The sequence below is a fragment of the Diabrotica virgifera genome, chromosome 4 (assembly GCF_917563875.1).
Source record: "Diabrotica virgifera virgifera chromosome 4, PGI_DIABVI_V3a".
Classification (NCBI taxonomy): Eukaryota; Metazoa; Arthropoda; class Insecta; order Coleoptera; family Chrysomelidae; genus Diabrotica; species Diabrotica virgifera.
The window spans coordinates 18,343,357-18,478,757 of NC_065446.1; the positions used below are offsets into that span (position 1 = coordinate 18,343,357).

At 32.2% G+C, this 135,401-nt stretch overlaps 2 protein-coding genes across 2 annotated transcripts; both read left to right on the plus strand.

The window, feature by feature from the left end:
* Positions 1-57,885: 57,885 nt before the first annotated feature.
* LOC126883470 (endochitinase) lies at positions 57,886-96,504 on the plus strand. Its single transcript, XM_050649037.1, has 11 exons — positions 57,886-58,008; positions 64,457-64,509; positions 66,822-66,991; positions 73,370-73,535; positions 79,793-80,015; positions 80,525-80,648; positions 80,985-81,182; positions 81,251-81,332; positions 92,515-92,726; positions 92,791-93,027; positions 96,303-96,504. Exons 2-11 carry the CDS (start codon positions 64,458-64,460, stop codon positions 96,423-96,425), a joined length of 1,587 nt encoding a protein of 528 aa, XP_050504994.1. The 5' UTR covers positions 57,886-58,008; position 64,457; the 3' UTR covers positions 96,426-96,504.
* Positions 96,505-99,472: 2,968 nt separating this feature from the next.
* Positions 99,473-117,673, plus strand: LOC126883471 (G protein-activated inward rectifier potassium channel 2-like). Its single transcript, XM_050649038.1, has 5 exons — positions 99,473-99,684; positions 104,611-104,897; positions 106,813-107,021; positions 110,372-110,622; positions 117,363-117,673. The coding sequence occupies exons 1-5, from the start codon at positions 99,545-99,547 to the stop codon at positions 117,595-117,597; spliced, it is 1,122 nt and encodes a 373-aa protein (XP_050504995.1). The 5' UTR covers positions 99,473-99,544; the 3' UTR covers positions 117,598-117,673.
* The last annotated feature ends 17,728 nt before the right edge of the window (positions 117,674-135,401 follow it).

The following is a 135,401-nucleotide window of genomic DNA, read 5'->3' on the forward strand; positions in this document are numbered from 1 at the left end:
AATATATGGAAAAATGTTTGTCCGACAAATATGTTGGGCATTTTAATAAGTCCGACGTGTAGAACATGTCAAATGACCAGAATTATATTGATGGTAAATAGCATTCCGATTTTTGCATAAGAGTTTAATGAAAGGATAACAAATTAATTAGAAGTTCTGTCCGACAAAATCCATGGAACGTTTTCGTAGTCTGACGTTCGAAACCTGTAACCTGTTCCACAATTAAAACTTCCCCTGTTCCAGTGTTCCCGTACATCAAAGTTTGTCCGACTAGACACCGTTAAGCTATTAACAAATTTTCAGCTTGCTATTAATAAACTTTTTTTTGGAACGCGGGATCCAGGCCTAAAATATATAAGTAGGTACATTGTAAAATAAAATTAAATTCATATCAATATACCTAACATTTTTATGAACATAATTTTTTTTGTGTTGTTTTGAAATTTTTCTTGTGGCATTTTAAAATGTTCTAGTATATTTTAGGAGTATAATTTTTAATTATATAGGCCGGTTCTGAGATACATATACAATAAAGGAGGCAGGACACTACCTATACTATTCCGGAGATAACCACTACCATCAAAATGGAGTCGGTATTTTGCTTATTCCACAATACAAAAAATAAGTCTTAAATTTTCAACTATTTAGTTGTAGTAGACAAGGACAACATAGGGGAGATACAAGAAAGGAATGAAGAACAACAAGTGGAATCCATAACAAGAGAGGAATTAGAGAAAGCAATAGAAAGAGTAAAACTGGGCAAAGCACCAGGCAAGGATCATATCACCCCGGAAATGATAAAATTCATGGGGACAGAGGGAATGGATAGCATGAAAGAACTAATGAATGATATCATAAATAGAGCAGAATTACCAAAGGACTGGAAGAAGGACATTATATTACCAATACACAAGAAGGGAGACAAGAGAAACTGTAATAATTACCGAGGTATCACCATATCAAGTATCCCTGGGAAGGTATTAGCAAGAATACTAGAGACAAGAATAAAAACACAAATAGAAACAACTATGGAAGACACACAGTGTGGATTCAGGAAGGACAGAAGCACGCAAGACCTAATATTCACATTAAGACAAGTAAGTGAGAAGGTAATCAAGAAAAATAGAGAGATACATATGTGCTTCATTGACCTGGAAAAGGCGTTTGACAGAATCCGAAGAAAGGACGTTTGGAAGACACTAACAGAAAGGGGAGTCGACAGACACATAATAGAAGTAATAAAGGATATGTACAAAAATAATACAAATACAGTAAGAACCAATAACGAGGAATCCAGAGAATTTTCTACAAGTCAAGGCGTCAAACAGGGATGCGTGCTGAGTCCACTGCTATTCTCAGTGGTACTGGATGAAGCGATAAAGAAAGCCAAGAGAAGAATGAGAAAACTAACATTAGGATACTGGCAAATGAAACAGACTCAACTATCGGAGCTACTATTTGCAGACGACATGGTATTGATAGCAGAAAACAGAGAAGACTTACAGAACAATCTTGAAATCCTAGAAGAAGAACTATCAAACATAAATATGAAAATTAATACAGAGAAAACAAAAACAATGATAATTTCAAATACGAGGAAGACACACGCAATAGAATTAGACGGGAAACAACTAGAGCAAGTGGAATATTTTAAATACCTAGGAGTAATAATCGAATCAAATGGTAAACAAGACATGGAAATAAACGAGAGAATGGGACGAACAGGAAGCTTATTTAACACTATGAAAACAACATTTTTTGGGAAAAAAGGGATACCGGAAAAAGTAAAAACGGCAGTCGTTAAATCAGTAGTTAGACCAACAATCATGTATAGCAGCGAGACATGGACATTGACGGGGAGACAAAAATCCAGAGTCAATGCTATGGAAATGAGGTTCCTGAGGAAAATAGCAAACAGAAAAAGGACAGACAAAATACGAAACGAAACAATTAGACAAAACCTAAAACTAGAACCAATCAATGAAAAAATAGTAGAAGGACAACTTAGATGGTTCGGGCACGTGTGTAGAATGTCGAACGAGAGGCTAACAAAACGAGTGTTCGAAACGAGAGTGCAGGGGAAAAACAAAAGAGGGAGACCAAGAGTTATGTGGGTAGATGAAATCAGGAAAGAAGTCGAGAAGAAGGGATTGACATTGGAAAGTGCAAGAAACCTAGCGCAAGATCGGAAAGCATGGAGACTACAATGCCAAACTCAACTCCACCAGCCTTACACCTAAAGGTAGAAAGGCTTAGGACTAAGTAAGTAAGTAAAACTAAGTAGTTGTAGTTACTGTAGTGTCGCTCGACAAAATCGTCGATAATATCAAATTTTTTTTTAACATTTATTATTTTTTGAGTTCTGAAGCTATTTTCTTGTGGCATTTTTATAATCAAGTATATTCAAATGGGAAATAAGCCACCATTTTACCTAAAAATGATTTTATTAACGTTTCGACGCCCAAGTCGGGTGTCGTTGTCAAAATACAAAATAATTCTAAATAAATAATAATTCTAAGCAACAACATTTTTGTTTATTTAGAATTATTTTGTATTTGGAAACGTTAATAAAATCATTTTTAGGTAAAATTGTGGCTTGTTTCCCATTTGAATATACTTGATTATTTTTTGAGCTTGCTATTAAATGTATTTTAGGTAAGTTGTACAGAAAAAAGTTTTGATGACTTTGAACAAACATTTTTTAACTGATATTTTTCGGTTTTTTATTACATTGTTTATCTTTCTTAGTTTTCTCAAAAAGAAATTGTTTATTTCATATCCAAAGTAAAATAATTCAGTGCATTTAAAAAATTCTCGTAGGCTTAAAAAAAACACCTATAAAATTGTAATAAATCTGTTCAACCTTGAGTAGTACCGTCTTAAAGTGGGAGTAATTCTGTATAACCCCGAAGTTTTCAAAAATTACATTTTTTGAGACGTCGTATCATTTGAATTAAATTTTTGAGATTTTTTTGAATAAACCATCATTTATTAAGATGTGTTAAAGGTAAGTTGTGCAAATTTGAAAGTTTTATAGGTAAAATTGTATTAGCTACACATTTTTAAATCATTTTTAAACATAATTCATGTAAGTCTCATTTTCCTCCCACACCGTACTTAAACTCATACATTTTATTTATTTTTATTATAACCATAAGATAGCTTAATTGTTCCCTTTCATTTCCAATTTGGAAAAACTTGGATAAAAGGGATATCCAAAAACTTGGATAAAAGGGACGTCAGAATTATCTTCAATATTTACTATAACCAGAAGACGAATATTAGAGTAGAACGGGAAACAACCGAGGAACTCGAGATCAAAAAAGGCGTAAGGCAGGGATGCATACTTTCACCAACCTTGTTTAACTTATATTCAGAAGATATTATAAACAGAGCCCTTGCTGACCAAGATATAGGGGTTAAAATAAATGGCACTTTAATAAACAATTTGAGATACGCTGATGACACAGTATTAATAGCAGACACCCCGGAAGATCTCCAAACACTGATAAACAGAATAGTAGAGTGCAGCGAAAAGTTCGGTTTATCACTCAACATCAAAAAAACAAAAATAATGATGGTGTCGAAATCTCCACAAAATTTTTCTGACATAACCGTACATGATCAAAGAATTGAGCGTGTTAGAAAATATAATTACCTGGGAACTGTTATTAATGAAAACAACGACAACTCTGAAGAAATCAAGATCAGAATAGAAAAAGCTAGAGCTACTTTTACCAAAATGAAAACAGTTTTATGCGGAAGAGAGCTAAGTTTAAATCTTAAAATTCGCCTCATGAGATGTTACGTGCTGTCAGTTCTTTTCTATGGAATGGAAGCTTGGACACTGAAAAAGATCGATACAAGGAAAATAGAAGCATTCAAGATGTGGATGTACCGCAGGATACTGAGAATATCGTGGACAGAGAGAGTGACAAACATGGAAGTGTTGCGAAGGATGCAGAAAGAAAAAGAACTTGCGCTTACTATTAAAAAACGCAAACTGCAATACTTGGGACATATAATGAGGGGACAAAAGTACCAGCTACTACAATTAATTATTCAGGGAAAAATAATAGGTAAAAGATCCATTGGCAGAAGAAAACATTCATAGTTGAAGAATTTAAGAGAATGGTACAAGTGCAGCAGCTGCCAATTATTTAGATCTACGGTATCAAAAATACGCATAGCCTTGATGATAGCCAAACTTCGGAACGAGGACGGCACCTGAAGAAGAAGATTTCCAATTTGTAAAATTTCATTTGATCCGTTAGTTAAAGAATTATATTAAAATATCTCAACCGTGCACTTCGCCGAACGCTAGTTTACAGTGCGCCAATGTTTGGGAGAAGGAGAGTGACTTTCGCGTTATAAATAAAAAATTATAGAAGCTATAGATTTACTTTTAGAAAAATCTGTATATAAGGTTTTTTTGTAAAATTTTCTGAATTTTTGAATGATCAAGTCAGCTTTTTTAATTTTTATATTTTCTGAGTTATTAAAAAAACAACTAAATTCGCAGTTCATTTAATTAATAAAAAAAGAAGCATCCACTTTTGGAGTAGAACTTTTTAATATGTTGTTTATTAAACATTTCTTAATCAAATTACATTACAAGTCTTATCTTGTTTGATTTTTTCCGAAGTCAAAATCTCTATTGGCTCCCCTATTATGTTTCCAGGCCAGGGCGCATCTGTAAAAATTTTAGTACATTTGGACGTTGAGAGGTAACTCATATTTCTTTGCAGAAATTGCTTGAAAATAGCTCATATAATATTATTTGAGTTATCCTCCCACTCAAAAAGGTCCGGAACATTGTTTAAATAATCAAAATGTCAAAAAATGAAGGAAAAATTCGATTGTTTTCTTCGTTTTTTGATTATACCTTTGAAAGTATTCATTTCTAAAAAAAGTTGTACTGACATAAAAGTTGCGCAATTAAATTTACTATAATATAGAATCCGTTAAAATTTTTAAAAATTGTCACCCTTGTTGCAAAATAGCAATAATTGCGAAAAAACGATAAAAAAACAAGTATTCGCATTTTACGTTTTTCAACCATTTGTGCTACACTTAGAACCTTCATATTTTACCAAGAAAAACTTTATGATATAAGAAAATAATCCTGTGAATTTCATTAAGATTGGTTGAACAGATTTTGCAAAATAAATTTTGCAAACGTTCGCAAAAAAAATTAATTTTTTTTAAATCTTGCAGGACTGAATATAAAGCAGACAGCAAGTTTAATTTTTTTTTACATATAGAAGAATACCGTACCTTTCATTTGCAATTTGCAAAATTAAAATAGATTAATCACTACAGAATGAATTGGTACCAGAAAAGTGGCTAAAGGGAGTAATATGTCCGTTGCATAAAAAAGGTGATCAACTAGATTGTAAGAACTATAGAGGCATTACTTTGTTAGTATCTGCATATAAAATCTTCGGCAATGTATTGTCAAGGACATTGTAGGTCAATACCAATGCGGATTTACTGCTGGAAAGTCAAATATACATCAAATTCAAGCACATAGGCAGATTCTAAAAAAGTCACTAGAATATAACATAGATACCCACCATCTCTTCGTCGACTTCAAAGCAGCCTATGACAGTGTTAAAAGAAGTGCATTATATAATTCAATAATAGACTTTGGGATCCCACCTAAGTTAGTTAAGTTGACCCAACTAACAATGCAAAACGTAAGCTCGTGCGTTAGAATTCAAGGAGAAAACTCTACGTTCTTTGACGTTAATTATGGTCTAAGACAGCGAGACGCGCTGGCGTGTCTCCTCTTTAATATTGCCTTGGAAAAGGCAGTCAGACCATTCAATATTAGAATGAATGGAACTATTTTTAATAGATCGACGCAAATTCTCGCATTCGCTGACGATATAGTTATAGTGGGCAAAAGTTTGAGAGACATGGTGCAGTGTTTTACAAGGCTTGCGGACGCGGCAAGTGAATTAGGACTTGTGGTAAACGAGGAAAAAACCAAATATATATTGGTTTCGAAAACCTCCCGAAATATCCAACAGAGAATTCAAATTAACAATCACACCTTTGAGCAAGTCAAGGAATTCACATATCTTGGATGGATAGTAAACTCAATAAACACAAGCGATGAAATAAAAAGACGCATAGCAATAGCAAACATAACTGTTCACGGTCTCCATAAACATTTAAAAAATAAAAATATAAAACGTGCAGTAAAGCTCAATATAATATACAAGACCTTAATAAGACCGGTTTTGATATATGGAGCTGAAACGTGGACCCTATCTCAAAGTGATGAAAGACTTCTTGGTATTTTTGAGAGAAAAATCCTTAGAAAGATTTTTGGGGCAGTAAATGAAAATGGGCTATGGCGTCGAAGATACAACTTTGAACTTTATCAGTTATACACCGATCCAGATATTGTGAAATTCGTTAAAGTGCAGATACTTAGATGGGCTCGACACATTGCTAGGATGTCAGATCACGAATACACTAAGAGATTAACATTTTCAAAACCAGAGGGCACAAGAAGTAGAGCGCGACCACGAAGAAGATGGATTGATGATGTGGAAGAAGACTTAAAGATTCTATGGGTCAGAAGATGGAGGGAAGTTGCCAGGAATCGACAGGAGTGGCGACATCTTTGTGAGCAGGCTAAGATCCACAACGGATTGTCGAGCCACTTATGAAGATGAATCACTACGGCGTCAAGAATTTTTTTAAATACACTTTTTTTTGGTACTACCCGCAGGACAGCGGATAGTTTGCTCTGATTGGGCATTCCAATGACCTTGGATAATAATTGATACATTTTAATTTTTATTACATTTCGATATAAATAAATAAATTTGTTTATTGCAAAATAGAAACACATGCTCTGTCCTTTGAAGTAAGTAACACTTTTTTTGGCAAAAATTTTCTTTGTTCATATACAGGGTGTTTCATTAATAATTGTCCATATAGTAACTGGAGAAATCTTAGCTCAAAATACGAAGATTTAACCCAAAACACTTAAATAAAATGTGGTCCCTTACTGAGTTACAGGGTGTTTTATCTAAAAATTTAAAAACTGTTTTTGCTCAGCATTTTAAAACTATTCGACAGATCCTTTTTATACTTGGCAAAAAGTGCGACTACTAAACACCCTACTAAATTATGGTACACAAACGTTTCTAGCTAGTACCAGAGGCGTACGAAAGGGGTTAGTGAATGGGTGATCCTTCTCAAATTCTACGCCACTGGAGGAATTACTATTTTAGTGCTATTTTTAGATTCTCCAATACTTTCTACGTAAATAATGTACTTTTCATTGGTAACGATAAAGTCATTAGTTTTCGAGATATTTGAAGTTAAATATGAAGCGGCACAGTTATTTTGATTATTTATGATATGATTCATATATGATTAAAATTTAAAAACTATTTGTAGCCAGTACTTTAAAACTATTTGGCCTATCCTTATAATACTTGGCAGAAAGTGTACGTACTGTATACCCTACGAAATTAAGATACACAAACGTTTCTAGCTACTACCAGGGGCGTACGACAGGGGATAGTGGCTGGTTGACCCTTCCCAAATTCTACGCTACTGAAGAAATTGCTATTTTAGTGTAATTTTTTGATTTTCCAATACTTTTTACGTAAATAATATACTCTTCATTCGTAACGATAAAATGATTAGTTTTCGAGATATTTGAAATTAAAAATGAAGCGAGTCACTACATTAATGAAAATAACCCTGTCGTTTCATTTTTAACTTCAAAGATCTCGAAAACTAATGACATTATCGTTACGAATGAAGAGGATATTATTTTTATAGAAAATATTGGAGAATCTAAAAATTAAACAAAAATAGCAATTTCGTCAGTGGCGTTGAATTTGGAAAGGGGCAACCATTCACTTTCCCCCGTCGTACGCCTCTGGAAACAGGTAGAAACGTTTTTTTAACATAATTTAGTAGTTTGTACAGTACCTATACTTCGTGCCAAGTATGAAAAGGATATGTCGAATAGTTTTAATATGCTGAGCAAAAATAGTTTTTAAATTTTTAGATAAAACACCCTGTAACTCAGTCAGGAACCACATTTCATTTAAGTGTTTTAGGTTAAACCTTCGTATTTTGTGCTAAGGTTTCTCCAGTTACTATATGGACAATTATTAATGAAACACCCTGTATATGATGTATTTTAAGTTAGAGAATAAAAGTTTATTACTTTTAAACATATGCAACTGTTTAAACAATATTTCACAAACAATAATCAAATTAGTTTGATTTTTGTGGAATTAAAATATTAAAATACAACAAAATATAGTATAAGAAAATAATATATTAGATAAAGATTGGAAAAAATATTGGTGGAAATCAACTTGTGTGAATCGAACACCGCTGTCCTGCGCGTAGCCATAGGCTCCAAAAATTAATGTTTATTTAAAAAAATTCCTGACGCCGTGGTAATTGTTGGATTGTAATTTAAAAAATTGCAAATGAAAGGTACGGTATTCTTCTATATGTAAAAAAAGATCAAATTGCTATCTGCTTTATTTTCAGTCCTGCAACATTTTGAAAAAATAAATTTTTTTGCGAAAGCTGGATTGCAAAATTTATTTTGAAAAATCTATTGCACCGATATTAATGAAATTTAGATTTTGTTTTACTATATTATATAGTTTTTCTGGGTAAAATATGAAGGTCCTAAGTGTAGCATAAATGGTTGTAAAACGTAAAATACAAATACTTGTTTTTTGTGGTTTTTTTCGCAATTATTGCTATTTTGCAACAAGGGTGACAATTTATAAAATTTGTAGCCAATCCTATATTGTAGGAAATTTAATAACGCAACTTTTATATTAGTACAACTTTTCTCGAAAGCAAATACTTTGAAAGTTATAATCAAAAAACGAAAAAAATAATCGAATTTTTCCTTCATTTTTTGACATTTTGAATATTTAAACAATGTTCCGGACATTTTTGAGTGGGAGGATAACCCAATTATTATTATAGGAGTTAATTCCAAGAAATTTCTGCAAAAAAATATGAGTCACCTCTAAACGTCGCTGGATATAAATATAGCTGGATATAAATATACTAAATTAAAATTCAAATTTGTGACGAATTAAATTAATCTATTTAATTTAAACATGGTGGTTCATTCTTGCCTTAAATAAATCATACGAAAATCGTATAAGAAACAAAGAAATAAAACGAGTAATTGGAAAACTCTTATAAGAATTTCATCTGAGATGAGATCAAGTCATTTCAACTACTATTTTCCTTCAGCAATCTTCGTAACACACCAAAAACGTTCTTTGCAATATTGCTACACATCTCGCGATAATAAATGAAAGAATTGTTCTTTGTCTGTAGCCGAAAATGTGCGAAAGTATGAAGATACTGTTTATTCCGCTTATATGAGTGTTTATATATATTTTCATAGGCGGGAAAATCAAAATTATTGAGGAAGGTTGCATTTTGTCCCCAATATTTTTTAACGTTTACTCAGATCAGTTATTTAATAAAACTCTTGAGAGTCAGTCACGTGAACTTAAATACTAAAACCAGTTAATTACTTAAGAGGAAACAGTAGCGATCAACAGGTAGCAAAAACGCGGTTCAAGATTGCGGCTGTAATTTTGAATATTTTTTCGAGATACTTGGCACACTTATTCGTAATATAATAAAGAATGGCGGTACAGAGCCCAATTTGAAAAATATAATAATATGTGGAAATTACTTTGTAATTAAGTACAATATTAACAAAATCGAGCCTATACCGCCATTAAGAAGAACAAAAAAAATACACTTTCTTCAAATAAATTTTTTAACCGATGCCTAGATTTTGTGTCATTTTGGAACTACTAAAATTTTTTATTTCATTAGTAGTTTCAAAATGACACAAAATCTATACATCGGATAAAAAAGTTTATTTGAAGAAAGTGTATTTTTTTGTTCTTCTTAATGGCGGTAGAGGCTCGTTTTTTTAATATAATATTTAATTACAGAGTAATTTCCACATATCAATATATTTTTCAAATTGGGCTCTGTACCGCCATTCTTTATTATATTACGAATACGTGTGCCAAATATCTCGAAAAAATATTCAAAATTACAGCCGCAATCTTGGAACGCGTTTTCGCTACCTGTTGATCGCTACTATTTCCTCTTAATGAAATTAGATAATGCTCCTGATACAGAAATTTTGTCACTAATATCAACATTAAAAGTATCTAAATTCAGATTGATCCTATTTACAAAGTAGGAGAGGAAATAGGCATTAAAATTATTAAGATTTTCATTTCTGCTGTTTCCAGCAGTTTTTGTGTTTTCGCCGTATCTGCTCGTGTTTCCGCTGTGTACGTCATTATCGGTCTTATTGCTGATTTATATATCCTGGTTTTTGGTTTCGTTGTGAGGTATTTGTTTCTCTAGATTATGCTGTAAATCATAGATGCAGAGATGTAAATCATGATGTTTTCTTGTGCGCGATTGATTTTGAAAAGGCTTTTGATAGAGTTCGCCATGAAAAAATGATACATATTCTCAAGACTTCCGGTCTAGACGGTAGGAACATTAGAATCATCGCAAATTTGTATTGGAGCCAGACTGCATGCATATGTGATGGTTGGAATTCAGTGCTCTGAAGAAGTAAAAATCAAGCGTCGAGTTCGACAATGCTGTATATTGTCACCAATGTTGTTTAATCTTTTCGCTGAAACAATCTTAAATGAAGTGTTGGAAAACGCAAAAGAGGGCATACTCATTAATGGCGTGCTTATGAACAATGTTAGATACGCAGATGACACCTTGTTAGTGACAGGATCAATTGAATATTTCCAAGCTTATTGAACCGAATGGTGGCATTCTGCGCGATATATGGACTCAAACTAAACGCAAGAAAATCAAAATTTATGGTTATTATTAAACAGGCAGCCGTAAATAATAATAACTATAACGTAACAATTGGTAATGACTCAATTGAACGCGTAAGTTATCTTGTATATCTGGGTACTCATATTAGTGAAAGCTGGAATCCTAGTACAGCAATAAAAAGTAGAATTAAAGTAAGAACAAGTTTTATGAAATTTAAGAAAATCCTGCGCAATCATGATCTCAATTTGGAACGTCGCATAAGAATGGTTCGATGTTATACAGGGTGTCCCCAAAAATAGTGCGTTCCTTTAAAGTATGGATATAATAAGGTATCTGAAGATAATATCGCCAAACTAAGGTTTAGAATTTTTTTGTTGGATAGTGGGTCATATTAAAAAAGATGTCACAACTTGAGCTATTCAATGAACTACTTGAAATTACGTAGAATCCACTAAAATAATAATTTGGGTATTTTTACACATTTACTGGACAATTTAAAAAAAAAAGTCATCTTTGGCGATATTTCCAACCCTTGTTGGCAATATCGCCAACCTATTATTTCGAATGCAATACGGTCTAACAATTGAACATTATACTTCAAAATGATATATTTGCTGAAAAATAACAATAAATAAGTATTTAAGAACAATAAGATTTTTGTACCATAATCTGGAGTGGTTAGCAAAATGAAGTGTCATGTTTTTCTTCATCTGATGTTTCCATCTCACTTAACTCTAATACATTAGAATAACTATTGCTTGTCGATAACTCTACGGCAGAGCGCTTTTTAATTTTTCCAACCTTCGACGTATCTGGAGTAGGTTGCCAAGGCAACCTTATCCAAGTAGGGATGGTAATAACGCCAAGGCGTTATTACCATCCATTGGACTTGGCGATATTACCGACATGCATATAAATTGTTTGTAATTTGTTTTTTGAAGATAAGCAAAACTATCTTAAAAATCTGAATGCATCATTTTATTCCTTAGGAAATACAGTAACAATCACCGAAATCAAATAATATTACTCATCAATAACGCCGCTCCAATCTAATAAACACAAAATATCTAAAATTATAAACGATACTCCTTCTACATCGAACACTGATACTCAACTGTCATAAACACCGCTGGCGAATCTAAGGTCATCGCAAACATGATCACGTGATTTAGAATACTATGAGGAACATATCCATGTTGCCATTTATTATTTAGCAAACGTCCTTTCTGAGAAATCACATGTTGGCGATATTACCAAGCTGGCGTTACTACCTGCACATACCTTACACAATGTAGAACAAAAAAGTCCTACAACATTTTTTTCTAAAGTTTACCGTTTCCAAAAAAAATACATTGTTAGCCATATTAGTCCTGTCGCCAGGGGGGGTACAACGGCCTCCTTAATTCAGATGGACTTACCCAAGTTTTTTTTATATATTTTGACCCGTAGAATACGAATTTTTTGGGTAACAGTTGATCCGGATGTCGATAAGATTGTTATAGACAAAGAACTTGAGGAATTACATAACAGCGATTTCTCGCAAAACAAAACATCTTTTTGTATTTTTTGGGTCATTTTAAGCAAAAAAAAATATAAAGTTTTTTCGTAGAATGCATAGTTTTCAAGATAACCGCGGTTGAACTTTAAAAAAATCGAAAAATTGCAATTTTTGAACCCGAATAACTTTGGATTAAAAAATAAAGTAGCAATTCTGCTTACCGCATTTGAAAGTTTAAGTCAAATTATACCGGTTTTGATTATTTGCATTGCTAAAAATTAATTTTTTTATTGTTAAACTAATCTATAAACACATAGTGTTTCCCGTGCCTAATACATGCGTTTTAACGCATGCTATGTACGTAGAAATTGCCTCGATTGCACTTGTAGCTACTCTACCTACTCGTTCGATTTTAAATGGGAGATCATTGAAAACATCACTCACAATCTAGGTGTTTATAGCTTTGTTTAACAATAGAATAATAAATTTTTAGCAATGCAAATAATCAAAACCGATATAATTTGACTTAAACTTTTAAATGCGGTAAGCAGAATTGCTACTTTATTTTTTAATCAAAAGTTATTCGGGTTGAAAAATTACAATTTTTCGATTTTTTGAAAGTTCAACCGCGGTTATCTCGAAAACTTTGCATTCTACGAAAAAACTTGTAGGAATATTTTTTGCTTAAAATGACCCAAAAATTACAAAAATATGTTTTGTTTTGCGAGAAATCGCTGTTATATAATTCCTCAAGTTCTTTGTCTATAACAATCTTATCGACATCCGGATCAACTGTTACCCAAAAAATTCGTATTCTGCGGGTCAAAATATATAAAAAAAACTTGGGTAAGTTCTTCTGAATTAAGGAGGCCGTTGTACCCCCCCTGGCGACAGGACTATATAAGCGAACTTTTATTTTCATAAAATTAACTAATTTGGCATCACTGTACAAGAACTATTTGTGATTTAGTTTATTGACACCCCAAATGTAGGTCAGACAGGTACACCTGCAAAATCATTATACCACCCCATGTTTGAAAATCCAACAAAACAAGAATTTGTTTGTTTGTTTAGGATGAAGACAGGGTTTAATGTAAATACTTATGGCTAAAATGCTGCAACTATTTTTTAATTGTGATTGTCTATATTTAGCATTAGTATTTGGTTTTTTAGCCAAAAGGTTGCATTTAGAAAAAAATATTATAAGACTTTCTTGCTCTATATGGTGCCTTCTACCTATATCTTTAAGGAACGCACTATTTTCGAGACACCCTGTATATTCCTAGTACTACTTTAGGGAGTTGAAGCATGGACCCTGACAGAATCGCTTTTAAAAAACCTAGAAGCATTTGAGATGTGGTTCTACCGCCGTATTCTGAAGATCAGTTGGGCAGAAAGAGTCACAAACGAAAGGGTTTTGCAACGTTTGAATAAAAGTTGTGAAGTAGTAAACACGGTTAGAAGGCGCAAATTGGAATACTTTGGTCATATAATGCGTCACCCAGAAAAATATGACATATTTCACCTTGTCATGCAAGGTAAAATAATGGGAAAAGAAGTGTGGGCCGCCGTACCACTTCTGGGCTTAAAAACCTACGCCAATGGTTTGGGAAAACTAGCACTGAACTATTTCGTGCGTCTGTAAATAAAACAATGATTGTTAATATGCTGAGCAACATGAGATCGACAAGCGGTCTCGGCACCTTAAGAAGAAGAAGAGATTATGTTGTTGAGACATCCTGCTGCTCTGTTCGCCAAGATCACTTGTTTTTGTACTTCTTCTTCCACCTTTTCCTTAGCTTGACAGTTTCATTCCCAAGTATTCCGTTTCCATCACTTGTTCTATTATTTTGTTATTTACAACCAGTTTACATCGTCTCGGTTTCGCTGATATCACCATCGATTTAGTTTTCTCTGTTGACACCACCATGTTATATACAGGGTGTCCAGAAACTCTACCGCCAAACGAAGACAGGAGATTCTTCAGATAATTTTAAGACAATTTAGCTCAATTCGCCTAGTCCGAAAATGCTTCCTAAAGGAGCTAGAGCTCTTTGAAGCTCTTACTCTTGTAATTAGTTTTTCTTAAATACCTCCAGAACGCTTCAATTTAGAAAAACGAAAATCGGTACGTATATTTATCTTTCAGAAGAGATAAATCGATTCCATCCATTGCCAATTTCTAGTACCGATCATAGGCGTCCGTTTTGGGTAGGGCAACGGTTATTTTATCACATAACTTTTTTGTCTTTAACTTTTAAGCATTTTTGACACTGGATTATTAAATTGTGAGGTATTCTAGTACTAAAAGGTACTCTTGGTTTAAGTCCGTAGGACACACGGTTTTCTAGAAAAATCGAATTGAAAATTTTTCGTTTTTTAAATTTGAATAAAAATTGAAAAAAATTTTCAAAAAAACGGTGTATTTTATCAACTTAAAGCAAGAGTAACTTTTAGTATTAGAATACCTCATAACTTAATAATCTAGAGTCAAAAATGCTTAAAAAATAAGGACAAAAATATTATGCGATAAAATAACCGTTGACCTACCCAAAACGGACGCATATGACCCGTACTAGAAATTCGCAGTTAATGAAATCGATTCATCTCTGAAATATAAATAAACGTACCAGTTTTCAGATTTCTAAATAGTTTTTTTTTAATTTTTTTTTTGGAAATTCAAAAGAAAAATTTTTCAAATCGATTTTTCTACAAAACGGTGTATCCTATCGACCTAAAACAAGACTACCTTTTAGTTGTAGAATATCTCACAATTTAATAATCCAGAGTCAAAAATGCTCAAGAGTTAAAGATAAAAAAATTATGCGATAAAATAATTGTTGCCCTACCCAAAACGGACGTCTATGATCGGTAATAGAAATTCGCAATGCATGGAGTCGATTTATCTCTGGAAGATAAATATGTGTACCAATTTTCGTTTTTCTCAATATAAGCGTTCTGGAGTTATTAAGAAAAACTACTTACACGACGCCATCTTCAAAGAGCTCTAGCTCCTTTAGGAAGCATTTTCGGACTAGGTGAATTAAGTTAAAATATCTTAAAATTATCTGAATAATCTCCTGTCTTCGTTTGTCGGTAGAGTTTCTGGACACCCTGTATAAGTGCCGCGCCGTATCTTCGAATTCTTTAATTGATCTTTGTAGATCATCTTCATTTTCGGCTGTTATTATAGAGTCGTCGGCGTAGCATTTTTTCTTTATTTCCCTTTCTACCATTCTATATCCTCTTCTTTTTTAGCTTTCTTTATGATTTCATCTATTATCATATTAAATACTAATGGGCTCAGCGAATCTCCTTGTCTCATGCCAGTTTCATACTTGATAGGTTGCGGTAGTTTTCCTTTAGCAGCTAGGTAGTAGTATCTTACCATAGCTAGGTTATCTTTATAAATATTCTCAATGGTTTTTACCAAATTCAGTGATATTCGCGTGAAATGTATCGCGTCCCGAAATCTCAATTTATCAAACGCTTTCTTCAAATCTATCAGGCACAGATAGGTATGCTGGTTGGTTGTATTCCAGTGTCTTTTATTTGTCTTATTACAAAAACTGCATCCGTGCATGATCTTTCTGTCCGAAATCCTTGTTGTTCCTCTTGCAGAGTTATCCGTTCGTTTATTTTTGTCGCTATTATTCTTGTTGTCGATGAGTATTGTATTTAAAAGATTTATTGCTCGATAATTATTGGAGTCTTTCTATTTCTTGAAGAACATCACCATGATCGCTCTCCTCCATTCATCTGGTATTCTGTTTGTTGTGATTATTTTATGAATAAGATGTTGCAGTTGTTGTACAAGGTAATCACCTCCATATTTTAGGAGTTCATTTGTCAATAAATGGTAATTGTGATTATAAAGTTAATATAAAATAAATAGTAAATCAACAAAATTATTTATGTTTGTATTGTGAGTTGAACCACAAAAAATCGCTTTTTTGTACTTAATACTTTTATATAATAATCAATATATTTCATAGTCAGGCTATATAATTTCCGTTGCCGGTGTCATGTTTATTAGCCTTCCATTTATTTGTCAATACTGAATTGAATTTAAAAATCACATTGTCAACAAAATTTTAATTGGTTGCTATTTTCTTTATGACCGGACTATTTTCTTTTGTAAATGGCTTGCATTTCGCTTTTTTATTTGTATATAAAGTGAAACGGAAATACTGTGTTTCATTGTTAAAATATTCATAAAGGAAATTCTAAAATTTGTACCCAACAAAAAATCGATTGTTATATGTCCGCTAAACATGCTCTGCCATCTTTCAAGAGTTATTTGAAGCTGTGTAGAGGTGTAGGTTTTCGCAGAAGAATTCTTCTGAGACACCGGTCATTTTTAGATGTGAATTATGTAGATGCTCTTAGGTAAATTAAATTAAAGGTGAATATTATCTTATTTTTTTCTACAGACACAGCGAAAAGTTGGGGTTCCTTCGGAAAAATATTTCCCTGACATTTTTCACTTTCATAAGATACCTACCGCAGCATTAGACTCAAGAGGTCGCCCATCTGAAAAGTGATCTATTTTTTTAACAAATTGTAAAAGTGTTTGTCTTGTAGATTATTTTGAAAAAAGAAGTTTTAAGAAAAAAGAAGTTGATCGTTTTTCAGTTAGAAAGCTTTGAAAACTGAAAAATTACGATTTTCAAGGCTCAAAAACGAAACTCGAAACTGGTTTCTTAACTAGTAAACAGTGTTTCCGATTAGCTCTTAGTTTTTATCAAAATTAAGGTGGTTTTACTTGTTAGAAAATTATCAAAGTTGGCATAATAGTGTATTATATAGTGCTTAATCCGATTTTGGGATCAAACTGTAAGTTAGATCATCTTTATTACTATATTTTAATCAACAAACAGTAAACAACGGTTATAAATACCAGTAGCGAGGTAATTAAGTAGCTTAATTACTAATGAACCTGTCCAAGTACCAGGGCCGTAATCAAGCAACATAGGCCCAATATGCAGGAAATTTAAGAGGAGAGAACTTCTGAACTTCAAAATTCTCAAGATGTTATTAATCGATCCAATCAATCAAAATTATATTCAACCGCTCTGACTCAACCTAACAAAAAATTTCCAAGCAAAAACCAAGCCATTTTGTTCAATTCACTTCCAAATACCAAAATTGAAGATTATTTAAATGCCATAGCAACTAAGGTCGATCCCAATAAAATTCTCGCCATTTCCAGGATTGTAAATGATCGCATTTGCATATATTTTACTACTGAAGAAACAGTCACCGAATTTTTAGGAAGAGATAATGGAGCCATAGTAATCAATCAGGAACGTATCCAAGCCAGGAAGTTAATCACACCAAGCGAAAAACTGATAATTTCTAATATCCCCCCATCATTACCTCACAGTATTATAGAGACTGAACTACAAAATATTGGAATTCATCAAATAACTCCATTGGATTTTCTAAGAATAGGAACAACTAACTCTTTATTTCAGCATATCTTGTGTTTCCGACGTTATACTTACATTGCACCTAAAAATCTGGAAAATATTCCTGAGTCTATATTAATTAACTATGAACAAATCAATCATCGAATCTATTTTTCACTTGAAAAACAATCATGCTTCATTTGCAAACAACAAGGTCATCTAGCCTCTCAATGCACAAGAAATACGAACACTCAAACATCTATCGAAAACTCATCACCTACTTCTCAACCAAATTATATCCAAAATTGCCACCCCAACCTAACAGATGCTCAGCCAACTGTCCATCCTTCACAATCTTCACCACAATCTACCAGTCCACAATCAACAGAAACAACCAATACTTCTCTATTAGATTCAAATCCCATTCAAACACCTCTCCAGCCAGATAACGTTGAAATGAATATTCACAGCCAAAATCAACCTCCTACATCCTCTGAGACTCAATCGTCTAAACGAACGGTATCAGAAATAACGTCTCCTCCAATATGTGTGCACTATTGTATATAGGTAAGTGAGGTTCAATCAACCTATTTTTGACCCCAGAATCTGTGGCATAATTTATTACCAATATTTTTAGGACCCCTGTATATAGTATTATATTATTATATTATATCAATTGTATTTTTAGCCCTAGGCGTTCAAGGCGTGTTGAGCTTTTAAATAATAATTATATCAGATGTACACAAGAGTAACAATTAAATACCTAAAATATAGATATTATTGCATCTAATGCAACTATTTACACAGATTTATTGAAGTAACGGTTCAATCGGATCGCGATTAACTGTTTAACGGAATATATCTAATGAAGCAATTAATCATCTAATGAATAAATCATCCACTGAATATTTCAACCATTAATAGATACGGGTTTAACATGACAGTAATTGGAATTGGAACGCTGTTCGATCTGGTCAATTATGGGAGGATCCCATATTTAACTGAATACAAAATTAACGTGAATACATTAAAAAAGTAAACATTGCATAAATTAACATAACTTTTCTAGATTTAATGTTATGTATTTTTAACATAAAGAAAAGTAACGAAGCTCTTAAAGTGTAACGTTTAATTGTGTAAATGAAATATACTGATGTTAAAAAAAACGCAGCACTTTGTGTACGGTTATTTATTTGTATAAATGTGATAAAGGTTTTACTTCCCTATCTTGTTAAACCATTAGTTTCGAAATTCAATCAGGAAGTGGGGCTTCCCAAAAGAGCCCTACTTTTCTTAGATATCGCTACTTCACACCCTTAAGTAATGGAGCTTATATGATGTGATGAAATTAAAGCTGTTTTTGTACCACCAAATGTGACCCCGTTAGTGCAACCCATGGACCAGGGTGTTCTGCAGTTTATAAAACAGTACTATCCAAAAGATTTGGTACGGACTGTATTAGAAGGCAAGAAAAGTTTCATTACTGACAACCTGTAAAAAAATCACTGTAAAAGATGTCATTTATTGGGTGGCTGAGGCGTGGGACAACTGCCCTGATACATTAATTAGAAAATCGTGAAAGAAGTTGCCAGATTTACAATTTGAAGAAGGTTCAATTTGCCAAGCTCTATTACAAGATGATCTCCTAGAAGTCATACTACAACATCCAGGGTGTAAAGACGAAGAAGAAAGTGCAATTACAGAATGAATTGAAGGTAAATAGGCACCAAAAATTTGCGGACGAAAACATTGTAGACTTGGTTCAACCTCAAGACAACCCTAATGAAGATGAAGAAAGCGAGGAAGAAGTATAAGTGACACACGCCGGTTTTGGCCGGTTTTGGTTGACGGTAAATTTCAGAGTTAAACCTAATCCATCAAAGGTATTAAGTATTTGAAGGAGGTGGTTCAATGATGCGACTTATCGGCGTCGTGGATGGTCTGGACGTCCTAGAATATTGCAAGGCATTAAAGGCCTATATTTGCGCCATCTTAGATTTCTTGCTCTCAGAAATATCTGGGACAACTACATCAAGTAAGAGATTAGTTACAGCTACAGGAACCTAGCTGTAGCTGACAGGAACCTAGTCTTAAGAAGAACAGTTAATCAAATATTACTTGGAATGGGACTGTGAGCTTACCGTCCGCTTTTGGTGGTACCTTATTACAGCATAAGGTTCGACGCTTAGAATGATGCAGACCTCGGCAGAACGGGAATGGCCAATGGGATTTTGTCTACTTCATTGATGAACCTAGGTTTTGTTTGGGTGGCTCTGATGGCCACATAAGTGTGAGACGTTTTCGAGGTGAAAGACGAAATATAGACTTGGCTGTTGAACATTGTACAGAAAGACAACCAAGCGTTATGGTATGGGGCTATGGTGCTCAAATTTTGGTGGTCAATTTTATAATTCTAATATCATAATCATGTATCGCTAAGGTTTTAACAACCATAAAGTGGGCTTTATAAGCGGTATAATGGTCTGACTCTGACTAGACCAAAACCGTTTTGGAGATTTTGTAATCCGTTTGGATGATTTTAAAGTTTTTTAAATAAAAAATATAGTGTTATGCTTCTACCTTTTCTATTTATTTTGATTAATTAGCAAATTCTTAATTTGATTGATTATTCAATTATTTTATTTATTGCCTATGTAAAGACATAAATAAATTCCAATTAAATTTTCCAATCAATTTTATTATCGGGCTAATTTTGTATTTGATACAATACCTGTAATCTGTGGCTTCTAGTATTTCTAGTTGGTTACTTCTTCCAGAGTAGAAACAGGGAAATTGACAACACTCAAATTTATATAAATGTAATCTATTGTTTTTATTAAATGCCGTGTACATATGATTCGGAATAGTAAAATTTAACTTTGTTGCAACAATCTCTAACTTAATAAATTAAAACTCTAACTCTGATATCTCCTTGTTTTGACAAAATTATTTATTTAATTAATTTCTTATTTACTCATACTAAATTGAAGGAATTTTACTTTTCTTCTTTTGAATTGATTTCTCAAATTTGAAATGACTAACTGCGTAGCAAAAAAATTGTTCAATAAACAAATAAACAAATATGTTCTTGATATAAATAACTTTTCTCCATTCAGACAAATGATTTGACTAACCTTTTATTCTTCACTCCCTCGTTTTCTGGATTGCTCTGTCCTTGATTCTTTCAACACGTACTCTCTGGTTGTTGCGAAAAGGTCCCCCTCGTCAAAACTGCTTCCACGGAAAACACACAGGACTTGCTCGAATATCTTGTGTACAAACGGATAATAATCAGCTACTCGTTCTAGAAAAAACAAAGGAATCTCCCTCGGACCAGGAAAATTAGCTCTTCAACCGGTCGACGATTTGGTTTCAACTTGATTCTGCTCGCAAAGGCTGATCACACCAACTCCACACTGATTCTACACTTTTAAAAAACTCGGCTGCCTTCTCTCGATGTTCATTACACACTTTTAAAACTCGACTGCCCTCTTCTGATGTCAATTACACAGTGACTTTATTTTTCTCTCCAATCCATACTCTCACATCCATTATCCCTTCTCCCGATATTTTTCGTCCACTCAACAACAACCTCTCTCCAACCATTTATTTCTTAAGAAACCCAATATTCTTCCACATAACTTTTCCAATTTGTCAAATTCAAGGAAAATCATAATTAGTTATTTTCTACTTTCTACTCTTACAACTAAAATAATACCGTTTGTATACCACATTAAAATACCTTCCCGGAAGGATCTTAAAAACGTTACTGTCCCGTCAACGCTCTCTCCACTTTCTAATCACCGAAATGTTTTGTTAATGTCCCGACCATTTCGTCGAATAATTATCACTAATCGTTTTAATTTTTCCGAAACACTTGTTTAAAAGCAAAATTAAATTCTAAACAAATTTGGCCATATACAGGGTGATGAAAAACTATCATTTCATGGTCGTTGATATAAATTTAATTTTTTTGAATTTCCGTAAAAAAACAATTCCACAACAATAGATACCATTTTACACACGAAGTTTTTACATCTGTGTAAGCTTTAATTTATTAGTTAATTTAAGGATTTGTGTCTCTTTGTCTACACTCCATTCGAGACGGTACCTAAAGACAAAGAAGACTTCTTCTTCTTCTTTAGGGTTTGTAGGTCTAGTCCTGTCCAATCCTTGGTGTTATACGCAGTTTGTTGTCTACCAGGTCCACGCTTTCCTTATGTCTTCTTTCATTATTAATTGAAGTAGGTTATTTCTCTAAGTGTCTAAAAATATATCCAAGATCAAATGTTTCCCGTTTTTTAATTATTTCTGCAAGTTCAAGATATCTATTTACACGTCTTAAAACTTCTTCATTTTTTTTATTTCTCGTTTTCCATAAATTTTTTGCCCTCTTTCTCGCGTTGGTCGTCGTAATGAAATCATTCCTGTGGAAAGAAGTGAGAAATCAAGTACAAAAGCAAGTAGACTGTCTTAATAACATTAACATGGCGAAACCGACATATTAACAATGAGATGAAGTCAAGAATTTGTAAAGCCAATGTACGACCAATAATGACATATTATGCATTAGGGATGGGAAAAACCTACCGGTTTAAACCTAAAACCGGATGTTTACTTCGCAATAACCGGTTTTACCGGTTGTTTTTTTGTCCCGGTTATAACCGGTTTTTTCTTTTTAAAGTAAAAACCGGTTATTAGGTTTTTACGGTGATTAGGATTAGGTTAGGTATTATTTCGGATCCCAATCATAATTATTCTCAAGTAATTAAACAAAACCATAATTCAAATTTTATTTTATTTTATAAAATACAGAAGCAAACTGAAAGTGCAATCTCACATCAGCCAGAAACAATTATTAAGTTTTATTATAATATTTCCTTGAAAAGGTATTTGTAATCATAATATTTACATAAGAAGTGATCTGGTTGAATTAGACGCAAACATCATCTATTTTTTACACCTAACTCTTGACATTGAAAGTGGGTAAATGACTTTTTCTGATTACCAAAAATAATGCTCTGACTATGAATATCGAATTACTGATTACGAATACGAATCTCCAAGAATTTCGCTATGTTTTAAATGAGTTAAAATGTACCTATTCTACAAATCTACAAACGTGTTAAAAGTAATACATGTTCTTTCGATAGTATTTACTAATTTTGATCATATTGATATCGAGTCGAATGGAGTATCGCAAACTAAAGTGTATTGTAAATGTAACTTTGTAACCTATTGGATAGCCCGCCCTAAGTTAACCCACCCATGTCTGGTTGTACCACTCCCCTGGCGTAAATTTAAGTAGAAGACCCTCTGGTCTTCACTGCCACATCTCCATTCTACGGCACTGTTCACATCGCCAATATATAGTCAACCGACCCGATATTATCTACCAGCTGTATCTATCCTACACTCCGAGTACAACCAGAAAATGCTATCCCTCCTTCATCCTTTTTCCCACTAAACCTACACCCCCAACACACAAGGTAAAGGTGTAATTGTACCGTGCCCAGGCCTGCATGGCAGTTGTGTGTCTAAATTGAACTGTCTCAAACGGTCGACTGGGGGAACCAGGCCACACCCCCTTTCATTTAAGGCCTTGTACCGGCACAGGGAGCGCTGCTGGTATGGACAGTTTATTTCTCCCATACTCGTGGGATCAATATGGAACCATGCAAAAATTTAAAAGATTTAACCCTAGGGGTCTCGCAGGAGAACCCAACAAACAATCAAACTTCCACTGAGACTGTTCGGCAGAATCTGGAAGAAAATAATCCCATCACATCGGGTAATAAAAATACTGAGGACGCAATGCGGACTCATTTAAAAGATGCTGAGGATGAGGTTTCTCGGCCAAAAATATCTGGGGCACAGAGAAGAAAGCTTCGGAAAATGAGAGAACAGGGAATTGACACTTCTAAGGTCAAATTACCTCCTAGACCTCAAAATAAAACTCCTGGAAATGCCGAAATCACACAAGCTGTCAAGCGGACTGTGTCTGATAGAAGCACTCCTGAGGAGAAATTAATAAAAAAGAGCAGAACTGCTGCTGCCTCTTTCAAAAAGCTCAGCAGCAACTACAAAGCAGCTCTTACGGGAATAAAGACGGCAATAATTCCCAAAGAATACCCAGACATATCTGTAACGGAAAAAGACGTTGGGGCAATAAAAGAGGCCCTAATTAAACTTATCGATGAGGTTCCTTGCGCACCTCGTTACGAAGGTAATCGGCTCATGGATGGATACTATGGGTTGATATGTGCTGACGAGGAGTCCTTTAAGATCACAAAGGATTTCTTGGAAGAAAATACGGAGTGGAAGGTCGTTAAGGCTGAGGAACTCCCAAAATCGAAGCGTGTACTGATGTACCTTCCAGAGACTAAAAATGAGGATCTGAAAGTGCCACTGGCACGAATTGAAAAACAAAATCCTGAACTAAGGACCAGTCGTTGGGCAATTCTGAGTTCCAAACCAGCAACTGACGGAGGACTGCATGTGAGTCTCCGAATTGATAAGGAGTCAGAGGCACAGCTCGAAAGGCTTCAATGGAAGCCTTATTACCTTCTACAGCGAGCAAGTATTATACCGTTGGAAGAGGGTAAAGCAAGACAGGCTGGGAACATTGGGGAACCAAAACCTGCAACGATTACTTCCGAACTGCAGGAGGCCGAAGGGGAATCTATGCAGGTGGAAGAAATTACAAGAGGGCCTGTTAGAGACCCCAAAAATGAATAAACTGCAACATTAAGATCATACAGATCAATTTGCAGCACAAAAAAACAGCTTCGGCACTTTTGTGCCAGGAAGTAGCTGAGAAAAACATTGATATGGTGCTTATTCAAGAACCGTGGATAAATGAAGGTAAGATACGGGGATTAAATGTTAAGGGATGGGAACTAATTTTGGGAGTACCTGACAATAAAATCAGAACTTGTATATTTTGTAGATCTGACCTTAACCTGGTACCAGTTATGGAGCTCTGTACGGGAGACATGACAGCTGCCAGAATTAAACTGAATTGCAATGGGTTGGTTACAGAGTTGATTGTTGCGTCTCTTTACCTTCCTATTGACAGTAAAGAACAACTTCCAGGGACTAACATAGAGAACCTTCTAGAATACACCAATGATAAGCATACAGAACTTATCATTGGAGTCGACTCCAACGCCCACCACATCATTTGGGGAAGCAGAGATACAAACAATAGAGGTAAGTTACTTTTTGAGTACCTTTGCACTACTGAACTTGATCTTCTGAACAGGGGTAATAAGCCCACCTTCAGGACATCAAGAGCAGAATCACTAATCGACCTAAGCCTATGCTCTATGGGGATTGGGAACATAATATCTGACTGGCATGTGTCGGATGCGTTATCCTTATCGGATCATGCATACATATGCTTTGAGATAAACTCAGTCAAACCGGAACCAAGGTTCTATAGAGACCCTAAGGTGACCGATTGGGAATCCTTTAAGAGGGATCTTGGAACAAGGGTACGGAATTATCCTAAAAGGCCAAAAAACAATGTTGAGGTTGAGATGGCAGTAGACTGGTTGCAGCATGCAATAGTCGTCTCATATGAGGAAAACTGCCCGTTAAAAGAAAGTCGCCCTCCCAGGCAAGTAACTTGGTGGAATAAGGAGCTGTCTGATCTCAAAAGAGAAACAAGACGGCTCTTCAATAGGGCGAAGAAATCAGGTGATTGGGAAGCATATAAGGCTAAACTGAAAACCTATAATAAGAAAATCCAATCCGCTAAGGAAAGATCCTGGAGAGAATTCTGTGAAAACATTGAAAGTGTACCTGAAAGCGCCAGGGTTAACAGAATCCTCAAAAGAGATAACATTAACAAACCCAAGTCAATGAAATTGCCCAATGGGAAGTATACGGACACAGAGAAGGAGGCTGTAGAGCATCTTTTAAGTGTTCACTTTCCAGAGTCGACGCAATTGACTGCTAATAACAATCATCAAGCAAACAATAGCCCAACCAAAAGGGACTGGCTGACCTCTGACGAGATCTTTGGTTCTCACAAGGTCAGATGGGCTATTGAAACTTTTGAACCTTATAAAACTGCGGGACCGGATGGTATATTTCCTAAGCTTCTCCAGGAGGGTCTGGAAATAATCATGGGTCCCCTGATCACAATATTTAGAGCTAGCCATGCTCTGGGATACATTCCCAAAGCTTGGAGAAGGGCAAGGGTGGCGTTTATTCCCAAACCAGGAAAAACAGATTACACCTTAGCAAAATCCTACAGGCCTATAAGTCTGACCTCATTCATGTTAAAAACCATGGAAAAAATCTTGAACGAACACATCAAGAAAAACAATTTAAATGAAAATCCACTGCACCAACGGCAATGGGCGTATCAGGCAGGGAAATCAGGTGAAGCCGCCCTGCACAATCTAGTGTCGGAACTCGAAAGGAGTCTGCATCAAAAAGAAGTCGCCCTTGCTGCATTTTTAGATATAGAAGGTGCATTTTGATAATATCTCAATCGAGTCTATACAAAGCGCACTGGTGAGGAAGAAAATTAACAACACAACATGCAAGTGGATTATTCAGATGCTTCAGAGCAGAATAATATCCACAGATACGCATGAAGATACCATAAATCTGAGGGCAACTAAGGGATGCCCTCAAGGCGGTGTATTGTCACCGTCATTATGGAACATAGTTGTCGATGATCTGATTCATGGGCTAAGCGCCCAAGGAATCTGGGTCCAGGGTTTCGCAGATGATATCGTGATAGTAACTAGGGGAAAATTTCCCAGCACTGTTGCGTATCAGATGCGATATGCCCTTCACTACATAGAGAACTGGTGTCTGAAAGAGAACCTCTCCGTGAACCCTTCTAAAACTAAACTGGTAGCCTTTACAAATAAGAGGAAGCTTACTGGACTGAGTGAGCTGAAATTATTTGGAGAGGTACTGGAAAGAACCAATGAGGTTAAGTATCTAGGGGTAACCCTGGATTCGAAACTCAATTGGAATACTCATATTACCAATATAACCAATAGGGCTAAGCGACTCTTCTGGAACTGCAGACTAGTTGTAGGTAAAACCTGGGGATTGAAACCAAAGGTGATATGTTGGTTGTACACATCAGTGATACGACCGACAGTTACTTATGGGTCAGTACTCTGGTGGAGAAAGACGGCTTTGCAATCTTGTGTGACCACTCTCACCACCCTACAAAGACAAGCGCTTCTAAATATAACAGGAGCCTTGAATAGTACAGGAACGGCTTCATTAGAGGCTATCACAGGTCTCCCTCCGCTGGAATTGTATATTTCGGCGGTAGCCTTTATGACCATCCTGAGGCTCAAAGCAAACAATACTTGGAGGCCAAATTATGTATTGAATAGCCACACAAACATTACTGGGACTATACTTGAGGAATACATCTTTATGATGAACTTAGATATGATGACACCAGAACTAATCTTCACTGAGAAGATTAACACAATTATACCATCTAGAGAACAAAAAGTCCCAAACATTAATGGAGACTTAATATGGTTCACTGATGGATCTAAAACTGCCCATGGTACTGGATCAGGAGTCTTTGGGCAAACATGTAACTATAATAAATCTTACAGCCTAGGTCAACATACAACGGTGTTCCAGGCTGAAGTTTTTGCTTTGGTGGCCTGCATTGATGAAATAATTGATGAGGACCCTAAAGCTAAGAGAATCAACATTTACACAGATAGCCAATCGGCTATTCTGGCTGTAAAGAACCCTCTCACCAAATCAAAACTGGTGAGAAACTGCAAAGCTCTCCTCAATAACCTGGCAAAAGACAACAAAGTGTCTTTAATATGGGTGCCGGGTCATGAAGGGGTGCATGGGAACGAACGAGCAGATATGTTAGCGAAACAAGGCTCGAAAAAAACTTTTGAAGGCCCAGAACCTTTCTGTGGCATCACTAAAGATGCTATGAAAAACGAGGTTCAGAAATGGCTGATAAAGAATCATCAAAATAAATGGAGAACCACTCAAGGGCAAATCCAGACTAAAAAAATAATCAAGAATATTGATAAAAAACTCTCGAACAGTTTGATGAACCTCAATAAACGAGAGATCAAAACGGTCACTGAAATGGTGACTGGACATTGTCGTTTAAGAAATCACCTATACAAACTAGGTAAGGTGAATGAACCATGGTGCAGAAAGTGCGAAATGGAAGAAGAAACTGCCATACACATACTATGCTATTGCAGTGTGCTAGATGATGTAAGGCAGAACTTCACTGGTCAAATGAGGTTTGAACCAGAAGAGATCTTAAAACTACCAATAAGAAAACTGTTGGCTTTCGTTGAGGCCACAGGACTTATTAAAGTTTAAGGAGAAGAACAGGGTTTGGTACAAAGGTCTTATGACCAAGTGCCAGAGACTAACGAGTCTCGCCTGAGTTAAGAAGAAGAAGAAGAAGAACCTATTGGATTAAAAAAACCGAAAACCGTTTTTCCAAAAACCGGCTTTTTTTGGCCGGTTATAACCGCCAGGTTAAACCGTAAGCAAAAAAAAACGGTATAACCGAAAAGTGTTTTGGTGTTTTGTCCCGTTTTTTTGTGGTGAAAACCGGTGGTTTGTCAAAAACCGCCATCCCTATTATGCATTAGAAACAAGACCAGATACAGCCACAATACAAATACTAGTGGAATTAACTATTTTTAATGGGAAATAAGCCATAATTTTACTAAAAAAATTATTTTATTAACGTTTCGACGGCCAAATCGGATGTCGTTGTCAAAATAAAAAAATATTAATATTAAACAAAAATGTTGTTGCTTAGTAAAACTTTATTCTAATAATTTATTTAATCTGACTCATTTATATCGGCAATTCAGACATATATTATACATTTTAAAGTAGAAGACTTTAAAATTATATTGCCAATATATATGAGTTGCGTTCCTGGGACGACTTTACTGAAAGATAGTTCATTCGATTACATGAAATCAACCCCAACTCAATAATATCCGTGACAAAAAAATCATAGCATGTGATCTGTCTTTAAAAAGACAACCACATGCAACGGTGACAGTAAAATTCTCGCGTTAGAGATTCCATAGTAAATCACGAGGGAAAACCAGGAAAAAACCTCGTGATACTATCCCGGCATCGTAAGTATTATAGGTCTTACTTTAATTTACTCTCAAAACTAATACCAAATTCTGACCTTAATATGGACATATGTTATTTTAAATTATAAATAATATTAATAATACATAGATATGTAAATAATACTAAAATATAAAAATGTACTAACTCGATATGTTATTGACTTACTAATCGTGGTATTTTCTTTCTATTGACTTCCTCCTAACGCGAATCTTTAACGCGAGGATTTTACTGTCACCGTTGCATGTGGTTGTCTTTTTAAAGACGGATCACATGCTATGATATTTTTGTGACGAATATTCTTGAGTTAGGGTTGATTTTATGTAATCGAATGAACTATCTTTCAGTAAAGTCGTCCCAGAAACCCAACTCATAAATATTGGCAATATCATTTTAAAGTCTTCTACTTTAAAATGTATAATATATGTCCGAATTGCCGATATAAATGAGTCATATTAAATAAATTATTAGAAGAATTTTTTACTAAGCAACAACATTTTTGTTTAGTATTAATATTTTTTGTATTTTAACAACGGCATCCGATTTGGACGTCGAAACGTTAATAAAATATTTTTTTAGCAAAATTGTGGCTTTTTCCCCATTAAAAATAGTTAATTGCAAAAATGCCACAAGAAAATAGCTTCAGAAAATGTTCAAAACAAAAATACTACTGGGAATGGCAAAGATGAGAGTGCGGAGAAGAATTACAGAAAATATGCTGAGAGATCGAAAGAGGAGTGAAAACATTAGAAGGAAATGTAACGTACAGTGTATAAACGAATGGACGCTAAATAGAAAAAAGAATGGAATAACCACATAAGGAGAACGAGGGAGACACGTGTGGTCAAAATAGCAAGAGATAAATCACCAATCGGTAGAAGAAGTATCGGCCGACCGCGGAAAAGATGGAGTGACAACCTTCCATAGAGGCATCAATCCAATAACAAACAATCAGAATTGCTTATAATGACGAGGAAGAAGAAGAAGAATTTTTGAAGTTATACTTCTTTAGGCGCGATTGAGATTGAGGGTGAATTTATATTAATCTGCGCGCATGCGCACATTGACAGTATGGTATTAGTCGTTATACGGGCTCTGATTGGGTGTTGAAATGATCTGTCAATAATAAATAATTAAAAAAATACCAAGTTTCTTGTAAAAGGTATATATTAAAATACCCTAAATAAGGGTCATACAAAACGTTTTCGGATTAAGGAATCCATCATCAGTGTTTAAAAGCCCTAAAATTAAGTATAACCTAATTAAATGAGATAAAAGTTAAAATTGACAGAGGTTTTCAAGAACAAGAGGTCATACTTACAAAATTTGCATGCCTGAGCCACCAAAATGTATCGGGTAAAAACCCTTTAAATGTAAATAATAAGGATGTTTTACATATTTATATAAAATTCATTGGATGATATAGATAAACCTGGATGTTACCCAGGGCAACACAGGACTCTCCCCACGTGGTTGGAACTTTTTTTGGAGAAAACCTCACATATTGGATTTCAATGGCCAACTGACAAGTGAATTCAAGAGCAACCCAAAATGACATCAAGAACTGTCAATGTAACCTAGTTGTAATATTACTCAATGTCATTTTGGGTTGCTCTTGAATTCACTTGTCAGTTGGCCATTGAAATCCAATATGTGAGGTTTTCTCCAAAAAAAGTTAAAACCACGTGGGGAGAGTCCTGTGTTGCCCTGGGTAACATCCAGGTTTATCTATATCATCCAATGAATTTTATATAAATATGTAAAACATCCTTATTATTTACATTTAAAGGGTTTTTACCCGATACATTTTGGTGGCTCAGGCATGCAAATTTTGTAAGTATGACCTCTTGTTCTTGAAAACCTCTGTCAATTTTAACTTTTATCTCATTTAATTAGGTTATACTTAATTTTAGGGCTTTTAAACACTGATGATGGATTCCTTAATCCGAAAACGTTTTGTATTGTGACCCTTATTTAGGGTTTTTAATATATACCTTTTACAAGAAACTTGGTATTTTTGTGATTTATGGTATACAGCCAGCTACAGGAAGTTTATTTTCCTCGTGGATTTTAATAAATAATTGTTCAATATGAAGGTAAACAAATGTATAATATATTAGTTTTATTGTTGTGAGGACAGAAACAAAAAAGTTTATAATTGTAGTGACTTTTAAATAGTTTTTAAAAGCAACAGGTACGTAATAATTGTAAATATATCATAGGTACCTACCTATTTGAACCTACCAAAATACATAGTATGTAATACTTTTATTTACATAATTTGATTACCATCAAAATTTCTATCAATATTCACCTAATATATTGTTATCTTACTCTATGTTTTGTTGTATTTTTTCAATTCTAAATCATTTCAAATCAAAATCAAAATAATTTGATTTAATTCAAAAATGTCAAAAGTTTAATCCGTTTAGTTAGTCGCTTTTCTCGCATAACGACACATTCTCTCCGTGGCGAAGCGTTTAAGGCGAATGAACCCCAATACCAACCGCGCTGATAAGCTGGTTCGGATCCCAATAGAAACTTTTATTTTTTTTATACATTTTATGATTGTAAGTATATTTATTATATAATTTTTTTTCAGAAAACACGTATTTAGTTAAAAAAATTTCCGACAATTAATGTTCAGAAATCATTTGTGGCATTTTTAATGTGTTTGTGTGTGTTTTATTCTTTTATTATTTTAATTTTTGGCACTGTTTTAATAAAAATGTTTGAGAAGTAGTAAGTATAAATTAGTTTAATATTTAAATAGAATATAAATAAAAAGTATATTAATTTCGTTTAAATCATATAATAGAAGCATAAATTCTTACGTACGTACAGAGTACACACACATTCTTTTTTTATTTAAATAACAATTTTCAGTCTTGTTATTTTCTTTTCAAATCAGAATTTTTTATGTCTGTTTTTATATTCAATAAAATATATGCAAGTTTTTTCTTATTGTTTAAATTAAAACGCTCTTTTTTATGATTTTTCAAAACTCAGCTGTTAACAGCTACATTACGGAATTCGGTATAGAGATCAAAGACCTTTGCATTGTGTGGCTGATTAAGATCTTTAAATTTATTTATGTAAATTTTAATCCTTACGACATTCTTGTAAATCTAAGCCAATCTTATTAAAAGTGGAATTTAATCATAGTATTTTGCATTGACTAAAAACAATATTTGATAAAGGAGAATTTTTACCGTTTGAGACTAGAGGTTCTTTTATATCGGCTACATCAGAAATGGTCAAACTGATGCGTAATACAGTTATACATACAATAGCATATAAGAAAATAATACATCTGTCCTATATTTGCATTTCAATGTTATTTCAAATAAAAGTATAAAAAATAGATAAAATAAATAGCAAAATTGTGTGTTGTGTTCGAAGTAATTTAGTGGGCTTAAGATAACTGGAAAAGGAATAGAAAATCTATAAAATATAATGAAATAAAACAAAATCATACAAATACACCATACATAATCTTTATTTCTTTTACCGGCTGACGCCAGTGTCGAAAATCAAATTTTACATTTCTGAAATAAATATAAACTCCTACATCTACGTACAGCATAATTAAAATCTAAAAATAAATTATAACTCTTTTATCTTGGGGCTGCAGTATAAGTTCTTTTCTGTTGCTTGTCAAAGTTTTTGTTTGCCTGAAATCTATATTTCTTTTCGTTAAAGCTTCCTCTATGGTGTTGTTCCATGTTAACTAATGTCTGCCTCTTTTTCTTTTACCTTGCGCCTTACACTCCCAGACTATTTTGGGAAGTTTCTCATTTGGCATTCGATTCAGGTGGCCAAACCATCGCAGCTGGTTATCTTTAACTCTCTGGTTTTCTTTAACTTTCTTTAACCAGAACTGCTTGTGTTTGCAAGCGCTTTCTGATTTCCTTGTTTCTGATACGATCCCTCCTGGAGACTCCAAGTACTCTCCATGGTATTTCATCTTCACAGCCTCTATTCTCGAAGCATTTCGTTGGCTTATTATCCATGATTCGCTGCTATAGGTTAGTGTCGGCACGTAGATGGAATTAAAAACCTTCAACTTCGTCTGTCTGGTGATTTTTTATTTATTGATTAGAGCCTTCCCTAAAGCATAAAAAAGTCTTTCGGTGTAAATCAAAATCAATCTATTGCAAAATTTAAAATTTCAGATTGCATAATCAACCTTACAAACTAAGAAGTTTAAGCTGCTGCATATGACACACAAATATAGATAATAATACTACTTGTACAGGGTTATTCACTATATTTTGACCCCCCTGTAAACTGCTTTATTTACAGAATTAGAAAAGAATGTAAAATACAAAAGTTATTCGATTTTTAAATTATGATTAATTGACATATATGTCATACTAGTGACGTCATCCATCTGGGCGTGATGACGTAATCGACTATTTTTTTAAATAGGAATAGGGTCGAGTGCTAGCTCATTTGAAAGTTTCTTCAATTCCCTATTCAGTAATATAAACATTAACATGATTAATTATACAGGGTGTCCAAAAATAATTTTTTTAGTTAAATTAATTGACACAAAAAGAAGAATGTATGTAATTTCTACATCGACTACTTAGAGAAGGGAAAAACGATCACAGGGCCCTATTATGCCGAATTATTGGGTCGATTCGACGCCGAATTGAAGAAAAAACGACCCCATTTGTCAAAGAAAAAAGTGCTCTTCCACCATGACAACGCACGGGCTCACACATCCGCCGTCGCCATGGCCAAATTGGTCGAATTGGGGTACGAACTGTTGCCCCATCCACCGTATTCTCCAGATTTGGCCCCGTGCGACTACTATTTGTTTCCAAACTTGAAAAAGACACTCGCTGGTCAGAAATTTAAGTCGAATGAGGAGGTCATCGCCGCCACGGAAGCCTATTTTGCAGACCTCGAGAATAAGTATTTTTCAGACGGGTTAAAGAAGTTGGAGCATCGCTGGGTCAAGTGTATTGAGCTAAAAGGAGACTATGTAGAAAAATAAATTACCACTTTCTCAAAATTTTCCTTTTTCTTTTGTAGGCTAAGTACTTATCGGACTGCCCACGTATGTTATATATGTCAAAAGATCATATTTTAAAAATCGAATAACTTTTGTACTTACCATTTTTTTTCTAATTCTGTAAATAAAGCAGTTTACAGGGGGGTCAAAATATAGTGAATAACCCTGTACATAAGGGTAGTGGCATTAGTTATTTAGAAACTCTTCTACTGAATAATATGGTCTTTCAGATAGATAGGCTTTTGTCATTTTACGGAACTTCGGGAAATATGTTGCAGATTTAAGTTGTAGATAGAGATGGTTGTACAGTTTTTTTTAGAATATAATATATATAGATTTCTTTACTGAGTGGACGAGATCGGTAAATAGATATCAAAGGTAGAATTTCTGGTGGAGTAGTAATGATAAGATCTTGCTGAAAAGTCATGTAGATGTTTACAAATTTAAAAAACAGTTTTTATAATATGTATTATTGTGATCTACTTTGATTAATTAATCAAATAATTATCTCATTAATCAAACAGATCAAACATAAATAAATTGTAAATTTCAGGGCTAAATTATGCTATCAATACTTACTTTCGTGTAAAATAATACACATATGAATTTCAATTAGAAATTATAAAAGTCGTTTATTTTATCAAACGGAAATAAATGTTTAATATTTCAAATTTTATTTATTCTTCTATCTTTATTTTATCTAACAATTATGAAATATAGGAATCTCATTTCTTTTTGTCTCCAAATTTGTTTTTTTAAATAATTAACTATGAATCTCTCTACCTCTGCTATACAGGATGTCTTACCTGTTCAAATTGTTTTGATATAATTTTTTTTTATTTTATCAATATTATTGTATATAAAAGAAATCAACTATAATGATTTATAAGTAACAAAATTGATTGAGGTTTGATGATTTTATAATAGTGAAATGTGTAGTTCAATATGCACTGTGGTATTTAATATGCAAAACCATACATTCATGTCTTCACAAAAAAAAATGAAACTGACCTTTGCTTATGATTCGACAATGTCTTCACACAAAACACGTTTCCTTCTTTGCTGGTGTTGCGATCCAAAGAAACTCGTCCACGTTTTCCAATAATGCCCCTGCTCCTCTGCAAACTCGTTCTCCCTTTCCTCACTATGCCTCCTACAGTACTCGTTCCGGTTTTCTCCTGATGCAGTATTCCAACTATTTAAAATAACTAAAACAAACACTGGATACTTTAGACTCACGGAGTTATATCATCTCTCAACTTGGCCTATTACTCGTTCCACGATATGATGCTTGTCAATTTTCCAAAAACCAAACCGGTGTTTTACTTTTGTTGTACACTACCCTCAAACTGGACTCTTCCTTTCGATCCAACAAAACAGCCTGACTCTCTCTCCTCATTCATTCTCATCCTTCTAAATCGTTCCCCTCCAGAATTAATTTTCCAACCAATTAAAAACAACTTTCAATCATGACGTATTTACCAAAAAACTATTTCCTTTTTCTAAACATGTCTTTATGGATTTTCAAGAAAAAATAATATTCCGACTATTTTAATTCTATTTTCTACATTAATCATATTTGTATCTATGTTTAAGAATCTTAATACACAGGTACAATTTAACTATCTATTATGTACCGTGCGGCTAATGAATTACCTACCCGCATATCTTGAAAAACTTAATGACCTATTCTTTTGTTTAATAAACTATATTGTCTGTGGTTTTGATAAACAGTTCAAAGAACACTTTCTTAAAACTAGCCCCTAATTGATTACTTAAAATGCATTATTCATGGGGCTAGTCAACACTTCTGCGAAAACACTTTCTTAAAAACTAGCTATAACTATTTTTACAAAAATTTTCTTATACAGGGTGTTTAAAATTTATATGCTCGTGGTTGAGAAATATGAAATTTTTATTTTAATTTGAATTTTAAATATAAATATAGTCTCTTATTTCTCATGTCAAATAGGAATATAACAGTATATAAAGAACAAAGTGTTCAAATCTCGTAATCTTTGAAGTAGCTTCTGCAATGTGTGTTCTTCTGAAGCCACCCAAATAGGTACCTTATTGTGCTTTTTTGTAATTTAGAAATAACATCGGGTTGTGCAGCTGTACCAGAACCCCAAAAAGGAAGATTATATCGAAGATGGGACTCGAACAAAGAAAAATATGATATTTTGGAAGATGCTAAATTGATTTCCGTCGAAACAGATCTTATTGCATAGCAAGCTGACCATAATTTCTTCCCTAACAAATCAATATGAAGGGACCATTGGTTAATGTCTAAAAAATTCCAAAAAATTTTACAGAATCAACAGTATTATCAACTGTTGTAGATATACAACTGATCTGGCTGTTATTAAGAGGCAAGGGTTGACGAGCTCCTTTATATGATAATACTATTGTTTTATCCACGTTCAAAGAGAGTAAATTAAAGTCGGATCAGGTTTTTATTGTAAGTAGATCAGAAGTTATGGCTGCATGTGTATGCGACTATAGTTGAATACCGCAGATAATAAGTCAAAAAACCACTTGAAAAATCGAAAAAACTGGCCAGTATTTTTGAACTGGAATGTCTGGCAAAGTCAATAGAAAAGGAGTACCATTTCGTGAATCTCAAAAGTTTTACTGTGTCATGGTTTTTAGTAACATTTTTTTTAACATAGCGATTTTTTTCATTCATTTCAAAATTGTGAAAACTACGCAATCTAGATAAAAACGTTCACTCGACGACTTTCTAAAAAATATTTGATTTTTTTTTTTTTTTTTTTATTACTCCAATTTATTTAACAATCTGTTCCGTTAGGAACAATCAGTTAAAGTTATGACTTTCTTAGGCTATGACATGTAGGTAAGAATTCCAATGAAAACTTTCCTTTCTAAATTATCAACAAATGTATAGATAGTACTACTAGTAAAATAAAGTAAAACTTAAAATAGTTCTAATTTATCTAAAATCTATTTGGTAAGTCAGTTGGTTTATAACGCTTAAGTCTGCGAACTTCACCCTCCGTGTTTAATAATTCACTCGCGAAATCATTTGGATGCGCACTAAGTCTTTCTTCATACTTTTCACTGTATTTGCTGATTTCTTCTTTGATGCTGGGAACTTTCAGGTCTCTCTCTATTATTGCGTTGGGGACGTACCATGGAGCGTTTACTATGGTTCTTAATGCCTTATTTTGAAAACGTTGTATAATTTCCAAGTTAGAGTTACTGGCTGAGCCCCATAGCTGTATGCCATAGGCCCATATGGGTTTAAGTATGGCTTTGTATACCACTAATTTATTTTCAATTGACAGTCTTGAATGTCTACCCAGAATCCAGTACATTTGTTGAAGTTTGAGTCCAAGTTGCTTTCTTTTGGTGAATATGTGTTTTCTCCATGTTAGTTTTTTATCTAGATGTATGCCCAGGTATTTGGTTGTATCTACTTGTAATAATTGTTTGTTGTTTATGTATACTGGTGGACAGCTCTCTCTTCGCATGGTAAATGTCATGTGGGTCGATTTTGTTTCATTAGCTCTTAGTTTCCATTTTTTTAACCATTTTTCTATTTTATTTAAGTGGGCTTGTAAGTTATGCGAAGCTCTTTGGGGGTCTGTGTGAGATGCGATAATACCTGTGTCATCCGCGAATGTTGCGACTGTTGTCAATCTAGTTGTAGGTAGGTCAGCAGTAAATAACAGGTATAGTAAGGGACCAAGTACACTACCTTGTGGGACGCCGGATTTTATTTTAAATAGTTCTGAGCGAGCATCTTGTTGTTTTACTAATGAAAAGCGATCTGTCAGATACGATTTTATAATTAAATAATATTGATACGGAAGATTTTTCTTCAGCTTATGGAGGAGTCCTGTATGCCACACTTTGTCGAATGCTTGGCTGATATCTAGAAAAGCTGCACTACAGTACCTCTTGTTTTCTAGATCATTGCTGATTTGTTTGACTATACGATGTGTTTGCTCTATTGTTCCATGTTTGCTACGAAAACCAAATTGGTGTTTTGGAATTAATCTTGTTTCTTCTATTATTGGTTCTAATCGACGTAGAAACATTTTTTCAAATAGCTTAGATAATATTGGTAAGAGACTAATGGGTCTATATGAGTTCAGTTCTTTGGGGTCTTTTCCTGGTTTTTGTAACATTATGATCTCTGCTACTTTCCACTGATTGGGAAAATGTGCATACGTAAGTATTGCATTAAATATATGTGTTATTGCCATGATTGTTTTCTTAGTTACGTTTTGCAGGATTTTTCCAGTGACGAGGTCATATCCAGGAGCCTTTTTTGGATTAATTTCATCCATAATTACCATTCGGATTTCTTTAGGTTTAAATTTTTTTATTGGGAGATCCATTTGAAAAGGTATATCAAGAAAATTTAAGATTTCATTATTATCTTCGTCGTTTTGGTCCATGTTGTAAGGTTTAAAGACGTTGCTTAGGTGTTCAGCAAAGGCCTTTGCTTTTTCATTATTACTTCTGGCCCATGTTCCCGCAGAGTCTCTAAGCGGAGGTATTTGTTGTATTGGTCTTTTCATTTTTCGTGTAGCACGCCATAGAGAATAATCTGTTGCTTCCGTAGGTGTTAGTTTTTCGAGGTACTCTTGTACGTTCTGATTCCTTATTGTGTGTAGTAGTCTTTTTAATTCAGATGCTGCTCTGTTATAATTCCTTTTATTGATTTCAGTTCTATTGTTTTGCCACTTTTTACGAAGTCTTCGTTTTTCTATGATTTTTTCTTTTACAATAATTGGATTATCATCTTTGGATTTATTATCGGCAACATTGGGAGTTGCGTGCCAGGCTGCTGTTTGAATTCCTTTTGTTAGATTTGCGACGGCTTCATCAATGTTCTGTGGTGTCTTGAGTGGAACGTTTAGTTCAATGTTCTCATCAAGTTTTTGTCGGAATAGCTCCCAGTTGGTCTTTAGGTTGCATAATTGAGGTTCTTGGTATTTTCTTATTACTTTTGCATGTAACGTCAATATTATAGGAGAATGATCTGATGAAAGATCATAGCTGCTTTCAATTGTTAGGTAGTTTGGGTTAATACCTTTTACGATGAAGAAGTCGATAGCGTCTGGTATTTTCGCAGGATCGGACGGCCAGTAGGTGGGCTCTCCTGTTGCTTTGATGCTTAAATTGTTACCTGTGATTGTGGTCAATAATTCTCTGCCCTTAGTGTTTGTAAGTCGAGATCCCCAATGTGTATTCTTGGCATTGTAATCACCTCCACTTATAAATTTGTTTCCGAGTGTTCCTATGTAGTTAGTATATTGTTCTTTTTTGTTGTTGTGTTTAGGTGGGCAATATGCTGCTGATAGAACCAGAGTACCAGTGCTACTTTCTATTGCTACACTGGTTGCTTGTAGGTATTATTTGATTTTTAAAATGAAATTTTCTAAATTAAAAAATTTTAATAAACAAAAAAGTTATTACAAATTATATCCGAAAGTAAGCTTTTTTTCAATTGTTATAATTATTAAAATAAATAATAGACATATTTAAAACATTATATCATAATATGAGTTTTTATGTAGTTCCTATATGCGCACAAGATAGGCTCGACCGATCGAGTAATTTTTAAACAATTCTATTTGTTTATCTGATTTGATAAAAAAAAAAGGTAATCAAAAAAGTCAGGCTAAACACCACACTTATTTTGGTTAATGCAGTGTGCCGAATTTCGAATATTTCGAAAACTAATTATTTTGTCGTTACAAATGAAGTTATTTCCATATGAAGTATTAAAGAATATAAAAATTGCGCTAAAATAGCAATTCCGTTAATGGCGTACATGTTGGTAAGGGTCAACCATTCACTGTCCCCTGTCGTATGCTTCTGGTAATAGGCAGAAACGATTATTTAACATAATTTAATAGTGTGTATAGTAGCTAGACTTTCTGCCAAGTTTGACAATGATATGGCAAATAGTTTTAAAGTACGGGGTACAAATAATTTTTAAATAAAGCACCCTGTAACTCAGTAAGGAGCCACATTATATTTAACTAATTTGTGTTAAATCTTAATATTTTGAGGTCTAGCATCTACAGCTCAGAGATTGGACATTCTTAATGAATCACCCTGTACAATTTTTCGTTATTTAAATATTCATATAATAAAGCTTCTCTTTTAATGCCCTTTATTTTGACTTATCCTGTATTCGTATATCTGACTTGCTGATAAGATGTAAAGGTACAATACCATAAACTTATTTGTCGCTGATTCCCACACCGTTTCATCTCTTGTTATTAGAATGCGGTAAGGGTGCGGCAAACTAATGGCCAAATGATGACAAGTCATTCTGATAAAATCCTTGGAACTATCCCAAAAAGACGAGTTATTAATCTGGAAATCCGAACCCAGATGCATTGATATCATTTCTTTTGTTACACTAAAAGGGTGTTGTCCGCAAAGACGCAATGTCATTAAAGTCATAGAAATATTCAGACCTGTTCGATTCGGCAAATAGGAATAATCTCGTACCAGTAACGTAGTTAATAATACCCGTGTTGAGCTGGCCCCCCCCACTTGCAAAAATTAAAAAACAAATAGCCCTGATTTATGAGCTATTTATGAGCTCTCATATTCCGCAAACTAAAAATTTTGAGCTCGTTCCACTGAGCAGGAATTTAATACCCTAGTGGGGGGGGCTGAGTCAGCCCCCCCCACTACTTAAAAATAGGAATATTGAATCGGTTTTTGCGGCAGAATTACGAGCTATTTATGAGCTCTTGAAATTATATAGTTTCGATTTTTGAGCTCATCCCCTTCACCCCCAAACAACCCTTTAATTGATTTAACTTAAGAGAAAGATGCTGAGAAAACTTAAAATATATCGCATTGCGGATATAATTCCTATAGCTTATATACTCTAGGAATAAACTATTAAATCAAGGGCATTTCGATTATTGAGCTACAACCCCTTCGCAAGAAAACCACCCTATCTTCCCGGCTTAAGAGAAAGTTGTACTTAAAATGCGTTAAACTAATTATTTGGCGACTACATATCATTTAATAATTTATAAGCTTCCAAATTACGTGCATTTAGATCAGTAAATTGCAATTTATTTTGTATAGTGCAGTCACTGAAGGTAAAAATCAACGATTACCTTCAATTTCGGTGAACCTTCATCGATTTTCACGAAAATTGGTCAGTGGTTAGAGGATACGTCAAGAAACAAAGGTGACATGGTACCACCTTGCGCCTTTACCCTGAGGGTGGATACCGCCCCTTCTCGGGGGTGAAAATTATTTTATAAAAAATAACTGCACAAATCAATAAAAAAACAAATTAAAAGCAAAATTTATTATACAAAGTTAATAAAATAAGTCAATACTTTTTAAGTTATTAAAGATCAAAGATTTTAATTATTTGTGAAAAAAATGCATGTTTTGAGAATATATGCTTATATTCTAAGAATAAACTCTAAAATCACGCGCCTTTCGATTATTGAACTACAACCCCTTCGCAAGAAAACCATCCCTTATTCCCGGCTTAAGAGAGGGTTGTACTTAAAATAATTTAAATTAATTATTTGTCGACTATATATTGTTTAATAATTTATGAGCTCGCAAAATATACGCATCTCAATTATTGAATTGCCATTTTCTTTCTATAGTGCAGTCACTGAAGGTAAAAATCAACTATGACCTTCGATTTCGGTAAATCTCCATTCATTTTCACGAAAATTGGTGAGCGGATTTTGATACTATCAACTTTTTCTGGATCTTATTTTTGATGGGTATTTCAAAGTACTTTGACAAGTATTTAGTACCTAAGTGTTATAAAATGCATCTTTTTCCCATTATTTAAGCTTGAACTTTTAGATTTGAACAGTCGCGGAAAAAAATATACATTTAATTACCAATAACTTAATTTAAATTAACATTAAAGGTTTTTCAAGTAAGCAATTTATTATATTCTTTATTAGCTTCAATTTTAGTGATGAAAACTTTTTTGTAAAAACTTACAGTTTTTGAGTCATTTATGAAAAATCGCTCTAAAGCATGCATTTTCTTTACAAAAATTAAAATATTTGATCTTTAATAACTCAAAAAGTATTGATTTATTTTAATCACATTATATAACAAATTTTGCTTACAATTTGTCCCTCTCTCGATTTGTGGGGTTATTTTTAATAAAGTAATTTTCACTCCCGAGAAGGGGTGACATATATCCCAGGCTAAAACCCCAAGTTGTTATTGTCAATTCGTGAAAATAAATGGAGATTTACCGAAATCGAAGGTAATAGTTGATTTTTACCTTCAGTGACTGCACTATAGAAAGAAAATGGCAATTCAATAATTGAGATGCGTATATTTTGCGAGCTCATAAATTATTAAACAATATATAGTCGACAAATAATTAATTTAAATTATTTTAAGAACAACTCTCTCTTAAGCCGGGAAAATGGGGTCGTTTTCTTGCGAAGGGGTTGTAGCTATGTAATCGAAAGGTGCGTGATTTAAGAGTTTATTCTTAGAATATAAGCTATGCGAATTAAACTACTATTAACTTTTTTGTAAAAACTTACAGTTTTTCAGTGATTTACAAAAAACCTCTTCAAAACATGCATTTTTTTTACAAATAATTAAAATCTTTGATCTTTAATAACTTAAAAAGTATTTACTTATTTTATTAACTTTATATAATAAATTTTGCTTTTAATTGGTTCATTTATTGATTTGTGCAGTTATTTTTTATAAAATAATTTTCACCCCCGAGAAGGGGCGGTATCCACCCTCAGGGTAAAGGCGCAAGGTGGTACCATGTCACCTTTGTTTCTTGACGTATCCTCTAACCACTGACCAATTTTCGTGAAAATCGATGAAGGTTCACCGAACTTGAAGGTAATCGTTGATTTTTACCTTCAGTGACTGCACTATACAAAATAAATTGCAATTTACTGATCTAAATGCGCGTAATTTGGAAGCTTATAAATTATTAAATGATATGCAGTCGCCAAATAATTAGTTTAACGCATTTTAAATACAACTTTCTCTTAAGCCGGGAAGATAGGGTGGTTTTCTTGCGAAGGGGTTGCAGCTCAATAATCGAAATGCCCTTGATTTAATAGTTTATTCTTAGAGTATATAAGCTATAGGAATTATATCCGCAATACGATATATTTTAAGTTTTCTCAGCATCTTTCTCTTAAGTTAAATCAATTAAAGGGTTGTTTGGGGGTGAAGGGGATGAGCTCAAAAATCGAAACTATATAATTTCAAGAGCTCATAAATAGCTCGTAATTCTGCCGCAAAAACCGATTCAATATTCCTATTTTTAAGTAGTGGGGGGGCTGACTCAGCCCCCCCCACTAGGGTATTAAATTCCTGCTCAGTGGAACGAGCTCAAAATTTTTAGTTTGCGGAATATGAGAGCTCATAAATAGCTCATAAATCAAGGCTATTTGTTTTTTAATTTTTGCAAGTGGGGGGGGCCAGCTCAACACGGGTGTTAATAATACCGGATAACTGTGTTAACAATTTTAACATATTTTTTAAACAAATATTTTTTTGGGTTTAGGTACCTATACAAAATTTACAATAATATGCAGTAGAAATAAACAAACCAAGACACGTTAAATGCTACTAAGAGCACTCCCAAATCATAATTTACAATGGGGATTTATAATGTATACAGGGTGTTTCATTAATAATTGTTCATCTAGTAAATGGAGAAACCTTAGCACAAAATACAAAGATTTAACCTAAAACACTTAAATAAAATATGGTTACTTACTGTGTTAGTTGTGTTACAGGGTGTTTTACCTAAAAATTTAAAAACCATTTTTGCACAGCATTTTAAACTATTCGACGTATACTTTTCATACTTGACAGGAAGTATAGGTACTGTACAAACTGCTAAATTATGTTAAACAAACGTTTCTGGCTATTACCAGAGGTGTACGACGGGGGAAAGTGAATGGTTGACCCTTTCCAAATTCTACGCCACTGGCGGAATTGCTATTTTAGTTCAATTTTTGGATTCTCCAATACTTTCTATGTCAATAGTATACTCTTCATTCGTAACGATAAAGTCGTTTCATTTTTAATTTCAAATATCTCGAGAACTAATCATTTTGTCGTTACGAATGAAAGTATATTATTTACATAAAAGGGATTGGAAAATCAAAAAATTACACTAAAATAGCAATTTTGTCAGTGGCGTAGAATTTGGGAAGGGTCAACTAGCCACTATCCCCGGTCGTACTCCTCTAGTACCTACTAGCTAGAAACGTTTATTTATCTTAATTTAGTAGGGTGTACAGTACTTACACTTTCTGCCAAGTATGATAAGGATACGCCAAATAGCTTTAAAGTACTGGGTAAAAATAATTTTTAAATTGTAATAATATGAATCATATCATAATGTAATCAAAATAACTGTGCCGTTTCATATTTAACTTCAAATATCCCGAAAACTAAATCTTCATATCGTTACCAATGAAGAGTATATCATGTACGTAGAAAGTATTGGAGAATCTTAAAATGGCACTAAAATGGTAATTCCTCCAGTGGCGTAGAATTTGAGAAGGGTCACGTACGCCTCTGGTAGTAGCTAGAAACGTTTGTTTATCATAATTTAGTAAAGTATATAGTAGTCGCACTTTTTGCCAAGTATGAAAAGGATACGTCAGATAGTTTTAAAATGCTGAGTAAAAATAGTTTTTAAATTTTTAGATAAAACACCCTGTAACTCAGTAAGGAACCACATTTTATTTAAGTGTTTTAGGTTTAATCTTCGTATTTTGTGCTAAGGATTTTCCAGTTACTATATGGACAATTATTAATGAAACACCCTGTATACATTGTAAATTCTGATTCGGTAGTGCTCCTATATAGTAACATTTAACGTGTCTTAGTTTGTTTATTTCTACTGCATCTAGATTGTAAATTTAGTATAGTGTAGTTTTTTATGTAAAATACGTTTAGTTTGTTAATTATTAAGATATAATCATATGATATAAAACGTAGTAATAAGACGTAGAGGGGGATCTTAAACCCATGAATATCAGGTAGTGGCGAAGGCAATTATCCGACAGGGCAGAATGAAGAACATTGTTAGGCAGGCCAAGACTCACAAAGGATTGTAGCGCCATTAGAAGAAAAAGAAGAAGAAGAAAAAAATGTAGAAATGATAAAACCCGTTAATTATTATATTTTGAAAATATTTTGTACCATTAGACAGGGCAAAAAAATAAAGAAACAAGCAAAATTTCAATATTATTGAAACAACTTACAGGAGTAACTCAATTAATAACGTATTGATTCATATTAGTGAGCGACACACTCTTGAATGCACCTGGGCTCGCTTCTGTTAAATACGACTACTATCGGTTTACAGCCAGCGTTCTCCGACACCTTCCGACTCCTAACCGCCATTCTTCTCTGTTTAACCATAGGAATTTCTGTTTCCTCTAGTTCTTTTTCAATTCCCTCTCTCCAGCTCCTTCGCGGATTTCCTCTTTCTCTTCTGCCTTGTGGTGTCCCCGTCAAAACCTGTTTAGGAATCCTAACATCTGGTATTCTCTGTACATGGCTTAGTTGCTTTGTTTTTATGACATCAATTATTGTATTTGTGGCCCATTAGTTCTCGTATTCTCTGATTTAGTATCCGATCTCTTCTTGATTTGCCTGCTGCTCTTCTTCAGAAGTCAATTTCTATTTCCTTAGTAACATTTTCTCTGTTCTTTGTTTCATTTGCCAAACCTCACTGCCATATGTGATTGCGCTTTTAAATATGGTATTATATTATGAGCTGTTTGTTCTCTTTAGATATTGTTTGGTCATACAGAATGCCGCTAACCATGGATATGGCTTTTCTACCCTATATGTTTCTGTCTTTTATAGCAGCATATAGTGTTCCATCTTGAGTTATCTTCATGCCCAGGTACTTGTATTTACCACAGAGTTTAATTTCTGCCCCATCGTATAATCTAATGGACTGCTTTGTCCCTCCAATACACATGGTTTCAGTTTTATTAATTTTGACTTCGAAACCCCATTTGTTATATTCTATTAGATTCCTCATCATGTAACTCAAGTCGTCATGATCCTAAGCAATCAGAAGTTGGTCATCAGCGAAACATAGTCAGTGTACAAGTGTACAATTGTATAGTGTTGTCTTGTCATTGAGAGGGATTCCCATGCCACTATATTCTCGCTTCGGATTAGATAGTCAATATCCTCCTGGGGTATCTCGTTCCATGTCGTTTCTCTTGTGTGTTCTTGTGTTTGGTTTTGGACAAGATAGATCTGAGTATGTTAGTTTGTTTGAATGTTGTGATGTACAAACCAAACAACACAGAAAAAGATCAAAGAACTGCATTTACAAAATACCTTGTGAATGCAACAATGTCCAGGAAATGGACATGAGTATGAAACATATAGAAATGAGTATGAAACATACATCATAAACAGGGATTTAGATAAATTACCGATACACTAACACGCCTGGAACAACGAACATAGGGTACAATGGAAATGTGCATTAATATCCATGAAGTAAATAGACATGAAAAAGAGAAAAATCAACGAAGTAGCCCTCATCCCACTAAATGAAGAAAAATGTGTAGCGCATGACAGAATACTGTTGTGCATGGTTTCTATGTTAAAAAATCACTTAAAAATAATGCAGAAACACACAGAACCTCAGAATTTGATATAGCGTAGGGCATAAAACATACACCCTCGGATGATTTCAGTCAAACCATAGCTGCTGCCTATAACACCATGGTTAAGTATATAAACCGTACATTTTTAGAACATACATAACCTCTTCAACAACTTGGCGGTTATACACTCCATTTTTTTCTTATGAATCGTTTTAAAAACGATTTCCGAATTGTAAATCGAAACATCAAAGCTTTTTAGGTTAAAAATGTAATTGTCATTACAAACAACAGTGGCTAATCACATAAAAACACAATATTTAATGAAGTGCAAATCTAAAAATACGTTAATATAAATTTCACGTACGACCACAGGTGAATTTATAATTTATGGCTTTGAATATCCGGATAGGTAAACGATTACGAAGGCTTTTCCTTAAAGAGAACCTTTAAATTAAATTATATAAGTACATCAAAGACAATGAGAATGGCAGGGCATACGTTGACATATTAACGTATGTCCCAAATGTTTGAGAAAACTTTTACAGTAATCTATAAGAGAAAATTATTAAATTTATATAAAGTGTACAGTATAAAAGAGTTAACAAAAACCCTCAAGGTCACTTGCACCGCATAAACGAACGTCTGTCGTCTGTTCTCCTCACGGTTGCAGATAACTCGGTATTACTATACTTACATCTTCATTTGTTATCTATTTTAAGTAAATAATATTTATATACCTAGTTAAATACTAGGATATTGTCTTATACAGTTCTTGTACTAGGAGGCCCTATGGGAAAATGAGTCAGGTGCCACTGAACGCTTTTTGTCCTTCATAACCTGTGGAATTAAATAGGGTTCTTTTCGTAACGGCTCCATACGACAGAGACTGAATATAACTGGCAGCTAATGTGTTAAAATGTGTCTGCTCCCATTATTTAATAACATACATATAGGGTGAGTGTGGATTTTGACAATTTTTCTATTCGTCATTCGTCAATAGGAACGATACAATAAAGAAGACCCAAACAAAAATAAAGAATATAAACAAAATATAAGCTTCAAACTAAAAAACAGACTAAAACATAAATAAGAAGTGAAAAAAGTACAGAAATATCCTAAAAGAACCAGTTGAAGAAATACGTGGCTTATATCGTATCCCTCATAGTCGCGTCATAATGACCATTGACCATCATTAAATGCCCGTTGCATAATATACTAGTCCTCTCGCTAGGGGGAGGGGTAGAACGGCCTCCTTAATTCAGATGGGCTTACCCAAGTTTTTTTTATGTATTTTGACCCGTAGAATACGAATTTTTTGGGTAACAGTTGATCCGGATGTCGATATGATTGTTATAAACAAAGAACTTGAGGAATTACATAACAGCGATTTTTCGCAAAACAAAACATTTTTTTTATATTTTTTGGGTGATTCTCAGCAAAAAATGGTCCGACAAGTTTTTTCGTAGGATGCATAGTTTTCGAGATAAACGGGGTTGAACTTTAAAAAAAATCGTAAAAGTGCAATTTTTGAACCCGAATAATAGTGCAGTCACTGAAGGTGGATATGAGCTATTACCTTCGGTTTCGTTGAACCTCCATCGATTTGCATGAAAATTGGTGAGTGGTTAGAAGATATCTCAAGGAACAAAGGTGACATGGTGCCAACTTGCGCTTTTACCCTGGGAGTGGATGCCACCCCTCCTCGGGGGTGAAAAGAAAATTATTTTATTAAAAATAACCCCACAATTCGATAGAAGGACCAATTATAAGCAATATTTGTTATATAAAGTTATTAAAATAAATCAAAACTTTTTGAGTTATTAAAGATCAAAAATTTTAATTTTTCGTGAGAAAAATGCATGTTTTTAACCGATTTTTCATAAATAACTCAAAAACTATAAGTTTTTGCAAAAAAGTTATTATTACCAAATTGAGGCTAATAAAAACTCAAATAAACTCCTTACTAGAAAAACCTTTCAATGTTAACTAAAAGTGAGTTATAGGTAATTGAATGTATATTTCTTTCGTCGAGTACCCAAATCTAAGTATTCAAGCTTAAATACCGGGCAAATGATGCATTTTATAACATAAACTTATTTAATATTTGTCAAAGTTCATAGAAATATCTATCAATAAGCCCTCGAACAAGTTGATAGCATTAAAATGTATGCACCAAAAATCTTTCAAAATGTATCTTTTAAAATTTTTTCCAAAAAATGTTATTGTTTTTTTGTAAATAACTCCGTTAAATTTAAGATACCAGGTTCACCTAAAAACTAATTAAAAGTTGATTCAAAAAACTATTAAAAACGTCAAAATTAGTCTTTTAAACCTCTTAGTTTTTTAAAACTAAAAGGTTAAATGGTCGCGGTTACATGGTTCTCGCAGCAAAATTGAAATTTTAAACGTTTCTATCTCGGTTATTTTTTACTCTATAGAAATAGCAAAATCGGTAAAGTATTTCTAACAGAAAAAACTAGAATTTAGTTAATTATCATTTTTTACGTGTATTGAGTATTTTTGGAGTTATTATCAAAAGAAAATGAAAAGTACAATAATTTTAAAAATTATTTTTTAACTTATATCTTTTTTTTTCAAAAATTTGCATTCTAAACCGGCCAAAATTGTTGAAATCAATAACTGTATTAACCTTAAGAAATTCTTGTGAGGATTACTACAAATTTTAATTTTTGTGGAAATTGCGTGTTTTATTTTTCACTTTTTCCTAAAATAATGAGCTCATTTCCTTGAGCTCATTTGATAGGTATTCCAAAGTACTTGGACAAGTGCTTAACAAGTATATTCTATAAAATACATCGTTTTCCCGTTATGTAAGCTTGAATACTTAGATTTGAGTACTCGTCGAAAGAAATATACATTCAATTACCCAAAACTCACTTTGAAATAACATTAGTTTAGTTCTTTAAGTGGGGAGTGTATTAAATTTTTTATTATCTTTAATTTTGGTAATAATAGCTTTTTTACAAAAGCTTCTAGTTTTTGAGTAATACGTGAAAAACAGCTTTAAAACATGCATTTTTAAGAAAAAATAAAATCTTTGATATTTAATAACTCAAAAAGTATTATTTATGTTAAAAACTTTATATAACAAATTTTGCTTAGAAGTTGTCCTCCTATCGATCTATGGTATTATTTAAAAAAAAAATTCACCCCCGAGAAGGGGTGGCATCCACCCCCAGGGTAAAAGCGCAAGTTGACATTATGTCACCTTTGTTCCTTAAGGTATCTTCTAACTACTTACCAATTTTCATGAAAATCGATAAAGGTTCAACGAAATCGGAGGTGAAAACCTTCAGTGACTCCACTATAACTTTTGATTAAAAAATAAAATAGCAATTCTGCTGAAACTTGCTGACTTGAAAGTTCAAGTCAAATTCTATCGGTTTTGATTATTTGCACTGCTAAAAATTAAGTTTTTATTTGTTAAACAAAGCCATAAACACATAGTATTTCCCGTGCCAAATGCATTCGTTTTAATTTACGTAATCTACGTAGAAATTGTCTGTATGCGCACATTCTCGTTCGATTTCAAATGAGAAATGCATTGAAAACATCATTCAATCACTATATGTTTATAGCTTTGTTTAACAATAAAAAAATTAATTTTTAGCAATGAAGGTAATCAAAACCGATAGAATTTGACCTGAACTTTTAAGTCCGGTATGCAGAATTGCTATTTTATTTTTCAATCAAAAGTTATTCGGGTTCAAAAATTGCAATTTTTCGATTTTTTGAAAGTTCAACCGCGTTTATGTCCAAACTATGCATCCTACGAAAAAACTTGTAAAAATATTTTTTGCTTAGAATGACCAAAAAAAATGTTTTGTTTCTTAAAAAAAAAGAATCTTATCTAAAGAATTTTCTAAAAAAAATCTTATTGACATCCGGATCGACTGTTACCCAAAAAATTCGTGTTCTACGAGTCAAGATACATAAAAAAAACTTGGGTAAGTTCATCTGAATTAAGGAAACTTAATTCAGATGGACTTATACTCAATGACAGGACTATACTATAATAAAAAAAATAATTTGGTTTCAAATTGAAACATAGGACACTGACTGTGATAAAACAATTTTACGCTGACGTTCTTTGCATTATCCGCACTCTTAAAATACAGATACTTCGATAGTAATTTAAAATAATTAGAAGGCAACATGAAATTTCACTTTTTATCAAAATATTCCCGTCTAGGTTTTCAGAATTTTAACGAGGTTCGTTTCCATAATATATATCGCCATAAAATCCCCCAGAGTTCATTATCTTGAACAGAAAAATCTGCCCTAATAAAAATTAACTTGAAAACTTTAGAGCCTAAACCAGTCCGGTTAAAGCCCACAGGATTAACATTCCAACTAAGTGCATCAACGTTGAGGCTTCCTCTCGCCTGCTGTATGTACACGGAGAGATATTTTTATTCAAAGCGCACTGTTGATTTATTACAGGAAACTGTAATTTATAGTATCTATTGGATATCGATAAATTTTTCGCCGATTTGAATTTATAGTTATGACATGTCCCTTTTATATTTTTGCAGAAGTAATATTTATATGACGAAGAATACTTTGCAAAAGCTTGCGAATGCATTAAAAAGTAAAGGGTACTTATACAGTATACAGGGTCTAATACAGTATACAGGGTCCAATAAAAAGGTAGAATATAAATTTAACCACATATTTTCTAGCCAAAAATATCTCTATTGTATCTATAGTATGTGTCAAGATTAAGTAGCTACCAAAATTTAAATCTTTAATAGTTGCATCAAAAGTATTTATACTAGTTTACGGAGCAGAAACAGAAAGAAGACGAAACTACAACTAAAAACTACAAACTTTTGTAAATAAATCTTTACGAAGAAATCCTGAAAATATACTCCTTCAACTAATAAAACACTATGGTAACGAACAAAACAAACTAATATACCTACCACAATCAAGGAAAAAAAGTGAAAATGGATTGGGCATACTTTGAGGAAAGAACAAAGCAACATAGCGAGACAAGCACTTAAATACCATTCAGAGGAAAAAAGAAAATGAGACGAAAATTAGACAACAGCTGGAAAGGAACTACAACGAGAGAATACGAAAAAATTAGACTAATATGGGACGAAGTCAAAAAGAGAGCAATAAATAGAAGAGAATGGAAAGAACTAGTACACAGTATATCCAGAGAGGAAAGAAGATGCGAAAATAAAAGTGAAGACGAAAGAAAATTCTTTGACCCGGCCAGTCAGCAATTTTACACTTTTGGTCAAGAAACGCTATGCTATGGCCAGTGGCGTAACCAGGGGATGTAACTTTGGGATGTACTTTGAGCTTAAATTGGCGGTACTCCATACCCCCTAGAAACCTCCCAGTAGTTGTAACCCTCCTCCCCTTAGGATCATCCTGGTAACGCCGTTGGCTATGGCGCCAATACTCAACAAGAAGGGATCGAACTAGAGAGAGAGAGATGTTTCAAGAATTAGCTTTGGATTATAACTAGACACTCCAGAGTGAATGGTCCACTCTACTGTACAGAATAAAAATTCCAAAATACATTGCTCTAGTAATGAAAATATGATAAAAATATAAGTTATATAATGAATTAAATACATTTAATTAATAAATTTAAATACATTTAATTATTAATAATAAATTAATTTATTATTAATTTATTAATTAATTAATTTATTATTAATTTATTATTAATTTATTAATTTATTAATTAATTTATTAATAATAAATACATTTAATTATTAAATTTAAATACATTTAATAATTATTTTACAGTATTAATAAGCAGTTATTTACAGTATTTTTATATAATTTATGTGCACTGTACATGTTACGAGGAGATGTTTGTATAGAGTTTTGTCTTTTTTGCTCAACATTAACAGTTTTATGTTAACAAGATTACGAAAAGATTCAGATTTTTTAAAGATACTTACGTACGAGTACGAGAATATACGGAACAGATCTGCCGAAGTTCTGAGGTCTTGTGTGTTAACTGAAGATGTACAATCAGCCAATTTACAGCAATATGACCAAAATAGAACAGAAAATAAAAAAATATTATGTTAAAATAAAACAGGATATGTTAAGATGGTTGGCAATTGTCCAACGCCGAGATATAAAGAACCGAAATAAGGAACGTTTAATAAATAGGTACTAAATCCGAAATGTAAAGTTTATAGCGTTATGGAGAAAACAGCAAAATAAGAGGTGGGAAAGGATTAGACATGACATTTATGTAAAGTGGATTAATAACAATACGACTCAAGAAATATTTTATGAAGAAATTGCATTCTTAACAGATAAGTATGGATGATAAGGACCTACACGTCATTAAAAGGGGCTCTATCTATTTTTCTACATAACGAGAACGGTAAACTAATTGATAGGTGATATTTTTTGTCACCTGGTCACAAGTGGTCTCAACCCCTCAGTAGTCACACACAAGGGATTAGAATAATAGTTTGGGAATTGGTTTATGTTTTTAAGGCTTGTTTTCACGCTACGTCTTATTGTACGTTTTGTGTGATTGGACAAATCCTATACAATAAAATGTGGCGTGTAAACAGCAACAGTTTTGTATGGCCCACAAAACGTACAATAAAACGTAGCGTGAAAACGGGCCTTTAAGATCATTCCGGGATACACTTTAAATGAAATTATAAACATCTGCACAATTTCGTTCCCTTTTTTATCATAATAATATTTTTGTGGATATTTAAAAAAGAATGTGTGTGTAATCAGTACGCACGTAAGAAGTTATACTTCTATTATATAATTTCAACGAAATAAATATACTAAACAGTTTATTTGTATTTTATTTAAATATTAAACTAACTCTAATACTTCCTACCACTTTCAAAAAAATTTTGTTAAAACAATACCAAAAATTAAAAAAAAAATTAAAAAAAAAGTATGAATCGTATGGGATTTTAACCCGGGACCTCTCGATCTCTGGTCCAATGCTCTACCAACGAAATTATTATCGCTCTGTGTACGTGACATCTCGGACATAATTACAAATCACGGTGACAAATAGATCAAGTGAAGTATAAAAATGTTATAGTAGATACTTTATTATCTTACTCCCGTGAAAGACAAATCCAAAGACACAAAAATTATAATAAATAATATATTTACTAAAAACACTAATATATTCTTTTAATGACTTATTTGCGCTGATACATACAGTCGGAAAAATGAAAGAATGCCCATGAACGATCACATCAATCACTTATTTTGTATTTGCTATCTTTTTGTATAACAAACGTTTGTTATTTATAGAAAAAGACAACAAATACAAAATAAGTGATTGATGTGATCGTTCATGGGTATTCTTTCATTTTTCCGACTGTACATAACTTGAAAGATTAGCAACTAACTACATACTGTCTCTGTGCGCATGTGCGCAGAATAATAAAAATTCACTCTCAATCGCTACTAAAGAAGTAAAAATTCAATAATTAGTTTTTTAAATCAATAAAAGGCTCTTCAAGACCTAAACTTGTTTGTAATAATAATTCATCATAATATTTTTGTAATAAAACTATTTGCTAAGGAATGCTTTGATAACCCCATGATACATGTCCTGTAAGGTCAGTGTGTACAAATTAGACCTTTCTTCTTCTTCTTCTTTTTGTATAGACATGACTCTGTCTGTTTTTTCAATGTGCCTCTAGTAAGTTGTATTTCCATCGTTTTCGTGGTCTTCCCACTCGTTTTCCCTTGGGGAACCGTCTGTCGCTGTCCTGACTACTCTATTTGTTGTTATTCGGCTTATGTGGTCATTCCATTCTATTCTTCTGTTTCTTAGTTGTTAATGTTATCCACCTTGCATCTCGGTCGTATATCTGTACTTCTAGCTCTGTCCCTAGAGTCTTACCATCGATTTTCCGAAGGGATTTATCTCCGCTGTTTCGAGCAATTATTTTGTCCTCTCTGTGTCGGGTCGTGTTTCTGCAGCATATGTCATTATTGGTCTGATGACTGTTTTGTAAATTCTGCCTTTCATTTCTTTTCCGATATTTTTATTTCTCCATATTGTGTCATTCAGGCAACCTGCGGCTCTGTTTGCTCTATTCACTTGATCTTCCACTTCTGTTTCTAGCCTTCCGTAGCTAGATAGTGTAATGCCTATGTATTTAAACTCCATCACTTGTTCTATTATCTGACCTTCCAGTTCCAATTTACATCTTATTGGATCTGCTGTTATAACCATGCATTTTGTTTTTTTGAGGAAATTAACATATTAAATTTTCTGGCGGTTATGTTAAATTGGTGCAGCATACGTTGTAAATCATCTTCACTTTGAGAGATTAGTATTGCATCGTCCGCATAGCAGATTTTTTTTAAGTTGTTTTTCTCCCATTTGGTATCCTTTTTTAGTTCTTACTTTTCTTTATTATTTCGTCCATGATCAGGTTGAACAATAAAGGACTCAAGGAATCCCCCTGTCTTCTCCCATTGCCGGCTTCAATTGGGTCAGTTAGTTCATCTTCCACTTTTACTTTTATTGTGTTGTTCTGGTAGATGTTTTCGATCGTTTTAATTATTCCTAGAGGTACCTCTCTCGAGTGTAACAAATGGATAACGTCCTATAATGTGACCCTATCAAATGCTTTCTTAAGGTGCACGAAACATAAATATGCCGGTTTGTTGTATTCCAACGATTTCTCTTGAACTTGCCTCATTATAAATATAGCGTCAGTGCATGACCTTCCCGACCTATATCCGTGTTGTTCTTCTGCTAATGTTATAATTTCATTAAATGTGTTTTTTATCACTTTGGTTGTTAATTTTAATGTTGTGTTTAATAAGTTAATTCCTCTGTAATTCTCGGGGTCCGATTTGTCTCCTTTTTTTGATGAGAGGTATTAGGATGCTTGATCTCCATTCTTGTGGTATTCTGTTTTGTTCTATTATTTTTTGTATCGAACGAACTCCTAAAGTCCGGAGGACAAGATCTAACTAAACAACTATTAAACATTATACCCGAAAGTTATTATTTTTTTATATTTTTGGATCTATTCATTCAGAATAGATTTTCCCATTTCGCTTGTTAGTGTAACAATTCTAATCGAAAGCCGAAGTAGTGGAAGACCTTTCTCAGTAGACAAGTAGAGTAAATTATATCGGGATTTAAAGATTTACTCAATATTGTATAATAGATAATAGGTATAGTCGGTTCGCTAAACCCAGGCACAACTGGCTATTGATTTTAGTAGGTAACTTTTTGTTTTTTGCCAAAGTTGGCAAAATTACTGACTATTTACTAATTATTAAGTATTTAGTAATTATTGTTTTGCCAATTTTACCAAATTGGCATAATTAATTACTAAAATCACTAGCAAGTTTTGTCTGAGTTTAGCGAACCGACTATATGTATATTTACTCCTAATTAGGAATTAGATTGTGTTGTACATAATATATGTTTATTAGTACCCCATCTTCTCTACAGTTTCAGAAATTACTTTCAGACAACTCTTACAGCAGTATAAAGTACCTTGGAAAGTAGGTTGATATTTTCCTGATGCTCAAAACATGCTTTAGTAGTTAAGTTCCTGCTTTCAACACTCTTATTCCCATCCATTTATAATTGCTTTTATCAATTTGTCACATGCATTCTTATTTAACTGTCTTTTGCAGGCATCCAAATTGGCCGAACCCTTCCTTGAGTGTCTCCATCTTAGAGATTCCTATATTAAGTCTCATATATGTTGTGTTGCGAGAACAAACTTCTTTATTTTGTTACATTGGCGCCTTAATTAGGGTGTCCCTTTTAATAAATTTTACACTGCCTTCAACAAAATCAGTATAGCCAATTTGATAGTGAACGCACGATATTCAGGCATGGTACTGAAAGAAGAAAAATCCCGAAAAAAAAATAAAAAAAGAATGAAGCAAAACACAGACGTACTCTCAATCATTTAGAATTAACATAGTTAAAAATGCAGTGCTCCTGACCTATTTCACCTCCAAAATTATTTATTTGTTTCTCGTCTTTGTGTCCATTGCAATTTGTTTTCAATGTGTATTTTACTTACTTTTTTATTGACGAATTTTAACACAAAGTAGGTACTCAATTTTTATTATTTCCTTTCTTTTATCTGATTCAACAGTTTACTAACATTACTTTACTGCTTAAACCATTAAAACATAGTCTCAATTTACAGTCAATTAACTTTCAACTTAATGTTAATTTTCAAGTTTTAACTTTCTTTTCTATTTCTACCTTTTATTTTATTTATATCTCATTTCAAGTACCTACATTGTTGTTTAACAATTCACATTTTATTATTATTTTATTACATGACTGCTAATACAATCATTTAGCTACAATATTTATGTTTTCCGACTATTTCATTCATCATCCCTTTTGCGACCACTACTCCCCTCATCAGAACATCAAGGAGTATTGACCTTAACAATTAGGTTACAATTGCACATTAAGAGCTAACATCAATATTAACCCGTTTTGATCCAAACGTTGTCAGCCTTACACCAACACATACCTAAATATATAGAAATATTTTAATAAATATAAATAAAAATATTTAATAAATATAAATAAAAATCTTTAAAACCATCACATATTAAAATACTATATAACACATTCACTTCAGTATACGTCACAAGCAAAATAGCAGGCACAGATTTTTTGGTTGTCTCTCACCAATTAACCCACCTCCCTCAAGAATTTCCATAAACTTGTTAACCTTTACAACATTCTCCGTCTACTCCACCATATCCCGTTAGCATAACTTGAGCAAGATATCATGTTAGTGAATACTCATGAAGTAGCTCCTTGTAGCCAAATCATTTAGTGACTTGTAACCGTTGACCTGAAGATGCTCTGCATATTATAGAGAGAGAAACCGGTCGTCGGAAGTTACAATAAATGATTGAGAGTACGTCTGTTTTTTACTTCATTCAAAATGAACTCTCACATGCACCCCATTCAAGATTTAAAAAAAAGAATGTCAATATATATAAGGACCATATTTTTAAAACCTTGTCAAGACTTTTATTTAACTTGTATTATATTAAGATCTTAAATCAATCTTATAAGTCTTCCAGGTCACCTTTTCGCCGCTCTGTATAATATATTTGTGTCATTTTATAACTCTATTGAATTTGTATTCTAAATAAATAGAGGTCCCTCCAAAAATAGAATTCATTTAAAATTGATTTAATTAAAACCAGGAAGTTATTTTTCTTAGTGTACAATCTTTTATTATTATTTACATGATGTTCCTGCTGGTCGATGTCGATGTCGATGACACAAAAAAAGTGTTAACCGTCTTTGGTCGTATAAAAGAAAGAGGTGTTTTGAATTGATAATACTGTTGAGCTGACACTGAAAAGTTAACAACCTTAGTTTTATGCAGTGCGTTTTTTTTGTGAGTTGAGGTAGACACAAGCATTCTGTTTTTACAGGTAAGAAGATGTATTTTTTTTTTTAGTTTTCTTTCGAAATATTGATAATGATAATAGATGGGGTTGTATCGTCGCCCCCGTTAGCAAAATTATTCCGATTCGATTTTTTGCACAAACTTACTCAAAAAGAGATCCTTATAACAAATCCACAGGGTACCAGGCGGTGCCGTGGTCGAAAAATTGTTTAAAAATGTTTTTAAACAAATTCACAAAAATAATTCTTTCATCTCTAACAAAACTTTTTTAGATAATTTGGGTCATTCCAGGCAAAAAAGGTCTCTAGCGATTTTTCTCTAAAATTAATTGTTGTCGAGTTATACATGATTTAATATTTTAAAAATACTCGAGTTACTTCGAATTAAAAAAAATAAGAAAATTGTTGTATGAAAAGCCAAGAAAATACATTTTTCTATGGATGCTATATAATCTTCAACTTCTCTCACTTCTTACATACATTCAAGACGAACAATTTCTCACGCAGTGAGAAAAGTCGGCCATTGCAGTGAGAAATTTTTTTTTCTCACGGGTTCTCCATATACATATATGATCGCCGTTTCCATGGTAACAAGCAGAATACAAACACAATTATTTTTGTCAAACAAAATGTGTTGAAGCAAAACTTACCAGGAATTACCTTTCAAAACTATTCAAATATACCTAACTGTTAATTATAATTTTAAATAAAGTATATAAATTTTAAGAATATTAAATACCTACATAATATACAGAGAGAGTCTGTAATTTGGAATAAATTCATTATCTCAAATACTAATTGTTTTTTTTTGAAAAATGCTCAGACCCGTCGATTAGTATTTCAAATTGTCCTTTTTGACATACAATAATAATGTATACAGGGTGTCCCAATTTCGAGATATGACGTCATCGTTGATTTTCTTAAATGGCAATACTGTCATTTTAATAGCAATTTTGATAGGGTGTGTAAAGTTATACACAACTGCAAAATATCAAATTTTTATTTTCTACCAATTACAAGATAATAGGAAATAACAAAGTTATATCTGTAATTTGGAATAAATTCAAAATACTAATTGTTTTTTGAAAAATGCTCAGATCCGTCGATTAGTATTTCAAAGTGTCCTTATTGACATACAATAATAATGTATACAGGGTGTCCCAATTTCGAGATATGACGTCATGTTGATTTTCTTAAATAAAAACACTGTCATTTTGATAGCTATCTTGATAGGGTGTGTAAAGTTATACACAACTGCAAAATTTCAAATTTTTATTCCCTACCATTTACAAGATAATAAAAAATAACAAAGTTATGAAAAACAAGTAATCAAATAATAATTGAATTTAATTATTTCAAATAAGCAAATGCTCATAAAGTTGCCAATTGACAATTTGACAATAATTGAGGGCAACATTATGAGTATTTATTGCTTAATTGAAATAATTAAATTCAATTATTATTTGATTACTTGTTTTTCATAACTTTGTTATTTTTTATTATCTTGTAAATGGTAGGGAACAAAAATTTGAAATTTTGCAGTTGTGTATAACTTTATACACCCTATCAAAATAGCTATCAAAATGACAGTGTTGTCCTTTAAGAAAATCAATGATGACGTCATATCTTTAAATTGGGACACCCTGTATACATTATTATTGTATGTCAAAAATTACAATTTGAAATACTAATCGACGGGTCTGAGCATTTTTCAAAAAAATTATTAGTATTTTAATTATTGAAATATACCAAATTACAGACGTAACTTTGATATTTTCTATTATCTTGTAAATGGTAGAGAATAAGAATTTGATATTTTGCAGTTGTTTATAACTTTACACACCCTATCAAAATAGCTATCAAAATGACAGTGTTGCCATTTAAGAAAATCAACGATGACGTCATATCTCTAAATTGGGACACCCTATATACATTATTATTGTATGTCAAAAAGGACACTTTGAAATACTAATCGACGGGTCTGAGCATTTTTCACAAAAACAATTAGTATTTGAGATATTGAATTTATTTTAAATTACAGACTCTGTATATGTTTATGTATTTTATTTCAATTTATGCATAATATACCTAATAGCACTTAAATTATTTAATTTTGAAGCTTGAACTCTTGACAAACCGCATCCATAGAAAAAGTACAGTGTACAACACATGAGAAAATGACATATTTCTCCCTCGCTTGATTTCTTCAAACTTGTGCGCTCGTGAGAAATATATGTCTTTTTTCTTACTTGTTGTACAATATACTATTTTTTAACGTATACCGATTTTGAACTTTCAAATTATTTTTTCTTCAACATAGTTTTTGATTGGGATTTTGGTATTTTTGGTATTTTTCACGGGTAATAATCGTTTTTGTTATAATTATTATAATTATAATATATGTAATGAGTCTCTTGAAGGTTTGATAATTTGTATAAAGAAAGAGGACAGAAATAAAAAAGTAACGGTTCAAAGGTTACCATCCTATTGTTTCTAACTTCATCGCAAATGCCGGTCAACTTTGACAGATTGTATCTCGGGAACCACTTCTCGCAATTCAACTTTTTTTTCTTTTAAAAGAAGCGCCCTACTACGCCCTTTCCAGTACCATTTTCTTAATTTAATTTAATTTATTTTAATTTAATGTACATAATAGTTGCCGAGATATTGTATTTTTTATAAGTCAAAAAATTGTTTATAACTTTAAAACATTCCTGAGGCTGCACAAATAGTCCAATTTCAATTATGTAAAGTACGTTTCAATTCTGTATTTTCTTCTTCTTCTTCCTCTTTATAAGCAATTCTGCTTGTTCATTGGCGGATTGATACCTCTATGGAAGGTTGTCATTCCATCTTTTGCACGGTCGGTCGATACTTCTTCTACCGATGGGTGATTTATCTCTTGCTATTTTGACAACACGTCTCTCCCCATTCTTCTTATGCGGTTATTTCATTCTTTTTTCTATTTAGTGTCCATCCGTTTATACACTGTACGTTACATTTTCTTCTAATATCTTTGTTCCTCTTTCGATCTCTCAGTGTATTTCCTGTAAATCTTCTCAGTACTCTCATCTCTGCCGTTTCCAGTAGTCTTTGTGTTGTGGCTGTATCGGGTCTTGTTTCTGATTCATATGTCATTATTGGTCTTACACTGGCTTTATAAACTATTGACTTCATCTCAGTGTTAATATGTCGGTTTCGCCATATAGTGTTATTATTATTATACAGGGTGTCCAGAAACTCTACCGACAAACGTAGACAGGAGATTCTTCAGATAATTTTAAGATAATTTAAGCCAATTCACTTAGTCCGAAAATGCTTCCTAAGGGAGCTAGAGCTCGTTGAATATGGTGTCTTGTAATTAGTCTTTCTTAAATACCTCCAGACCGCTTCTATTTAGAAAAACAAAAATTGGTACGCGTATTTATTTTCAAGATATAAATCTAATCCATACATTGCAAATTTCTAGTACCGATCATAGGCGTCCGTTTTGGGTCGAGCAACGGTTATTTTATCGCATAACTTTTTATCTTTAACTTTTATGCATTTATGACACTGTATTATTAAATTGTGAAGTATTCTAGTGCTAAAAGGTACTCTTGTTTTAAATCGGTAGGACACACCGTTTTCTAGAAAAATCCATTTGAAAATTTTTCGCTTTTTGAATTAAAAAAAAATTTCAAAAAAAAAACTGTTTAGAAAGACGAAAACTGGTACAATTATTTATATTCCAGAGATAAATCGATTTCATTAATTGCTAATTTCTAGTACTGGTCATAGGCGTCCGTTTTGGGTAGGTCAACAGTTATTTTATAGCATAACTTTTTGTCTTGAATTTTTGAGCATTTTTGACACTAGATTATTAAATTATGAGGTATTCGAGTACTAAAGTTACTCTTACTTTATGTTGGTAAAATACTTCGTTTTTTGTTGAAAAGTTCTTTCAATTTTTTTTTCAAATTCCAAAAACGAAAAACTTTCAAATCGATTTTTCTAGAAAACGGGGTGTCCTACCGACTTAAAGCAAGAGTAACTTTTAGTACTAGAATACCTTACAATTTAATAATCCGGTGTCAAAAATGCACTAAAGTTAAGGACAAAAAAGTTATGCGATAAAACACCCGTTGCTCTACCCAAAAAGGACGCCTATGACCGGTACTAGAAATTTGCAATGGATGGAATCGATTCAACTCTGAAAAGTAAATAAGCATACCAATTTTAGTTTTTCTAAATAGAAGCGTTCTGGAGGTATTTAAGAAAAACTAATTTCATGACGCCATCTTTAAAGAGCTCTAGCTCACTTAAGAAGCATCTTCGGACTAGGTGAATTGGGTTAAATTGTCTTAAAATTATCTGAGGAATCTCCTGTCTTCGTTTGTCGGTGGAGTTTCTGGACACCCTGTATAATCTATTTGCTTTTTGTACTTGATTTCTCACTTCTTTGTCTAGGTCTCCGTAACTTGACAATGTAATTCCAAGGTATTTTACTTCCATTACTTGTTCAATACTGATACCATCAATTTCTATTTTGCATCTGATTGGTTCTTTACTGATTACTATTGTTTTGGTTTTCTGAGATGAAATTGTCATATTGAATTCTTTTGCTCTTATGTTAAATCTGTGGACTAATCTTTGCAGACTATCTTCATCTTGGGCTATCAATATTGCATCGTCTGCGTAGCAGAGTATTTTTACTTCTTTGTTTCCCATTCTATATCCTCTTCCTTTGTTGACGTTTTTGGTGATTTCATCCATGATTAAATTGAAAAGCATAGGACTCAATGAGTCTCCCTGTCTTATTCCGCTGCCTATATCTATAGGTTCTGTAAGTTGTCCATCTATTCTGACTTCCATTTTGCTGTTTTGGTAGATGTTCTCAATAGTTTTTATGATATTTAGAGGGACTTCCCTATTATACAGAAGATGGATTACATCTTTGAGTCTTACTCTGTCAAATGCTTTCTTTAAGTCAATCAGACATAGAAATGCTGGTCTATTATAGACCAGTCTATATTAATAATTTGCTTTATGACGAATATTGCATCTGTACACGATCTTCCAGTACGAAAACCCTGTTGTTCATCTGCTAAACTTATCCTCTGATTCATTACGTCTTGTAAGATTTTAGTTGTAAATTTTAGGGTAGTATTTAGCAAGTTGATACCTCTGTAGTTTTCTGGCTACTTTTTATCTCCTTTTTTGAATAGTAGAATTAGTTCGCTCGTTCTCCATTCTTCCGGTATTTTACCGTGTTTTATGATTTTGTTAATTAATGTTGTTAATTGTTCTGTCATTGCTGCTCCACAATATTTCAGTAATTCAATTCTGTATCTTTCAAAATATTCTGCAATTTTTACTATAGGTATGGGTAAATGGCATTGTTAAGTAGTAGGGTTGATGGATGTACTCAAGAACTTTTAATTGTTAATATTAATGAATAAACAAATTTTTATTTGTCAAATTCCAAATCGAATATTCCGAAGTGAGATAACCAATAAATTAAGCATTTATTTTCGGGGAAAACTCCTCCAAACATTTTTGAAGTGTTTTCAGAAACCTCACTTTAGAACGGGTAAACCAGTTCAAATACCTTGGCAATCTGTTACATGTAAATTGCGACTGTGATGAAGAGGTATAGTCTGTTCGCTAAACTCAGACGCAACTTTCTAGATATTTTAGTCGTTAATTTTGTCAATTTTAGTAAAATTGGCAAAAAATAATTACTAAATAGTTAATAATCACTAAATAGTTAGTAATTTTGCCAATTTTTGCAAAATTGGAACAAAACAAAAAAAATATCGACTAAAATATCTAGCCAGCTGCGTCTGAGTTTAGCGAACCGACTATAATGGGTGGTATGAATAAAAACGGAGTATAAACTCCGAGTATTTTCTCATGAGTATGAGCATAAAGTATAATAGTTTATACTACATTTCATATAAATAAAAATATTTTGATGTGATGAAATTCTACTCACAATGCATAAGAGTAGATACTCTCTATGCGGAGTATGTACTCCAACAAGTGGAGTATATACTCCATCTACTTTTGTTGAAAAATGAATATTTTCACTCGCAAATAACTCCAAAACTATTGACGTAAAAAACTCTGTAGAACAACAGTTGCTGCTGTTTCTCGTATGTTTTTTCACTCCCGGAAGAGATGAACATCGTTTCTGGAGTGGACATCGAAACGTCAAACATTAGTTTATTAAATTTTCAATACGAATAATTATGACTCAATCCCATGTAAACATAATAATATATCTATAGTTAAGATATAAAATAAATACTTAAATGAGTTGTCATTGTTATCTGATAATAAAAAATTTCCTAAAATTCGTTATCATCGGAAGAAAAATTCCCATGATTGAATGGTACACGCATTGGATTTTCAAAATAAATATTCATAAATTAACCTATATAAAGAAATTTCCAGGTGAGTTGTTTATCATTTTTAAATTTATTGTTTTAGAATGTTTCTCAAGACAGTAGTCCTCGTTTTCCTTGCAAGCTTCCAAACAATAGGTAAGTTGTATACAATATTTAATTCCTAACTAATTTTTAAAAAATGCCTCCTTTTTATACACTCATAGACAAAAATATTGCATATTTTAACTTCAGCCATTATTTTTTGTTAATTTTTATCTTTGAAATGTTATGTACTTTTTTTTAGTCCTGAATGTTTTATGCTGGATTTTTTACGTATATTACAATAATTTATTAGTGATAGCAGAATCCTTAGATACAGTCTTTATAGACGAAGAATCAATAGTATGCAACGTGTGCTTACTGAAGGTCGATTTGAAGAGGAACGAAAAAAGTTTTTTTCTACGACCGTTTAATAATACACTCATTATTCGCTATTTTTGAATAGATAATAACACCCATTACTTTACCAGTGAGTAATAATTCATTACTCACGGGCTGAAGTTACTCGCGGGTCATTACTCACGGGTTGAAGTTAGATTCAAGTGGTGCATGGCACTTTTAATATACCTATTAGCAAATAAAATTACTTAAACTTGTTTATTTAATAAAACAATCATTGTAATTTATATGAACAATTAAATTTGAAAAATGTTTAAAGGATTTTTAACTTTAACAATGGATTAGTATAGTTTTTACGTTTAAATTTCAAAATTTGACATTTTAAGATTGACGTTATTAAAAGGTAAACAATAAACAATCGGTATTAATTTCGTAAAAGGACTTACGGATATGAAATTCATATCAATAAATTCTGTTTTACTTACTGTTCATTGTACAATAGATTTTAATTGAGAGCACACGTTCTTTTTCATGTAATTGCCTTAAAATATGTCTTATTTTTAAAAGCCACCGCCATTCCATGACATAATGACAACTGTTTGATTGTTTCATAAGCTCAACGAGTGTAATTCTAACAGTGTTGCCATAGTTATATAAAATATATTTTCTTATGAAAAATAAAATATTTCGTTTTAAATAATGTTAGTAGTTGATAATTATATTTTTCTACTAATCCAAACAAAAAAGGCCGTAGAAAAAGTATAGTATTCTACTTGCATGTAATGGCTATTAATCACTCTGATGAATTACGACACTCGCCAACGGCTCGTGTCGCAAACTTCATCATCGTGAGTAATAGATGTCATTACATGCTCGTTGAATAATATACTATTTTTCTCTGAAACAGATATATCGAAGCCTTTACCTATACCCCTGTGGAAAAGTTATGGATAAAAAAAATCGCGTTTTTTCATGTTTTTTTGTTTTGTTTTTTTAATATATTGTTACCAAAACAAAATATTTTTTGATTTTAGACAGTGACATTCGTTTTATCCCTCTTTTTTAACATAATCAATAGCCTATCAGTTCAAAAAGAAATAATCCTCACACACTTTTGTCTTAAGTCTCTTTTTATTATGGTAGGGGAGCCCAAGTGGGGATTTTTGCAGTTACTCGAGCACGTCAGATTATCACATGAGGAGAAACCTTGTACCCTAAATGTGCCTCTGCCATTTATATTGGCTCTTAATACAGGGGAGTTCGTTAAGGGGGGTACGAAAAAAATATATATCCTTAGAAAAACTCGAAATCGTCAGATTAAGATAAGGTAAGTTAATTACATGCAAAAGTGTGTATTTCAAAAATCTGGCGATTTGAGCGGGGCGTAAGGAAATGGCGAGTCACAAAGTTTCACAAAAAAAGCGAATATTTCGCGAAATGAACATCAGATCGAAAAACTAAAAAATACGTGTTTAATATTTTTCAAAAATCTATCCCTTGATAGCAAGCCCGGCCCTCCACGGAGAGGGGTGGAAATAAATTTAAAATTTTAAATACGAGCCCCGCGATATTTTGCGAAATGAACTTCAAATCGAAAAAGGTGCAAAATACACGTATTCAATATTTTTGAAAAATCTATCGAATGGCACCAAACACGACCCCCCACGGAGGTGGGGTGGAGGGTTACTTTAAAATTTTAAATAGGAGCCCCCAATTTTTATTGCAGATTTCGATTCTTTACGTAAAAATAAGCAACTTTTATTCGAGAAATTTTTTCGAATTATGGATAGATGGTGCTATAATCGGAAAAAACGATTGTTGAAAAGGGAAAATTAAATTAAAAAGTGGAATGTCCCCCACTTTATGAAAAACTTAACTAAACTTTTTTTGGTTTTAGGACCAATAGTTCTCCATAATGCTCGAGTAACTGCAAATTTAGCATACTTTTCTCCCCTCCTATAGAGTCCATGTTCTTTTTCGTTTGATAATTACTTCCTTATTTTATGTTTAAATATAATTGTTTATTAATCTGTTTATTATTTACACAGACATGCATTTATTTATTTTAGACGCAACCCCAGCCAAAGTAGTGTGTTACTTTAGCAATTGGGCTATATACAGACCAGGAAGTGGAAGATATGCTTTGGACGATGTCCCAGTTGACCTATGTACGCATTTAATTTATTCATTTATTGGAGTTGACGATAAATCATGGAGTATTTTGGTTATAGATCCAGAGGTGAGAAACAACGGATTATTTTGTCTAAACATTTTTGCTTATTTTTTCTATCGTTTTTATTATTCGTATTTTATATATAAAATATGTATAAATATGGGAAATTCGAAACGAACTTATTTTTCCTTATTAGCAAAGACTATCTTCGTCTTGCTCTTCTTATTTTATTATGTATGTATAATTTATTGGGATTATTTTTGAACTTAACTACAGATCCTTGCAAGTGGTGTCAAATGGGGCGATCTTGGTGGTCAGTTCACATCAAATCCATGTGATGTAACCATACCTTCAAATCGCTCGTGCAGAATGTCCAATGCGGCATGAGCTCTGTGGCACGTAGAGCCTTCCTGTTAAAACTAGATATTGTTGGTATCCATATCATCCAATTAAAGCTAAAGGAAGTTGGTAATCATTGACAAGGCAAGACTCGTTATGACGACCGCGTTTAGGCTTTTTCGCCTATTCACAGAATGCTAATCATTGACCTACAGTGCATGCCGTTGACAGTGATAGTCAAGATAGTTTTAACTCTATTTTAAAATTCTTTTTTTGGTTATTGTTATTTTATCAAACTTCGATTTATACGATACATTTCTTCTGTTTCCTAGAGCCACATTTAGATATATCGCTGGTACCTATGATTAATGTGATTCCTAATACATTTCCAGTGAAAATAATAACTCTTTGATAAGTATTGGCGATTACAATTTTTGTATATGCCTGTCCGCGAAGATTATAACTCCCAAAATATTTATAATAAAAATATTTATTTCATAATAGATGCCGACCAAAACAATTATTTCCCTTTCTGTTTCTGTTTCTGACGACGAAAACAATTATTTCTGAGAACTTTTACTAATTATAATTTTCGTGGACCCACAAACAGAAATGATGTTTTTTGCCGATACTCCTCAAAAAATATTTTTTTTCGCTAACACTTTATTAGGGATTATAATTTTCAAAATCATATAATCGAAAATAATATTTTTCGCGGCGGTCATTGAAAGTTCTACTCTTAACGGCATTTTTCGGAGTTATAATTTTCGTAGGCGGTGGCGATATATTTATACTAAGTATGTACTACTAAATTTCTACATAAAAAATTTCAGCTTCATTTCCGTAGTAAGATCTTGTAACCATACACATAACTTATATTTAAAGTCTGACAAACTATCTAAGAGACTTACTAATATTCAGCCGAGCGAAGAGCTATATTGTCCGAGTTGAGAAACTCCATCATCAATGGATCCACCTGTTTTATAAAATTAAATCCTTGTTTATATAATTTCACAACAGAACTGTATACAGGGTGTCCAGAAACTCTGCCGACAAACGTAGACAGAAAATTCTTCAGATAATTTTAAGATAATTTAACCCAATTCACTTAGTCCGAAAATGCTTCCTAAGGAAGCTAGAGCTCTTTGAAAATGGCGTCTTGTAATGAGTTTTTCCTAAATACCTCCAGAACGCTTCTATTAAAAAAACAAAGATTGGTACGCGTATTTATCTTCCAGAGATAAATCTATTCCATCCATTGCGAATTTCTAGTACCGATCATAGCCGTCCGTTTTGGGTAGGGCAACGGTTATTTTACCGCATAACTTTATTGTCTTTAGTTTTTAAGCATTTTGACTATGAATTATTAAATTGTGGGGTATTCTAGTACTGAAAGGTACTCTTGCTTGAAGTCCATAGGATACACCGTTTTCTAGAAAAATCGATTTGCAAATTTTTCGTTTTTTGAATTTCAAAAAAAAATTTCAAAAAGAAACTATTTAGAAAGACGAAAACTGGTATGCTTCTTTTCATGAGCATTTTTCAGTGCGTCACAAATCATAGAAAAGAAGGTAAGTCCGTGATAATATACATTTTAGTGACATGAAATTTTAGTTACATCTGACAATTTTCACATTTTATTTGCAATTTGGCATAAAAACAAATCAATTGATTCCTTATATTCCAGAGATGAAGCGATTTCATTAATTGCGGATTTCTAGTACCGGTCATAGGCGTCCGTTTTGGGTAGGTCAACAGTTATTTTATAGCATAACATTTTGTCTTTAATTTTTAAGCATTTTTGACACTAGGTTATTAAATTATAAGGTATTCGAGTACTAAAAGTTACTCTTGCTTTAAGTTAGTAAAATACATCGTTTTTTTTTGAAAAAATTTTTCAATTTTTTTTTTTTAAATTCCAAAAACGCAAAACTTTCAAATCGATTTTTCTAGAAAACGGTGTGTCCTACCGACTTAAGGCAAGGGTAACTTTTATTGCTAAAATATCTCACAATTTAATAATCCAGTGTCAGACATGCTTAAAGGTTAAAGACAAAAAAGTTATACGATAAAATAACCATTGCCCTACCCAAAACGGACGTATATGACCGGTACTAGAAATTCGCAATGGATAAAATCAATTCATTTCTGGAAAGTAAATATCCATACCAAATTTCGTTTTTCTAAATAGAAGCGTTCTGGAGGTATTTAAGAAAAATTAATTAAATGACACCATCTTCAAAGAGCTCTAGCTCCCTTAGGAAGCATTTTCGGACTAGATGAATTGGGTTAAATTGTCTTAAAATTATCTGAGAAATCTCCTGTCTTCGTTTACCGGTAGAGTTCCTGGACACCCTGCATCGTGTATATAGCCCAGGAACCGAAGCTTTTCACCTCGCAATTTTTACAGAATGAATCGATTTGCTTGAAAATTTGAGAATAAGTATTGGATAGTCAAAGGATCAAAATCTATATGATGCCGAAAGGCGCTTTTACCATGGGGGTGGTTGCCACCCCATCTCGGGATGGAAATTTTTTATTATATTTTGGCTACAAAACTTGATAAAAACGTTCATTCTAAGCAAAAAATGTTCTATACATTATTTTGATAAAATTAATAGTTTTCGAAAGTTTTCACTCTAATGGCATATAGCATATCCCACCAGAATGAAAACAATGGGAACCTTCTCTGGTTACACCTCCGAGGCTTCTACAATTTGCAAGCCATACGGATGCTGAGACTAAGGAAGATGAGGGAATTCTACAATTTACAATTCACGTCCCATCTGCTCAGCGCGGTAAAGTTCCAACGAGACTGGTTCCCTTCATACTCCACACAGAGTAAATGTAAATCAAAAATGAATAACCATTTTCAATTTCGTTGCAAAACGAAAATACAGCCGAACCATATTCCAGTCCAATCAGAGAGTGCTGCAAGCACCCCTACCGGTTTCGAAACTTATTAGTCTCTCATCAGGAGGCACATATGCTGCTCTCCCTGATCCAACCAAAACAAACCCCAGCGTGCAGTCCCGAATTGCAACGAACGAAATGGCATAGATGCCCTAGCGGCAACTGCTAGCAAAAGACTAAGTTTTCACTCTAATGGCATATAGCATATCCCACCAGAATGAAAACAATGGGAACCTTCTCTGGTTACACCTCCGAGGCTTCTACAATTTGCAAGCCATACGGATGCTGAGACTAAGGAAGATGAGGGAATTCTACAATTTACAATTCACGTCCCATCTGCTCAGCGCGGTAAAGTTCCAACGAGACTGGTTCCCTTCATACTCCACACAGAGTAAATGTAAATCAAAAATGAATAACCATTTTCAATTTCGTTGCAAAACGAAAATACAGCCGAACCATATTCCAGTCCAATCAGAGAGTGCTGCAAGCACCCCTACCGGTTTCGAAACTTATTAGTCTCTCATCAGGAGGCACATATGCTGCTCTCCCTGATCCAACCAAAACAAACCCCAGCGTGCAGTCCCGAATTGCAACGAACGAAATGGCATAGATGCCCTAGCGGCAACTGCTAGCAAAAGACTAAGTTTTCACTCTAATGGCATATAGCATATCCCACCAGAATGAAAACAATGGGAACCTTCTCTGGTTACACCTCCGAGGCTTCTACAATTTGCAAGCCATACGGATGCTGAGACTAAGGAAGATGAGGGAATTCTACAATTTACAATTCACGTCCCATCTGCTCAGCGCGGTAAAGTTCCAACGAGACTGGTTCCCTTCATACTCCACACAGAGTAAATGTAAATCAAAAATGAATAACCATTTTCAATTTCGTTGCAAAACGAAAATACAGCCGAACCATATTCCAGTCCAATCAGAGAGTGCTGCAAGCACCCCTACCGGTTTCGAAACTTATTAGTCTCTCATCAGGAGGCACATATGCTGCTCTCCCTGATCCAACCAAAACAAACCCCAGCGTGCAGTCCCGAATTGCAACGAACGAAATGGCATAGATGCCCTAGCGGCAACTGCTAGCAAAAGACTAAGTTTTCACTCTAATGGCATATAGCATATCCCACCAGAATGAAAACAATGGGAACCTTCTCTGGTTACACCTCCGAGGCTTCTACAATTTGCAAGCCATACGGATGCTGAGACTAAGGAAGATGAGGGAATTCTACAATTTACAATTCACGTCCCATCTGCTCAGCGCGGTAAAGTTCCAACGAGACTGGTTCCCTTCATACTCCACACAGAGTAAATGTAAATCAAAAATGAATAACCATTTTCAATTTCGTTGCAAAACGAAAATACAGCCGAACCATATTCCAGTCCAATCAGAGAGTGCTGCAAGCACCCCTACCGGTTTCGAAACTTATTAGTCTCTCATCAGGAGGCACATATGCTGCTCTCCCTGATCCAACCAAAACAAACCCCAGCGTGCAGTCCCGAATTGCAACGAACGAAATGGCATAGATGCCCTAGCGGCAACTGCTAGCAAAAGACTAAGTTTTCACTCTAATGGCATATAGCATATCCCACCAGAATGAAAACAATGCATTTTAACTCTAGTTTTCTAAAAAACTACCTAATCATTTTAAGCCACTTAAACTTCTAGAATCTATTAATGATACATAAATAAAGAAGAATGAATAAGACCAATGACTAAAATCACCGCTAACTTACATTATGATGCTTCCAATTGGATTTTTTTTTTTTTCAAAAAAATATATTGATTTTTTAACCGTAACTTTTTTATTTTTTGTCTGGTAGAAAGTCTGGTAAAAAAGAGTTTTGTAGGTTTTTACAAGATCTATAAGGGTATTATTATTAAATCTGTTAAAAGTCCCCAGTCGCAAAAAGAGGTGACTATGAAAGGGTTGGTAAAGATGGTTTTTGCATGTTATTACAAGTTTTAATTGTCAATAGTTCACTGAATTTTTGTCGTAAAAAAAATTTTTGCAAACCAGGCTCTTGGGAATTAAATAAACTATAATTTTATTATTAAACATTTTTCGTATCTCTGATGCTAATCTTTCTATTCTGAAGAAAATGCCATTTTTTTCCAAACTACAAAAACTCTTTATTCCATTTTTTTTAAACCAATCATTCTAGGCCGGTCAAACTTCTAGAGCCTATTAATAATAGATAAATAAAGAAGACTAAATAAGGTCAATGACTAATTTGAATTAGGGTGGTGATTAGGGCGGTTGCTTCCGATCACTTTTTCGCAGAAAAAAATAGGGACTGACGTTCTTTTCATTATAAGTCACTTAATTTTTGAGCTAGAGACTTTTTTCTATTTCTGGAGATAGATATTTTTAAGTACTTTAAATTATTTTGAACAAGGTATCCTCAAAGAATGCATACTTTTCCCGTTTTTTGACTTTGAAACTACAATATTTAGCATTTGACGCATGCAGAAGAGCTAACATATATAATAAAGTATAGCTCGATTACTATTGGTCTTAAAGATAATTTAAAAAAACGATTTTGTTTATTTTTTCAAAAGGTATATTTTTGTTAAGTAAAGTAGTTTTGATAAAACGAAAACTTTTGGAGTTATTAGCAGACAACTTATTAAAAACATTGATTTTTTCGATATAAAATGAACACTTTTGATAGCTAATAAATCTAAAACTATTAATTTCATCACAAAAATATATAGAACGTTTCTTACTTAGAATGGATGTTTTTACCAACTTTCGTGGTCAAAATATAATAAAAAATTTCCACCCACCAGATGGGGTGGCAACCACCCCCATGGTAAAAGCGCCTTTCGGCATCATACAGATTTTGATCCCTGGACAATCCACTACTTATTATCAAATTTTCAAGCAAATTGATCCATTCTGTAAAAATTGCGAGGTTTTGTCCTATTTTAAGCTTAATTACTTGGACTAATAAGAGAATCCTTAATATTTAGTTCAGCGGGATGCTATTCTTCAAGGTGTGAAATTTTATCAACAAGGATCTACCTGTTATGAAATATGGATTATTATGGAATAATCCCTTGTTTATTTAAGTAAACATCTCCACCAATAGTACCCCGCTGAACTGACTATTAACGACTCTCTTAGTTTGCTTGCAAACTATAGCTTGGTATCCTTACTTCCACAATTTGCATTTTAGCTGGATATTGAACAAAATGGATTCAGAAACTTTAGTGATATTAAGAAAACTCATCCCCACGTTAAATTAGAAATAGCAGTAGGAGGGTGGGCCGAAGGTGGATCTAAGTATTCCGCACTGGTAGCTCAACAGGCAAGAAGGGATTCTTTTATCAGCAGTGTAGTTGGTGAGTGTATTATTCTAGAAAACATTTGTTTTATTAAGTTACACTAATTAGCAATTAAAACACAAGTAAGGTTCTACAAGCTTATTTGCTCGCTGTGGAGCAAAAGGCTTCTTTTGGCTTGGTGAGGTCTTCTCCAGTGACAAGACCACTTTAACCGTTTGTCAGGTTAGCTGGCCAGATCCCAGATCCCAGATTGACATGATGTTCAATTCAATTCTGTCTCATGTTCTTCTTTGAGTTGAATACTACATGTACTCCCCTCTGTGGCTCAGTGGTAAGAGCGCCTACCTTTGGATCGAAAGATCCGAATGGTCGTGAGTTCGAATCTCACCAGGGTCAGAGATTTTTCGTTTATTATAAATTAATAAATAAAAATAGTTTCTCTCCTTGTGGGATCGGTACTCACCGAAGGGACCGCAGACGTTCGGATACAATTAGCGTCGCTTTAGAAAGACAGTGACGTCGACTTTGCAAAGTAACAAGACACTTACTCAACACACACACACACTACACATTACTCCCCTGAGTTAGTGATAAGTTATAGTATAAAAAATCATTATGAAATTGACTGGCCAGTTGGTTGGGAAAACCAGTGCGAATAAAACACAACACACAACACACAAACACAATACTGCATGTATAGTGTATAGTTCATGTCTTTTTTTCTATTGTTTGTTTATATTCTTCGTCACACCAAAGCAATTTTCTTTGATGTTTTTTTAATTCCTATCACTCTTTCAGCCAACATTAGTATAAAATATGTGTTTTAATTCCTGAAGTTAGTATATGTATATGTTTTCCATTCGTCTATTATTTATTACAACGGTATCAGAAGGCTCTATGTTTGTTACTGTCCTAGAATATATATTATTTCTATTTTCAAATATTTACTTTATTTTCATGTGGAGAAATGTGTCATTGTGTTTTTCTGTATTTTATCTCTTTACATATTTCTGTAAGCCACTGTGTAATATTTCTGTATAATATTTCATCAGTCGTCCATAGTTTGTTTGCCTGTTTGTTAGTGTTTTTGAGAATGTCTTCAGTTCGTTTGTTTGTTTATTTATGGTTTGGTGTTGGACTACAATGTGTCAGGATCATTTGGTTTTTTTATCTCTCTCTTCACTTTCCGTATTTCTATTCTTAAATTTGAGCAGACTTAAGGACTCTTTTCCTCAAATACATATACGACAATAATGCAACTATGCAAATAAATGTATAAGAAGGTCTAATAACAATCAAAATAAGAACGGAGAGAGGAGTTAGACAGGGAGACACTATATCTCCAAAAATTTTACTCTTGCATTAGAAGATGTGTTCAATAGTTAAATTGGGAATTAAAAATGATAGCAGATTTTTATGCCATCTAAGATTGGCCGATGACATAGTACTTATAAGCAACAATACAGAAGAACTAATCTACATGCTAAAGAAGCTTAAATAAAAATATGAAAAAGTCTCAACAAGTAAAAAGTTTTCCTGTAGTTGGCTGTATACCATATAATACAAAAAACAGTAAAATCCTGTATAAAAGGTATATTTAAAATCCCTCAAAAGGGTCACATCAAAATCACAACATAACTGTGCTTACGTGCAATGTACATGCTAACCACCAAGATATTGTTTAACAAAAATATGTGGGTCAAAGCCCAGTAAAAGTTATCCGTCAAGGAAACATCGGTTTAAAATGTTACATTTATCTAGGATGTTTAAAATATTTGGCTAATCTGTTTTAGCCAAATATTTTAAACATCCTAGATTAATGTAACATTTTAAACCGATATTTCCTTGACGGATAACTTTTACTGGGCTTTGACCCACATATTTTTGTTAAACAATATCTTGGTGGTTAGCATGTACATTACACGTAAGCACTGATGATGACTGGTAAACCAGTCGAAAACTAGTTATGTTATGATTTTGATGTAGCCTTTTTGAGGGATTTTAAATATATCTTTTATACAGGATTTTACTGTTTTTTTTACGAAAAAGTCTGTTTTAAATTGAACTTAAATAAAATAAAAATGATGACAAACTGAGATAAGTATCACAATCGACTTAGATCGAAGTGAGATTAAAAGTGTCGAAGAGTCTATATACCTAGGTCACACGATAAAACTAGGCAAACAGAATCAAACGGCAGAAAACTAAAATATTCCGAATGACTTAGGTAGCAGTATAGTAAGAAGACTGGGTGATGTGTTAAAAAACAAAAAGATACCAGTAGATCTAAAGAAAAAGGTGTTCAACAATAGTTGTATTCTGCCAGAGACGATGACAGAGGTATCAGCCAATAGATTGATAACGACACAGAGGGCGATTGAACGATCTATGAGGAGTACAGTAAAACCTCGAATATCCGTCAGGGCACCGGACCAAGGGTATGACGGATAATCGAAAAGACGGTTAACAGAACATTAAAAAAAATTAAAAATTCATAGTAAAACTCTCAAATTTCATTTGTATGGTTTGTTTGACAATATTAGAGGGATTTGTGTTCGTACAATCGAATCCATTTAAAATATTCTGAAATCTTTGTTTGTTTTACTGTTGCTTAAGATTTTGCGACGGCTGAATTTCTTAATCGGTATAAGATCATGCAATGTACTTTATTGGCGTCTTCTTGTTGAGAATACCACTCGATAAATTTTTGCACATGCGATGCAGCTTCTCTAGATTATTTACGCAAATGTTTATCAGTTACAATAGGTTCAACATAGCTACAGTCAAATTCCAAGTCTGTGTCAGCTTCTGAATCTGTTTGGTCCGCCTTTGTTGCCATTTCAACGATTTCTTTATCTGATGTCAGCAATGGATAGCCGTTTGTGTCCTCATCATAAATAAAAAAAAAACAGCAAATCCTGTAAAAAAGGTATATTTAAAATCCCTAAAAAGGGCTACATCACAAATACATAACTAGTTTTCGACTGGTTTACCGGTCATCATCAGTGCTTACGTAAAGTTGATACATCCTAACCACCAAAATATAGTTTTACAAAAATATGAGGGTCAGAGCCCTCATGGTGGTTAGGATGTATCAACTTTACGTAAGCACTGATGATGACTGGTAAACCAGTCGAAAACTAGTTATGTATTTGTGACGTAGCCCTTTTTAGGGATTTTAAATATACCTTTTATACAGGATTTGCTGTTTTTGTATTACATGGTATACAGCCAACTGCAGGAAAACTTTTTCCTTGTGGATTTCTAAATCAAATAAACTTTTTTCTTTATTTTTTTACATTAAAATTTTTGCTTATGTAGTCAATACAACTTCTGTATGTACCCTGACGGTTAACAGAGGTGACGGTTAATGGAGAGACGGATAATCGAGGTTCCACTGTACCTCTGAGGGAACATAATACACGAAATGAGTACGTGCGAAGCAGGGACGAAGGTGGAAGATGTAATTAGAAGAATTGCGCAAATGAAATGGAACCGGGTAGGACAAGTGGCCAGACAAAACATCGAAAGGTGGACGAGAAACGTTGTACGTTTGAGACCACGCAAGCACAGTCGCAGTAGAGGAAGACTACAAAAACGATGGCTAGACGACATCAAAGCAAAAATGGGGAGAAACTGGCACCAAATAGCACAAAACAGAGAAGAATGGCGAGACCTTTGTCCAGGAGTGGATGCAAACTGGCTGAAGCAGAAGAAGAAGATTCTTAGTTCTCGTTATTTTTGATTATATGACTTGTTATATTTTGTTTAGTTTCTTTTTTATTCAGTCTTCTGTGTTTAGCAGTTTTTGCATTTATTATACATTGTCATTATGTAGTTTACCAAAAATTCTAAACTGTTGTTTTCCTGCTTCCCTAATTATTTTACATCAAAAGTCATTTGTAGAGGACTAAAATCCGTATTGAAAACAAACGTTAAAATTAAACACGTTCCAAAAATATAATAATAAATATGGGTGATTCCATTTCAAATCACTCAATTTTGGAACAAAAAAATTTTGGATCTCCTATTTTTCTGAAAATTGGTATATAGCATCTGCGGGATGTAGAAATAAAACATTTATAAGGTCGAATTGTCTTCTTCTTCATCTTCTTCTTCTTCTCTTTTTTCTCAAAATGTTATTTTAAGCGATTTTACAATGATTTTTTACATTTTCCTCCATTCCCAAAATACATCATATTCGATTTGGCTGAAAATTTGTCCACAGATAGCCAAAGCATAGGATTTTAAGTAGTAAGAAGGATTTGAATTATATTACAATGCTAAAAAAGTTACATGAAATATCATAGTCCAAAGTATAGGTGTCTACTGCAAGTACAATTAACTCGGAAAATATCGACCTCACGACAAAAATTGTTAAAAAGAAATTGTAATAATTGTAAACACGATTTATTTGGAACAATTGCAGTTTCTACCATTTTTGTCAATAAGTTAAAAATGGCGGAGATATTGAGCAAAATTCTCTCTCTTTTAAAATCAAGATGGCGGCTAACGTAACGAAGGAATTCATTCGCGATTTTAAGCTTAGGCTTCTATTGACCCCTCTAAAGATTATAAAAATAAAATTTTGGGCAGCTCGGCATGCAAGGTCAAATGCTATCCCGACTGAACTAATATACTTTTGAGTCTGATATTATTGCATGTAACTTTTTTTGTATTGTAACATAACTCAAATCCTTCTAACCACTTAAAGTCCTATGTTTTGGCTAGCTGTGTGCAAATTTTCAGCCCAATCGATTATGATGTATTTTGGGAATGGAGGAAAATACCGGGTGTCCACTTTTATTTTCCCCCATTTTAACTGCCTATAACTTCTAAACGGTTCAAGATAGAAATATGCGGTTTTCGCTGGAATGTTTTATTTTAGTAAAAGTTTTGTCTGAATGGATTGAATTTTTTATATCGCTTTCAAATACGAAATAAAAAATGTCGGATTTTTGAAAAAAACTTTGTTGACTTTTTTTAATAGGACACCCAGTATATTTTTTTGTAAATTGAAAGAAAGGTCATTCACCTATCCAGCGATATAAAGTTTTTCAAAATCGGTTGTCAAGTCACTGAATAATTAAGTTTTAAAATGAGGGGTGCAACGTGGATATCACATACCTAAATAACATAACTGAGCAAGAGCAAAATGATATTATGTTATGTGATTTCCACATTGCATCTCTCATTTTAAAAATTAATTTCTCAGTCATGTGGCAACCGATTTTAAAAAATTTTATATCGCTGGATAGGTAAATGACCGTTTTTCAAGACACAAAATATACTGGGTGTTTTAATAACAAGAGTCAACAACGTTTTTTTTTTCAAAAATCCGCCATTTTTTATTTAAAAGCGATATAAAAAATGGTCATTTACCTAAAAACTTGAAAAAAAACGGTCATTTATCTATCCAGCGATATAAAAATTTTTAAAATCGGTTTTCAAATGACTGAGCAATTAATTTTTAAAATGAGAGATGCAATGTGAAAATCACATAACTTGCTTAGTTATGTTATTTTAGGTATGTGATATCCACGTTGCACCTCTCATTTTAAAAATTAATTACTCAGTGATTTGAAAACCGATTTTGAAAAACTTTATATCGCTAGCTAGGTGAATGTCCTTTCTTTCAATTTACAAAAGAATATACTGGGTGTTCCGTTAAAAAAAAGTCAACAAAGTTCTTTTCAAAAATCCGCCATTTTTTATTTCTTATTTGAAAGCGATATAAAAAATTCCATCCATTCAGACAAAACTTTTGCAAAAACAAAACATTTCAGTGAAAACCGCATATTTCTATCTTGAGCCGTTTAGAAGTTATAGGCAGTTGAAATGGGGGAAAATATAAGTGGACACCCGGTATAAAAAACGGTATTTTAACGTTTTCTACACTATAAAATTTGATCAAAAACTTGTTTTGAATCAAAATAACTTGTTATAATGTCCCCTCTATTAAAATATTATTTTTTTCATTGATACTTTTTGATAGAAAATGCAAATTTTCAAAAATCAGAAAAAATTCATAAATTTAAAAAAAAACACCAAATCACTGTAAAATCGCATAAAATAACATTTTGAGAAAAAAAGCAGAAAACTTTTGACCTTAAATATCTTATTTTTAAGTCCCGCAGAAGCTATACACCAAGTTTCAGAAAGATCGGAGATCCAAAAGTTTTTGCCTGAGTGATATGACATCGAATGTACCATATTATACAAATAATAAATTTTATGTATACAAATAATAAATAATTTATAGAATTATAGGTAGTTTCTAATATTATACTTACATCTCTTTTTTCTATTTTTAGCTTTTATGAAGGAATACAATTTGGACGGTTTTGACCTGGACTGGGAATATCCTGGAGCAGCAGACCGTGGTGGTAGCTTTTCTGACAAGGACAAATTCTTTTATTTTGTTGAGGAACTTCGTAGAGCCTTTGACAATGAAGGAAAAGGATGGGAAATTACAATGGCTGTACCGGTAGCTAAATTTAGGCTTCAAGAAGGTTATTACGTACCCGAGTTATGCGAGTAAGTGTCTTTTATTTTTTAATTGGTCTGAAGCGTATTAATGCAAATAGTATGTATAAAAATGAGTGGTTCCCAACTGAAAAAATCTTTTTTTCATTAATAGGTACAAAAACACCCAGATATATTTCAGTTTACAATTTTAGTGTGTGACTTAATGTGTGTTCTATTTTATTTTTTTGCAAAATCAACTTAAACCCTATCCATATTAGGAAAATTTCTTTTCCACTTTGTGACCTATATCATACATTTACTAAAATTTTCAATAAAGAAATAAGTGACATATATCTCTGAAATATTCATCCAGAATATATAAAAAAAAACTTGATAAAACAACATCACTTTGAATCAGACAAACAATTCACATCAATTAATTTTCTTATAATTTAAAAACAATAGTTTGCTTCCCAACCATCTCATAAATATTTTCTTTTTTTCGATAATTGGAAATTGAAATCATTAAAAAATAATCAATACAACTAAATAACTCTTTTTAACGTTAAATTTTGCAGCTTAGTTGATGCTATCCATGTTATGTCTTACGATCTAAGAGGAAACTGGGCTGGTTTTGCCGATACCCACAGTCCACTCTATAAGAGACCTCATGATCAATGGGCTTATGAGAAACTGAATGTAGTAAGTACACTTAATATATTATTCTACACACATCAAAAAAATCTAGGGGCAAAAACAAAATGCTAGATTACAGAAGGATTTCAAATAATTCATTTAAATAATGAAAAATAAGAAATTATAAACAAGTGTCCCGAATATAAAATAAACATTTTATTAGAATTATCGCAATAACTTTTAAAAAAGATTAAGAGAGAACTTTAAAGTCAAAAAATGCTTATTTAAAGCTGTTAATATAGGAGTCCCCTATATTATTTTAATGTGTGTACATATTTACGTTTTGCTTAAAATATTCATGTATTCAACGAATAAGTTTAATTATCTTACACTTTTGTTTAGAACGATGGTGCACAACTATGGGTAGATGCCGGCTGTTCTCCAAAAAAACTGGTAATTGGCATACCCTTCTATGGAAGAACATTCACTTTAAGTGCTGGAAATACGAACTATAACTTGGGAACTTACATTAATAAAGAAGCAGGTGGGGGAGCTCCTGGACCGTACACCAATGCTACTGGATTTTTAGCTTACTATGAAGTAACTATTATAAAACTTATTAAAAATTTTGTGGCTTTGCTAATTATCGTTAATGATTTAAATTTTAGATTTGCACTGAACTCTTGGAAGAAAATAATGGATGGACAAAGAAATGGGACGAACATGGAAAAGTACCGTATGCTTATAAAGGTATAAAAAACTCACTTGATTTATTTCCCTCTCTCTCTCTCTCTTTATCTCTCTCTCTCTCTCTCTCTCTCACACACACACACACACGTTTATCAGCAAAGTCTCTTGATCGTAGATATTTCTTTGACATTGCCTTTTGGACACCATCAAGCCATGTTGTTTTCGGTGTTACTCGTTTTTTCGCTCCAATAACAACTACAGTAGGCGATGCTTTTTGCTGTATTTTTTCTGTGATGGTGTTGTTCTCTCCATCATGTGTTTTATTTTTTCATTTTTTACGTGCATCATTCTAGATATACAGCGTGTCTACTTAAGTTGGAAACATATGGGAAACTTTTTTGTTATTCATTTTACGAAAAAAAGTTATTCTTTATAAAAAGTTCTGAAAGCTCTAAAACCTAAGATACAATCATCAGATATCAAATTTTGTCAATATTGTACGAGGTATGTCAAAAAATATGAACTTCGTTCAAGAGTAAAGTACCTTTATTTCTCTCAATATCGAAAATTCTTATTATGAAAAGTTGTTTGGAAACAAAAACTAAGATTAAATATGCAATTACATGCTTCTAATTGGAAAAAATATTTTCCAAATTTTTCTCAAATTTATTGATAGTAACTTCGTTTTTATTTATTACACATACGATAACTCTTTTATTATTACTTTTACGAAAAAAAGGTATTCTTTATAAAAAGCTCTGTATGTCCTAAGACCGAAGATGCAACCATCAGATATCACATTTTATTAATTTTATACGAGGTATGTCAAAAAATTTGAATTTCACTCAAGAGTAAAGTACCTTTATTTTTTACAATATTGAAAACGGTTATTAAAAAAGTTGTTTAGAATTAAAAACTATGTTTCAATATGCAATAACATCCTTCTATTTGAAATATTGTGAAATATAAAGGTACTATAATCTTGAGCGAATTTCATATTTTTTGACACACCTCGTATAAAATTAATAAAAGTTGATATATCATGGTTGTGTCTTAGATTTTAGACCCTGCAAAGCTTTTTATGAAGAATAACTTTTTTTCGTAAAATGAATAATAAACGAGTTATCATATTTGCAATAATTAAAAACGATGTTGGGTATCCATAAATTTGAGAAAAAAAATTTTTTTTCAACTAGATGTATGTAATTGCATATTTGATCTTAGTTTTTAATTCCAAACAACTTTTTATCATAAAAATTTTCGATATTGAGAGAAATAAATGTACTTTACCCTTGACCGAAATTCATATTTTTGGACATACCTCGTATAATATAGAGAAAATTTGATATCTGATGATTGCATCTTAGGTTTTAGACTATGCAGAGCACTTTATGAAGAATTACTTTTTTTCGTAAAATTAATAATAAAAAAGTTTCCCATATGTTTCCAACTTAAGTAGACACCCTGTAGATCCTAGATTCGTTCCATTGTTTTTGTGAGTTGCTAAGTTTTGCATTCATAAAGTTCAACGCTTTTAAGGTATGCTATATATGTAGTTGTATTTTTTTTTCGATTTAGACCTAGTTTTGGGTAGTGAGGGTTACCCTAGTTACCCAGGGTAGTGAGTTTAGCGCACCTATTATTTTCTTCCCTTTTATGATCCGTTCTTCGATTTGTGTTTCAGTGCGTCAATTTCTTTCCATCTTTGCTCCGAAATATCATCATCATTCTCTTTGTCCTATCCCTATGCGGGATCAGCTTCCCTAATTGCATTTCTCCACACAATTCTATCTTGGGACATATCAATGATAATCTCCTTTACCAATATATCCTGAACTATCGTCTCCCCCCAGGTCTTCTTTGGTCTTCCTCTCCTACTCCTTCCAGGAATTTGCACTTCAGCTATTCTTCGTATTGGGTGATTAACGTTCCCAACATTCAGTTTCGTACATCATAGCCGGCCTTATGGCTGTTTTATAGAATTTTCCTTTCAGCTTGGAATTTTTCTGTCATACAACACTCGCTTCCTAACACTTCATCCATCCAGCCCTAATTCTACTGCATGCATCTCCATCTATTTCTCCATTACTCTGTAATACCGATCCCATGTATATAATTAAAACTATTGCTTTTTACAATTATTTCGCCATCTAAAAATGCCATTTTTAGTAACTTCATCTTTAAATGAACATTCCAAATGCTCTGTTTTTGTCCTAGTAAATTTTAAACCGTTTTCCTCCAAAGCTTGTCTCCACTGTTCCAGTTTTTGTTCTAAGTCTCTTTCACTATTTCCTATTAACACTCCATCATCAGCATACATTAAGCACCATGGAATGTTACCCTGTAGTTTCGCTGTTATCTGGTCCAACACTAATGAGAATAAATACTTACTAAGCACCAAGCCTTGGTGCAATCTTACTTTCACATGAAATTTATCAGTCTCTCCCACAACTGTCCTAACACTAGTCGTTACTCCCTCATACATATCTCTCACAATCTTTACATATTCACCAGGGACTCCTTCCTTATTGAGTGCCCACCACAGAATCTCTCGAGGAACTCTATCATATGCTTTCTCAGATCAACGAATACCATATGAACGTTGGTTTCTTTATTCCTGTATTTTCTCATCAGTTGCCTTATAATGAAAATTGCATCTGTTGTTGATCTGCTCTGCATAAAGCCATATTGATTATTGGATATTACGGTTTCTTCACGTATCCGTCTATCAATAATTACTCTCTCCATTATTTTCATGGTGTGGCTAAGTAGTTTTATAGCCCTGTAATTTGTACATTGTTGTATGTCTCCCTTGTTTTTGTAAACATATAGTAATACACTTCTTCTCCATTCGTCTGGCATTTGTCCAACTTCCATAATTCTATTAAATAGGCCTGCTAGCCAACTTGTCCCTGTCTCTTCCAATGCTCTCCATACTTCCCCAGGAATATCATCTGGTCCGACTGCTTTTCCTTTCTTTATTTTTCAAGCGCTTTAGCCACTGCCTCATTTGTTACTTTGGTCACCATTGCTGTTACTGTCTACTTTAACTCCACAGACTGTCTGTCAAATTCTTCATTTAATAAACTATCAAAGTACTTTCTCCATCTTTTTTTTTAAATCCTTTTCGTGAAATAGTATTTTATTATTTTCATCTCGGATACATCTAATCTGATTAAAATATTTTGCTTTCTTTGCTCTCTGTTTGGCTATATTATATATTATCTTTGTTTCTCCTTCCCTAGTGATAAGTTGATCGTATAGGTTTGAACACGCTTCTGCTTTAGCTTTTGCTACTGCTACTATCGCTTCCTTTTTGGAACCCTTCCCTTTTGAAGTTTTCTTACCACTTTTTATATAATTTTCCCTTCTTTTTTATTATTAATATCTTTGCTCCGAAATATATTATGACCAAATTACCTTTCTATCTTTTAAGTTTACTTCATCGTTCTCAACTCCTCCTACATGTACCGGGTGTCCCAATAAGAATGGCTCTTCGCCATATCTCGGGAACCGTTTATAGTAGAGCTTTAAAATAAAAAATTTTATAACAAAAGTTGCCTCAGGAAATCCTGGAAATTAAAAAAAAAATTAAAAAATCTAAATTTTACAAAATTTTACTAATGAAAGGGCACTGGAAATCAGATCGTCGTATTCTTCATAAAATTCTACGCATATTTGATTTGACAAGTTTAGGTCTACCTTTAGAAATAAGAGGTGGGGGGTGAGTGGGAACCTTGTTACGAAAAACTGGCTGTGAGTCCGGTTCTGCTTAATCAAATTTTGTAAACTTGGTCTTGTTGAAGACAGATCTTTTTCGTTAATGTAAAAGTTATGATTTCGAACCAACTTACTGAGTAATATGCCAGCTAAAAGGCGTTATTTAATTTTTTTCAGAAATCTAGTGTTTCTTGGAAAATATTAAATACAAACATGCATTTTTAATACCATATTACAAAATTAGACAAAATTAGCAACAGAATAGCGAAAACCGCATGTTAATACCTTTTTTCTATCTCGAGATATCTTACAAAACGTGTAAATTTAAAAACATAACTGTTACTGTCACCGGTAAACGAAATTCATTAAAAGTAGTGTGCTATGGAAACAACAAAGAAACATTTTCCAGCTGTCAACGTATATTAGGTCTTTTCAACGCTTCTCATTTGTTTGGAGCCTCGTTCATATCTCGTATATTAATATTATACACGGATTATACGGCATATGACAGAGGCTCGAAACAAATGAGAAGCGTTGAAAAACCCTATTACAAAGAAATAAAAACAACTATTTAGTGATGACATAAACGTTCAAATTTTTGCCCATCATTTTCGTTGCAAACATTTACTCTTTCAAGAGTAGATTGAACAGCAGTCTCAATTTCTGCTCTCGATATGCTTTGAATGGCGTTTACTATTCTCTGGATAATGTATTCTAGAGTAGTGTATGATGGGCAACAATTTGAATATTTAGGTCGTCACTAAGTAGTTCTTTTTGTTCTGTGTTATATTTAATTTTAATAGTATTGTTTCTCTTTATATTGTTGTTTTAATTAAATATATTTTTATACGTTGACATCTGGAAAATGTTATTTTGTTTTTTTCCACAGCACACTACTTTTCATTAACTTAGTTTACCGGTGATAGTAACAGTTATGTATAAAATTTACACGTTTCTCGAGATATATTGAGATAGAAAAAAGGTATCGACATGCGGTTTTCGCTATTCTATTGCTAATTTAATCTAATTTTATAAAGTATGATTAAAAATGCATACTTGTATTTAATATTTTCCAAAGAAAACTAGATTTCTGAAAAAAATTAAATAACGCCTCCCAGCTGGCTTATTACTTATTAGGATGGTTCAAAATTATCACGCTTACATTGAAGAAAAAGATCTGTCTTCAACAAGAGCCAGTTTTCAAAATTTGATTTAGCAGAACCGGACTTACAGCCATTTTTCATAACAAGGTTCCCACTCACCCCCACCTCTTATTTACAAAGGTAGAGTTAAACTTGTTAAATCAAATATGCGCAGAATGTGATGAAGAATACAATAATCGGATTTCCAGTGCCCCTTCATTAGGAAAATTTTGTAAAATTTAGATTTTTTTATTTTTGATATTCAATTACGCCCTCTAGCGGTGGACCCACAATTATGAAAATAATTTCCAGGCTTTTCCTGAGGCAACTTTTGTTATAAATTTTTTTTATTTCAAAGCTCTACTATAAATAAACGGTTCCTGAGATATGGCCGAGAGCCATTCTTATTGGGACACCCGGTACATGCACATGTATTTCGTTTTTGTTGAATTAAAATTTATACTCTATCGCTTGTATTCTTATATTAATCGCTTTGTCATAAACTGCAGATCTTCTTGCTCCTGTACGATGATACTTGATCGTCCGCGAAATAAAGCTTATGTAGATATATAGGGTTGTGTCGTTTAATGGTATATCCATTCCAGAGCATGATCTCCTCCATTTATTCGGTGCCTCATTCAGGTAGATTCTGAAGAGTGTTGGACTGCAGCCTTGCCTTAGTCCCATATTTATCCTAAAATTCTCGTAGAACTGGTTGTTAATCTTTATTTTTGACCGAAGATTGTTGTAGAATCGTTGTATTGCTTTCACAAGTGCAATATTGATGGATGAACTTTCCAAAATTTGCCACAGTCTACATAGACATACAGTTAGAATTAGATTTAGTCCAAGTAATGAAGCTTAAAATAGGACAAAACCTCGCAATTTTTACAGAATGGATCGATTTGCTTGAAAATTTGACAATAAGTAGTGGGTAGTCCAAGGATCAAAATCTATATGATGCCAAAAGGCGCTTTTACCATGGGGGTGGTTGCCACCCCATATCGTGGGTGAAAATTTTTTGTTATATTTTAATCGCAAAGGTTGGTAAAAACGTTCATTCTAAGCAAAAAACGTTCTATACATTTTTTTTATCAAATTGATAGTTCTCGATTTATTCGTTATCGAAAGTGTTAGTTTTATATCGAAAAAAATCAATGTTTTTATTAAGTTTTCTGCTAATAACTCCAAAAGTTTTCGTTTTATCAAAACAACTTTACTTAACAAAAATGTACCTTTTGAAAAAATAAACATAACCTTTTTTTTATTTTCTTTAAGACCAATAGTAATCTAGCTATACTTTAATATATGTTGGCTCTTCTTCGTCAAATGCTAAATATTGTAGTTTCAAAGTCAAAAGACGGGAAAACTATGCATTTTTCGAGGACAACTAGTTCAAAGTACTTAAAAATATCTATCTCCAGAAATTAAAAAAAAGTCTCTTGCTCAAAAATTAAGTACCTTATAATGAAAAGAATGTCAGACCCCATTTTTTTCAGCCAAAAAGTGATCGCAAGCAACCCTCTAATCACCACCTTAATTAAAATTAATCATGAACCTTATTTGGTCTTTTTTATTTATGTATTATTAATAGGTTCTAGAAGTTTGACCGGCTTAGAATGATTAGTTTAAAAAAATGGAGTTAAAAGCGAATAACGAATTTTTGTAGTGTCGAAAAAAATGGCTTTTTCTTCAGAATAGCACAATTACTGTCAGAGATACGAAAAAATGTTTAAATATGAAATTGTAGCTTATTTAATTCCCAAGAATCAGGTTTGCAAAAAATTTTTCTACGGCAAAAATAGAGTGAGCTATTTACAATTAAAACTTGTATTAACATGCAAAAACCATCTTTACCAACCCTTTCAAAGTCACCTCTTTTTGCGACTGAGCATTTAAAAAGATGTATTATGAATAGACCTATAGATCTTGTAAAAACCTACAAAATTATTTTTACCAAACTTTCTAAGATAAAAAGTAAAAAAGTTACGGTTAAAAATCAATAGATTTTTTTTTTTTTTAAGGAGAAATCCAATTGGAAGCATAATAATGAAAGTTAGCGGTGTCTTTAGTCATTGACCTTATTCATTCTTATTTATTTGTGTATTATTAATAGATTTTAGAAGTTTGACTGGCCTAGAATGACTAATTTTTAAAAAACTGGAGTTAAAAGCGAATAAAGAATTTTTGTAGTTTGGTAAAAAATGCAATTTTCTTCAGAATAGAAAGATTAGCATCAGAGATACGAAAAAATGTTTCAGTATAAAATTGTAGGTTATTTAGTTCCCAAGAACTTAGTTTGAAAAAGAATTTTCTACGGCAAAAATTGAGTGAAGCGTAAATGAGTATATCGAAAAACATTGATTTTTTCTATACAAAACTAACACTTTCGAGAGCGAATAAATCGAAAACTATTAATTTTATCACAAAAATGTATAGAACATTTTTTGCTTAGAATGAATGTTTTTATTAACTTTTGAGGTCAAAATCTAATAAAAAATGTCCACCCCGAGATGGGGTGGCAACCACCCCCATGGTAAAAGCGCCTTTCGGAATCATACCGATTTTGATCCTTGGACTATCCACTACTTATTCTCAAATTTTCAAGCAAATCGATCCATTCTGTAAAAATTACATTATATCTACTTTTATTATCATTGACCGTAAATGTTTTTTAAACTTTATTCTTCTTCTTAGCCTTCTATCGTCCACGTTTGGACATAGGCCTCTCCCAACTTCTTCCATCGGTCCCTATCCTGAGCAACATATTTCCAATTCGTTCCGGCTACTCTTTTAATATCATCAACCCACCTCATCTGTGGTCTCCTCTCGGTTGTTTACTTTGGTAAGGTCTCCAGTGTTGTATTGTTGAATTACAACGTTGGTCTTTTTGTCTAGCAGTGTGGCCTGCGAAGCTCCCTTTAAGTTTGGCAACTTTTGTTGTTATGTCCTCGACTTTTGTTTTTGATCTTACCCAGTCGTTCCTCTTTTTATCTGACAGTCGTATACCTAACATTGCTCTTTCTATTGTGGCTAGTTTATTCATATTTGCCTTGGTTAGGGTCCAGGCTTGGCATCCACATGTCGTGATAGGAAGGATGCACTGGTTGAACACTTTGATCCTCAGGTATTGGGGTATTTTGCGGTTCTTAAGTATCCAACTAAGTATTTCAAATCCTGCCCATGCTAGTCTCGCTCTCCTAGTAATTATCGCACTTTGGCTCTCTTTATCAAATTTCAGGATTTGTTCTAGGCAGATATATTGTTATGCTCTACTTTAACTATTTATTTAGATTGATTGGCAAATTTTTAATTCAATTAATTAATCAATTACTTTAATCACTGCCTATGTAAAACAAAACTAAATTTAAATTAACTATTCCAATGAATTTTATTCTCAGGGCCAATTTTGTATTTGATACAATACCTATGATTTGTGACTTCTAGTATTTCTAGTTACTTACTTCTTCCAGGATGGAACAGGGAAATTAAAAGCATTCAATATCATCTAAATGTAATATATTATTCATTTACCAAATAAGCCGTGTACATATGATTTAAAAAATACTAAATTTAACTTTGTTGCAACAATTTCTTACGTAATAAATCAAACTTTAATTCTGATATCTCATTGTTTTGACAAATAAAAATTATTTAAATAAATTATTATTTTCTCATATTAAATTTAATAAATTTTATTTTTATTCATTTGAATTGAATTCTTAAATTTGAAATGACTAACTGCGTTATAGTAATGTTCAATAAACAAATAAGCAAATATGGTTCTGATATAAACAAATTCTCTCCCTTCCGACAAATGATTTGATTAACCTTTTTGTTTCTTCACTTCCTCTTTTTCCGGATTGCGTGATCCTCGATTCTCCCAACGTACTCTCTGGATGTTGCGAAAAGGTCCCTCTCGTCCAAACTGCTTCCAAAACAACACACAGGAACTTGCTCGAATTATCTTACTCAATTTTCTCCTTGCTTGATATCTTGTGCAGATAGATATCAATCAGCTACTCGTTCTAGACAAAACAAAGGTATCTCCCTCGGATCATGAAAACTAACTTTTCAACCGGTCGACAATTTGGTTTCAACTTGATTCTGCTCGCAAAAGCCGATCACAACAATATACACTGATCTCTCACTTTTGGAAACTCGACTGCTCTCCTCAGATATCCATTATACACTGACCCTCTCTTCTCTCGAAAATTCAGACTCCAACTTTCTTATCCCTTCTACCGATCTTTTCCACCCAATCAAAGACAAGCCTCTCTCAAAACCTTCCACACTACATTTCTGAAGAACCAAATATTTTTCTATATAACTTTCTAATTTGTCAAATTTTAAGAAATATCATAATTAGATTTTTTCTACATATTACTTTTACTTCTAAAAACTAAAACAATATGTTTACCATTATTAAATCTTTCCGGAAACATTTTAAAAACATTATTGTTCTCGCCAAACGATATGTCCACTGTCTAATCCCAAAGTGTTTGTTAGTGTACCAATTCATTTCGTCGAATCATTATCACTAATCGTTTTCACTTTCTCGAAACACTGTCTAATAGCTAAATTAAATTGGGGTGAGAATCTATGATCTAATGGTCTTTGATATACATTTAATTTTCTTTTTAAATGATGAACTATAGTTTTTTTTAATTAAAAAAAAACAATTCTTCAACAATACAGGGTGTTAGTAAATAAGTATGAAAAATTTTAAGGGCTAATTCTACATGAAAAATTAATACCAGTTTGCTTTATAAACATATGTCCGCAAATGCTTAGTTTCGGAAATACTGGGTGTTGAACTTTTTATTTCAAACTGCTAATTTATTTATTGCTCTAAGACTAGTTAAGCTATGAAAATGAAATTTGGTGAGATTTGAGAGATAGTTATTGTGAATTTTTTGACATACCATTTATAATTTTGTATTCATCATTGGCGCGCCTACGGGCAATGGTCTGAATTTTTTAAAGAAAAAAATAGTACGCCACTGAGATCTTTCGAATTAAAAATTATTTTTAAATTCCACGTCTAATTTATGATAAAAAACCTTTCTTGCCTTTTTTCATATGATGCACCGTTTTTATGCAGAAAAATAAAACATCTTGGCGCGTATTTTTCATTTCTTAATACATCATCAAGAACTATCCAATAAAATGAATATAATAATACTAAACTAGAACAATAACAGAAAATATTACTAATAAGATTTCAACTAGGTGCAAAGCTGCAAGAAATGTTTAAAATGATCTCCTTTACAGATAACAGAAGAATTTTATATTCATCATTGGCGCGCGTACGGGTAATGGTCTGAATTTTTTGAAGAAAAAAATAGTACGCCACTGAGATATGTCAAACTAAAAATCATTTTTGAATTCCTCGTTCAATTTACGTCAAAAATCTTCCTTTCCTTTTTTCATACGAGGCGCCGTTTTTATACAAAAAATAAAACATCTTAACGCTTATCAGGTATTTGAGGTAGTTTCCATATGCATAGAAACTTAGTTCAAATACTTTGTAAACGTTAAGATGTTTAATTTTTTTGCATAAAAACGGCGCCGCATATGAAAAAAAGGCAAGAAAGACTTTTTGTCGTCAATTGAACGCGAAATTCAAAAATGATTTTTAGTTTGACATATCTCAGTGGCGTACTATTTTTTTCTTCAAAAAATTCAAACCATTACCCGTACGCGCGCCAATGATGAATATAAAATTCTTCTGTTACCTGTAAAGGAGATCATTTTAGACATTTCTTCCAGCTTTGCACCTAGTTGAAATGGTATTAGTAATATTTTCTGTTATTGTTCTAGTTTAGTATTATTATATTGGATAGTTCTTGATGATGTATTAAGAAATGAAAAATATGCGCCAAGATGTTTTATTTTTCTGTATAAAACCGGTGCATCATATGAAAAAAAAGGCAAGAAAGGTTTTTGATCATAAATTAGACGTGGAATTTAAAAATAATTTCTAATTCGAAATATCTCAGTGGCGTACTGAATTATTTTCTTTAAAATAATTCAGACCATTGCCCGTAGGCGCGCCAATGATGAATACAAAATTCTTAATTGTATGTCATAAAATTCGTAATAACTACCTCTTAAAAATCACCAAATTTCGTTTTCATAGCTCAACTGGTCTTAGAGTAATAAATAAATTGGCAGTTTGAAATAAAAATTTCAACAGCCCGTATCTCCGAAACTAAGCATTTTCGGACATATGTTTATAGAGCAAACTGACATTAATTTTTCATGTAAAATTAGCCCTTAAAATTTTTCATACTTATTTACTAACACCCTGTGTATATTTTTAAACTTAAATCACAGCAATTATGAAGTCAGTAACAATGTGAATGTTGTTGTTTAAGGAACACAATGGGTCGGCTACGAAGATCCAGAATCTGTACAAATAAAAATGAACTGGATAAAATCAAAGGGATACGCAGGTGCTATGACTTGGGCTATAGATATGGATGACTTCCATGGTTTGTGTGGCCCCACAAACGTTTTGATGCATATATTGCATGCCAACATGGACTCTTATAGTGTCCCAGAACCTCATGTATCAACAACAGCAAGGGTATGATCCAATTTATTTATATCACTTTTTTAAGTTTCTTTACTAATATTCATTTAACTTTTAGCCTGAATGGGATCGACCAAAAAGTACAACTTCTTCAGGCAGTGCAACAGTAGTAACTTCATCTACACCTAAACCACCTAAACCAACGTACTCCAGTACGGTTCCCACTTCACAGCAAACCACAAATGGAGCTCCCACTCAACCTACTGCACCTTCGTCATCGTCATATTATCCCGAAGATGCAGATAATTTAACAGAATGTGATGCAGATTTCATGCCACATAGAGACTGTGATAAAGTAAGTTTACAATTAGTATTTTATCGCTGTATTGTGAAGTTCCGTAAATGCCGTAGATATACTCTACAGTAGGTACCAATTTTTCTGGAACCAAATTTAAAAGCTTGGAATAATTAAAAAAGAGAAAAAACATTAAATACAAGATTTTAATGAAATCCGTTCTCTAAAGGCATTTGTATATATGATATATGTGTACATTAAAAGTAATAGGTATAGATGTTATAGTCAAAACTTGAATCTCAAGCACTCATAGGTTTGACTAATTCAGGTACATTCCATGTCAAATCACTCAGGCAAAAAATTTTTGATCTCCGATTTGTCTGAAAATTGGTATATAGCTTCTGCGGGACGTAAAAATAAGATATTTAAGGTCAAAAAATCTTCTTCTTTTTTTCTCAAAATGTTATTTTATGCGATTTTACAGTGATTTGGTGTTTATTTAAACAAATTTGAATTTTCTGTCGTAAAGTATCAATGAAAAACATAATATTTTAATAGAAAGGACTCAAAAATGTCATTATATGGCATTATAACAAGTTATTTTGAATCAAAACAAGTTTTTGATCAAATTTTATAGTGTAAAAAACGTTAAAATACCGTTTATTACATTTTCCTACATTCCCAAAATACATCATCATCGATTTGGCTGAAAATTTGCCCACAGATAGCCAAAAGATAGGACTTTAAGTGGTTAGAAGGATTTGAATTATATTACAATACCAAAAAAGTTACATGTAGTAATATCAGACTCAAAAGTATATATTATTCCAGTCGGGATAGCATTTGACCTTGAATGCCGAGCTGCCCAAAATTTTATTTTTCTGATCTTTAGGGGAGTCAATAGTACCCTAAATTTAAAATCACGAATGAATTCCTCCGTTGCGTTAGCCGCCATCTTGATTTTAAAGGAGAACCTGTTTTGCTCAATATCTCCGTCATTTTTAACTTTTCGACAAAAATGGTAGGAACTGAAATTGTTCCAAATAAATCGTGTTTACAATTATTACAATTTCTTTTTAACAATTTTTGTCGTGAGGTCGATATTTTCGAGTTAATTATACTTACAGTAGACGCCTATATTTTTGACTATAATATTGCATGTAACATTTTTGGTATTGTAATAAAATTCAAATCCTTCTCACCACTTAAAGTCCTATGTTTTGTCTATCTGTGGGCAAATTTTCAGCCAAATCGATTATGATGTATTTTGGGAATGGAGAAAAATTATTTATACGGTATTTTAACGTTTTCTACACCATAAAATTTGATCAAAAGCTTGTTTTGAATCAAAGTAACTTGATGTAATGCCATATAATGACATTTTTGAGTCCTTTCTATTAAAATATTATGTTTTTCATTGCTACTTTACGACAGAAAATGCAAATTTGTTTAAATAAACACCAAATCACTGTAAAATCGCATAAAATAACATCTTAAGAAAAAAGAAGAAGGAGATTTTTTGACCTTAAATATCTTATTTTTACGTCCCGCAGAAGCTATATACCAATTTTCAGACAAATCGGAAATCCAAAATTTTTTTTTGCTCCAAGATTGAGTGATTTTAAATGGAATGACCCTTAATCATTAGGTCTGACTTAGTTCTTAGTCAAAACGCAAATAAATGACGTTTTTAGTCTTTAAAGAATTTTTGTCAAACCTAGGAGAGCCTAATTTGGTCAGGCAAACGTCGAAACTTATATTTGGTTTAATAAAATGTCATTTTTTTTATTTTAATAGATACTTATACGCTATACGAATTGCCAAATACGTTAGATCTTTTACATTTACATGATTTTGAAGAGCAGATTTTTTATTGCAGTAGCATTTATAAAGCCTTGTCCTACAAAGTTAGAATCGTCTTCATCAGTTTCTCTTAAGAGACAGCTGAACGGGTCATATATTCTGATATATTGTGCACTAATTGTGTTGCTCGGTTACACCAAGTATTTCTTCTTTCATCCACTCGATTTTAGATTTTTTTATTTTATTTGTAATTTCTTCGCCAGCCTTAGCTATAGACGTCCTTATTTTCTTTACAGATTTCATCTATTCAATTTTCTTGTTGTATTCCTAAAGTTCTCGTTGATGTAGTTACTGTACCTATGTGGTTTTAACCAAAATCTTTCATTAATCTCCTTGTATTATTTATTCTTAGCAGTATTTTTTAAATTTATTGCAGCTTTGTATTTACAATTAGGAACATCAACATCACATTAGAGAAAATAATTAAAGAGTCAAAAGTCAATACTAGCGGAACAATAATAACAAAAAGTGTACAAATATTGGCATTTGCAGATGATGTTGATATCATAGCTAGAAGCGAAAGAGAATTGATAGAAGCATTTAATGCGATAGAAAGAGCGGCACAAAACAGTGGCCTAAACCTAAACAATAATGAAATAAAAACCAAATACATGAAGGCCAGCAAATCGATAGGCCAAAGAAACCTACAGAATCTGACAATAGAAGACTATAACATCGAAAGCGTGAAAAATTTTACATATCTAGGTTCACTAGTTACCGCAGATAACAATGTCAGTGAAGAAGTTAAGAGAAGAATACATATTGCTAATAAAACATACAATGGACTAATTAAACATCTAAGATCTAACAACATCACGAGAAAAACCAAATGCAAAATATACAAAACCCTGATAAAACTGGTCCTTATATATGGATCAGAGACATGGACACGATCAAAAAGCGATGAGAACCTATTAGGTACGTTTGAACGAAAAATCTTTAGACACATATATAAAGGGGTGAAAGAAAATGACGTATGGCGCAGAAGATATAATTTTGAATTATATGCAGCATACAACGAACCCGACGTCATAACATCCATAAAGATTGGACGTCTGCGCTGGATGGGCCATGTTGAACGGATGTTTAAAACTGAAACACCAAAACATATAATGAGGCAGACACCAGTAGGGAGAAGGTCAAAGGAGAGACCTAAACTTAGATACATGGAACAAGTGGAACAAGATCTGAAAATACTTGAGATTACCCACTGGAAGTACAAAGCAAGCAACAGAACAGAATGGCGGAAAATTCTAGAACAAGCGAGGACCCAAAAAGGGTTGTCGAGCTACTGATGATGATGATTTAGGACTAGGGGGTTATGATCAGATCAAATATGCGAACCAGGGGAAGGGTACATTTAGCATTGTCAGTGAAATGTTTATATCTTTTACAATGTATGTTGAAAAAGCCTATTGTTAATTTCAAATTGTTGTATATTTTCTTTGTTAATTAATTATATTTATTTGTAGTACTACCGCTGTGATCATGGCAAACCCACCTTGTTTAACTGCGAACCTGGAACTGTTTTCCATACTGGTCTCAATGTATGCGACTGGCCAGCAAACTCCGACAGAGAAGAGTGCAGGCCATAGAGTTTTAGTTGTACTACTAGTTTTAGTTGTGTATTTATAAGACTTATATTAAGACTTTTTAATAAACATTTTATATATAGTTTTTGTTTTTATAAATCAAGAAAAATTTCTGGATTTACTACTAAATCTACTACAGCTTTTAAAGAAATATTAATTTTTTTCTTCAAAATCCGTCAAAAACATATCCAATACTCACTTTATATTACAGTTTATATTACATCAAATTTCATCTTCAGTTAGCCCTACAGCCCTTCGTGAACCTTGGGCTGCCTCAAAACATTTTTCCATCTTTCCCTGTTGAGGGGTTGTTTTGTTAATCCTCTTACTCTAATCTCCCTTAAATCTTCCAACACATCATCCAGATATCTGACTTAAGGTCGCCCCTTCTTCTTCTAACCTGGCTATTAGCGTAGTTATATTAGAAGGATAGAGATTAAAGCAAGAATATGACAAGCAAGAAATGCATTCAACAAACTGAAAAAAGTATTCTGTAGGAGGGATATTACAATTTCTTTATTCAAAAATAAGACTTTTGAGATGCTGCGTGTTCTCCGTATTATTTTATTGATTAGAGGCTTGGATATTAAAAAAGGTGCTTCGGACAGATTAAAAGCCTTCGGGTTATGGGCCTACAGAAAGACGTTAAGAATAAGTTGGCTGGATAAAGTCACGAATGTCGAGGTATTGAGAAGAATGGGAAAAGAAGGAGAAGTTTTAAATACAATAAAAGTTAGAAAACTGCAATTATAACATGTTGCAATTAATAATACAAGGAAGAATACAGGATAGAAGGAGTCATGGAAGAAGACGCATCTCCTAGTTAAACAATTTGAGAGGTTGGTCTCCACTTCTGCTTATCTTTTAGACCAGCGTAGAGATGGGAAAAACCTACCGGTTTTAACCTAAAACCGGTTTTTTACTTCGCAATAACCGGTTTTACTGGTTGGTATTTTGTCCCGGGTATAACCGGTTTTTTCTTTTTAAGGTAAAAACCGGTTATTAGGTTTTTACGGTGATTAGGATTAGGTTAGGTATTATTTTGGATCTCAATCATAATTATTATTGTCAAGTAATTATTCCAAACTAAACCATAATTCAAATTTTATTTTATCAATACAGAAGCAAACTGAAAGTGCAAACTGACATCAGCCAGAAACAATTAAGTTTTATTATAATATTTCGTTGAAAAAGTATTTGTAATCATAATATTTACATAAGAAGTGATCTGGTTGAAGTAGACGCAAACATCATCTATTTTTCACACTTGACTCTTGATATTGAAAGTGGGTGAATGACTTTTTCTGATAACCAAAAATAATGTTCTGACTATGAATATCAAATTACCGATTACGAATACGAATCTCCAAGGATTTCCCTACGTTTTCCAAACGATACACCCATACAGGAATTATTAAAATGAGTTAAAATATACCTATTATACAAATATACAAACGTGTTAAAAGAAATACATGATAAATTTTTTTTGATGGTATTAAAAATAATAGATAAATTGCATTATCCAATTGATTTTTAAGTAAAATATTAATGTTGATATTATTTTTTTTTAAATCCCATTTGAAAGAGTCTGGGAAATTTTTTATAAGGTGAAATGGTTGGGTTAAATTTTATGTTATTGCAATATGTATAAATTAATCTTATATATTATATTTAATAATAATCAATAAATATATAAAAATAATAAAATAATAAATAAATAATATAATAATTAATAGAATAAAATGGTTTTATTAAAAATTGTGTTTTATTTATATTGATCTTGATGTTCTTTCGATATTACTAATTTTGATCATATTGATATCGAGTATCGAGTCGAGTTGAGTATCGCAAACTAAATGTATATTGTTGATGTAACATTGTAACCTATTGGATTAAAAAATCGAAAACCGGTTTGTGGAAAAACCGGTTTTTTTGACCGGTTATAACCGCCAGGTTAAACCGTAAGCAAAAAACCGGTATAACCGAAAACCGGTGTTTTGTCAACAACCGCCATCCCTAGAGCAGCGGTATCGAAAGTGCGATTTGCCATGATGGTTGCCGACCTTCTTAGAGGAGATGGTACATGAAGAAGAAGATTAGCAGGATTACATTCAACCGTGGCCCAATCTGTATCAACAAAAAATCTATAAAGTTCGAAATTATATCGCTTTCTTCACAGGCCCCCTTCGTTAACTACACCGTATATGGTCGGCATTTTCCATGTTTACGATCCGTAAGTGATCACTGGACATGTTTACTGTTTTATGAAGTTTACACTTTACTGCTCTTGACACACTTCTCGCTTTTAAAACTCCACCAGGAAAGAATTTTTCTGTAGCTGGCTGTAAACCAATCACAAAAAATGTTATTGAAAATCCTTTATAAAAGGTACCCACCTATGTAATTTTATTAAAATCGTTTCAAGGACCACACTAAATCACAGAAGGTTTTCGATATAAAAATATCATCATCAGTGTTAGTACAGGTTAATTACATGCTCAGCCACCAAAAATACCTTAGTATAAACCGTTTAAATGGTATAAAATATCTTAAATTTACATTGTTAATTAAAATTCCAAACGATGGATAAAAGTGTTGAAGATGTGGCCTTTAGGCACCGCATGACTTCCCCACACCACGTGGGTTGCTGATCATATCGATCTTTCCTAAAGGCCGAAATACATGAAGCCAATAAGAAAGCAAGGAAAGTGGTCAGGTTACTAGCCACCAGGTACTTGCCTTTTGTAAACATTTACTTTACTTGCCTTAAAATATGACTCAAGTAAACGTTAAAAAAAAGCAAGTAACATGTGGCAAGTAACCTGCCCCTTTACTTGCTTTCTTACATTAAAAATGTTGGATGACAACTAACTAACCAGTTACATTGTTTAGTGGCCTATAAAAGATTCGCAATAAAAATATATACCTACGTATCTAATTACTACAACTACACAAATAATATCTAGCAAAGTATGATCTGAATATTTATCTTAAGTGGATATATATACCGTTAATTGTTACAACAAATTATCTAATCAGTTAAATATATCTTATTAGCAATAATAGCAAATTCATTTAATTGTTTGTATCAAACTAAGATTTATTACTTTTCAATATATATTATGTATGAAGAATTGCAATATGACAGTGTTCGCGATCAATACACAGAGGTTAGTTTCGACGAGTTTTCTGAGGATTCAGACGAACACCAATCACATGTACAAGGGAACCCCCTTTTGATTTTAAAAAGGCAAAAGAAAAGGTAAGAAATTAGTAAACGTTTATAATATTTATAGGTTTTGTTCTTCAATAAAGATGTCTTGAGTACAAGACTCATTCTTGATCAACATACAATTACCTACTAAAACAATCGAACATTGTTAGCTTCTGATCATTTTCTTTGATTATGTTAAGTAATGTTTTTATCAGTTAGGCCACTCTGGCTCTCATGGCCTTAATTATCTTTCTGCAAACGGTATCATATGCTGCTGTTAGATCTATAAATGCTGAGACTATTTTTTGTTTCTTTTGAAAACTAGCTTCGATAAAGCTATTAGTAACAAGACTTGCTCCGTACAGCTTCAATGAGGACAAAAGCCTGCAAGGTCAGTTAAGAAATTTTTAAGGGAACCTAATAGTATACTGGACTCGACATATACCAATTAGATTGCAAAATGTAATATGCAGAATCCTTTCTGATATTATTTAAAATAGAATATTAGAATGCTCCAAAAGTATAATTGGTGATAATTAAAATGGATTCAGACCAAACAGAGCCATTATAAACAATATATTCATACTAAGAACGATACAAGAAAAGGCTTATAAATACGACAAAGAACTATATTTATAATATGTATACAGGGTGTTTCAGTAATAATTGTCTATATAGTAACTGGAGAAACCTTAGCACAAAATACGAAGAATTAACCTAAAACACTTAAATAAAATGTGGTTCCTTACTGAGTTAGAGGGTGTTTTATCTAAAAATTTAAAAACTATTTTTGCTCAGCATTTTAAAACTGTTCGACGTATCATTTATTTATTTATATTTATTTATTTATTTATATTTATTTATTTATAGTTATTTCAAATGACCTGGCCTCTTAAGACTAATCCAGGTGGTTTCCTGATGGGATTACAGTAGTTGATACACATAATTTTTATTTTAACAATTTTCTAATTTAATTTAACTAATTATAATGACCCTAATCTATTACTAATTCTGAAAATGATAAATTATAAATAATTCGAATGAACAATTTTAACAAACAATTCTAAACAATTTTAATAAACAAAATATAATTTCTTTTTTTTTATTTTAAATTTTATTTTTTTTTTGTGAAGTAAAATTTTTATAGTGCTTCCAGTTCTCATTCTCAGATGAGAAATGCCAGCACTATTAATCTAAAAATAGTTAGAAATAATTATTGTACGTGTAGGTCTATTTGACTTGTATAATATTCATAATGGTATTTCGGTGAGCCTCAGCCTTAGCCGAAGATATCCATTGAGTTTTAAAATTTCAATATGTTAATTAATTTTAAATTTTAAATTTTAAATTTTAAATTTTAAATTTTAAATTTTAAATTTTAAATTTTAAATTTTAAATTTTTAGTTTTTTAATTTTTAATTTTTAATTTTTAATTTTTAATTCTTAATTTTTAATTTTTAATTTTTAGTTTTTAATTTTTATTCTATATTAGTTTTTAATATTAAATTTTTAATTTTTAATTTTTAATTTTTAATTTTTAATTTTTAATTTTTAATTTTTATTTTTAATTTTTAATTTTTAATTTTTACTTTTTAATTTCTAATTTTTAATTTTTAGTTCTTAGTTATTAATTTCTAAATTTTTAATTTTTAATTTTTAATTTTTAATTTTTAATTTTTAATTTTTAATTTTTATTTTTTAATTTTTAATTTTTAATTTTTAATTTTTAATTTTTAATTTTTAATTTTTAATTTTTAATTTTTAATTTTTAATTTTTAATTTTTAATTTTTAATTTTTAATTTTTAATTTTTAATTTTTAATTTTTAATTTTTAATTTTTAATTTTTAATTTTTAATTTTTAATTTTTAATTTTTAATTTTTAATTTTTAATTTTTAATTTTTAATTTTTAAATTTTAATTTTTAATTTTTAATTTTTAATTTTTAATTTTTAACTTTTAATTTTTAATTTTTAATTTTTAATTTTTTAATATATGTATAAATATTTATTTAGTTATGAGTTATACCATTATTTTATTCCATATTTTTATATACACATAAATTTTAATTTTTATTTTATAATTTCTTATTCAAATTCACATAGGTTGGATATTTACTTGATTTCTTCTTCGTCTGATATTATATAATTATAATTTGTTTCTTTGATATTATGTCCGCTAACTTATTTAATGTATTATATAATTCTTCATTTTGTATTATATGTTCTATGTTTATGACAACAAGGTCTGTTCTCATTTTTGTCATTCTTGTGAATTTATTTGGCTTTCGCAATTAAATAATATGTGTTCTGGTAATTATAATAAATAATATGTCCAGAGACAAGAAGATACAAAAACAACAAAGAAAATCCTAAGCCAAGCAGTGGCGGCCTGTCAGGGTCGGCAGGTTCGGCAGTGCCGACCCACACATTTATAGATATTATAGATTTTTTTTTAATATTCAATTTAATTAGAGTTTATGTAATTTTTTGTATCTGTGAAATAAAAAAAAAACTGTCAGATAATACAGACTAAATTTTATTCATGGCTTTTAAAAGGATTCGACCAATCCGAGCGTTAAGTGATCCCTGCGCATTTTCAAACGCTAAATGATCCGAGCTATTCATCTGACTGTTCGGCTAGCCGACCCCAGCTCCTCCGTAGCTTGACGATTTACACGTAAAACTCAACGAAAAATACAAGTCGATGAGCAACCAAACATATATTTGTCCGTAGACATTAAGCGGAGGTACGGCATATTTAAATCTGCCGGTTTCATTTGGAAGCATCGGCAGAAATTGTAAAAAATAATCACGCCGTTTTACGTCGTTTAATTGATATTGTAATTTTTTTAAGTTGTCAGGAATTATCATTTATTTATAGATATATAATATCGTATAATCGTTATATAATATAATTATAGATAACTAATAAAATTGTTTAAGAAATACGATTTGGATTTTCTAATGTACTTTCTGATTCTAAGATATTTAGCGGCATGTCTAAAACAGTACAGAATGAACTAATATAATTAATTAATTGCATTTTGAATAACGTTATTGGATGTGAGCTTCAGAAAACCATTTGCTTTTCGATAGAAATAGATGAAACTTCTGATTATCATGTCATTTACAATAATTATCAATTGTTGTCCGATATGCGTTACGTGGTAATATTTATGAGAGGTTTTGGGGTTTTACAGACGTGAGTAAAAGCTATAAGGCAGAGTATGTTTTTGGTGTTTTAAAGAACAGATTAAAATTTTTTGATACCAAAAATAAATTGGTAGGGCAAACTGGGATAAACTTATGCCGGCGCTGCCGTGCTGTCTGGTGAATTGAACGGTCTCCAGGCAAAAGTTTAAACTATTGCACCACAAGCTTTATTTGCTCACAGTCATGGGAATATAATGAATTTAGTTTTGCAGGATACGTGTAAAAAATTAAGAATATCGTCTTTTCTCGCCAGTTTAGCTCGCCCAAACGGACTACTGTTTTTAGAACAATTTGTTTCGAAAAAAATGCAAACAGTTTGTCAGACGCGATGAAATTTTAAACCTCGGTTAGTTTCCACTGTAGCAGATTTTCGTGAACAGCTGTTGGAAGGTTTTTAATTTATTATCGAAGTCGACGATGTTGAAAGTTGTGATGTGAAGTTGATCCGTGAAGCAATTGGTTTGAAAACTTTCTTAAATGATTACTCTTTTAATTCTCTTTTAAATATTTTTAAGAAAGTGTCTGCCCAAACCGATTTGATATTCATTGCTGTTCGAAATCAGTCAACTAACATTATTTATTTCAAAGATAGAATAAGAAAACTGGTGCAAAATCTCAAAGATTTTCGTAATAATAGTAGTTTTCAATATTATATACGCTGTGACGTTTTGGGTTCACTTGATATTTCCGAACCACCCCAAAAAAGACACAGACATGAAACATATCTCGAAAAATGAGTATATTTTAAAATTTTGGATATCTACTATGTATTATGCAAATAGTTACTCGTTTTTCGAATTTAGAAAATTTGCAAATTTTTGACCTCTTTGACGATTCAAAATTTAAAAGTTACTTTCGCCAAAGAACTTTCAAGATATTTATTATTACAAATTAATTAAAAATTACGCTGATCCAAATATTTTCAGAAAGTTAGATAAGTTACAAAATATGTGTAATTTTATATAGTAAGTACTTCAATTCATTACAACATAACAAACTGATCATCAATTCTCTTATTACCACCAACTTCTGCTTTAAATGAACGGGATTTCTCTTGTCTCAGAAGAATCAAAACATATTGTCGAAACACCATGAAAAAGATAATGTCAAGTAAACCAAACAAAAAAATCTCCTATGATGATTTAAGCCTTTTAATTAGATGGTATGCCTATATGAGGAGACAAAAAGAGCTTGGCGACCCTGTCTCTAAGGCCACGAGCCGCCACTGAAACCCAGAAAAAGCCTTCTGGTAGGAAGTCGGTAGGAAGGCCAAAAAAAGTAAGGCCCAGAAGGAGATGGTTGGATGAAGTGGAAGACGACCTGAAAACCATGAATATAAGACAATGATGGAGAAGAGCACAAGAGAGATCTAAATGGAAGGACATAGCAAGACAGACAAGGACCCATCCAGGTTTATGATGCCAAAAGAAGAAGAAGTATATACTGGAAATGCTTTGGTATAAGACTGACACATTATAGTCCATTACAGTTTTAATTTGAGTTACATTTTATTTTTGACATTACTAAATCTATAGTAAATAATTGCTTGATCAAAGGTTTCACTTTGATATTTTTGAACCTTCTGAACCTTTTTTAACTGAATTGGAATAATCCAATTTTTTTTGTAATTTAGGACTGGGAATATTAGATTGATCATACTTTTCATAATTTTCTAATTTTCCCATCTTTCCGTATTTTTTATTTCTATATTAGTAAGGGTTAAACGAACAACTCTGAATTAATTTTTTTTTTATTTTGAAGGAAAACAAGGAAAACAACGTTCTCAAATTTAGCAAGATTAATTAAAAAATCTGGTAGACTAAATACCTTCCTGAAACAACGTACAAATAAAAACATATATTACATACGAGATTTTGGCAATACTCTCCTTGGTATAAGATGGAGATGGGTCCTTATTACATTGTTTCTTGTAAATGTTGGTTGTTTTTTGGTTTTTGGAATGTTATGGTGGGTTATAGCTATTGGTAGCGGAGATTTTTCTCCTAATGTAACTGATCCCTGTATTGTAAATACCAATACATTAACTGGTAAGTTCGGTATTATCACTTGTAATTACACAAGAGCTATAAAACTACCGATTTGTATCCCGAGTGACATTTGACAGTTTTAATTTCCCGACCCGAAGGTGAGTGAAATTATGTCAAAGTGTCACGAGTGTGAAAACAAATCGGTAATTTTTAAGAGCTTGAAGGTAATTCGGTAAGATTATTTCATGAATAAATCTGTCTTTTTAAATCATTTCAACTAATATTTTATTGATATCTTGGCCTGAATATTTGCTAAATTTGGTTGACTTAACTCCCATTATATTTCAGATTTGGTGGTTTTCTATTCTTTCAAGTCTTGATTTTCTAGCCGATCTTCTCCAGAAGTTCATTTCCAATGCAAGTAGGCGTCGTTCCATGGATTTAGTAAGTTGCCCTGTTTCGCATCCATAGAGCACTATACATTTAAAGATCGAGTTAAAGATGAGATGTTTTCTTTGATTAGATAGTTCTTTTGAACATAGCATCGGGTTTAGGCATCCAATCACCTTTTTTCCTTTCACGATCCTTTGCTCTACCTATCTCTTTTTCGGTGAGTCCACTCTTGTTAATTATTGTTCCCAAATATATATATATTCCTCAATGTTCTTGATTGTCTCATGTTTGTTAACCATTAGATCTTCCACTTCATTCCCGATGCATAAATACTGTGTTTTGTTTCTATTTACAGAAAGGCCCCACTCTTCATATGTTTGAAATAACCATCTCGTCATGAATTCTAAATCTTCCTTATCTACTGCTACTACTACTTGATTTAAATACAGTGGAACCCCGATGAGTCGGCCCCCGAAAACCCGGAAGTCCGGCTAACCAGGACTGATTTTCATCAGAAAAACATTCTGATTTTCAGTACATTTGTATTTTGACAACGACACCCGATTTGGGCGTCGAAACGTTAATAAAATTTTTCCATTTTTCAATTTAATTGTGGCTTATTTCCCATTAAAATAGTTAATTATCAGATAAACATTTCAACAATAAAAATGTATGTAATATTATATTTGAGAGATTATTTCGTTCATAGGAGATTCTGACCAATAGAAAGCTACAGAAATCTAAATTAAATTGATAATTTTTGATAATTTCCCGTCGTCAAGTATATTACGTCAGATGCCCTTTGTTGCTATAAAAAAATAAATTCAGTGACATTAATGACAATTAATGTTTTAAAAATTATAAATGTGATGACTTTCAACCGTAAAATATTTATAACAAATGTGTGTTTAATTGTACTAATTTGTACTTACATAAATAAATTACAATAAAATTTTGGTTTTGAACAGTTTTATTCATGAAATAATCGCAACAAATTGTACTCGATCTCTAAAATTAATATAGAATTTTAGAGCTCTTGTGCAATTACTACTGATAATTTGTATTTGTGTAATTTGAACTATACGATACATAGTAAAAATGACTCATGGCACACGCCGCCGGCAGAAATAACAGGCACCTGTCTGTAGTACCTATTTCTTTACAAATTTATTTCAAACTGTCTTAGCATTGTTTAAAAAAGACTAAAAGACTATTAAAACATTTCTTTTTTAAACAATGGTCTTTAGTTTTCACTGTTCTTAAATAACATAACATCGTTCCGATTGTGGTGACTGTATTGTGTGTAGTACAGTCTTGTATTGTTCGCTTCCGTTTGCTTACGTTTGTGTTTGCGTGTTTTTAGTAATTTAGATGTGTAGGTACTGTGCATACTTATATATATTTCATGTTATTTAAATTCTAACGGAGTTTATCTGTAAGTATACCGTATTTTATTAATTTTTACCATATTCTCCGGCTAACTCGGATTTTCAATAACCCGGATCGGCCGGGGTCCCGATTAATCCGAGTTATCGAGGTTCCACTGTACATAACGCTTTTAAAATTAGACGTACAATTTTAGGTTACTTCCTTCTGAGTGCAGAAACCATTACAACTATAGGTTATGGCTATCGATATCCTACAGAACAATGTAGTTTTGGATGGTTTATGCTTGTATCACAAGTTATGTTGAGTGTTGCCATTCAAGGCACCCTAGTCAGTGTAGTATATGTAAAGATCACGAAACCAATCACTACCAGTTCCACTTCTCTTTTTAGTAAAAAGGCCGTGGTAAGAATATACTTAAGTTATGTTTATACAGTCAACACCCGTTTATCCGCCGGCCGATTATCCGCGACTTTGTAGAAGCTTTTTTTAATATTAATGATAACCTATTTCATCTAAATCTAGATGTAGAGAAATGAGAAGTCCCAGATCTAAATAAATCTGAAAATTCTCATGGAATCACTTTCTGGTAATATCCTTAATCTCTGCCTTTTACAATTTATAACGCAAGCAGACGATAAATCAAGAAGGCGATAGGGACTCTACAATAGGCAGTCACATTCCGTCTATTCGTCTAGGAGAAATTTAAACGAAAGTTGATTCCGTGTACTCAAAATATGAGTAAAATGCAAAAATTAAAAACAGCTTTTGTTACTTTTCGTTTCAGAGGTGATCCGTCATCCCCATACATACGTTTCTGTCTCTCCAGACGTCTTCAATGGGGCTACATGAACACATCTGAATCAAAACAAAACCAAGCTGCATATTTAAACAGAATTGTAAAAATAATTTTGCGTATCGGACGCTCTAGCGGTAGCGACATCTATTACAGAGAAATGAAAAGGCCCAGATCTAAAAAATAAATCTGAAAATTCCCTTGGAACCACTTTCTGGTCACATCCTTAATCTCTACATTTTACAAGAAGGCTTACTTGTCTGACTAATTTTTCCAACAATGTTTCTCCATTGGTCTCTATCTTCAGCTGCTCTAAGAGCTTCGCAGAATGAGTTTCCAGCTGAATTCTTTATTTGGTCGGACCATCTAGTTGGTGATCGTCCTCTTGATCTTCTCCCCGGAACGTTTCCAGAAACAATTAATCTCTCCAAACTGTCGTCACCGCTGCGAACCACGTGACCAAAGAATTGCAGTATTCGTTACAGACATATTGTGGACAGCCTTTTTTATTTTTTTTACACCTGCTAATTTATGGTTAATATAGAGATCGTTTAGATATGTATAGATATCTGAGTACAAAAAGACTCTGACACAGTAGTAGAAAATTTTGCTAAAAAGTTATACTTAAAAATTTTACCTGCGTTTTCAGTCGCGTCGTTAGATTTTATCTAACAAAAGTCAAATTCTACTCATATTTAATTACGCTGTCCGGTTCCCTTGGAATTGCATTACTACACTCTTCCCCGGGGCACTTAAAGTGAAAAGCTATGTTGGCTAATTTTTCATCAAGTCATCACGGAAATGGATAAAATGTTTTTCCTAGTCCTCCTAGAGCATCTTCAGGGGCATTTCGTCAATAAAAGAAAGGTATCTTCAAATGTCATTTATTGTCTGATGGTGGCAACTTAAATTAACATATATCTAACAAATACAACTTAAGTCCAAGATTCTTTACCCGTGCGTCATTAATACCTGGCGAGATAAAACACATACTTTTTATCTAGCATCATTCTCTTCCACGCATGACACTAAAGACAAACCAGGTGCCGCCTGTTATTAAGTAAAAACACATGTTATTTTTATGAACGCTCTAGTCTCAGTATATTGAAAAGAGATGGGTACAAAAAAAGACGCTTAGGAATGTTTTCAGATTTTAATTTAAGTACATTTAGTACATTATTTCACGGTTTGTGCTGTAAATTTTAAACAAACAATTGGATTAACATGAAATTTGGGATACGCATAGCTAACATGTCAAAGAAGAAGTGATATTGTGCCGATGCGTGCTTTTGCCCCTTCTCGGTGGTGAAAAAATATACGTCTAAAATAAGTCCGGAAATGGATAAACTGCCCAATTTAAAGCAACTTTTGTTCTATAGAGATTTTTCAGCACTTTTCGTGCTAAAAAAATTTTTTATTTCATTAGTAGTTCCAAAATGCCACAAAATCTAGGCATCGGATAAAAAAGTTTATTTGAAGAAAGTGTATTTTTTTGTTCTTCTTAATGGCGGTACAGGCTCGTTTTTTAATATTGTATTTAATTACAGAGTAATTTCCACATATTAATATATTTTTCAAATTGGGCTCTGTACCGCCATTCTTTAATATATTACGAATACGTGTGCCAAATATCTCGAAAAAATATTCAAAATTACAGCCGCAATCTTGGAACGCGTTTTGGCTACCTGTTGATCGCTACTGTATCACCTTAATGAAAAACTGTATAAAACAAAAGTTGCTTAAAATTAGTCAGTTTATCCATTTCCGGACTTATTTTGGAGGTATATTTTTTCACCCCAAGAAGGGGTGAAATCTACCCCCAGGGCAAAAGCATACATCGGCACAATATCACTTATTTTTTGACTTGTTAGCTATGTTTATGCCAAATTTCATGTCAATCCAAACGGTTTTTTTAAATTTAGAGGTTTAGCAATATTTTACCGTTAAAGAACGTACCTATTAATTGTGACGTTTCTGGTTTGTTTACTTTTGTGGCTGTCAGTCTGTTGAATTTTTTGCTGTTTTTTTGTCGAATTTTTGCATTTTGAAGTTTTTTATATCACACAAATAGTTTTTTTCACAACAACTAATTTTATATTGGAGTTTTAAAGTTTATGTTAAGTCTATTTTATTTTGTTAAGGAAGTTTTGTTAAGTGACAGTTATATAGGAATAAGAATATAAGGTTATGTTAAGTTTCCGTCAAAGTGAATTAAAAAAACAGAAAGAAAATATCTAATTGAATTTTTTTATAAATTGTTTATTTATTTATTAAACATTAATGTTATTAAAAGAATTTATTAAGCTTCTTAAAATGTAGCTGTAATTCTGCACCAAAATTTTAAAGCAAAACTTACATTTAACATTTTATTTATTTGATAACGTCAAATTTTAACCCGTGATCGGAGCCGTAGCTACTTACTGTCACTTGCTGTAGCGTTTAGTAAATTTCCGACTTATTTCGTATGTTTTAAATGACGACGCAGAGGTAAAGAACCCTGGAATCAAGTGTACTTAACGTACACTACACGAAGGACAAACAGATAAATTTGAGTGCCGGTAATTTTGGTACTTCTACATTTTGAAGATGGAGATGATTGTACCTCCATCTTCAAAACGTAGAAGAACCCAAGTACCGGCAATCAAATTCTATATGTTTGTCCTTCGTGTAGTGTCAGTTAAATATTTGTTAGGTATATATTTTAATTTAAGTTGCCACCAACAGACAATAAATGACATTCGAGGATACCTTCCTTTTCTTGAGGAAATGCCCCTGAAGATGCTCTAGCAGCGAAAGTGTACTTGGGCAAGATTAAATAAAATCCAGTGCTCGATATAAGCCTTTTATTTCGTAAAATTCATATATTCGAGCATTTAACCACTTCCCATTTTAAATACAAATATGTTACAACCATTTCTTAAAACTGTTAAAACTAATGCAAACTTATTTTTATTTCCAGATTTGTATGAGAGATGGTAAACTTCGTTTTATATTTAGGATAAATGACTTTACTAAAAAAATTTGGTGTGGCACCAACATTTCTTTGTACTTCATGGATAAAGAATTCATTTACCCTAATACAGAATTTGAGATTATCCAGATGGAAGTTGAACCTCATGGGTTATTAATATTTCCTTTGGAAATAGAGCACGTAATAAACGAAACAAGTCCTTTGTGGACGTTTCGTCCGTTGGATATCTTAGAATCAAGGTAAGCAGGAATTTTTAGAGCACTAGAATTTCCAGTTTATTCAGTTCACGCTTAATGGCGCAATTTATGCTAGACTGTGATGTGGCAACCTAATTTTACCCCCAGTAAATCAAATTAAATGACAAAAACAAAACCTAGGCAATGACCAAAAAGACGAATCCCAACTCAGGATATTCGAGAGAAAGATACTGGGAAAAGTATATGGCTCAGTGCAAGCGGAAGACAGCACATTAGACCAGGGCGCATCTGTAAAAATATTAGTACATTTGGACGTTGAGAGGTGACTCAAATTTTTTTGCAGAAATTGCTTGAAAATAATTCAAATAATAATATTTGAGTTATCCTCCCTCTCAAAAAGATCCGGAACATTGTTTAAATAATCAAAATGTCAAAAAATGAAGGAAAAATTCGATTTTTTTCTTCGTTTTTTGATTATAACTTTAAGAGTATTCATTTCCGAGAAAAGTTGTATTGACATAAAAGTTGTGTAATTAAATTTCCTACAATATAGAGTTAGTTGAAAATTTAAAAAACAGTCACCCTTGTTGCAAAATAGCAATAATTTGGAAAAAACTATACAAAAACAAGTATTCGCATTTTACGTTTTTCAACCATTTATACTAAACTTAGGACCTTCAAATTTCACCCAGAAAAACTATATGATACAGTTAAACAATACTGTAAATTTCATTAAGATCAGTTCAATAGATTTTGCAAAATAAATTTTGCAATCCAGCTTTCGCAAAAAAAATTCATTTTCTCAAACTGTTACAGGACTGAAAATAAAGCAGATAGCAAGTTGAAATTTTTTTGCTTATAGAAATGTACTGTACCTTTCATTTGCAATTTGCAAAACTAAAATCGATGAACCACCACGGCGTCAGGAATTTTTTTAAATAAACATTAATTATTGGTGTTGCGCGCAGGACACCGGATAGTTTGCTCTGATTGGGCATTCCACTGACCTTTGATAATTATTGATACATTTTAATTTTTATTACATTTCGATATAAATAAATAAATTTGTTTATTGCAAAATAAAAACATATACTCTATCCTTTGAAATAACACTTTTTTAGCAAAAACTTTGTTTGTTCATATATTTTAACTTGAGAATAAAAGTTTATTATTTTTAAACACATACAATTGTTTAAACAATATTTCTCAAACAATAATAGTTAGTTTGATTTTTGTGGAATTAAAATATTAAAATACAACAAAATATAGAGTAAGAAAATAATATATTAGATGAAGATTGGAAGAAATTTTGGTGGAAATCAACTTCATGTGAATCGAACACCGCTGTCCTGCGCGTAGCACCAATAATTAATGTTTATTTAAAAAAATTTCTGACGCCGTGGTAGTTAATCGATTTTAATTTTGCAAATTGCAAATGAAAGGTACAGTACACTTCTATACGCAAAAAAAAAATTCAATTTGCTATCTGCTTTACTTTCAGTCCTGTAACATTTTGAAAAAATGAATTTTTTTTTGCGAAAGCTGGATTACAAAATTTATTTTGCAAAATTTATTGAACCGATCTTAATGAAATTTACAGTATTGTTTTACTGTATCATAAAGTTTTTCTGGGTGAAATATGAAGGTCCTAAGTTTAGCATAAATGGTTGAAAAACGTAAAATGCGAATACTTGTTTTTGTATGGTTTTTTTCGCAATTATTGCTATTTTGCAACAATGGTGACTATTTTTTTAACTTTTATCTAATTCTATATTGCAGGAAATTTCATTACGCAACTTTTATGTCAGTACATCTTTTCTGGAAAATGAATACTTTTAAAGTTATAATCAAAAAACGGAGAAAAAAATCGAGTTTTTCCTTCATTTTTTGACATTTTAATTATTTAAACAATGTTCCGGACCTTTTTGAGAGGGAGGATAACTCAAATATTATTATTTGAGTTATTTTCAAGCAGTTTTTGCAAAAAAATTTGAGTCACCTCTCAACGTCCATCTCAAAACAGATGGGCCCTGGACTACATGCAAAATCAGGAGGAACGACAAGTTTAATTATAGACCAAGGCGGATCTGTGAAAAAACGTCTATTTTTGGATGTGCGAGGTGGCATTCGGATTATTGCAGATAAAGTTAGGTAACAACTTCAACAATAATAATTGACTTATAGTCCTTCTCAAATATGCCCGGAACATTAATAAAAAATTTCAAAATTTCTAAAAACATCGATTTTTTCTACTTTCTTTGCTTATACCTTTAAAACGATTCATTTTGGAACAAAGTCGTAGGTCATTTTGGGTCGTAGGTAAAATAAATAAAATTGAAATTTGTATGATAAACGACTGGTTAAAAATGTCTTAAATTATTACCCTTTCTGCAAAATAGCAATAAATACAAAATAAGGGGGCAAAATAAGCCTGTTTTTATTCAATGTTTTTCAACCACTTTGGTTGCACTTACAACTTTCGTAATTCGCACAGAAAATTCTTACAACATATTTAAATCGTTTACCAAATTTCATTAAAATCGACCTGATAGATTTTGCAGAATAATTTTGCAACCTATTTTTTTTAAGTTAAAATTTTTAAAAACTTTCTGAAGAAAAAGTAGACCATTTAGAAATTTGCTAATATTTTTACATATAAAGAGGTTCGCTACTATACCTATCTAATACACTTTACAGAATTAAAATCGGATTATTTAAGCGGCCTCAGCACTGTTTTAAATTTATAAACAATTTTTTGGTTTATAAACAAATACAGTGAGGACGTTCCAAAGCATTTTAGTCCAATCGTTAGATATTTTACATCTAAAAATCATACTATACGAATAAATTGAATTTCGCTGATAATATCAACTTTGTGGCTCCAAAAAGATGCAAAAATGTTTGGCACTCCTACCCCCGGGCTTCCCCCTAAAAATTTAGCTTGTTCGTATGATTTTTGGATGTCAAATATCTAACGATTGGACTAATTATGGCAATAATCTATGGTAAGTGTATTGCATTTTTGCAAAATTTTGGAATGTATGTGCTTAATCCGTTGAACAATTTTAACATTTGTTTTTAATACAGATTTCAGTCCACTGCAAATAATTTCTCATGACTTTTGATGTGAAATAATTAGGGGAGCAGGAATTGAACAACTTAGAATTTCCCATTGAGTTTTCTATGTATGTCCCGTTTTTTTCCGTCTTACTTCCGTTAACTCTCAATATTCACATCAAACCCTAATTCTACACTGAACCAAAAAAGTACGTAAATATAATGAAAAAAACATTGATTCAAAAACAGGGAGCATTAATTTTCGTCCAAAGATCAGTATCATTGGTCCAATGTAAGTAGATACATTAACTAATGCTCAAAAACATTAATTTTTATGAATTAGTACGTTCATTCTATGTACTTTCTAGTTAAGAATCAATGTATGGGTACATTGAATCAATGTATTGGTACATTGAATCAATGTATCGGTACATTGAATAAATATATCGGTACATTAATTCTTAACTAGAAAGTACATTGAATGAACGTACTAATTCATAGAAGTTAATTTTTTTGAGCATTAGTTATTGTATCTACTTACATTGGACCAACGATACTGACCTTTAGACGAAAATTAATGCTCCCCGTTTTTGAATCAATGTTTTTTTCATTATATTTACGTACTTTTTTGGTTCAGTGAATGTCATCTTCATGTATATTTGTATATAACCTACAAATAGTTAATAAATAAACAAAATGACGACTTAATATCTACATAAATATTACAAATATAGGTTGAAGCAACGATTTTTTGCCGATTCTCAAACTAATGTTAAGTATCTATAAGTTTAAAGAAAGAAAAACATATATTTTTAATTAACACAAACAACTTTTTATAATGTAATTTGGAAAAAACTGAATAACTAAATATAACAAAAATTGATTCTTCTTATAAAATATATAAAAATATATACTTATATAATATATTGTATAAGTAATAATATTTATATTATATAAAAAAATATATACCTGATATCGTGAAAATAAATACATCTACAATAACATCTCCATAAATACATCTCTCTGGGATTAATTATCACCACCTATACAAAAAACAAATGGTTGAATGGCATTTTTCTTTGATTTCAAAAATCTAATATGATCTTCAACTTCTTGCGGGGTCTTCCCGATGTAAGAATGATTACTGAAAATCTCTGATGGTATATTTTATTATAATATATTTGGTTGTCCATTAAGATCTTTTTTTAACCATTTTATTAGTTCGTACAAAATATCGATGTAGAACCCAAAGAAGAACTGCCTGTTAGGCCACCTACAATTTATATTAATAATTATTATAAAAAATAAACCTAAACAGTGAACATAGTTGTATTTTTGGGTATCACTTTTTTTATAGAAATATTTTAATTTATCTTGAAAAAAATTGCTAGATATTGAGATGTTTATTTTTACTTTGATAGATACTACCGACTGCAAGAGTTAATAGTATTTTTCAATTATTTACGGTTTAATCACCTAAAGATTTAATTTATTAATCTTTTATAAGATTATACCATTTGGAAATATTTTCAAATTGTTCCTATTTTCTTTTACCTATATATCGAATTAGCTTTTGAAACAATTTACAGAGAACCAAAATTAATTAATATGCCGTAATGTCTTCATGGGTAATCTTTTCAAATAAAGATTGATTTGTTTTATCCTTGATATGACTTTCACACCGAAGAAAGGAGATAATTCTCTTGAAATTGCTGTCCTATCTCCCATCCATCAATAAGTCCATTTCCATTTCCAAATGCCACTCCAAATTCCATATCAATCTGCAAAAGCGGAAATAGAAAAAAACTTTTTTTTATAGAAATCCAACAAAATAATTTATAAATAGTTGAAAATATATGTAAATACATACCTAAGAAAAATCAACCAAATCACTAGTTCCAAACACCGCTCCTCAGAGTCTGCAGGGTGACTGTCTGCTAGGAGGCTGCAACTGTTGTCACGTGATTTTTTTACACCAATAAAAATACTTATAGAGTTTTAAGAAATCTATCGGTTTATGTATAAGATTATTGCTATAATGTATTGATCATTGATTCAGGTATATTACATTAATACAATGATTGCGTTACATCAAATCAATGTATCGAGTTATTAATCAAAGTCCAGAACATTGATTTAATGTTACGAAAACATTGATTCAATAAACGAGTTCGCAATTTAAAGAACACTGTACATTAGTGCAACGTTTTATATTCATTAATTTAACCGCATAATCCTGATGTATAGTTTCATATATACAATGAACAAATTATTAGTATTATGGAAAAAGTCATTGAATAGATAAAACGATTCATTGGATTAATAATTCTATTCATTATTTTTTAATGAATAGAATTACATTGTAATCATGAATATGGTCATTACTTAATGACTACGTGTTTATAGTATTAACGAAATTTTCATTGAATCAATGTAAAAAAAGTAAATGATTGGCGTTCATTGGTACTATTTACAATATTTTATTCAGTGTATATATGTAAATGCTATTAGAATATGTGAGGGTGGATGGATTATGCCGTACCACCCTCATATTTTATGTTTTCAGCCAAAGCTGGTTGTTACCTATAACAATATATATTTTTATAACAAGAAACTATAACAACAATTTGTTGATGTTGATGTAACATAACCTCAACAACCGACGGTTATACACAACTATTTTCAAAAAATGTCTAATTTTCTGGTGATAACGATTTCCGGAGTGGCAATCGAAACTTTAAGCACATATTTTGTTGGTAGAAATGTAATTGTCATTACAAGCAAACTGTGGCTAATCCCATATAAACATAACATTTATATTTTTGAATGGTGTTATATACAGTGTGGCAAACGCAAATGAAATAAATTCATTATTTCGTAAATCGGTAACTTTAAGGAAAAATCCCGAAACAGGTTGATTTTTATTTTTAAATTGTGATTTTTTGGCATAGATATCATGCCAGTGACGTCATCCATCGGGGCGTGATGACGTAATCGAGGATTTTTTTAATGAGAATAGTAGTCGTGTTCTAGCTCATTTAAAAGGTAATTCAATTCTCTATTCAGTAATATAAACAGTAACATAATCATTTATACAGAGTGTCCAAAAGAAATTTTTTTGAATTAAATTAATTAACACAAAAAGAAGAAGGTATGTAATTTATTTAATTTAAAATACACTTTAATGCTGTCAAAAAATATAAAAAATTGTTTGTATGAGGATTAAACATTGTGTTTCCGCTTAAATTCAATGTTCAAGCTGCCACCCACCTGCCTCGTGTGAGTTTGAAAATTTAATGTATGCGAACAGCGACCATGTTTATTTGTGAAATAAACATTTTTTTTCTGATATCTGAAAGTAATAAGACGTATTTGGAATTACATAAATTACATACATTTTTCTGTTTGTGTCAATTAATTTAATTAAAAAAAAATTGGACACCCTGTATAAATAATTATGGTAATGTTTATATTACTGAATAGAGAATTGAATAACCTTTCAAATGAGCTAACACACGACCCCTATTCTCATTTAAAAAATTATCGATTACAAAAAATCATAATTTGAAATTATAAAACCGACTTGCTTAGGGATTTTTCCTTAAAGTCACCGCTTTACGACATAATGAATTTATTCCGTTTGGTTTTGCCACACTGTATAGAAGTTTAGAATAGCTAAATTACGAATTACATACAAATAGTTACATTAGTATTCTTATTTTTAGATTTGAAGTAATAGCCGTGGCAGAGGGTAGTTCTAATATAACAGGACAAGTCTCTCAAAATAGGACATCTTACTCGAATTCGGATATTTTATGGGGCCATCGTTTTATGCCGTGCGTAGATTACGATGAAGAAGAAGAACGTTATATTGTGGATTACAAAAAATTTAAACAATTGATTCCTTTTGATACGCCCTTATGTAGTGCAAAGATGCTGAGAGATATACAACAAATTTAACGAAGAAAAATTTTCGAATATAATTAGTTTGTAGTTATTATTTTTTATAAATAAATAAATAAATAATATATTTCAATTCTGTTGTCCTTACATTACCTATTTAGGTCAATCAAGTTAGATTTCTCGACATAACTGTATAGGCGGATTTGACAGTTGAAATGTGTAGTATGAGATAGTGTGTTGGGATACACGGCATCTCTTAGTAATCTTCTTATTAAAACAAATCCTTTTAATAATTAAAAATATCTTTAGCAAAACAAAACTACGTTTGTTTATAGTAAATACGATCGACCTAAATTAGCACATATCAGTGTAACAGTTTAGGTTTGACCAAGGTCGGTTTAAAATAACAATAGTATTCATTATTTTTATATATTAGTAGACTCAGCGCTTTTAATCAAAATAATCTTACTTTCATTATATATCAAAACAGTAACAAGAGAATATCGAGGTTTAGTTCTAATTCCATCTCGAACAGTAATTTAATTAATATTTGAGATCCCAAAGGGAAAACATCACAGCTACTGAGAACTAACGTACCACCAGCTCTTTACCGTTAGTACTCTGACTTATAGAAATAAATGCATCTACTGTGAAAAGAGTTATTTCATCAACCCTTATGGTAGGGGGTAACCAACCCCTAAGTATCCAGGGTGGCTCAGAAGTCAGGAGCCACCATATGGCGATCCAAGACCAGGGAATAAAGACTGGAAAGACGTCACAGGACTGGTAAACGAGAAGAGTATGGAGAAACACGTCAATGTTCTGGCACCTCGACCACCCTAGAACAGTGTGGTATATAGGAAAACGATGGAGACGTCAGGCCCGAGACGGAGCTGAGGTATGGAAAATGGAATGGTATGGAGATGGAACATCGTGGGACAATGGACAATGTTATGGAACCTGCAGCGAGGACTTTTTGGTGATACGAACACAGACGTTTAAAGTGGTAAGTCCATGTTAGCTATTTTTATGGTAGTTCCTGATTCGTATAATATAAAGTATAAAGTATAAAGTAATATTAACGTAATTATAATTTAAGATGCACATAACGTTTTAAGTTTTACCTATTTTTACTTAATTATTCTATTTTAATTTCCTGATAATACCAATATTTACCAATATATACAGAATTTTTTTTTACCCTGATATTAGTTATTATAGGACGCAATGATACAATTGTTATATGATTTTTATATATTTACCAACATATATTTTTATCTTTACTGACTTTTATCCATTTATTATTTGACTACTGATTTTTATTACATTTTTATTGGTCTACTGCTTTTTAATGGTGATTTATATTGAGTGATATACTGATTTTTTATGGCAATTTACTATATTTTTTACTATTTTTGACATATTATTTTACATATATATATTTACTATACCTCGTAAGACTGTCAAATGCGTTCGTTACGGGTACAGGAATAAGAAAATTATGAATAAATGAGTAGCAACAAAGTTACTTGGGAAGACTTCATCAAAATAGTTGAGGAGATTACGCAAGAAGTAACAAGACAAAGTAGAAGGGTCTTGAAGAAGAAAGTACCTAAATCTAAGGATATACAAGAAGAAGTAACGACACAGCTAATTAAATTATATAACAAATTCACACATTTAACGAAGAAAAATTGGGATCCCAAAGGGAAAACATCACAGCTACTGAGAACTAACGTACCACCAGCTCTTTACCGTTAGTACTCTGACTTATAGAAATAAATGCATCTACTGTGAAAAGAGTTATTTCATCAACCCTTATGGTAGGGGGTAACCAACCCCTAAGTATCCAGGGTGGCTCAGAAGTCAGGAGCCACCATAATAGTACAAAAAGACTAATACCATCAATGGGATTCATCAGTTAATTTTTTAGTAAAACAATTGTTAAACAATCAAAACGTCAAACTTAGTTTTTTGCTCATAACTTGAATATTTAGAATGTTTAGATTTGACGTAAACAGACAACTTTTCCAAAAAAAAAGATACACAAGATGAGATACGCTAAATTAAAATCGGTTAATAGACAAAAAGTTGTTGCAAAATGAACGACAAAATCGCTGTTTTAGAATATTTTTAATAACTATTTCTTTATTTATTAAAATTTGTTTAAATGTACCTGAACTTGAGGGTATTATCATGTTTGAATAGTGTGCAAGAAATGGGCCAGATCTGTTGAATAATTTTTGCAAAATATATTTTTAATAATTTTTTATTTGCTTATTTTCTTCGTTAAGACGAACCTATACTAATAAAAAAAGGAAAAATTAAAAAAAAACATTTATATACTTACACAAAATTATTTGTTAACAAATAGCACTTTTTAAGCTTATAAACAATTATAGTAACCGATAGAAATTAGGCCAAATTAAATGGCATTAAAACATTCGGAAAGCTGGTTAAAAACACAACTTAAAAAAATAATGGAGGCCCCACGACCTTTAGGAGCCAAGATAGCTCTTTTTTTAAATCATTTTTTACTACATAGAAGTTAGCTCGTTTTTCAAAAAATTTTATAAACAAATTGAATTTTGCAAAAACTGTTTAACAGATATTGCCAGTTTTTGCATACCATTCAAACACGATAATACCCTCAACATTTTTCTGTCAAAATATTCACTTTTTGGTCATTAGATAACTTCTGAGCTTTGTAGCAGTGGTTGCTTTCGTTTGAATTTTTACAAAAAACCCATGTACTTACTCTACTATTATAAGTTATATGTATGTTCGAACCGTTATTGTGTTTAAAATTTCCAGACTTCACCAAGTCGAAATCTACTTCCGATATGAAAGTTAAGAAGACGAGGGACAGAATAATTTTTTAGAAAAACTAAATAAATATATAATACACTTACCTTATTTGTAGTGATACTCTAGTCTACTTTCTGTATCTCATACTTCCATGAAAAGATCCGTCCACAATATAATAATGATACTCGATCCACATATACCCGAAACTCGCGTTAAGAAATCACGCCGAATCCATCACGGCGACCTACTCATTCTGACAAATATCCAGACCATCACATAACCGCTTCTATTAGAAGGGGAGGTTTGAACATTGAACACTAGGGTACTACAATACCGTATAACGCTGGAATAGAAAAGAAAATATTAAAGTTTGATTCAAATGTTCAGTAACTCAACATCAGGAATGTTTTACCCCAAAAAAGTTTCATCAACGTCCCTACATTAAGATTATATAATACCACCAGCTTTTATGTGGTTTGTTTATCAATTTAAATGACAGGAACATAATATAAAACAAACAGTCAGTGTCGGATTAACCAATAGGCAAAATGAGCAATTGCCTAGGGGTCTCGCAGGGCCCAAAACGAAAAAATAATAATTAGATTTAAATAAAAATTATAAATCATATTATGTTGAAAAATTCAAAAATATCGCGCAATATCATAAAAGTGATGATGGACGTATAAAACTACATTACAATGCATACTTTTGTTCGCATAGAAAGCCTATGTTATGAGAATAAGTCACTAATTAGTGCCGTTTCGTAGAAGAAACTATACTACCTGTCAGTCTGCATGGTTTCTTAAAAAAGTATTAAGAGCAAGAGCAACAAATGAGTCAGCGCCCCCTCGCTACCCTCTCCTTCATTACTTATGCCGTTCGCTACATATCAGGCAAATACAATGGTCTCCAGGCTCATTTATGATTAACAAACTTGCCATTTACATTTTTGTGCTGCACACTCCCTGTATGTAGAGTAAGTGATGCTAAAAGGTGTGTTATATCCCGTTGGAGCAATATCGTATTTTGAATTTTTTGAGTCCGTGTACAACTTTTTTTCAGCCTCTGCCCACCGTTGGAAAGCTACGATCAAATACTTAAATGAAACTGAACTAAGCGATCCCATTCGCCACGATCTAAACCTTGTCCTTAAAAGAACAAGCAGCACCAGTTGGACTGCAAGGGCTGATGCAACAAAATATTTGTCTAAAGGTTACAACGCCTTCAAACCTGCTCTTCATACTCTTGCTGAACACTCTAATCAGAAAGCTAAAACAGTTCATGAAGCTAAGTGTTTGTTGAAAGAAATGTCAAAAGAGAAACATTCATAATGAATGAGTTTTGGGCAACAATTTTAGAACTCATAAACCCTGTCAGTAAATCATTACAGAGAGAAGAAATTGAACTTGAAACTACAGTTCAGCTTCTAAAATGACTTTTGGAGTTCTTAAAATCCCAAAGAAATAATTTTGCTAACTACGAGCAGAATTGAAGGTCTGCGATCTACAATGCCTACTCTGAATATACCGACGAGAGTAAACAAACGCGAGCAAGGAAACTACATTTTGATGATGCTAATTTCAATGAAGTTTTTCTACAGGGCGGAGAAAAGTTAAACGTTGAAATGAATCTACCAATTTTGGATAAGCTAATTATTGAGGTGAGTCGTCAGTTGACAGCGTACGAGTCAGTGTATTTGGTGTTTTGTGTGTTTTTCCAAAACTGAGTGTGCCAAAGTGAGTGAGTATTCCAAATAAAGGACTGTGCTTCAAAACTATATGAAAACTATACTGATGATATTGAACCCGAAATTTAAGATGAAGTACTACAGTTCAAATATTTTATAGTATAGTCCATCTTCGGGACTTGTAGCGAAAACAATTTATTCCTGCTTCATACTTCATAGTCTTTTTGGGATATTTATGAGAACAAATTCGAATCGAAGTTTCGAAATTTGTCAGTACCTAGCTTGTAAGATTATCTTACACTAATTCTTACAAATGCGATAGGCGAACGGTCATTTTCAAAAATGAAAATAGACACAAAATAGACTAGCATTTTCCTCAATTATGGCTATTGAAAATTATCTTCTCGATTAATTCATTCTTAGGAGATTCTGACCAATAGAAAGCTACAGAAATGCAAATTAAGGTGATAATTTTTGATAATATTCTGTCGTCAAGTATATTACGTCAGATGCCCTTCATTGCTACGAAAAAATACATTCAGTGACATTAATGACAATTAATGTTTTAAAAGTTATAAAAGTGATGACTTTCAACCGTAAAATATTTTATATCAACTGTGTGTTTAACAGTACTAATTTGTACTTACATAAATAAATTACAATAAAATTTTGGTTTTGAACAGTTTTCTTCATGAAATAATCGCAACAAATTGCACTCGATCTCTAAAACTAATATAGAATTTTAGAGGTCTTGTGCAATTACTACTGAAAATTTGTAAGTTGAAGTTATTTTAAGTAGTTTTGTTTCTACGAAACTCAGAAAAGTTGCTTTATAATAATTATAAGTATATTATTATTTTATTCAACGAGCATGTAATGATGGGTATTACTCACGATGATGAAGTTTGCGACACGAGCCGAAGGCGAGTGTCGTTATTCGGCTGAGTGAGTAATAGCCATTACATGTGAGTAGAATACTATACTTTTTCTACGACCTTCTTTTTTTTCATTATTAGAAAAATGATTATGCTTTAAAGTGAATCGTTCGTTTATTGATAACTATAACAAAAGAAAACTAAAATAATTTTTTATTGGACAATTTAAGCAAAATTATATAAACAAACAGTTTCTTGACTATTTGTTTGTTTTATTTCTTCAAGCAACACGTTTTACAAAGTGAAACAAAAATTTAAGTTTGAATCTACAGAATGTCCACTAATATAACAAAGGAATACCGCTCGGAGATAGAGGGGTTATCCAAGGTTTTGGAGGGAAAAGGGAAAAGTTTTTTAAGGGGCCTCCTAGCTTGGGTTGCCTAGGGGCCTTAAGATTCTTAATCCGGGACTGCAAACAGTTCTAACATGACATAAAAACCACCTCTTAATTATCGAAGAATATTCTTATCTCTAGCACATGTCTTATCTATAACCTCAAATTAACACAAATCTCTCTTCTGTAATACTTTTAATAAGTATATTAAGTATTAGGATAAGATCTCTGTCCCCAAAACTTACTCAGAGATAATGCGTTTATATTTTACAAGAACTAATTAATCATAAGATAACTTTAACGTAAGAACAACAGGGTTTTCGTAGTGGAAGATCGTGTACAGATTCAATATTCGTGTTAAAGCAATTTATGTAGACCACTGTAAACTATTTAGACATCATTGGAGTATAAATAGGCCACCATTTCTGTCTGATTGACTTGTAGAAACATCTGACAAACTAAAACTCAAAGATGCATTTCATCTTCTTTATAATAGAGAAGTTCCTCTAAATAGCATAAACAGTATTGAAAACATCTACTAAAACAACAAAATGAAATTCAGAATAGATTGACAATTTAGATAACGTATAGACATACGCAGAGGGATAAGACATGGAGCTCTATGTTCTTCACGGATAAAATCATTAAGTATCAACAAATCAAGAGGATAGAGAATGGGAAAGAAAGAAGTTAAAATACTTTGTTATGCAGACCACGCAATATTGATAGCCAAGATAAAGATAGCCTGCAAAACTAGTCTACAAATTTAACATAAGAGAAAAGAATTACAGAAGAACATAAGAAGAATATAAAAGCCTCTTCTCAGAAAACTAAAACAATAGCAGTCATCAAAGAACCAATGACTCAGTGACTCAGTGATGTGTTGAAAAACAAAAAGATACCAATAAGTATAAAGAAATGGGTATTCAACAGTTGTATTCTACCAGTTATGACATATGGAATGGAGACGATGGCACTTACAGGGGTATCAGCCAATAGATTGAGAACGACACAGAGGGCGATCGAACGCGCTATGTTAGATATGTAATTGGAAGAATTGCACAAATGAAATGGAACTGGGTAGGACACGTGGCACGACAAAACATCGAAAGGTGGACGAGAAACATTATACATTTGAGACCACGCGAGCACAGTCGTAGTAGAGGAAGACCACAAAAACGATTAGTCCAGAGAAATGAGATTTTTCTCGTGACACATCCCCCTCCAGACCGAAACCAAATTTTTGGAGTAGTATGGACATCTATATTAATAACCTTTATGTTTCCTGCAGCCGATTTTGATGATATAGGTACATAGTTATAAACAAATGAAAATCAAAAAACGGTAAATTTTCGCTTTTTCGTCTATAACCAAAAAATTAAGCATTTTAAACAAATTTGAGAGTAAGAAACTCATAAATCGTCTAAAAAATTTCAATATGGCGTTCGCTGAATATGTCTATCCTTATCGGTTGCTTCGAAAAATGCAAAATAAATCATAAATTTTGATTTTTTATAAATATTCATAACTTATGTAAAAATTAACTTGGAACCTTCTTATTAGACGAATTGCTGAGACTTCTGGTGCTTAAATTATATTTTAAATTTCAAAGCAATTGGTCAAATAGTTTAAAAGTTATTTAATTTGTTTATCCCAAATTCATTTTTTTTGCAACACTAAATCAAAAAAATTTTGAGGTTACAGTAAGACTTCTGACAGTTTATGAAAGAAGAACATTTATGCTATTGACTTGATTAAAAAAATTACAAAAAGTAATTTTAAACAGTGTAAAATTATTTTGCAAAAACACGTCGATTTTTTGATTACTTATAAACAATTAGAATAACTTTTTAACCGTTACCCGTAGAAAAATTAGTTTTTCATATTTGGAAAGACTGAATTTTTATACACATTTAGAAAGAAAACAATTGTCCTAGGAAAATTAGGGACGAAGTTAGCCCCCCCCCCTTTTTTTAATTCACATGTTTTTGCAAAATAATTTTGCAGTATTTAGAATTATTTTTTGTAATTTTTTTAATTAAATTAATAGTATAAATTTTCTTCTTTCATAAACTATCCAAAGTATTAGTGTAACTTTATGATCTTCTGACTTATAGAGTTGCAAAAAAAATTAATTTGGGATAAACAAATTAAATACCTTTAAAACTATTTGACCAATTGCTTTGAAATTTAGGGTATGATTTAAGCACCAGAAGTCTCACCAGTTCGTGTAATAAGAACTTTCTAAGTTAATTTTTACATAAGTTATAAATATTTATAAAAACTCAAAATTTATAATTTATTTTGCAATTTTCTAAGCAACCAATAAGGATAGACATATTCAGTGAACGCTATATTGAAGTTTTTTATACGATTTATGAGTTTTTACTCTCAAATTTGTTTAAAGTGCTTAACCTTTTGGTTATAGACGAAAAAAGCGAAAATTTACCGTTTCTTGATCTTCATTTGTTTATAACTATGTACATCATCAAAATCGGCTGCAGGAAACTACTTAATATAGATGTCCATACTACTCAAAAAAATTGGTTTCGGCCTGGAGGGGGTTGTGTCACCAACATGATCTTTTTTTCCCTTATTTCTCTGAACTAATATTTGTTTTTTAACCAAGAGGAGTAATTCAAATTTACCGCGCCGTAATGCTTGTTTCTAATTGGTCCAACCGCAGGCAAGTTTACTCCACTGTTATTAAATTTTGACACTAATGACATTTATGAAATTTTGGCACTTCTGTCATTTTATAGGTTAATTAAATATATCGGTGATTTTTTGTGTTTTCTGCATTATTCCTTTAATTTTTAGATTTTTAGGGCCGGTTGTTCGAACGCTAATCAACAATGATCATTATCAAATAATTAATTACTGTCAATGTCAACTTTGTTTGGGTTGTTAAAAAGTCTGTGGAGTCTATAATCAATTAATATAACAATAATTATTAACATAATTAATAATAAATCTCATAATTGTAATTAATTATGTTTTCAGCAACCCAAACAAAGTTGACATTGACAGTTTTGGTGACAGTAATTATATATTTGATAATGATCATTGTTGATTAGCGTTCGAACAACCGGCCCTAAGTCTACTTTTATATAAAAACAGTTGTTTTTAGAACTCTTTAGCGATGTGTTAGTATAATATAATATGTATGGATTATCATCGAAAGCTGATATGATCAACGAAAAAAGAAGATGAATTTGGTGACTTTTCTAGTAACTTTCTCGGGTGTGAATCTGTCTTTTTAGTTTACTCCTCTTGGTTAAAAAATCAACTATAGATGGCTAGTCGACATCAAAGCAAAAAATGAGGAGAAACTGGCACCAAATAGCACAAAACAGAGAAGAATGGAGAACTCATGGGGAAGCCTTTGTCCAGGTGTGGATGCAAACAAGCTGATGAAGAAAAAAAAACCAATCCGACGTAAAATAGAAATTGATGGCATCAGTTATTATTAAACAAGTAATGGTAATAGTTTCACACATGCTAAGCTTCAAGACCAAAACTATTAATGATATTGTCATACAGTTCATTAGACACTAAAATAAATATTTAATGACGACATCTTCCACTTTCAAATATATGTGGAAAAAAGGTTATCTAATGTCATCCCCTCTTTGTGAACACACACTCATTATATTAAATTATATGATATTTAATAATATTTAATATCTGACTGGTATATTATTTGACAAATAATGACATGATTTCGAAGTCAATTAAGTATGATATAATGCCCTAGGGCGTTATTTTGAAAAATAACGCCCTAGGGTATTAAATTTAAATAACTAGTTAAATAATGTCAAGGTGACAAATAACAACCTAAGTAAAACTATGGTTACCACAATTACGTTACGACTATTGCTGGTAAAAGTGTATTTGAAAACTAATTAATTCAATATTCAGTCAAATTTTTTGCATATAAAGAATAATTTAGTCGGACATTAAACGTTGAAGGCACCGCGGGTATTATAGATATATAATAACACTTTCGGTCAACGTATATCCCTCGGGCCGAAGGCCCTCGGTATATTTACACCATTGACCTCAAGCGTTATTATCCTTATAATACCCTTGGTACCTTAATAACTATAATATATATGTCAAGTCATAACATAAAAAATTAAGAGACAGTATACCTATATTAAAATCTTAATATCAATATTAACACTAATATCAACCTCTATATAAAATATGTCAGTGATCTATTTACCAAGATGCAATAATAACATCTTCAAACAGTCAAAGACTTCTCGTTTGTTACTGTATACTTTATATGAATTAAATCAATTAGTCTTTAAATCTATACACGGCATCAATATTTCCCATTTCGTTGTAAAATTTCAAACGTAAAATTGCAAAAACTCACCGTTTTCCGACGTTTTCAAAAGACGCAGTTGCACAAAGTACCTACTGGACACACTACAAAATGTGCAAATGTCAAAAGATGTACCTACACTACAATTATTCAAAAATTCATTGGTCCAAAGCCGACTAGAAACGTACAGCTAAAAATATTTTTAAGCGATAATGGTCTTTAACGTATTAAAATTGCATTGCAGTGACATGCATAGCACTCTATGGTATATTATTATTTTACACTCAAACTGTTGTCGGAGCATGGCTCGATGTTTTTTATTTTAGGTTAGAATAATTTTTTTATCAAAGTTTAGGTCAAAACAAAAGATATTGTCAAGAAACTATATGATTCATATTAGGGGATCATTGTTTAAATAATTAAAAATTGGTAATTCTTGCTCAAAATTTACTTTTTTAACCGCTGCGGTAATTCATGTTTTTATTAAGGTTTTTACAATTTGTTTTTGGAAAGCTGAAGAAACAGTCTTTTATATAAAACTTACTAAATTAAATTTGACCCTTAATTTATTTAAATAATTGTAAATCAAAATTAAAAAACAAATTTCCAAAAAAATATTATTTGCGTTATCAATAAGCACTATAAAACATTTTGTTTAGCAGAAAAAGTTGCGCTATAATACCAGTATAAACTGAAAAAAAATGGTTGATAAATTTTAAGTAGTTTATGAGATATTTAATTTGTTTATAAAAAATTACCATTTTTTCAATTGCAAAAACGCGGTTCTTACCGATAGAGTATACAAATTTTTAAGGTCTCACTTTTTTTGCTTTCATGCATATTTTCGATAACGGTATTGACAAATCAAAATTTCAATTAAACACTCCTTCAAAATGGCGATTGAAAATTGGTGTAATTTGTTTAGAACTTGTTTTTTTAATAAGATCGCCGAGATTAAAAATTTTGAAATTGTTTTTCGATATTCGTGTTCCTGGTAGTTTTGACACATTCACAAAAGAAAAAAAATTTCTAGAACCATTTTTTGCCGAGATAGCTTTTCCAAGTTTAAAAATTCATAATTTGTTTATTTATCAATATTAACATTTAAAAGTGCGTGAGTACATCTATTAACCTTGTTACTTAACAATGTCATTTATACACATAATAAAAATTGTCGAATATTTTGAAAAATAATGGTTTTCTTAGCATCTTAAATGAAAACTTTTTGCCTGAAAATTGGCGGAGGATTAGTTGCAATATCCGGGCTTTGCAATGGGCCAATTTCAATGTTTTTTTTTTATTTTGTGTAGCATATAAAAATAACATCTGCATGACCTTTTTTGCAGTAAATATTCATTAATTTGTTATAAACAATATTTTTTTCAATAATTTTTTTTCTTTAATATTGTGATACTAAATAAAAGTTACCACAGATAACCACAAAAGAGTATTAAAGCAAATTTTTATTTTAAAAATTAAGCAAAATAGTAAAATTTTGTTAAAGAAACATAAAAACTTATTTCTTTGTACAAATCATTAGCAAAATCTCGCAAGTTAATGTGAATACAAAAGAAAAAATAATAGAAAATGAAGGACAACCTCAAATATTGTATATATAAGTAAATAAAAATTAACAAATATATACACAATTTCTAGGGTATTACCTGTTATAAAGATTATAAAATTAAACCTAAAATACATCATATATATTTTAATATTGTACAAAGAACAAAGTCTCTAACACAATTTCAATGCTAATTCAGTATTATTTTGTTAATTTTTTTATAAAAAATCTTTTGTATCAATTTTCGTTTATCACATCTAGAGAAAAAAAGTTAAAAAAATTGTTTATAACAAATTGACAAATATTTATTGTAAAAAGTATTATTGTAAAAAAAATATTTATTGTAAAAAGTGTATTTATATGGTATTATTTTTATATGCTACCCTAAACTAAAAAAAACATCGAAATTGGTCCATTATTAACGAAGATATTGCAAAGTACTACTGCATCACTCTTCATGAAAAAAGCTTTCATTTAAGGTCGCTACGAAAATCATTATTTTTCAAAATATTCTACAATTTTTAATGTACTCACAATGTACACTAATGTTAATATTATGTACTCACGCACTTTTAAATGTTAATATTGATAAATAAACAAATTATGAATTTTTAAACTTGGAAAAGTTATCTCGGCAAAAACGGTTCTAAAAAAATTTTTTCTTTAGTGAATGTGTCAAAAACTACCAGGAATACGAATATCGAAAAATAATTTAAAATTTTTTAACCCTGGCGATGTTATTAAAAAAACAAATTTTAAACAAATTACACCAATTTTCAAACGCCATTTTGGAGGAGTGTTTAATTGAAATTTTAATAAATAATTGTATTTTTTTATAAACAAATTAAATATCTCATAAACTATTCCAAATTTATCAACCAATTTTTTTTTTCAGTTTATATTAGTATCATAGCCCAACTTTTTATGTAAAACAAAATGTTTTATAGTGCTTATTTATAATGCAAATAACATTTTTTTGGATATTTGTTTTTTAATTTTGATTTACAATTATTTAAATAAATTATGGGTCAAATTTAATTTAGCAAGTCTTATTAAAAAGGGTGTTTCTTCAGCTTTACAGAAAAAAATTGTAAAAACCTTAATAAAAATATTTTTTTTGTAAGCATTTATTAACAATCAGAATTACATATTCTATGAGTTAATTTGATAATTTTATGATTAGAACCTACTTCAAGATACCTAAGTATAAATTATATTACACAAATCACCCAGATGGTACAGCCCACGGAGGTTCAGCCATATTGATAAGAGAAACTATAAAACATTATGAAATGCTAAAATACGAAACAAATCACATTCAAGCAACATCGATAAAAATACAAACTCTTCCATATGATATAACTGTCACAGCAATTTATTGTCCGCCCAGGCATAGACTTACAAAAGAAGATCTTCTACCCTTTTTCGAAACTCTAGGGCCAAAATTTATAGCAGGTGGAGATTACAACTGTAAACATACGCTATGGGGTTTACGCCTAACAACCACTAAAGGCAGAGAGCTAGCAAAAGTTATCCAGGATAAAAGCTACTCATTCCTATCGACGGGATCACCGACATATTGACCAACCGATCCAAATAAAACACCAGACCTATTGGATTTCTTTATTACAAACGGATTATCTGAATCATATACAGATGTAATAAAAATATGAATTACCGCAGCAATTAAAAAAGTAAATTGTGTGCAAAAATTACCAATTTTTAATTATTTAAACAATGATCCCCTCATATGAATCATATACTTTCTTGAAAATATCTTTTGTTTGGATCTAAACTTTGATAAAAACTTTATTCCAACCTGTACGGATTTACATTTTGATTTTATTTTATTTTATTGGGCTAACATGCTAATATAATAAATTGAGAGATATCGACGACGATTTGAACTGGAAATGGATTTCATCCGATTAATTTTCGCATAATAGATGATGCATTGAAAATAATAGACCGGGCATTTAGAACAAGAACACCAGAATAAATCGATTTTTAAATACTCCACCTTCTTCTTCTTCTTAGTATGCCTGTCCGTTCCGAACGTTGGCGATCATTCTGGCTATTATGACTTTGTTGGTTGCTATACGGAATAGTTGTGTTGAGGTCTTTCTATACCGTGCTATCAGATTATCAGGATATTCTTCTTCGTCCTGGGGCCCCTGAGGTCCTTTTTCCTTCAATTTTACCTTGTAACATACATTGGTGTAGCTCGTATCTGCCTTGATTTCTCATTATATGTCCTGAGTACCTACTGCAGCTTACGGCCCTTCACGATATTGACCAAATCTGCTGTTGTGTTCATCCTCTGTAGTACTTCTTCATTGGTGACTTCGTCTGTTCATGGTATCTTCAGGATCTTTTTATACAATCATAGCTCAAAATTCTGAAGTTTTGATAGAGTTTCTACTTTCAATGTCCACGTTTCTACTCTGTATAGAAGCACTGAGTACACGTAATATTTAAGAAGCCTTATTTTTGTTTGTAGGGTGAGGTCATTGCTCTTCAACACAGAACTCATAGTCAAGAATTGCACTTTTGCCTTTCCGATGCGACATTTAATCTCTTGGGTACTGTCCCACGACTCAGTGAGTATAGTTCCCAAGTAGTTGTATTGTGAGATACGTTCAATTCTCATTTGGTTCACATAGAGATTTGCTCCAGTTATGTTTTGCTTGCTGATGATCATTAGCTTGGTTTTGCTGGTGTTTTTGCATTGGGTTCAGGATGATGGCAGGAAAAAAATCTACTTACAATAAAAAATGGGTGGAGATGCGTAGTTGCATTTACAGTGCATAAAATGCATCCAAAAGTGTACAGACTTATCAAAATCAGTATATTAAGGGTCAAATTTTGTTACTCACGGGTTTTTGGACGTGAATACACCGTCAGAACCAACCTCTGGACCAACTGGAGTCCAGGGTTGCTGCTAAGACACGTAGTCTGGAGTTTCGAGGGAGATTTGGTCACTAAATTGTTACACAAATATTACTCCGACGTGTCTGGGGTCGCTAAATATGAATAATCCAGGTATTTGTATACGCAGTGTAGTGGAGCACCTGGTGCTCTGCTTCACTGCTAAGGCACGTCATCTTCTGGAGTTTCGTGGGTTTCAGGCATTAAATTGGTGCAAATATAATATGAAGGGGTTTTTGGAGTTGATGAACACAAATAATATGACATCAGAACCGACCCTCGGAACACCTAGTGCCTAGGGTCACTGCTGAGGCGCGTCATCTTCTAGAGTTTCGAGGATTTTCGGCACTAATTTGATGCAAATACTGTACTTGGAGGTTTTGGGGGTTGATGAACACGAATATGACATCAGAACCGACCCTCTGAGCATCTAGTGCCCAGAGTGCTGCCTGAAGTACGTCATTTTCTTGAGTTTCGAGGGTTTTAGGGACTAAATTGATGCAAACTGAATACTAGGGTGGTTTTTGGGGTTGCTGAATAATACAAATACGTCATAAGACTAGGGGTCGCCAACTTCTTGAAAATATCAAGATCTTGTCTTGATTTCAAGACAAAATCAAGACAAGAAGTAATTTTAGATTTCAAGACAATACAAGAAATTGTAGATCAAAAACAGTTTTGGGTAACAATTTTAGAACGCATCGACGCTGTCAGTAAATCGTTGCAGAGAGAAGAGACTGAACTTTAAACTGCAGTTCAGCTTCTAAATCCATTTTTTTAGTTCTTAAAATTCCAAAAAGATAATTTGGCTTATTACGAGCAGAGGGCCTGCGACCTACAATACTCTGAATATTCTCTACTCTACTCTAATTACTGAGCTGAGTCGTCGGTTGACAGTGTACGGGCATGTAGGGGTCAATGAACTCAGTAATAAATGCTCAAAATAAATTTGGTCCCTTTTGTTTTTGCAAAAAAAAAATCGGGAAGACCACCCTCTAATTAGCAACTTAAATGAAATTAATCGTTACCGCTCCACAAATTATTTTACCTATGTTGTGTTTATATGATTTGTAAGTTTCATCGGTTCAAAGTGCTTATTTTTGAAAAAATTTGGATTCAAAATAAAAATTTTAAAAACTTAAATTTTGCAAAATATGATTTTTTTTCAAAATAACTTAAAAATTGTTAGAGATACCAAAAATCTCGAAAGACAAAAACGTTAGATTTGCTTTTCTGAATATCATGTATTTTTTTGTTTTTCTGTTGGACAAAAATTGTTTAAGATCTGGAGTTTCTAAATTTGCATACATTCGTGATCAGTGACTCGTTCAACCCTTTTTAACTACAGCCCTTTCAATAATAAGGACTTTGAACCGATGAAACTTTCAGATCATATAAACAATAAATACACGAGTCAAAAAACTTGTGAAGTCGTAACGATTAAGTTCATTTAAGATACTAATTAGTGGGTGATTTTCTCGATTTTTTTACCAAAAACAAAAGGGACTAACTTTATTTTGAGCGTAACTTGTTTAATTTTGATGCTAGAAATTTTTTTTATACAACAAAAATGAAGATTTTTTTATACACTTTAAATAAGTTGTAATGAGTTTTCCCCGAAATGTGCTTCATTTCTGGTTATTTCACGTTAAAGTATTCCATTTGAAATTTGACGAATATGAACCTATTTTTCATTAGAAATAACTCTGCTTCTACTAGGTGTAGAGACGTGATATATACACTATTTTTTTTAATTTTTTACAGGCTATTTTTTGTTAAAAATGTTTTTTCGACAAAATACTTACTATTTGAGTTATTTGTGGTCCACCGTCTAAAAGCGTGGTTATTTTGTTGAAAAAATGAACATATTCACTGCCAAATAACTCGAAAACTATTGACTTAGTGAAAAAACTCTATAGAACAAAAGTTACTTAAAATTAGCCAGTTTATCAATTTCCTGACTTTCTTTGGACGAATATTTTTTCACCCCCAAGAGGGGGTGAAAACCATCCCCAGGGCAAAAGCACATATCGGCACAATATCACTTTTTTTCTTTGACTTGTTAGCTATGTGTATTCCAAATTTCATGTCAATCCAAGCGGTTCTTTAAAATTTAGAGGTTTTGCAATATTTTACCGTTAAAGAACGGACTATTAAGTCGATAAAATACGCCGTTTTTATTTGAATTTTTTTTTTCAAATTTTTCTAAAATTGGAAAAACTAAAAATTTTCAAATCGATTTTTATAGAAAACGGTGCATCCTACTGACTTAAAGCAAGTGTTCCTTTTAGTACTAGAATACCTCACGATTTAATAATCCAGTCTCAAAAATGCTTAAAGGTTAAATACAAAAAAGTTATGCGATAAAACGACCGTTGTCCTACCCAAAACCAGTGCCTGAGGCCCATAGGCAACCCAAGCTATGAACCCCTTAAGAAACCTAGGTTTCTCCGTTTTTAATAATTTTTATTTTTGAAAGTGTCCGTTCGCCTGTTGCGAAATAACGCAAAATGACTGTGAAGCAGGAATAAATTGTTTTCCCTGCAAGTTTGAAGCTGGGCTATAAAATATTTGAACTGTTCTAGTTCATTTTCAAGTTAAGATTCAATATCATCAGGATAGTTTTCATGTAGTTTTGAAGCACACTCCTTTATTTGAGTATCACTCAATTTTGGAAAAACACGAAAGACCAAATACTGAGTTCATTGACCCCTACATGCCCGTACACTGTCAACCGACGACTCAGCTCAGTAATTAGAGTAGAGTAGAGAATATTCAGAGTATTGTAGGTCGCAGGGCCTCTGCTCGTAATAAGCAAAATTATATTTTTGGAATTTTAAGAACTAAAAAAATGGATTTAGAAGCTGAACTGCAGTTTGAAGTTCAGTCTCTTCTCTCTGCAATGATTTACTGACAGCGTCGATGCGTTCTAAAATTGTTACCCAAAACTCATTAATTATGAAAGTTTCTTTTTTTGACATTTCTTTCAACGAATACTTAGCCTTATGAACTGTTTCTGGCGCTGAAACACTTCCATCAAGGTTTTTACATTCTGAAGACCTTTCCCAATCCAAAATGTCCTTACTTCTTTAATTACTGTATTCCTTAATCCTATGCCGTTTTCCGAATTTAGGACCTAATTTATCTTTAACTTAAATTTTTAACTTTGGTTTCTGGTTATTTAACTTCTTGAACTGGAATAGAACTGTTGTTACATATGTTTTTTCATCTTCTTCAGTTAGGGAAGCTATGTTTCCCTCAGGTATTTCTAT

Excerpts from the sequence above, each read along its gene's own strand:
- LOC126883470 (XM_050649037.1), top strand. The coding sequence starts at position 64,458 with ATGTTTCTCAAGACAGTAGTCCTCGTTTTCCTTGCAAGCTTCCAAACA. Across the intron at positions 66,992-73,369 it reads TTTTGGTTATAGATCCAGAG|CTGGATATTGAACAAAATGG; the intron begins GTGAGAAACAAC and ends TTTGCATTTTAG. Across the intron at positions 80,016-80,524 it reads TACGTACCCGAGTTATGCGA|CTTAGTTGATGCTATCCATG; the intron begins GTAAGTGTCTTT and ends TAAATTTTGCAG.
- LOC126883471 (XM_050649038.1), top strand. The coding sequence starts at position 99,545 with ATGTATGAAGAATTGCAATATGACAGTGTTCGCGATCAATACACAGAG. Across the intron at positions 99,685-104,610 it reads TTAAAAAGGCAAAAGAAAAG|GAAAACAAGGAAAACAACGT; the intron begins GTAAGAAATTAG and ends TTTATTTTGAAG. Across the intron at positions 110,623-117,362 it reads TTGGATATCTTAGAATCAAG|ATTTGAAGTAATAGCCGTGG; the intron begins GTAAGCAGGAAT and ends TCTTATTTTTAG.